The 144,179-nt window shown below is 41.9% G+C and overlaps 2 protein-coding genes across 2 annotated transcripts; one reads left to right on the forward strand and one right to left on the reverse strand.

The window, feature by feature from the left end:
- Positions 1–13,523: 13,523 nt before the first annotated feature.
- Positions 13,524–58,802, reverse strand: LOC134354628 (acyl-protein thioesterase 1-like). The gene is made up of 9 exons (XM_063063654.1): positions 58,590–58,802; positions 48,454–48,485; positions 46,893–46,958; positions 44,757–44,804; positions 39,338–39,408; positions 34,850–34,923; positions 33,050–33,151; positions 16,803–16,979; positions 13,524–15,499 (listed from the first exon to the last, which is right to left on the reverse strand). Exons 1-9 carry the CDS (start codon positions 58,650–58,652, stop codon positions 15,443–15,445), a joined length of 690 nt encoding a protein of 229 aa, XP_062919724.1. The 5' UTR covers positions 58,653–58,802; the 3' UTR covers positions 13,524–15,442.
- Positions 58,803–59,006: 204 nt separating this feature from the next.
- Positions 59,007–81,599, forward strand: mrpl15 (mitochondrial ribosomal protein L15). The gene is made up of 4 exons (XM_063052890.1): positions 59,007–59,366; positions 75,229–75,435; positions 78,012–78,135; positions 81,118–81,599. Exons 1-4 carry the CDS (start codon positions 59,100–59,102, stop codon positions 81,459–81,461), a joined length of 942 nt encoding a protein of 313 aa, XP_062908960.1. The 5' UTR covers positions 59,007–59,099; the 3' UTR covers positions 81,462–81,599.
- The last annotated feature ends 62,580 nt before the right edge of the window (positions 81,600–144,179 follow it).

Raw genomic sequence — 144,179 nt, forward strand, 5'->3', positions numbered from 1 at the left:
GATAACTTCACTCACCTCAACATACTCACTTTGAAGGACTCTACAGTTCTCAGTATTTTTTTATTTACACAATTTGTCTTGTTTTGCACATTAGTTGTTTGCCAGTCTTTATACTTCTTCATAGGTTCTTTTGTATTTCTTTATTTTCCTGTACATGCCTGTGTTAGATTAAATTTTGTAAAACATTGAATGAATGCCTGAACAGTTCAAAATGACAATTTAACTTTGTGAGCTTGCAGGGTGTAGAATGTCTGTACAAGTTAAACACTGTAGGTTTGTTAAAGTCTAATGTTTGTTGATGGCAGCTGGACTGTACGTGGGGTGATTGATAAGTTTGTGGCTTAAGGTAGAAGGAAATGAGTTATTCAAACTTTCTGCATTATCACTCGAAGAGTTGAACTGCACGTGCATGTAACGAGGGCGTCTTAGACCTCCAGGTGGTCCACAGCAGGGGTGATTGATAAGTTTGTGGCCTTAGGTAGCAGGAGATGAGTTATACAGCTCTTGTTACATGCAAGTGTAGTTCAACTCTTTGAGTGAAAATGCAGAAAGTTTGAAGTTAATAACTCATCTCCTTCTACTTTAGGGCTCTGAAAAGCGGTGCCAACCAGCTGGCAGCGGTGTTCAAAGACGTTTTCAATCTCTCTTTGCTGCAAAAGGGCAACAGTTATACTAGTACCCAAGAAGAGCATGGTGAGCTGCCTGAATGACTATCATCCAGTAGCACTCACATCTGTGGTGATAAAGTTCTGTGAGAGGTCGTTTGTGGCTAGAATTAACTCCTGTCTCAGCAAGGACTTGGACCTACTGAAATTTGCCTATCACCACAGTAAGTCTACGGTGGACACAATCTCATTGGCTCTCCATGCGGCCTTGGATCACCGGGACAATACAAATACCTATGTCAGGATGCTGTTTATTGACTATAGCTAAACATCTAACACCATTATTCCTACAGACTTGATTGAGAACTTCCAGAACCTGGACCTGTACTTCCCTCTGCAACTGGATCCTTGACTTCCTAACCAGTGTGGATCGCTGATGACCAATACTGGTGCACCTCAGGCATGTGTACTTAGCCCACTGCTCCACTCTCTTACACCCATGACTGTGTGGCTAGGCACAGCTCAAATATCACGTGTAAATTTGCTGATGATACAATCATTGTTGGCAGAATTTCAGATGGTGACGAGAGGGCATACAGGAGTAAGAAATATCAGCTGGTGTTGTAGCAAAAACCTTGCACTGAAGATCAGTAAGACCAAAGAACGGATTGTGGACTTCAGAAACAGTAAGAATAGGGAACACACACCAGTCCTCATAGAGGGATCAAAAGTGGAAAGAGTGAGAAATTTAAAATTTCCTGAGTTAACCTGAACTCAATATATTGAAGCAGCCACAAAGAAGGCACAATGACGGCTATATTTCATTAGGAGTTTGAGAAGATTTGATATGTCTCCAAAAACAGATGCACCATGGAGAGCATTCTAACTGGCTGCATCACCATCTGGTACGGGGCGGGGTTGCTACTACACAGGACTGAAGTAAGCTGCAGAGAACTATAAAGTTAGTGAGCTCCATCATGAGAACTAGCGGCCATAGTATCCAGGACATCTTCAAGGAGCGATGCCTCAAAAAGGCGGTGTCCATTATTAAGGACACCATCATCCAGGTCATCCTTTGTTCTCATTGCTACCAGCAGGAAGGAGGTACAGAAGTGTGAAAGCACACACTCAATGATTCAGGAACAGTGTTTTTCCTTCTGCCATCTGATTTCTGAATGGACTTTGATCCCATGAAGACTACCTCACTATTTTTTAATTTCTATTTTTGTACTACTTATTTAATTTAACTAATTTATATATATATTCTGCAATTTCCTCTATTATTATGTATTGCATTTTACTGCTGCCGCAAAGTCAACAAATTTCACAAAATACGCCGGTGATATTAAACCTGATTCTGGTTCTTTCTTCGTCTCAGACACCATTAACATGAGGCTGTCCATGAATGACTAAATGTCTGTTGGTCACTTTGAGAGTTAGGTTGATGGATTCAGTCTTAGTGTCTGTTAAATTGGCTTGATGGATTCATTTTTGGATTTGGGTTTATTACTTATATGTATTATTAATGTTCTTTTATAACTAATGGAATGTTAAGTTCAAAACATTGGTGGACTGATGGATGTGAACAACAAAATTTCGCTGAATACTGTATTAACGAACACGAGTTGCTTGAATGAAACAGACCAAGCTGAGTTAATGACATGAGAACAAAAGATGAAAAGTTTGTCTGTCTCTTTGTGTCTCTTGTGCAACTCATATTTATTGGGGTACCGTTCCCTGGGTTCTTTGGACTTTGTCTAGACTGGAAATTGTGATCGGTGTCCAGGATCCAGCAGTAGGTTCACAAGTGGGTTGGATTTGGAATTTCCCCAACACCAGCAGCAATCAAGTGGTGACTAAGAATTGTGAGCCCTGAAGTCTTTATGGAAATCTTTGTGACTTAGCATGTAGTATTTTATGTGGTTTATTTGTGCTTTCTATTTTTATGATAAATTAGCTTTGTTAGTTTGTTTTGCTTGTACACTAATTACTGTGCCTTCTGGACACTGGAATTGTTTGGGTCTGATCTGCCCATTGCAGTGCCTGCAACAAAATGAATCTCAAAGTAGTAAATGGTGACATATACAGACCGATAATAATTTTACTTTAACTTTGAACAGAATTATAGAGTTGCACAATAAAAATAGGCCTTTCAGCCCACTTTATCTATACTGACTGTTATGCCCATCTATAATAATCCCACTTGCTTGTACTATTTCCATATCCCTCTATGCACTGCTCATTTAAGTACATGTCCAGATGTCAAATGTTGTTACTGTTCTCACCACTAGCAGTTCACTTCAGAATCCAACTACCTTACGAAGAATTTACTCCCCATATCATGCTTAAAACTTCCTTCCTCTCACCCTAAACCTATATTAGTCACCCCTATCATGGGTAAGACTGGCTATCAATTCTACTTATGTCCCTCATAATTTAATTGTTAGGGAGTACTCTGAAGTTATTTAATTATAGCAGACATTAATTCAAGCAAGAACCAGTCTTCAGTTTTTATTGTAAATTACAAGCAGTAAACTGAAGTTAAAAGAACCACAGACTAATAGATATGGTTTTCAAAATGGTGACCAGGAGGTGTTTGCATATGCTGTGAGCCAAATTTTAAGACAATGGGGTTTTGTTAATTGCTCTGCATTAAGCCAGGGAACATGGGTAAGATTTTTGTACCATGGTGACTTGATTTTAAGCCAGCAGACCAGAATGATGTTGTCACTTAGCATATAAAATATGATTACAGGTATAAGCAATAGTTTTTTTCTGTACTCAGGATATACGTGTACTCAGAGACAGCCCTCACAATATTAATTTTGGGTGTCTGGCTCTCTGTCTTCAGAAGCTTTTAGACTATTTGTGTGAAAAGGTATCAATATACATATGCAATTCAAAGGAAGCATTGTAAGCTGGTGAAGAATCAGCATGTAGGAAATCTGGCTGAAAGTTGCCACAACAACTTCTCAATGTCAGCAAGACCAAGGAGCTGATTAGTGACATCAGGAGGAGGAAAACAAAGGTCCATGAGCCAGTCCTCATTGGGGGAATCAGAGGTGGAGAGAGTCAGCAATTTTAAGTTCCTCAGTGTTATCTTTTCAGAGGATCTTCCTGGGTCCAGCACGTAAAGTGCCATTTATAAGTTTCCCAAGATTCAACATGACATCTAAAACAATGACAAACATATATAGATGTGCAATGGAGAGTTTATTGACTAGCTGCATCTTGGCCTCGTATGGAAACACTAGTGCCCTTGAATAGAAAATCCTACAAAAAGTAGTGGATACGGCCCAGTCCATCACAGAAAAGTCTTCCCTGCCACTTAGCACATCTATACCTGTTTACAATACATTCTCTCTGTAAGGTCAAACAGTCTGGCAGATTTTCAACATACCAAACTAAAATTTAAAGAACATTCAAGACAAGTCAGGGAAATGATAACAGAGAAGCACATATCTGGGGAAGGGTACAAGACCAGCTCAAAGGCACTGAACATACCTTGGAACCCTGTGCAGTCCATTGTGAAAATGTGGAAAAATATGAAACCACAGCCACACTGCCTAGGTCAGGCAACCTCTCCAAAGTGAGTCACCGGAGAAGAAAAGAACTTGTAAGAGAAGGTTATTGTGATGCCAACAGTCACTCTGAGTGAGCTGCAGAAGTCAGTACAGCTACTGCAGATGAAGTTCATGGCTCCACAATCTCTGAGGCCTTGTACGAAAGAAGGATGAGTGGCAAGGAAGAAGCACTGGCTTAAAAATAAAATCATTTTCTTTCCTGTGAACTCTTCACAAAGTGTCACTTAGAAGATACTGTAAAACTGTGAAAGAAAGTCTTATGGTCACAAAGTAGAACTTTTTGGCCTCAAGGGACTAGGTGGTACATGTTGCGTAAATCTAATATTGCGTCTCAGCCAGGTGATACCATTGCTAGTGTATACTGGAGCTAATATCATGCTATGGAGATGCTTTTCAGTAGAAGACTGGGAAACCTGGTCAGGAGTAATGGGAAGAATCAGAATCAGGTTTATTATCACTGGCATGTGGCATGAAGTTTGTTAACTTAGCAACAGAATTTCAATGCAATACATAATCTAGCAGAGAAAAAAATAATAAATAAAATAAAAATAATAATAATAAATAAGCGAGTAAATCAATTGCATATATTGAATAGATTTTTTTAAAGTGCAAAAACAGAAATACTGTATATTAAATAAAAGTGAGGTAGTATTCAAAGGTTCAATGTCCATTTAGGAATTGGATGGCAGAGGGGAAGAAGCTGTTCCTGAATCACTGAGTGTGTGCCTTCAGGCTTCTGCATCTCTTACCTGATGGTAACAGTGAGAAAAGGGCATGCCCTGGGTGCTAGAGGTCCTTAATAATAGACGCTGCCTTCCTGAGACACTGCTCCCTGAAGACGTCCTGTAGGCTAGTGCCCAAGATGGATCTGACTAGATTTACAACCTTCTGCAGCTTCTTTTGGTCCTGTGCAGTAGCCCCTCCATACCAGGCAGTGATGCAGCCTGTCAGAATGCTCTCCACAGTCCAACTATAGAAGGTTTTGAGTGTATTTGTTGACATGCCAAATCTCTTCAAACTCCTAATGACGTATAGCTGCTGTCTTGCCTTCTTTATGACTACATCAATGTGTTGGGAGCAGGTTAGATCCTCAGAGAACTTGACACCCAGAAACTTGAAGCTGCTCACTCTCTCCACTTCTGATCCCCATATGAGGATTGGTATGTGCTCCTTCGTCTTACCCTTCCCGAAGTCCACAATCAGATCTTTCGTCTTACTGACGTTGAGTGCCAGGTTGTTGCTGCAGCACCACTCCACTAGTTGGCATATCTCACTCCTGTACACCCTCTTGTCACCACCTGAGATTCTACCAACAAAGGTTGTATTGTCGGTAAATTTATAGATGGTATTTGAGCTATGCCTAGTGTATATAGAGAGTAGGGCAGTGGGCTAAGCACACATCCCTGAGGTGTGCCAGTGTTGATCGTCAGCGAGGAGGATATGTTATCACCAATTCACACAGATTATGGTTTTCCGGTTAGGAAGTCAAGGATCCAATTGCAGAGGGAGGTACAGAGGCCCAGATTCTGCAATTTCTCAATCAGGATTGTGGGAATGATGGTATTAAGTGCTGAGCTATAGTCGATAAACAGCATCCTGACATAGGTGTTTGTGTTTTCTAGGTGGTCTAAAGCTGTGTGGAGAGCCATTGAGATTGTGTCTGCCATTGACCTATTGTCGTGATAGGCAAATAGCAATGGGTCCAGGTCATTGCTGAGGCAAGAATTCAGTCTAGTCATGACCAAACTCACAAAGCATTTCATCACTATCAATGTAAGTGCTACCGGGCGATAGTCATTAAGGCAACCCGCATTATTCTTCATAGGCACTGGTATAATTGTTGCCTTTTTGAAGCAAGTCGGAACTTCCACCCGTAGCAGTGAGAGGTTGAAAATGTCCTTGAGTACTCCCACTAGTTGGATGGCACAGGTTTTCAGAGCCTTACCAGGCATTCCATTGGGACCTTCTGCCTTGCAAAGGTTCACTCTCTTAAAAGACAGCCTAACATCGGCCTCTGAGATGGAGATCACAGGGTCATCAGGTGCAGCAAGGATCTTCACAGCTGTAGTTGTGTTCTCCCTTTCAAAGCGTGCATTAAAGGCATTGAGTTCATCTGGTAGTGAAGCATCGCTGTCATTCATGCTATTGGATTTTGCTTTGTAGGAAGTAATATCTTACAGACCCTGCCAGAGTTGCCGTGCATCCGATGTCGCCTCTAATCTCATTCTAAATTGTCTCCTCACCCTTGAAATAGCTCTCTGCAAATCATACCTGGTTTTTTGGTACAGGCCTGGATTGCTAGACTTGAATGCCACAGATCTAGCCTTCAGCAGACAACGTTCCTCCTGGTTCATCCACGGCTTTTGGTTTGGGAATGTACAGTAGGTCTTTGTAGGCACACACTCATCCACACAGGTTTTAATGAAGTCAAGTCAAGTAGCTTTTATTGTCATTTCAACCATAACTGCTGGTACAGTACACAGTAAAAACGAAACAACGATCCTCCAGGACCATTGTGCTACATGAAACAACACAAAACGACACTCGACTTCAGGCCTACACGGGACTACATAAAGTGCAGGACAGTGCAAGACAGTACAATACAGTAATTAACAAACAAGTCAACAGGCACAGTAAAGGACAAATTACAATGTAATAATAAATGATATAAATGTAAACAATGTTTTAGCAGGAATTGAGACAGAAATGAGCAAAAATTGCAAAGGGAGTGGAGTAGTATTCAGTTGAGTGTGTGTGTGTGTAGGTTGGTGAATTGAGGAGTCTAATGGTTTGGGAGAAGAAACTGTTGCACAGTCTGGTCGTGAGAGCCGGAATGCTTCGGTATCTTTTGCCAGACGGCAGGAGGGAAAAGAGTTTGTATGAGGGGTGTGTGGGGTCCTTCACAATGTTGTTAGCTTTGTGGATGCAGCATATGGTGTAAACATCTGTAATGGTGGGAAGAGAGACCCTGATGATCCCTTCAGCTGACCTCACTATCCGCTGCAGGGTCTTGCGATCCAAGATGGTGCAATTTCCGAACCAGGCAGTGATGTAGCTGCTCAGGATGCTCTCGATACATCCTCTGTAGAATATGGTGAGGATGGGGGGTGGGAGATGGACTTTTCTCAGCCTTTGCAGGAAGTAGAGATGCTGCTATGCTTTCTTTGCTATGGAGCTGGTGCTGAGGGACCAGGTGAGATTCTCCACCGGGTGAACACTAAGAAATTTGGTGCTCTTAGCGGTCTCTACAGAGGAGCCGTCGATGTTCAGCAGGGAGTGGTTGCTCCGTGTCCTCCTGAAGTTAATAACCGTCTCTTTTGTTTTGTTCACATTCAGATACAGGGTATTGGCTCTGCACCGGTCCGTTAGCCGCTGCACCTCCTCTCTGTATGCTGACTCATCGTTCTTGCTGATGAGACCCACCACGGTCGTGTCATCGGCAAACTTGATGATGTGGTTCGAGCTGTGTGTTGCTGCACAGTCGTGGGTCAGCAGAGTGAACAGCAGTGGACTGAGCACACAGCCCTGGGGGGCCCCCATGCTCAGTGTGATGGCGTTGGAGATGCTGCTCCCGATCCGGACTGACTGAGGTCTCCCAGTCAGGAAGTCTAGGATCCAGTTGCAGAGCGAGGTGTTCAGGCTCAGCAGGCTTAGCTTTCCAATCAAGTGCTGAGAAATGATTGTGTTGAATGCTGAAATGAAATCTATGAACAGCATTCGAACATACATGTCTTTTTTGTCCAGGTGGAGGGTAGTGGCAATGGGGTCGTCTGTTGAGCGGTTGAGACGATACTCTAACTGCAGGGGGTCCAGTGAGGGGGGCAGCAGGGTCTTGATGTGCCTCATGACGAGCCTCTCAAAACACTTCATGATGATGGATGTGAGTGCAACGGGACAATATTCATTGAGGCATGACACTGAAGACTTCTTCGGCACGGGGACGATGGTGGTGGCCTTGAAGTCAGTAACAACTGCAGCATACTCATCCAGGTTCAAAGATGAATCCCTGAATACAGTCCAGTCCACCAATTCAAAGCAGTTCTGTAGGTGTTCCTGTGCTTCCCTTGTCCATACCTTCTTGGTCCTCACTACTGGTACTGCAGTCTTCAGCCTTTGCCTGTACTCAGGGAGTAGAAGTACAGCCAGGTGATCAGAATTCCCGAAGTGAGAGCGTGGAATAGCATGGTAGGCATTCTTGATGGTGGTGTAGCAATGGTCCAGTATGTTGTTTCCTCTGGTATTGTAAGTGATCTGTTGATGGTAGTTGCTTAGTGATTTTTTTCAGACTGGCTTGGTTAAAATCTCCCAAAACGATGGTGAAGGCATTAGGGTGTGCCATTTCAGGCACGTTGATCCCATTGCTCAGATCATCTAAAGCTTGATTGACAATGGCCTGAGGTGCTACCAAAATGACCCCGGTGAACTCCCGTGGCAGGTAAAAAGGATGGCACTTTACTGCTAGATATTCCAGGTCTAGTGAGCAGAATTGGGACAGCACTGATATATTTGTACACCAAGAAGAGTTGATGATGAGGCATACTCCTCCACCTCTGCTTCTGAGATCTAGATCTATACTGACGGTGTACAGTAAACCTGTCAATCTGAATCGCTGCATCTGGTATGGAAGGGGTTAACGGAAGGGGATGGATGCTGCTAACTACAGAGAGATCCTGGATAATAACCTGCTAGCCTCTCCCAGAAAGTTTAAACTGGGGCGGAAGTTGTCTTTTAGCAGGATATCAACCCAGAGCACACTGCCAGAGCAACTATAGAGTGGCTTCAAGTGCAGAAAATTTATATTCTTGAGTGGTCCAGTCAGAGGCCTGACCCTAACCCAATCAAACATCTCTGGCAAGACCTCAAGAATTCTGTCCACCACTGCTGTCCAAATAACCTGGCAATTTGAGCAATTTTGCAAGGAGGAATGGGCAAATCTTGCTTCATCATGTTGTGCAAAGCTAATAGAGACTTGTCCAAAAAGACTACTGGCTGTAATAGCTACTAATGGTACAAGAGTATTGAGCAAAGGGTGGGGTGAGTTTGGGGGAAGTGGGGATGAATACTTTTGAACTGCTGACATTTCAGTTTTTGAATTTATAGTTTCTCATGCTTTAGAATTTTTTTTGGGCTCTGATATGGGGAGAAAAAATGAGCATGAGAGTCACAAATAAAAAATCTCAGTTAATTGATCAAAATCCCTGTTTACTGTGTTGGGGTTGACTACTTCTGCAGGGCACTGCATGTAAGGCTCTAATGGAATACATTTAGTGTAATATATATATATATATATATATATATGGCTTCCTTATGCAAAGAAGAAGTATTTGCCTAAACACACAAAATGCTGGTCAGGCAGCATCTATGAAAGGAAATGAACAGAAAATGTTTTGGGCCAAGACTGTAAAGAAAGGGGGCAGAAGCCAGAATAAAAGGGAGGGGGAAAGGGGAGGAGCACGAGCTGGCAGGTGATGGGTGATGGGGGGGGACTGAAAGGACGTGAGAAGCTGGGAGATGATAGGTGGAAGAGGCAATCTAATCTGATTGGAGAGGACAGGCAACCATAGAATAAAAGGAAGGAGGTGGGAGCCAGCATTTGGAAGGTATGGGTGATGGGCAGGTCCTGGTACTGGGAGAAAGGAAAGAGAATCATTAATTAGAATGATTTTAGTTCATTCATCACTGAGGTTCCAGGATGATGTGACCCCATCATCGGAATTTCAACACCTCTACATCTTTTTACTAGATACCAGTGCCATTAAGGACTGGAAGGAGCAATTTCTTCTTTCAAGATTTGTGAAGCTAAAGAATTTCCTATATTAAAGCACTATGGAAATGCAGTCCTTGAATAAGACTAATATTGAACACAAAATACTCTGCAGATGCTGGGGTCAAAGCAGCACGCACAAGACGCTGGAGGAACTCAGCAGGTCGGGCAGTATCCGTGGAAATGAACAGTCATTGTTTTGGGCTGAGACCCTTTGTCAGGACTGAAGAGGGAGGGGGCAGGGGCCCTATAAAGAAGGTGGGGGAGGGTGGGAAGGAGAAGGCTGGTAGGAGCCAAGTGAAAAACTAGTAAGGGGAAAGATCAACGGATGAGGGAGGGGATAGGCAGGAAAGGTGAAGAAAGAATAGGGGAAAGCATAATTGGTAGTAGAAGGAGGCGGAACCATGAGGGAGGTGATAGGCAGCTGGAGGAGGGGGCAGAGTGAAACTGGGTTGGGGGAAGGCAGGGGAGGGAATTACCGGAAGTTGGAGAATTTAATGTTCCTGCCAAGGGGCTGGAGACTACCCAGATGGTATATGAGGTGTTGCTCCTCCAACCTGAGTTTGGCCTCATCATGGCAGTAGAGGAGGCCATGTATGGACATATCCGAATGGGAATGTGAAGCAGAGTTGAAGTGGGTGGCAACTGGGAGATCCTGTCTGTTGTGGCAGACAGAGCGGAGGTGCTCGACGAAGCAGTCCCCCAATGTGCGTCGGGTCTCACTAATGTACAGAAGGCTGCACCGGGTGCAATAGATGACCCCAACAGACTCACAAGTGAAGTGTTGCCTCACCTGGAAGGACTGTTTGAGGCCCTGAATGGTGGTGAGAGAGGAGGTGTAGGGACAGGTGTAGCACTTACGCTTGCAGGGATAAGTGCCGGGTGGGAGATCAGTGGGGAGGGACGTGTGGACCAGGGAGTCGCGGAGGGAATGATCCCCGTGGAAAGAGGAGAGGGGTGGAGAGGGAAAGATGTGCTTAGTGGTGGGGTCCTGTTGAAGGTAGCAGAAGTTGCGAAGGATATTGTGCTGGATCAGGAGGCTGGTGAGGTGATAGGTGAGGACAAGGGAAACTCTGTCCCTGTGGTGGTGACGGGAGGATGGGTGAGGGCCGAAGTGCAGGAAATGGAGGAGATGCAGGTGAGGGCATCATTGATAATGGCAGAAGGGAAACCATGATCCTTGAAGAAAGAGGACATTTGAGTATTGATATGCTTTTAGGTGTAAAAAGAATCCAGGTAACATGGGTAGGGGGATATATCTGAGAAGGAGGGAGATAGAATGAAAGGAAACTTGTAGAGAGTATAAATGTCAGTATAGTGATCCTGTGCTGTGCACTCTATTCAACTTATAGCTTTAGTATATAAAGAAAACATGAACCTAGGACAGAATACTTCTTAAGAGTCAACATCAAATTATATCAATCATCAAACCATGGAATGCTGCCTAACCTGAGTGCTTCCATATTTTCTGTCTTTGTCATTTTCCACATGTCTGATTAATTACTCAGTTGTCAGTGAATTACAGTTCATATTAGGTGTTTAATTGCTTTATTTGAATATTTAAAGTAAAAAAAAGACTAAATATGTATAAACAGGAATAGACTGCAGCATATATTATCTTTGGTAATGTATATGATTGCAGTATGACTATTCAAGCTTATTGTATGCTGCATACTGCTGCATACCATTAAGCAATGGTTTGTATTATTTAAATTGATGATGCCCACATTAAGTAGCAAATCTGAGGTCATCAAATATTGGTGATCTGATCTGAGCCATCTGTCAATGAGATTTTAGCGCCAAAAATAACATGAAATTCAAAGAAAAGGCAAAGGTTATTAAGGAATACAAGCATAATTAGAATGATATTAGAGCTTCATTGCTAGGTTCCTAAGATGATGTGACCCCATCATCAAAAATTCAACACCTCTCGATTGCTGCAACTGTTTTTACCCTTTGAAGCCAGCTCAAATAAACTCATTTGAAAGGGTAAGACTTGTATTACATTAAACAATAGCATAAAATAAAAAAACACAGAATGCTAGAAGCACTCAGAGGCATCTGAAAAAAACAAAATTAACTTTTCAAATTGAAAACTATTTATCATTTCAGATTACCAACATCTGCATTTTTTTAGTAACCATGTCAAATATGTCTAGCCTGTTGAGTCTGATTTATTACCTTGTGAAATTATGGCTGAATTTCTGTTAACAGCACTACTTTCCCATCACAATCAGGATTGTTATTCACTGACATGATAATATCCATTGGCAGGTTTACTACCCTATCCATGTTACCTGGATTCTTTTTACACCTAAAAATCTATCAACATCAGTCTTAAATATATTCAAGGACTGAGTTTCCATGGTACTTTGATGGAGATAACTTGTAACTTCACAAATCTTGAGTGAAGAAATTTCTCCTTCCAGTCCTTAATGGCACCAGTAGCTAGTACCCTGTAAAAATGTTGCAGTCACCTAAAGGTGTTGAACTTTTGATGATGGAGTTCATCATCATGAACTAGAACCCAAGTAGTGATGCAGTAAAATCATTCTAATTATGCTTGTATTCCTTATTAACCTTTTTTTTGTTTGAATCTTATGATGTTAACTAACTTTTACCCTATGACTCTAATGTTTTTTTTTGTCCATCCATGGAAGACTTATTGGCCCATTTCAGAGGGTATTTAAGATTCAACTATTGATAGATATGGAGTAAATTATAGGCTAGACCAGGGGTTCCCAAGCATTTTTTTTATGCTGTGGACCCCTACCATTAATCAAAGGGGTCATTGGACCAGAGATTGGGAACCCCTAGAAAGTTGACAGGTTTCCTCTTTGAAGAACATGATGGATTTTTCAACATAATTCAGTAAATTATTTTGTGATTATCAGAACTAGGGAGCATTTTTCAAAATTAACTGATGTTAAATTCCACAGCTGTATGGTGATCCAGGTGTCTAGCTTGATAACTACAGTACCACCCATCATGTGTTTGTCCACCATTATGATGGTGTCGAGACTAGCGCGTGATCTGGATTTAAGTGAGGGAGAGTTGCGCGGTGTCAGCCTCACTCTCTCTTCCCAATTCCCATCTGGATCCAGTGGCCAGACAGAGTCGAGACAGCTGGAGATGGGACTAGGCTCAGTGGATGACCAGGACGTCTTCTGTGTCTTGTCCTGCTCTACACGTTCCATGACGCTTTCAGAGACCGCCTTCTTGACCGTTGGACCTTCCATTGGTCTTGTACGCTCAATCCGCCGGAGTCTGTCTTCACGTGCTGGGATAGACAACTCCCCATCTCACTGAGGGGTTGAGACCCATCGGCTACCCTCACCTGGTTTAGCCGGCTTGTTGAAGCCGTTGCCCGGGTTGTGGCTGCTGTCGCATGCAAACAGCTACAGGGAGCCACAGGTGAGAGCTGAGTGCCAGGTGGGGACCAAAGGTGGACTAACTGCCTTAAAAAGGACACGACATGTTCCCCCACCAGAGGTGCTACCCCTCCCTGACACCCCATATTACTTAATCCAAAACCTATATGGTGTTATGCAACTTTATTTTTAAATTCTTTACATTATATTGCAAACTTTCAATGCCATCTTCAATTTGTTAATTTGGTACTTTCTAACATGGCAAATTATTGATGCAAAGAAATGTTTCTTTTCTAATTTTGGTTTTATTCACCACTTCAGACAACAGCATTAAGGACAATCCTTTGTAGAGGTCCCAGCCCACAAAAGTTCAACAGAACAAACCAGCAAATCAGTACAAGTAGAACAGTTAGAAGTCTATTTGTCATAGGCTGGACATTTGAGACTTATGTATCTTATCCATATAAGATTTTGGTTTGAAAATATTTTAAACAATTTTAACAAGAAAACAATTACAATTAACTCAGAAGAGAATAATTAAAAATACATAGCCCAAGAGAGTCATAATGGTCCAGTATCAATTGGTGCATTTTAGTCATATTTTTAGTTCATTTTCTGAAATTACTTTATGCACTAAAATAGGGCATATTTATTTTAATCTTGGCAGGTATTTGTGAATCAGCTGTTAGCAGCATTTCTTCACATTTACATGTTGTACAGAAACTGCAGGTCTTTATTTCACAGCAGAGTACTCAATTAACAGAAATCTTCACACGTTTTACCCAATGAAGTTAGGTACATTTCTTGTGAATGTATTCCCAAAATGTTTCTATCTGCCACAAACTTTTTTTTGCTACTAGATCCAATTAAGCATTCCTTTAAATTTGCATGTTCATTCAATTGTAACCATTTATTTCTGAAAATATATTTTAAACTCTACGGTAAATTTGCACCTGGTTGAAGAGGAACTTCAACTTGTTTCTTTGGGAACTAACATTTTAAGAAAACAATTCCTGTACAAAAGCAAAAGATTTCAGAAATAAATTAAACATTGATAGTAAGATGCTTCTGTTAAATTCCACCATGCTACTCTGAGAATTATGAAGCATGCTTGTCACTGAAACCTGTTTGCATTTTAGAATTGTGTATTACACAACCCACATACAGTATTAGACCAAGATGTATCCATATTTTCATGTTTAAAAATGTAGGTAAATTCCACATTATACAAAAAGTAAAGTACACAAGCCAAATCCATCATTACAACTTTGCACAAATCTAACTGTAATATACAAATCATATAAAGATATCCCTGCACAGTTTAGAACTTGGAACTGTATATAGAATAAAACTACAATAGAACTAATAATTTCTCAATTTAGAATTGTTTTTTATATTGGTATAGCAGATTACATAATTAATATTGCCTAAACAAGCTGCATTTATTCAAATGAGCAAGTAACAATTGTTATGTTGCTCTTGGCTTCATGCAGTTTTGACTACACATTAACCTGGAAACAGTTGTTCCATTAGAACACTTCTTCCTCTTGTTTTTATACTGTGCTATGTGATGTCAAAATGTTTTTTTTAAAGAGAAGAAATGCACTTTAAAACTACTCAATAGTACACTTATATGAAACAAGAACCATTGGTTATCAAATATGGCCTTTATTTGATTTATGACAAGATTTACTGCATTAAAATGGCAAGTGTCTATTTTGGGAGATTATAGAAACTTCTATCTTGTAACTCTTCTCCCCCACCACCCCAATATGGTCATACACTCACCAATACCAGACTTAGTCAAGAGAGAACAAATCTCAGTCTGAACAAAGCAAAAGTAATGCTCACATTTTAGAGGAGCATCTGAGCGTGAGCATAGATGAACATCTGAAATGCTGTCTGCGACTACTGCAACGCTCATTATTTATAAACTAGTAGGCAGCACAGTCTCAAGTAATGCAAAGTTTCTTTGTGAAGATTACAGAATACAAATTCAGAAAAAATGCAAATGTTAAAATGATGGATGACTGGCATCTTATGGAGGCAAGTAAAAGAAAGGATTAGGGTCAATCAATCAGATGCTGGTGCAGCTTCTTAAAAAATGCTTCTGATCTCTTATTCGTTGATTGGAGGTAGCTGCTTTTCAATGAACTCTTTGATATCTAACATTTCCTAATTTTAAAAGAAAAAAAACTGTTAGAATTGTTTCAATGTAACAGCCAAAAACTGGCTCTAATATAATGTGACAATCAGAACATCGACACCTGTCCGCCACAGGATCATGAATAACACTAAATAGAATGCAGTTCAAGGGATTAAATCAAGTAGAGTCTAGCCCCTAGTACAAAAAAGTTACTTATTAACCATGAGGACCCCAACTCCAATTATAATCACCAAATGCTGAGCTCCAGTGTACCATTTTAAGCCCAAATATCTTTGTACTCCACTCTGAAACTAATCTCATGCCTGTGTTGGCTTCCTGACCTTTGTCATTTCTAACTCTAATCTAATTTAAAAAGTAGATTCCTCTCACACCTTCTAATCCCAAGTAATATATGATAAGAAACAAATGCTTGTATGCTTCATCACATGGCATATTTCACAGCTACAAAACGTAAATGCTTAACAAAAACTTAAGAGTTCTTTCTTGAAATCCCTATTGCCATGAAGATTGATCATGGAACTCTCCAACTACTTATTAATGGTATTTGAGTATCAAAAAATATATGCCACCTCTAAAAGAGATATTTTCATCTCCGATCTTTTCCTAAATCATTGCATTTACGAGTTTACTGCCTTACCTGGCAGTTAACCAACTTCTAGACTGCTAATATCCTTGAAGTTTTAGTAGCAGAGAACGAGTCAAACAGCTTGTGCACTGCATTTTGTAAACGATTAGGTTCTTATTTCACTAGAGTCCACTGTGGGAAGAATAGTTTGATAGGGTATATTGGTATAAGACAAAAGATAATCATGATCAAGGGATATTTGGAGGCATGTATTTTCTAATGCAGCCCACGAAATAAAGTGGGGTTTTGTTTTTTAAAATTCAGGCATGTAGGATTATCTGGTACTTCTTTCATCAGCCTGACTTAGAATAGATACCCAAATACAGATAAAAAAATCCAATAAAAATATTTTGGTCTATAAATCTGTATGATATAAAATAATCTATTTAATCACTGAGCCAATGGAGAAGGAACATTCAGGTGAAAATGGGGTCAAAAGGGGAAGGCAGAATAATCATAAATATCACAAAATTGTTAAAAGGTCTTTAGTTTCAAAGTAAAACTATTTTGAAAAGAACAATTCTGCTATTTTAAAAGGGTTATCAGGTAATATTTAATTTCTTTCAGTCTTACATTAAAACATCTAGATAAAGTGGCTATTATGTCATTCATTCAATACAACCATAATTTTTGACAATGTTTTTTGAATATATTCAACTTCAACTAAGATTTTTAAAATTGTTTACCTTGGAACAAGAACTATGCATCATGTCTGGGTAGGACTTGAAAATGACATTTTCTGGATTGATGATAGTTTTTAATTTACCAGCAGTAAGATCACCAAATGTTAGAGGCACAAGAGGGTCTGCTTCTCCATGACATTGAAGAATATGAATATCCTTGTTTGGACTATTAGCGGCTGCCTGTGGAACAAAACAACAATAATAACTAGAAGGACATAGAGACACACTGATTAATAAAAATAAACAGGAGTAAAAGTTGGGTGAAATTTTCAAAACACCTGATGACCCCAAGTTATATCATTGATGATACGTTCACAGCATCATGAGATGTATTCTTAAAAAAAAATACATAAATGAAAATCCTAGAAAATAAATATGCTACGATCATGTTTCCATTTAAATTTGTACATTCTTTGTCAAATAGTCAATTTTCAGCAGATATAGACTGAAATGATTAAGATTACTATTTAACCTTTCCATTACATATGGCAAACATAGCTCAAAAACACTTTTATATACAAAGTTTGCAAATGTACAATCAAAATAATCCATTAGTAACAGTATTTTTCTTCAAATGCATTACAAATTTTGTCATTGTGCAAATTATTTACGCCCACAATTTAACTGCATAAATCTTGCTATACGGCTGAGATAATCATGGCTAGATAAACCATGGCACAAGTTTAGTCAAATAACTGGGTTTGGGCAGAGAACTGCTGGCAATAAGCCTCATTTAATAAAAATTCTTTCCTAAGCTTTTGCCTATTAAGCAATATATTGTAAGACAGAAGATTGCATTATAACTGAAAACATAAATATATTGCAAGTTTGTAGTTGAAACAGAAAACGAACACTCTTCAACTTTAAACATATTCACAATATAATTAGGAATGGGCACTGAATTGATACTTGCAGGATCCATGTGTCTATTTTCTGTCCATTGGAACCATGTATATGGAAACAGAAAATCTACAGCACAATACAGGCCCTTCGGCCCACAAAGTTGTGCCGAACATGTCCCTACCTTAGAAATTACTAGGCTTACCCATAGCCCTTTATTTTTCTAAGCTCCATGTACCCATCCAAAAGTCCCTCTTAAAAGACCCTATCGTATCCGCCTCCGCCACCGTTGCCAGCAGCCTGTTCCACACAATTTTATTCTATTCTACTTTGTGGCATGTTTACTATGGTACTCTGTCACATGGGTTGGGGCGTGGTAGGAGCAAATGAGTATAGTTATGTATTTGTGTTTTGTGTTAGCTATTCATTAGCCAGAGAGAGTGAGCCACAGTCAATGATAGTTTTTTTGTTGATCGCTTAAATCTGCTTCGTAATTGGAATGCTAATTTAGTTTGACTGCTAATTGCGCTTAGTTTTGCCAAGTTATATTGCTTAGTTATGTTGATTTGTGTTTAGTAGAGACTTCCGGTAGAGCTCATGGAGTGAAGTCGTGTTCTTGACTCGCTCCATTACCTGAGTTTCTTTTCTTATGATCAGCTATATTTTAACTAACCATTAAGACATCGACTTTTACAATACTTTGAAACAAATTGGGCTCTTCGATAATCGGATGTTTTTAAGGTCTGCTATGTCTAAGAATGGAAAAAATGGGAAAGACGGCAAACCTCCGGTTAGACCGAAAGGTACCGATCTTCCTCCGACTGATCCACTGGTGACTTTGAAAGCTATATCAGGTCTAATTCAAAGGGAAATTTCAACCTCTATTACGGAACTGATTCGTTTGGAAATTTCAATTAATTTCCAGAAAATTGCCGATTCAATCGATAAAATACAATTATCTATTACAGAACATCAGTCAGCTATATCTAATCTTCAAAAATCCACGCAACAAAATGAACTCAAGATGGGGAAAATTGAAGAAACAATTACTATAATGAAGAAAAAGCTTGACTTTCTGACCTTTAAAAACTCTGACTTAGAATCCAGAATGCAACGGCAGAATCTTCGAATGATTGGTGTGCGTGAAGCTGTGGAATCTGACAACCCTGTGAAGTTTTTTTCTCAACTTTTAAAAGATGCATTTCCTACTGTATTTCCTGACCAACCACCGTTATTGGATGCAGTCGACGTTTCAGGCCGAGACCCTTCGTCAGGACTAACTGAAGGAAGAGTGAGTAAGGGATTTGAAAGTTGGAGGGGGAGGGGGAGATCCAAAATGATAGGAGAAGACAGGAGGGGGAGGGATGGAGTCAAGAGCTGGACAGGTGATAGGCAAAAGGGGATACGAGAGGATCATGGGACAGGAGGTCCGGGAAGATAGATGGGGGGGGGGGGACCCAGAGGATGGGCAAGAGGTATATTCAGAGGGACAGAGGGAGAAAAAGGAGAGTGAGAGAAAGAATGTGTGCATAAAAATAAGTAACAGATGGGGTACGAGGGGAAGGTGGGGCCAAGCGGAAGCTAGAGAAGTCGATGTTCATGCCATTAGGTTGGAGGCTACCCAGACGGAATATAAGGTGTTGTTCCTCCAACCTAAGTGTGGCTTCATCTTTACAGTAGAGGAGGCCGTGGATACACATGTCAGAATGGGAATGGGATGTGGAATTAAAATGTGTGGCCACTGGGAGATCCTGCTTTCTCTGGTGGACAGAGCGTAGATGTTCAGCAAAGCGGTCTCCCAGTCTGCGTCAGGTCTCGCCAATATATAAAAGGCCACATCGGGAGCACCGGATGCAGTATATCACCCCAGTCGACTCACAGGTGAAGTGTTGCCTCACCTGGAAGGACTGTTTGGGGCCCTGAATAGTGGTAAAGGAGGAAGTGTAGGGGCATGTGTAGCACTTGTTCCGCTTACATGGATAAGTGCCAGGAGGGAGATCAGTGGGGAGGGATGGGGGGGGATGAATGGACAAGGGAGTTGTGTAGGGAGCGATCCCTGCGGAATGCGGGGGGGGGAGGGAAAGATGTGCTTAGTGGTGGGATCCCGTTGGAGGTGGCGGAAGTTACGGAGAATAATATGTTGGACCCGGAGGCTGGTGGGGTGGTAGGTGAGGACCAGGGGAACCCTATTCCTAGTGGGGTGGCGGGAAGATGGAGTGAAAGCAGATGTACGTGAAATGGGGGAGATGCGTTTAAGAGCAGAGTTGATAGTGGAGGAAGGGAAGCCCCTTTCTTTAAAAAAGGAAGACATCTCCCTCGTCCTAGAATGAAAAGCCTCATCCTGAAAGCAGATGCGGCGGAGACGGAGGAATTGCGAGAAGGGGATGGCGTTTTTGCAAGAGACAGGGTGAGAAGAGGAATAGTCCAGATAACTGTGAGAGTCAGTAGGCTTATAGTAGACATCAGTGGATAAGCTGTCTCCAGAGACAGAGACAGAAAGATCTAGAAAGGGGAGGGAGGTGTCGAAAATGGACCAGGTAAACTTGAGGGCAGGGTGAAAGTTGGAGGCAAAGTTAATAAAGTCAACGAGTTCTGCATGCGTGCAGGAAGCAGCGCCAATGCAGCGAAGGAAAAGTGGGGGACAGATACCAGAATAGGCACGGAACATAGATTGTTCCACAAACCCAACAAAAAGGCAGGCATAGCTAGGACCCATACGGGTGCCCATAGCTACACCTTTAGTTTGGAGGAAGTGGGAGGTGCCAAAGGAGAAATTATTAAGAGTAAGGACTAATTCCGCTAGACGGAGCAGAGTGGTGGTAGAGGGGAACTGATTAGGTCTGGAATCCAAAAAGAAGCGTAGAGCTTTGAGACCTTCCTGATGGGGGATGGAAGTATATAAGGACTGGACATCCATGGTGAAAATAAAGCGGTGGGGGCCAGGGAACTTAAAATCATCGAAAAGTTTCAGAGCGTGAGAAGTGTCACGAACATAGGTCGGAAGGGATTGAAGAAGGGGTGATAAAACAGTGTCGAGGTATGCAGAAACGAGTTCGGTGGGGCAGGAGCAAGCTGAGACAATAGGTCGGCCAGGACAGGCAGGTTTGTGGATCTTGGGTAGGAGGTAGAAACGGGAAGTGCGGGGTGTGGGAACTATAAGGTTGGTAGCAGTGGATGGGAGATCCCCTCAAGTTTATCTGGTCCATTTCCGACACATCCCTCCCCTTTCTAGATCTTTCTGTCTCTGTCTCTGGAGACAGCTTATCCACTGATGTCTACTATAAGCCTACTGACTCTCACAGCTATCTGGACTATTCCTCTTCTCACCCTGTCTCTTGCAAAAACGCCATCCCCTTCTCGCAATTCCTCCGTCTCCACCGCATCTGCTCTCAGGATGAGGCTTTTCATTCTAGGACGAGGGAGATGTCTTCCTTTTTTAAAGAAAGGGGCTTCCCTTCCTCCACTATCAACTCTGCTCTTAAACGCATCTCCCCCATTTCACATACATCTGCTCTCACTCCATCCTCCCGCCACCCCACTAGGAATAGGGTTCCCCTGGTCCTCACCTACCACCCCACCAGCCTCCGGGTCCAACATATTATTCTCCGTAACTTCCGCCACCTCCAACGGGATCCCACCACTAAGCACATCTTTCCCTCCCCCCCCCCTGCATTCTGCAGGGATTGCTCCCTACGCAACTTCCTTGTCCATTCGTCCCCCCCCATCCCTCCCCACTGAGCTCCCTCCTGGCACTTATCCGTGTAAGCAGAACAAGTGCTACACATGCCCTTACACTTCCTCCCTTACCACCATTCAGGGCCCCAAACAGTCCTTCCAGGTGAGGCAACACTTAGCCTGTGAGTCGACTGGGGTGATATACTGCGTTCGGTGCTCCCGATGTGGCCTTTTATATATTGGCGAGACCTGACGCAGACTGGGAGACCGCTTTGCTGAACATCTACGCTCTGTCTGCCAGAGAAAGCAGGATCTCCCAGTGGCCACACATTTTAATTCCACATCCCATTCCCATTCTGACATGTCTATCCACGGCCTCCTCTACTGTAAAGATGAAGCCACACTCAGGTTGGAGGAACAACACCTTATATTCCGTCTGGGTAGCCTCCAACCTGATGGCATGAACATCGACTTCTCTAACTTCCGCTTGGCCCCACCTTCCCCTCGTACCCCATCTGTTACTTATTTTTAATGCACACATTCTTTCTCTCACTCTCCTTTTTCTCCCTCTGTCCCTCTGAATATACCTCTTGCCCATCCTCTGGGTCCCCCCCCCCCCGTCTATCTTCCCGGACCTCCTGTCCCATGATCCTCTCGTATCCCCTTTTGCCTATCACCTGTCCAGCTCTTGGCTCTATCCCTCCCCCTCCTGTCTTCTCCTATCATTTTGGATCTCCCCCTCCCCCTCCCCCTCCAACTTTCAAATCCCTTACTCACTCTTCCTTCAGTTAGTCCCGACGAAGGGTCTCGGCCTGAAACGTTGACTGCACCTCTTCCTACAGATGCTGCTTGGCCTGCTGCGTTCACCAGCAACTTTGATGTGTGTTGCTTGAATTTCCAGCATCCGCAGAATTCCTGTTGTCACCGTTATTGGATTGTGTTCACAGAGTTCCATCATACTCGTCTAAGTCAGATAAACCTCGACATGTCATCTTACGTTTTCATTACTTTCAAGACAAGGAGAAACGGTTTCGATTTGTTCGATCTAAAGGTTACATTGATTTTTCGGATCTTAATTTCCGATTCGTGGAAGATTTCAGTAAACCAATTCGGGATCAACGGGTTCGTTACAGATCTGTGATGTCGGAAATCTACAAGATGGATTTAAAACCAGCGCTGCTTTACCCAGCACGTCTAAGGATTCGTACGTTGGATGAAGCCCTCCGTTTTTTTTGAATCTCCATTGGATGCCCAGAGTTATCTGGATCAATTTTCACCTTCAACATCTTAATCATAATTTTTAACTATCTCCGTTTGATCGGAGGTTGTGAATCTGTTGGCCTTAATTTTTTTTTGCCTTATATGGGCAGAAAAGTTTATTTTTGATTAATTAATATGGTTGCTAAACTTTCTTTCTATCTGCGTCATTCCTTTCTTTTTCCCAGGGGATTTTGGGTGGTTATTTCCTCAGCGTCATTCTACGTATTTCCTTTGAGGCCTTAAATTTTGTAGTTTTGAAGTCTACTTTTTTTGTAGGTTTTTATAACTAGTTTATGTTAATAATTTCATTTCTCTTTTTTGTTTATTCATAGGGTCTGGGGTTTGTTGCGGTTTTTTTATATTTTCTGGCTTTCTCTCTGTTATATTAAGTGTTTGTTTTAATTGATTTACTTTTTTTATTCTTTTACTGTTTTATAATTTGCTGATCTTTTTTATATTTACACTTTTTTTTAGTGAGCGTCTATCGGAAGTCATGGGGGTAGTTTTAGTGCTTGCTTCTTTCCGGCTGGTCTGTTTTAGATTTAGCCTTGGGTTCATGGGGTGGGGGGGGGTGGTGGGAGGGGCTTCACGTTTTAGTTTTTTTCTTCTTGGGCTATTTACACTATTGAAGTATTGGTTGCGTTCTCCTTCCCGGTATCTCTTGCTTGTTCTGTTCCCTTTCCGGGTTCGTGGGTCGAGCCTATCGTCAATCCTCCTTTTTGCGGGTTGACTTTAGGGTTTATGGAGTCTATTATTAATTTTGTCTCCTGGAATACTAATGGTCTTAACCATCCTATTAAAAGGAAAAAAGTTTTTAAAGTGTTCCGGAGACTTAAAGCACAAATTCTATTTTTACAAGAGACCCATGTGCGGAGGGGGGACAGACTATGTTTTTTTAAATTCTGGAAGGAACAACAGTTTCATTCGAACTCTAACGCTAAGATTCGAGGCGTCTCTATTTTTATAGACTCCTCAGTTACTTTTATACAACATGATATTATCTCTGATCCGAATGGTAGATTTCTACTGGTTAGTGGTTTACTATTTAATAAAAAGGTAGTTTTGGTTAATGTTTATGCTCCCAATATGGACTGTCCGGAATTTTATAACTCATTATTCAATGAGTTCCCGAATTTGAATGAATTTTCATTGATCTGGGGCGGAGATCTTAATACCTGTTTATCTCCAGCTTTGGACCGTTCGGCTCCTTTACGGACCTTACCTAATAAATCTGCAACTTTGATTAATTCATTCCTCTCTGATTCTGGGTCAACAGACATTTGGCGTTTTTTGCATCCTCAGGAAAAAGATTTTTCTTTTTTTTCCCACATGTTCACCATTCTTATTCAAGAATTGATTATTTCTTTATTGACTCTCGTCTCATTTCTTCAGTGATTAAATGTGATTATGACTCTATAACCATTTCGGATCATGCTCCACTTAAGCTTTCTATTAAAGTTCAGACAACTAAAGACTAAACTAAAGACAATGGCATTTTAATTCGCTGTTGCTTCAGGACTCGGATTTTGTTAACTTTATGAATGAACAGATTGATTTTTTTTTAACAATCAACTATACAGAGGATATTTCTGTGAACATTCTTTGGGATACTTTTAACGCTTATATTCGTGGTCAGATTATCTCGTATTCTGCTGCTTTGAGGAAGAAGCTGAAGCAGGAGGAGTTGGCAATTGTGGACAAGATTAAGGAAATTGATAAGAAATATGTTATAGCTCCCTCTGAGGAGTTATATAAACAAAGAACTGAACTTCAAATGGAACACAGTTTATTACTTTCGTCCTCAATTGTAAACCAATTAAAGAAAACAAGAAGTGAATTTTATGTACACAGTGATAAAATTGGCAAACTGTTGGCTAACCAATTGAAATCTAATTATACTAAGTCTCAAATTAATCAGATTTATAATCAAAATGATCGACTGATACTTGATCATGCGGGGATTAATCAAACCTTTTTTGATTTTTATTCTTCCTTATAATAATGAGTCCTCTCGAGACTCTAAATATATGAATGATTTTTTAGATAACCTAGAATTCCCTGAGATTTCACGGGATATGTCTTCTATGCTAGATACTCCCATTACCACTGATGAGATTAAGAATGTTATTTCCTCTATGAACCTGGGGAAAGCTCCTGGCCCTGATGGGTTTACCGCAGAATTTTATAAATGTTTTGCATCTTCATTAATCCCATGGTTCTGTAGGGTTTTCGAGGCTTCATTAAAACTGGGTAAACTTCCCGAATCTTTCAATAGAGCGTCAATCTCTCTAATATTAAAGAAGGATAAAGATCCTGCTCAATGTGCATCTTATAGACCAATATCTTTATTAAATGTTGATTCTAAAATTTTTTCTAAACTATTAGCAAACAGATTAGAAAAAGTACTTCCTTTTATTATTTCGGAAGACCAAACGGGTTTTATTAAAGGTCGTTACTCTTTCTATAACATACGTACACTGTTAAATATTGTTTATACCCCCTCACAAAATGTTCCTGAGTGTGTTATCTCTTTAGATGCTGAGAAAGCTTTTGATAGAGTAGAATGGCCTTACTTATTTAAGGTGCTTGAAATATTTAATTTTAGCTCGAAATTTATATCCTGGATCAAACTGTTATATCATTCTCCTGTAGCCTCGGTCCATACTAACTCTTTAAGCTCACCTTTTTTTCCCTCTTTTTCGAGGTAGTCGACAAGGCTGTCCTCTTAGTCCTTTATTATTTGATATTGCATTAGAACCTCTTGCAATTGCCATTTGAGAATCTCCAAATATTACTGGGATAACTCGGGACTTAAAGTCCCATAAAATATCACTCTATGCTGATGACTTACTTTTATATATTTCTAATCCTCAAAAATCCATCTCTGCTGTTTTAGATTTATTAGCACAATTTAGTCTTTTTTCAGGTTATAAATTAAATCTTAGTAAGAGTGAACTTTTCCCGATTAATAAACAACTTCCCTTATATCACAACTTTCCATTTAAATTGATTAATAATTATTTTTCATATCTTGGGATTAAAATTACTTGTAAACACAAAGATTTATTTAAGATTAATTTTTTTTACCCTTAATTGACCATATTACTCAACTTTCATCTAAATGGTTTCCATTATATTTAACTTTGATTGGTCGTATTAATGCAGTTAAGATGTTTTTTATATATATTTCAGGCATTACCGATTTTAGTTCCAAAATCTTTTTTTGATAAAGTTGACTCAAAAATTTCTTCATTTATTTGGCAAAATAAAAACCCGAGACTGGGTAAAATACATTTACAGAAAGCTAAGAGAGATGGAGGTTTAGCATTACCTAACTTTAGATTCTATTATTGGGCAATTAATATTCGACATATGAAATTTTGGTTACTTGACCAGGATATACTATCCATTCCTAAATGGGTAGTATTGGAATTACAATCTGCTCAGGGCTATACACTTGGCTCTATTTTAGGTTCCTCTCTTCCTTTTGATTTGAAACGCCTCAAACAGGTCTCTAACCCGATAGTTAAATATACCTTACGTATTTGGTTTCAATTCAGAAAATTTTTTGATCTTAACCAATTTGGGCTAGCGATTCCTATTTTAGGTAACATATTTTTCTCTCCCTCTTTCACAGATCGTGCTTTTCAAATTTGGAAGACTAAGGGTATTTCACAGTTTTTGGATTTATTTTTTGATGGTTCCCTTATGTCTTTTGAACAATTATCTAATAAATATAATTTATCAAGAATACATTTTTTTAGATATCCACAAGTTAGAAATTTCCTAAGTACTATACTTTCTTCCTTTCCAATGCTTCCTCCTACATATATTTTAGATACTATAATTAACCTTAATCCATGTCAAAAAGGTGCATCGGCTATGATTTATAATATTATTATGAAACTTAGGAAAGCTCCATTTGATAAGATTAGGGTAGATTGGGAACAGGAATTGGGCTCTATCATTTCCGTGGAAGACTGGTGGCAGATTTTATAATTAGTCAATACTTCCTCTATCTGTGCTAAACATTCCCTAATTCAATTTAAAGTTGTTCATAGAGCACATATGTCCAAAGATAAATTAGCTCGTTTTTATTCTCATATTAATCCTTTTTGTGATAGATGTCCGGGGCAGATAGCCTCTTTAACTCATATGTTTTGGTCTTGTCCTACTCTGGAAACTTTTTGGAGAGACATTTTTAATATTATCTCAAAGGTATTGAATATAGATATCTCTCCTCACCCTATTACTGCTATCTTTGGATTACCTAAAATTTCCAGTAATCTTTCTCCTTCAGCCCGTAGAATGATTGCATTTCTTACTTTAATGGCGAAAAGATGTATCTTACAACATTGGAAAGAGCTTAATGCTCCATCTACCTTTTTTTGGTTTTCTCAGACGATATTATGCTTGAATTTGGAGAAAATTAGAAGCAATCTTTATGATTCCTCACTTAAATTTGAACAGACTTGGAGATCTTTTATTCAATATTTTCATTTAAAGTAATTTTTTTTCTTCCCCTTTTTGCTCCATATTTATATTCCCTTCTTGTTTTTTTCTACTGTTTTTAATGGAGGTCGGGTTTGAGGACGTGATTTTAAGTCTTTTAACTCTACTTGTTTCCAAGTTAGCCCATTGCTTTGCTTTGCTTTTAGTTTAGTTGCACAGTGGGTTTTTTTTCCCCTTTTTCTATTGATATATATATATAAAAATTAGTATACTATTATGTTACCTTATTATTTTATGTTTAAATTACATTGTTTGTATCATTTCTTTTCTGTTTTAATATCTCCTGTAATTTTATTATATTCTAACAGTGTATTAGTGCCTATATGGCTTACCTTTTGTATACTTATTCAATAAAAAGATTTAAAAAGAAAGAAAGAGTTTAGTTTTGTTAGTTTTCTAAAAACAAAATCGATACAAGATCGTTCGTCTTAGCTGGTTTCTTAATAAAGGATCAAATGTACCCTTTTCGATTTGGAAATTCATTATATGGAAGCATGTCATACAGTGTCAATTACCCTAGCTTCGTCTCTCAGCGGTTTTGGTTTGTCTTCCAATAACCGCTACAATACTTAATGAATCATGTAACAAACTAACCTTACGATAGCGTAATGAAATAGGAACAAAAGATTTTAAAACTTACACTTCATTGCAAAGGAATCAGGATCAGAATCAGGTTTAATATCACTGGCATATGTTGAGAAATTTGTTAACTTTGTAGCAGCAGTACAATGCAATACATAATAATAGAAAAAATGAATTAAAGTATTACGCCACTTGGAGTACTGTGCTCAGTTCTGGTCACTACTACTGTAAGGATGTGGAAACCATAGTAAGGATGTGGAAACCATAGCAAGGGTGCAGAGGAGATTTACAAGTATGTTGCCTGGATTGGGGAGCATGCCTTATGAGAATAGTTTGGGTGAACTCGGCCTTTTTTCCTTGGAGCAACGGAGGATAAGAGGTGACCTGATAGAGGTGTATAAGATGATGAGAGGCATTGATCGTGTGGATAGTCAGAGGCTTTTTCCCAGGGCTGAAATGGCTAGCACAAGAGGTCACAGTTTTAAGGTGCTTGGAAGTAGGTAGAGGAGATGTCAGGGGTAAGTTTTTTTTTGTACGTACAGAGTGGTCAGCGCGTGGAATGGAACACCGGTGACAGTGGTGGAGGTGGATATGGTAGGTTCTTTTAAGAGAATCCTGGACAGGTACATGGAGCTCAGAAAAATAGAGGGCTATGGGTAACCCTAGGTAATTTCTAATAAAATATAAAAGTTACATAACTTAGTAATGCAATAATAGAAATAGAGTTGAGGTAGTGTTCGTGGGTTCAATGTCTATTCAGAAATCGAATGGCAGACAGCAAGAAGTTGTTCCTGAATCATTGACTGTGTGTCTTCAGGTTTCCGGACCTCTTTTCTGCTGGTAGCAATTAGAACAAGGCATGATATGGGTGATGGGGGTCCTTAATGATGGAGAGGGAGGGGGATTTTTGATCAGAAATATAGGAACTGTAGTCAATAAGCAGCATCGTGACATAGGCTACTTGCATTGTCCCGACAATCCAAAGCCAAGTGAAGAGCCAATAAGATTGCGTCCACCATAGACCAATTGTGGCGATAGGCAAATTGCAGAGGGTCCAGGTACTAGACGGGACAGGAATTCATTCTAGCCATAATCAACCTCTCAAAGCACTTCATCACCATAGGTATGAGTACTACTGGATGATAGTCATTAAGGCAGCTCACTATGCTCTTCTTGGGCACAGGTATAATTGTTGCCCTTTAGAAGTAGGTGGAAACTTCCAGCTTCAGCAAAGAGACATTGAAAATGTCTTTGACCACCTCTGCCAGTTGGTTAGCTCAGGTTTTCAGAGCCCTATCAGGTACTCCATTGGGGCCGGTCACCTTGCGAAGGTTCACCCTCTTAAAAGACAGCCTGATGTCAGCCTCTGAGACAGAGATCACAGGGTCAGCAGGTGTTGCGGGGATTCACATAGCTGTGGTTCAGATGAATATAGAATATTATTCCATATTCTTCATTAAATTCAAAGTTTCATTATGATTAAACCCAGTGGTTTATCATAATACACTAGAGAAGGGGTTCCAAACCTTTTTATGCCATGGATCCCTACCATTAGCTGTGGGGTCAGTGAACTCCAGATTGAAAACCCCTGTACTAGAGTGAAATTGAAAGCCAAAATGACCAATAGCTGTGATTAAGTTGGTAGCATTCTCTTCTCTGGTAGTTAAGAGTTCAAATACTTCTTCAGAGACTCAAGTAAAAAGTTAACACTCCAATACAGCAATAAGAATGACTGCACTGTTCAATGTGTCATATTGTATACGGTACATTAAACTGAGACTTTATAGTAGTCATAGTCATACTTTATTGATCCCGGGGGAAATTGGTTTTCGTTACATTTGCACCATAAATAACTAAATAGTAATAAAACCATAAGTAATTAAATCATAATATGTCACTCTTCCTTCAGTTAGTCCTGATGAAGGGTCTCGGCCTGAAACGTCGACTGTACCTCTTCCTAGAGATGCTGCCTGGCCTGCTGCGTTCACCAGCAACTTTGATGTGTGTTGCTTGAATTTCCAGCATCTGCAGAATTCCTGTTGTATATGTAAATTATGCCAGGAAATAAATCCAGGACCAGCCTATTGGCTCAGGGTGTCTGACCCTCCAAGGGAGGAGTTGTAAAGTTTGATGGCCACAGGCAGGAATGACTTCCTATGACGCTCTGTGTTGCATCTCGGTGGAATGAGTCTCTGGCTGAATGTACTCCTGTGCCCAACCAGTACATTATGTAGTGGATGGGAGACATTGTCCAAGATGGCATGCAACTTGGACAGCATCCTCTTTTCAGACACCACTGTCAGAGAGTCCAGTTCCATCCCCACAACATCACTGGCCTTACGAATGAGTTTGTTGATTTTCTTGGTGTCTGCTACCCTCAGCCTGCTGCCCCAGCACACAACAGCAAACATGATCGCACTGGCCACCACAGACTCGTAGAACATCCTCAGCATCATCCGACAGATGTTAAAGGACCTCAGTCTCCTCAGGAAATAGAGACGGCTCTGACCCTTCTTGCAGACAGCCTCAGTGTTCTCTGACCAGTCCAGTCCAGTTATTAACTCTTGCATGATGATAAAAGATCAAATTCCACTCTATCAGGAGCAGTTATCCCTGATATCCAGGTCCAAATTAACACCATTTCTCTCTGCATTCAACATTATCATCTTCTCAAAACTAGTTAATAATCTCCAAGACCTAGGCCTCAATACTTGCTTGTGCAACTGGATCCTCGCTTTCTTCACAATCAGACCCCAGTCAGTTTGGATGGCAGCATCTCCTCCACAATCACTATCAGCAAAGGTACACCACAAGGCCGTATACTGAGTCCCCGCTATACTTGCTTTATACTTACGACTGTTGAGTGCAAGCACAGCTCCAATGCCATATTCAAGTTTTTGACAACACAACTGCTGTTGGCCAAATCAAAGGTGGAAACGAATCAGCGTAGAGGAGGGAGGTTAAAAATCTGGTTGAATGATATCACAACAACCTCACTCAATGTCAGCAAAACCAAACACCTGACTACTGACCACAGGAAGAGGAAAAAGGAGGTTCATGAGCCGGTTCTCATCAAGGTCAATATCTTTAAATTATTGGCTTCTTCATTTTTGAGAAACTGTCCCGGGCCCAGCATGCATGTACCCTCACAAAGGCGGCACAGCAGCAGCTCTACTTCCTTAGAAGTTTGCACAAATTCAGCATATCATCTAAAACTTTGACAAATTTCTATAGATGTGCAGTGAAGATTATCCTGCCTGGTTGTACGGAAACACCAATGCCCATGAATGGAAAAAACCTTTATGGACACAGCCCAGTCCAACACAAGAAAAGCACTCCCACCATTTTGCACATCTACAGGGGGCACTGGCACAAGAAAGCAGCATCCATTGTCAAGAACCCCCACCAGAATCAAGAACAATTATTAACCTTCAACCATCAGGATTTAGATCAAACATGGGTAACTTCACTCACCTCCACGATGAACTATTCCACAACCTATGGATACACTTTCAAGGACTCTAAAAGCCAATGTTCCCTATATTATATATATATTTTTGTAATTGCAGTTTGTCTTCTTATGCACATTAGATGTTTGTCCATCTTAGTGTGTAGTTTTTTAAAATTGATTTATTGATTCTATTGTTTCTTTGTAAATACTGTGATTGCCTGCAAGAAAATGAATCTCGGTATGTTGACATATACGTACTTTGATAATAAATTTACTTTGAAAGTAATTTCTCCAAGAAATATAAATATAAGTTAATTGGACATCACTAATTTTATTTGATCCCATAATTGTCAGAATGAAGTTCAGTGAAAAAGGATGCATGGATGATTGATAAGGGCATTTCCCACTTGGAATTAGAGTGAAAAATCAAGAAGTTGTTATTCCACTTAGACTGTCCTGCCACTTAAGTGTGTTAAATAATTTCAACTGATGCATTTTCAGAAAAAGACAGCTGCTGGGAATAGTGGATCACTGTTGCTGCAGAAAGCTGGGATATGAGTCTCTGAGGAAATGATGTCCTGTGTTTTTAAGTTAAATAGTCCTAACTGAGGGTGGTGCCAGTTTCCAGTGGCAAGCCTCTACAGGATAGATCCTGGTTTGTCTAATTTCTTTTAACTTTTGACAAAATAGATCTTATGAAGTCCAGATCCTGTTCCTTGTGCAGGATGCACACATAAGAATGAAAGTTGCATTTTAGAAAATGCTGAAAACACCCAGGTCATTTGAAGTTAATGATCTTCAACCTGAAAGTTTAATTCTCAAAGTTTCTCAGTAATTTGATGATCAAAGTACGTATATCGTATACAACCTTGAGGTTCATCTTCTTGCAGCAGCCACAAAACAAACTAACATTAGAATCCACAAAAAACGGCACACAGCCAAGACTGACAAACATCCAGTGTGTAAAAAATAAGAACAAGTCCTGTAAACAATTTTAACAAAGTAAACAAATACACTGCAATATAAACTGCAGTGGCTGAAAGTGAGTTCATAGCCACGGAGCCAGTTCAGGACTGAGGCAAGTGAAGCCAGTCTAGGAGCCTGACTGCTGCAGGCCACAGCTGCAGAGCCAGTTCAGCCTGAGCAGGGCGAACTTGGTCCAGGAACCAGATGGCTGCAGATCACAGCTCATCTTTCCATAGACGCTGTCTCACCCATTGAATGTTTCCAGCATTTACTAATATTATTTCAGATTTTCAGCATCTACAATTTTACAATTAGCATTTAAATATGCCTTGCATGCTGATCAACTTTGCAGATAAATGACGAATCTAAAAGTTTCTTAATGGACTTTAAAAATCCAAAGGATGTCTCAGATATTGAAGAAAAAGCCTTTTCTAATTGAAAATTGATAATCTAGCACACATAAACATGGGAACATGTACAGAACTTAAAGAATTTTAGGCCATTTTAAATGCATAAGAATTCAAAGGATAGGAATCTTCATCACAATAAATCTAGTTTAATAGTTGAAGTTAGTTGTTTACTATCTTTGAAACAGTCTTAAAATTGCTCTATTTTTTCCTTAAATAATAATGTGGTTGTTTGAAGTATGGATTTAAGTATTCCATGCCTGACTTCAATAATGGATCAGTAATATTACCATATTTGTGATGACACAAGATTTCCACATATCACCAGAAGCAGATATGGAAATTACAATTGCCAAACCAAAACAACCTTTTATATACAGTTCTAGTTCTTCAAAAAAAAGGTTTTTCTCTGCTTTCAGTGGAATCATCTTATCTTCAAATATACACTGTCACCCATGTTTAATCTTTAAAGTTTCTCTCCCTTATCTTGCAGAGTGGAGAGTGCCTCAGATCTTTAACAATGACTCAAAAGAAGATAATGGTTATTTAATTAATACCTCTGGAAAAGCATTCCGAAGTGGAAGCCAACAGCTAAGGGCAATCACACCTCCAAGCTTCTGATGTGTTGTCAACGCTGTGTATAATGACAGAGCACCTCCCTATAGAATAAATTAAATAATGTTTAATAATGATTAAATGCATTAAATAGACTTCTCATTGCTAATATTTTAATGCTGATGCTCTAACTGAAGCTTAATTATTTTATTAAAAAGAACTCTGGCTGATATTTGTTGATCCATCTGCTAGAAGTCGTCAAATAAGGATAAGAACAGAATACGCTGAAAACACTCAGCAAAGAATGGAAGCGTTGTCAATAGCTGAAGAATTTAAAAACAATTTCAGAAGGCTACAATTTGCCCAGATGGAAGATGAGGCATATTCCACGAACTGTCTTGGGCCTCATAATAGTTCAAGAGACCACATACAGAAAGCTTTTTTGATCTGTATCAAAACTGGCCATTCATAGTCATAGTGATAGTTTATTGATCCTGGGGAAAATTGGTTTTTGTTACAGTTGCACCATAAATAATAAATAGTAATAGAACCATAAATAGCTAAATACTAATACGTAAATTATGCCAGTAAATTATGAAATAAGTCCAGGACCAGCCTATCGGCTCAGGGTGTCTGACCCTCCAAGGGAGGAGTTGTAAAGTTTGATGGCCACAGGCAGGAATGACTTCCTATGACGCTCTGTGCTGCATCTTGGAGGAATGAGTCTCTGGCTGAATGTACTCCTGTGCCCACCCAGTACATTATGCAGTGGATGGGAGACATTGACCAAGATGGCATGCAACTAGACAGCATCCTCTTTTCAGACACCACCGTGAGAGAGTCCAGTTCCATCCCTACAACATCACTGGCCTTACGAATGAGTTTGTTGATTCTCTTGGTGTCTGCTACCCTCAGCCTGCTGCCCCAGCACACAACAGCAAACATGATAGCACTGGCCACCACAGACTCGTAGAACATCCTCAGCATCGTCCGGCAGATGTTAAAGGACCTCAGTCTCCTCAGGAACATTACTGTGGTTTAAATACAGTTCTTTACAGTGGTTCAGTTTTCATCTCCATTAGTATAGCCTAACCTATTGGGCTTGTCCCACGGCTCAGCTAATAACACGTAACACAAAGCATCATGCGTTTTAACTGCCACATTAGCCCATTTAGTCTATGGGGCTCTCACCAAACTTGTTCCTGAGAATTAACTCTTCCCTAGTTCTGAGAAAAGGTCTTGAACATGAAGTGTTAACTTTTACACTTTCCATAGATGCTGGTGACATGTTGTTCCCAGCATTTTCTGTTTTATTTCAGATTTTCAGAAATATTTAAAAAAAACATTTTCATTATTGTAAAATAGGAAATAATTCTAACTTTCATTGGAAATTTAATCCAGTAAAGAATTCTATAATGAATAACTCAATCATAATTAGAACATATATGCCCCATCTAAAATGCAAAGCAATCTAATGATGCTCCATCAGAAAATTCAGAAAAATCAGCTTAATTTGTTTTCTAATTCTACATTGTAGCTTTAAAAATATTTAATACGCTATTATTTCTAATACATATATTCAGAAAAATGGAAAAACTTCAAAAAATACACAAATTAAATAAATGTGTCAGCAACAGCCGGATACGAAGACAGACTTTTTTTTGTGTCACATCCCCCATGTTCTAAAAATTGACCAGAAGGGGACACTGATCAATGCATAGAGAAATTATCGAGGTTACTTTATTTGAAATTATGGGACTTCTTCTAAAAGACAGACACAATGCCCGATGAACATATTTTACCTGAGAAAATCCTCCCAAAATAATTCGATGAGATGGAATACCATTCTTAACTTCAAGATCTATCATTGCTTTAACTGCAAAAAAGGTGATAAAAATAAACAGATGTTACATAATTTCATGTAATGTAACAAAATATGGAATTTTCTTAGTTGCAGTTGCATTGGAACCAGAAAATGACTTCCAAAATTATATTGATAGGTTACCTAAAAGAAAACCCTTGACTTTCAATACCCATGTGAAATCTGCAGATTGTGTAAACATTCTTTTCTCCATCAATTCCAAAGTCCCACTCCACAATAAATACAAGGCCATCATTCCTACCACACCCCTTTCTGCATTTCCTACCAGTTTCTGATCCCAAAAATATAAAGGTTTCTTAAGTCACAAATTAAATTTCCATTATTCTGACCACATTGTTTTATCTCTTCTCAGTCTGCCTTTAACTACTGACGATGCCCATTGCTTCACTCCTGTGCCAATGCCATTTCCCTTCTGCCTGGTTCCTCTTTCAATTGATTTCATTCCTTGAAATTGTAAAGCAAAAAAAAAACATTATCTACCAAAAATCTGAAATTAAATTATCATACAAAAGCATTGACCAATTGTTTATACAGGAAGATCCAGGAATTTGCCTAACTTGCATAGTATTCCCAACTTTCTATTTTAACTTCATTCTTAACCTTCATGATCCTAGTGAGTTACCTCCACCTATGCATTTTCTTCCCATTACCCTGTAATGTCCTAAGGATCCAATCATGGCCACTACCCACATTCTTTCTTATGTCAACTTTGGCAGTCAAATATACTCGAAGCATAGTCAGTTCCACATTTCCATCACCTATCCAAATTCCTTCACCACCTCTTATCAGAGTGATCTTACTGCTGATTTTGAAAAGGCAAACTGTGGGAGGATGTGTTTCATGGTAAACTCTGTGATGCTCTGATGTGGTGGCTTTGTTGTACTTGTGTTTCCCCAACCTGGAACACCTAATGATCAAGTATCAACTATTCTATTTATCAGGAGAATTCTGCTCCGTGATCCTGACCGCAGTTTACATACCACTATCGGCTGACTGTAATCAGGCACTTGAGATACTGCATGCTGCTGTTATCAAGCAAGAAGCAGTCCACCCCAACGCATTTGAAATTATAGTCAGGGACTTCAATCAGGCTTGTTTTGAGAAATCTCTGCACACTATACCACTGTATACTATGATAAAGAATGCCTACCGTACCAAGCCCAAAAAAATGTGATCACTTGGCTGTCTTCTGCTACCTGCATACAGAAGTAGCAAGGGTCCAGAGATAAGGACAACAAAGAGGTGGTCTAGGAAGGTGGAGGAGAGGCTACAGAATTGCTTTGAATTGGTGGACTAGGGCGTGTTCAAGGACTCATCAATGGATCTGAATGAATACAACATGGTTCTAACAGACTTTACAAAAAACAAGTGTGTCCTCAGAAAATCATTCAGTCTTCCCCAACCAGAAGCCCTGGATTAATCATAAATCTGCAATCTGCTGAGGCCCAGCCTGCGACCATGCCAGTTGTCAAGAAAGCCGTCTCACGGGCGAAGTGGCCATTCTGGACTAAACTTGAATCAATGAAGGATGCTCGATAGTTTGAATGCTATTACCTCCTACAAAGTGAAATCAAGCGACATAGGTGGTAAAAGTGCTTTGCTCCCAGATGAGCTCAATGTATTCTATGCTCGCTTTGACTGTCAAAACTTACAGGAACCTTCATAAACTTCCACAGACCCCAATGACCCTGTAATTTCATTCTCTTGAGACTGACATGAGAGCATTCTGTTGGAGGGTGAACCCATGGAGAGCATCCAGCCCAGATGGGTTACCTGGCAGAGTACCAAAGACCTGGGCAACACACACCAAATGCTGGAGGAACTTAGCAGGCCGGGCAGCATTTATGGAAAAGAGCTCAAAACATTGATTGTTTACCCTTTTCCATAGATGCTGCATGGCCTGCTGTGTTCCTCTAGCATTTTGTGGAATTTGCTTTGCATTCCAGCATCTCTAGGTTTTCTTGTGTTTGTGATTCTACTAAAGTCCTGTGCTGATCAACTGGCTGGAGTATTCACCGATAGCTTTAACCTGTTGCTTTGGCAGTCTGAGGTATCCACCTGTTTTAATCAGGCTTCAATTACACCAGTGCCTAAAAAATACATGGTAACCTGCTTCAATGACCATCATCCATTAGCACTTACATCCACTGTGATGAAGTGCTTTGAGAAGCTGGTGATGAAATATATCAACTCCTGCCTAAGAAGTGACTTGGATCCGCTCCTGTTTGCCTACTGGCATAATAAGTCCAAAGTAGATGCCATTCATTGGCTCTTCACTCAACCCTGGAACATCCGGACAGCAAAGATGGCATGTATTGAGATATTCGTTATGCTCAGCATTCAATAATCAATAAGCTTTAAGATCAATACCCCTCAAAAATAATCAATAACCTTTAACACCTTGGCCTCAATACCTCCATGTGCAATTGCCACCTGCCCAGATTCATTCCGTAATAGGAGATCTCCCTAGTTGGGACCTCTATGGATTTAAGAAACTTTCCTGAACACATTTGACAAATTCTACCCCATTCAACCCTTTTACAGCAGCGGGAATTGAATCCAGGGCGCTATACTGTAAAGCAATGTGCTCATCACTATGCTATCGTGCCATTGTTTCTTGCAAAGGTCTGTGATCTCTCTACAAATTTGCTCCCTTAAATACCATGAACTGTTGGATGGTCTATAATATAATCCCATGAATGTGGTCACCCCTTTCTTATTCCTCAGCTCCACCCATATAACCTCAGTAGACAAGCTCTCCAGTCAGTTCTGTCTGAGCACATGTGATACTTTCCCTTACTAGTAATGCCACACCTCCCCCTTTAATCCCTCCCGTTCTATCATGTCTAAAACAATGGAACCCTGGAACACTGAGCTACCACTCCAGACCCTCCTGCAACAAATCTCACTAATGGCTACAATGTTGTAGTTCCACTTGCTGATCGATGCCCTAAGCTCACCTGCCTTTACTATAGTACTAGCATTGAAATATACGCAGCTCAGAACACTAGTTTCACCAAGCTCAAACTTTTGATTCCTGACTTTGCGTGTAGGCTGAACAATATCTTTCTCCACAACCATCCCACTATCTTTTCTGGCGCTTTGATTTCCATCCCCCTGTAACTCTAGTTTAAACCTCCTCTGTGCAGCACACCTTTCTGCTAAGTTACAAGTCCTCCTCCAGTTCAGGTGCAAACTATCCCTTCTGTAAGGGTCTCACTTTCCCTGGAATAGAGCCTATTATCCAAAAATCTGAAACGCTCCCTCCCACACCATCTCCTTAGTCACATGTTAAACTGTATGATCTTATTTTTGGCTTCATTAACACGTGGCATGGGTAGCAATCCCGAGATCACAACCCTGGAGGTCCTGTCCTTTAACTTAGCACCTCACTCCCGAAACTCACATTGTAGGACATGGTCCACGACCACTGGCTGTTCATCCTCCCAATTAAGAATGCTGTGAACGCGATTCTGAAATGTTCCTGACCCTGGCACCTCGGAGGCAACATACGATATGGGAATCTCGTTCTTGTTCACAGAACCTCCTGTCTGTTCCCAAACCAATAAATCCCCTATCACTCCAGGTCACCTATTCTCCATCATTCTCTGATGAGCCACAGAGCCAGACTCAGTCAGAGACATGACCACTGTGGCTTTCTTGTACTCAGTCATCCCCTCCTAATAGTATCCAAAGTAGTATACCTGTTGTTGAGGGAAATGGCCACAGAGGTAGTCTGCACTGGCTGTCTATCCCCTCTTCCCCTCCTGTGGTCACCCAGTTACCCAAGTCCTGTACCTTGGGTTTAACTATTTTCCTGCATGTCCTGTCGATCAATCTGTCAGCCTCTCGAATGATCTGGAGTTCATCAAGTTCTAGCTTCAATTCCTCAACACAGTCTGAAAGAAGCTGCAGCTGGATGCATGTGTGGTTGCCAGGGATAAAGGGAGCTCTGTCTTTCCACATCCCACAAGAGGAGCATTCTACTGTGTTATCCTACCTGGAACCTCACTACTCTAACTGTGCAACAAGAAAGAAAGAAAAACTGAATGAAAATATCTCTCTCTCTTCTCCTAAGCCTCTATGAGCCAAGGCCTGAACTCCACACTCTAACAATAGCCTGCTCCCCAAATGGCTGCTCTGCTTAAACCTTAACTTCTTTTTAATGGGCCTTGCCAACTACCTAATTATGCACTATCCTTGGGAACTGTGGCGCACAGAATGTCCCCAACTGCCCCTGCTGGCACCTTTTGAACTGTCTCTCCTGCTGCGCAATCCAATGTCTCCTTGGGAACTGCGGCACACAAAATAGGTGAAGCAAAAGTTTCAAAGCAGCACCATTCTGAACAAAAACTGCCTAATTAAGGCAAGAGTTATAGCCAAAGTTAAATAGGTTTTCTTATCTCACCACTTTCTGCGGCATTCTTGATGCCCCCCTCATCTTCAAGGGAATCCACAGTAAGTCCAAAGATATCAAACCTAAGGAAAAAAACATTTTTAAAGTAATTACATATACTTCTTGAGCTTTATTAAGTATTCAGTTTGGTTTAGACATGCTGCTCAGTTTTTAAAGGAATCACAAGAAAACATTTTGATTTGCTCCCTGGGAAGTTGTTGGAATTGATTGTTAGGAATGAAATTATGGAGTACCTGGAGGCACATGACACGATAGGCCAAAGCCACCGTAGCTTCCTTAAAGGAAAATCCTGCCTGACTAACCTACTGCAACTTTTTGAGGAAATTATAAGCAGGGTAGACAAAGGAGAAGCAGAAGATGTGGTGTACTTGGATTTTCAGAAGGCCTTCGACAAGGTACTGCACATGAGGCTGCTTAGCAAGGTAAGAGCCCATGGAATTACAGGGAAGTTACTAGCACGGGTGGAGTATTGGCTGATCGGCAGAAAACAGAGAGTGGGAATAAAGGGATTCTATTCTGGCTGATTGCTGGTTACCAGTGGAGTTCCACAGGGGTTGGTGTTGGGACTGCTGCTTTTTACGATATTATGTCAATGATTTGGACTATGGGATTAATAGATTTGTGGCTGAATTTGCTGATGATACAAAGATAGGTGGAATGGCAGGTAGTGTTGAGGAAACAGAGAGATTTAGATAGTTCAGGAGAATGGGCAAAGAAGTGGCAAATGAAATACAAAGTTGGAAAATGTATGGTCATGCACTTTGGTGGAAGAAATAAACAGGCAGACTAGTATTTAGGTGGGGAGAGAATTCAAAATGCAGAGATGCAAAGGGACTTGGGAGTCCTTGTGCATGATACCCTAAAGGTTAACCTCCAGGTTGAGTCAGTGGTGAAGAAGGCGTATGCAATGTTGGCATTCATTTCAAGAGGTACAGAATATAAGAACAGCGATGTGATGTTGAAGGTCTATAAGGCACTTGTGAGACCACACTTAAGAGTATTGTGTGCAGTTTTGGGCTCCTTATTTTAGAAAGGATATTCTGATATTGGAGAGGGTTCAGAGAAGATTCACTAGAATGATTCCAGGAATGAAAGGGTTACAGTATGAGGAACGTCTGGCAGCTCTTGGGCTGTATTCCCTGGAGTTCAGGAGAATGAGAGGTGATCTCATAGAAACATTCTGAATGTTAAAAGGCCTGAACAGATTAGATATGGCAAAGTTATTTCCCATGGTATTGGAGTCTAGGACAAGAGGGCACTACTTCAGGATTGATGGAAGTCCATTTAGAACAGAAATGCGGAGAAATTACTTTAGTCATAGGGTGGTAAATCTATGGAATGTGTTGCCACGAGCAGCTATGGAGGCTAAGTCATTGGGTGTATTTAAGGAGATAGATACGCCCTTGACTGGCCAGGGCAAAAAAGGGTATGGGGATAAGGCAGGGGAATGGGGGTGACTGGAAGAATTGGATCAGCCCATGATTGAATGGCGGAGCAGACCCAATGGGCCAAATGGCCTACTTCTCCTATATCTTATGGTCTTAATTCATGGTGTTCATAGCTTGCAGCCATTTGCTGCCTTTTTATGTCTCCTTTGAAGGCCTTATTACTGTTGTAATGCAGTTCCTTTATCACTTGTGTTTAGACTTTATCCTTGTGTACTTTTATTTTGATATTTATTTTTTAATGTTTCTATATCTCCACGTGGTATCTCCATGGATACTTTCTGCTCATAATGCTTGTGGGTTTTGCCTTTTCTTTAGATTTTGTTTGACTAACCTTATTCTTTAAAAAATTCATATTTAGTGGTACGTGGCATTGTATTAAACCATATTAATTAAAATTTACCTTATTATTTGATTCCTAATATTAATATTGATTTCTAAATCATATTGAATGTGCTATTCTAAAAAGACTTATACTACAAGATGAATATAATGATTAATGCACTTCTGTACCAAAGGTGTCAATGCCCTTTAGTTTCTAAGTGCCAACAAAAGTTAGGTGCTGGTGGCGTAATGGCATCAGTGTCAGACTTCGGGATGAAAGGTCCCGAGTTCGAATTCAGCTGGCTCCCCTGCCGGGTTACGAGCTGGTGATCTCTTTAGATACTCACCCGGCAGAAGACAATGGCAAACCACTGCTGTAACTTGCCTCATACATGGTTCCCTACTACGTCAGATAGGTGTGGAGGGAAATCGTCCGCTAACCGGAGAAACTCCGGATACGACGTACCTTTCCTTTCCTTGTTTATTAACTTAATTGCAAACAGGTGTTTAATGAATAGCTGCGTTATCTACATAAGCAAATTTTACTGTGGTAATTTTATGCTTAAACGATAAGTATTTCCAGAGTAACAACAAGGTGATGCATTTTGGAAAATCAAACCAACAAGAAAATCACCCGGAGCAGTTAAGTGCAATGCATAAAATACACTATAAATTACAACTCTTATTGGTCAAATCAGTCCATTGATGATGCTATATTACCTCTGCACTCCACTTCGTCCTGTCCCACCTGGAAAATGGTGCCTCATACGCCAGGGTGCTGTTTATTGACTTCAGCTCGACGTTTAATATGATCATCCCTTAGAAGCTGGTGGGATAAACTGTCCTCATTGTATCTCAACACCTCTCTCTGTAAGTGGATCTTGGACTTCTTGACAGAAGCACCACAGTCAGTTCGTGTTGACAGCAACGTCTCTAGCTCCATCACGCTGCTGATGCATGACTGTACTGCTAGATCCAGTTCAAACCAAATCATCAAGTTCCCTGATGACACAACAGTGGTTGGTCTCATAAACAACAGTGGCGAGACAGTGTACAGAGAGGAGGTAGAGTGGTTGGCAGAATGGTGCAGGTACAAGTACAACAACTTGTGTCTCAATGTGGAGAAGACTACAGAGATTATTGTGGACTTTAAGAAGGTGCTGACTGACCACGCATCACTGTTGTGTTTGCTTGCTAAGAGAGCGGGTGTTGAGGGACCAGGTGAGATTGTCCATTATGTGCACTCCCAGCAACTTGGTGCTCATACCTCTCTCCATGGAGCTGCCATTTATATGCAGCTTCCATTTCTTGGGGAGATTGATGTGAGTGAGGCTCACCCCACCCTAATTTTAACCATTTTTTACAGGAACACCATCAAGACCAGTTACATCACATCTGGTATAGGAATGCAAGGCATTTGACTGCAAGACCCAATAATGGATTATGAGGACGGCTGAGAGGATCATCAGGGTCTCTCTTCCACCTATCTGAGAAACCCCCTCTCACTGCTCACCCGCTGTGATCCCTGCTGCTCTCCAACTCTTTGACTATGTGTTTATCTAGACCCACTACTCTCTTTACTTCATCCTTTCCCATCCAGATTTCACCTGTCACCTTGTGTTTCTCTCTCCTCCCCCCACCTTTAAATCTATTCCTCAGCTTTTTTTTCTCCAGTTCTGCCGAAGGATTTTGGCCCAAAATGTTGACTGTACTCTTTTCCTAGATGCTGCCTGGCCTGCTGAGTTCCTCCAGCATTTTGTATGTGTTGCTCACATTTTCGGCACCTGCAGATTTTCTTTAGTTTGTTATCGGCTTTTTTAGTTGCTTTTTGTTGGTTTTTAAAAACTTTCCACTATTTTTATATGCCCGCTCCTTTCCTTTAATGCTATCTTTGACTTCCCTTGTCAGCCGTCCTCCCTTTGTAATGCGATGTACCTATACTGCGCCTTTCGAATTTTCTCCAAAAACTGCAAACATTGCTGTTCTGCCATCATCCCTGCTAGTGTTCCCTTCCAATCAACTTTAGCCAGCAGCTCTCTCATGCCTCTAAGTCCCATTATTCCATCATATCTGTATCTCCTCCCTCTCAAACTGCACAGTGAATTCTATCATATTATGATCACTGTCTCCCAAGGATTCCTTTACTTTAAGCTCCCTAATCAAATCCGTTACACAACATCCAATCAGGAATTATCTTCCCCCAAGTGAACTCAACCACAAGCTGCTCTAAAAAGCCATCTCAGAGGCATACTACAAACACCCTCTCTTGGTATCAGCAACAACCTGATTACCCAACCTACCTGCATACTGAAATCCCCCATAACATTGGACTTTATACATGCCTTTTCTATCTCCCATTGTAATTATTTTCCCACATTCTGGCTACTGTTCGAAGGTCTATATATAATTCCAATCAGGGTCTTTTTACCCTTGCAATTTCTTAACCCTACCCACAAGGATTCTACATCTTCCGATCCTATGTCACCTCTTTCTAAAGACTTGATTTCTTTTTTTTTCTTTAAAAAGAACAGAGCCACCCCACTCCCTATGCCTACCTGCTTGTTCTTTCAATAGAATGTGTAACCTTGGATGTTAAACTCCCAAGGTAGGATGTTTCAGCCACGACGCAGGGTTGTCCACAACATTGCCCTGCTAATCTCCAAGATATCTTCCTTACTCCATATATTGTGTGCATTTATTTATTGAGATAGGGCCAATTCCGAACTTCAAATCATGCTGCCCAGCAATCCCCCAATTTAATCCCAACCTAATCTCAGGATAATTTACAATGAACAATTAACCTATCAATTAACACACCTTTGGACTGTGGGAGAAAACAGGAGCACCTGGAGGAAACCCTCACAGTCATGGGGAGAACGTACAAACTCCTCACAGGCAGCAGTGGGAATTGAACCAAGGTCACTGGTACTGTAAAGATTTCTGCTAACCACTACGCTACTGTGCCGCCCTGTATAACACCTTCAGTCCTGTATTCATCACTCTTTTCGATTTTTCTCCCATGTTACACTGCAACCCATCCTACCCGACTGAAATTTTCCCTATCACCCGTTTGTCCTTCCTCAGTCTCACTACACACTGCATTTACTTATATTACCAACTCCCCCACCCTCAGCCTATCATTCCATTTCCCATCTTCCTGCCAAGTTAGTTCATACCCTCCCCAACAGCTCTAGTAAACTGTCCATGAGCATAGTGATCCCCCTTGGGTTCAGGTGTAACCCGTCCTACTTGTACAGGTCATACCTTCTTCAGAAGAGATCCCAATGATCCAGAAATCTGAAACCCTGCCCGCTGCACCAGTTCCTCAGCCACACATTCATCTGCCAAAGTAATCCTACTTTCATCCTCAGGCATATACCGTTACAATGTTTAAAAGATGTTTGGATAGGTAGTTAGATAGGAAATGAGTATGGGAATAGAGGCCTAAATGCAGGCAAGTGAAATTAGTATCATGGCAGCCATGGTCAAGATAGACTGTTGTAGGCCCAATTTTTGTTGGACATTTCTATAATTGTTTGTTTAACATCACTAATGCCAAAAATTTTGTTCATAATCTTCTATGCTTCCCGATGTTATGCAACACCACACTGGTTTGAATAATGTTCATTACAATCACTTACCAGGATGGCATATGCATATGGAAGTTCATTGTGACAGGAGCCTTTGGCCTACAAAAAAAATACACAAATCACATGTTAGTAAATACCAAAAATATTTAAATCATAGTTTCTCAATTAAAACAAAAGAGAAACGTTAAAACTTTTCTGCATCAATTTGTACTGTAAATGATAATACTAAAGTTCCATAGTACATTTGAAGCAGTTCAAAATGCTCAACAACTTCAAGTTTTCAACTGGCAAAGCAAATTCAAAATTATTACTTCTACTTTTATGAGAGGAATTGTCTCATTTGACTATATCCATGTATGGTTTGAATGGTAATTAAACTTAATTTGATTTGATTATGGTAGAAAAAAGGATGAATCCCAGAGAACTTAGAATGCAAATACAAGAATAAATATAACACCTGCAACAAGTTTGCTCAAAACCATAAATGCATGGTATAATGGTAAATTATAAAATTTAAGATGTGTGGATTTATTTGAATAGAACCTGAGATTTTAATGAAGAAAAACAAATTCCTGTTTAAGGAGATTTTCTGTTATAGAATGTGGACTGGCACATCAATAACTTATGGCCTATCAATAACTGCTCAGGAAAATAATGATGAGGGTCATTGTTAACTGCTATCTTCTGTCAATGCATTCCAACATTCAAAGCAAAGAGCCGAAGGATTTTGACACATGAATGATTATAATTTTCCCAGTCAGAATTGTGAGCAATGAGGGAAGTACGCTGATGCAAGTATTCCCATGCACTTGTTGATCTTAGTCCTTCACGACACTGAGGACTTGGATATCGAAGGAATGGTATGACAGGCTACTGAAATGCATGACAGCAGATGAGCAAGAGAAGATAACAGTCAACTACATTGGTACGCGATTGGAGTCACATACAGGCCAAGAACAGCATATTTCCTTCTCTTTGAATCAACTATTGTTTTTTTTTAAAACAGCAATAGAATAGATTCATAGATTAACCATTACTGTTAAGTACTATTTCAATTTCAGAACTTAATTAATCAACAAATTAAAATCACAGTAGTGGGGATTAAAAGTACAGTTCTAGATAATTAGTCCACTGTATGTACCTCAAGTATTAATACAGTAGTGAACTGCTAAGTACCCCAAGCCTAAATGACTTAAATCTACTTCTGACAGGTTTGGAAATGGAAGGCTAATAAACAGACTCTAGAACATGGGTTCCCAAGCTGAAAGTAAAAGCAGATGGTATTTGGTGTTGCTGATGAGCAAGTTAGTAAATTTGGCATTGGGATCAAGGTTTGAGTGATTGTTAATTACTATAAGGCAAACTTGGAGTAAACACAAAACAAATCAAGGATTATATTAAATCTACCAATCATGAAACCAAATCATAACGATGTTCCCACTTATATCACAAATGATTTTTAGTTTTTTGACCTGAAGGTCTCGCTTTTCAGCTTTCTACCCAGCTCCGTATTTTCTCTCTTCAAAACCTCCTCTGTTTTTTTAAGATCTATGTTGTCAGTTTCAATATGTATTTTTTAGAATACTGAGGCAACAGCAATAATTACCATGCCACTTACAATAAACAAACTACCAAAGGAAACAAAATATCATCCCATCTACTCCCAGAATCCCAAAGGAGTTTTCATTCCTAGTCACTTCCTCTTGGGAAAACCAAGGTGAAGATTGTTTGGCTCCAAAGTGGATTTCAATTAGCAGTGATAGATATTGATTTGACTGCACTGGATGACAATTCAATGGGTCTGAAACACTTGCAACTTTCCAGGAATTTATATTAACATTAAATTCCATCGTTGCAAATGATCCCTGCACATCTCATGCTCGTCTCTCTGATACCTTCATTAATAAACATATGTAAACATGCCTATCTGTATGTTGTCAGAATGCTTCCATCTTCTCTACATAAATAGTTGCAGTTTTTTTTCCGATTTGCTTTCAAAATTTAGTTAAACTGCATGTTTTTTCAGTTAGTAGGAAGCCAAATTAATTTGCTCAGAAAGCACATGCCATTGAAAACATATTTCATAATGTCATAGAATTATATAGAATAAAAGCTTTATTCTATTTTTCTGTCAATATTTAAATTAGTAAAGTTGGTCCATATTAAATTTTCCATTCAAGTACTTACGCATTTGGGCAAATGTACTTGATGTGTGGCATCTTAATGTTTGATAATCCTTCGGCCCAACCATATCTGTAAAATGCAAATATGTACCAGAAAATAGTGCACATAAAAAAGTCACATTAAACATGATCTTGACACATACAGCTGCCCCAGGAAGGTATATATGGACCAAGAAATTGGAGAAAATGTAATGCCTTCTAAATCTGAAGTTCCATGTATTCTCATTTGAAGTGGAAAATATAAAGACAACTCTCTCAATTCTAAACAGCAAGTATTTGAAGTATGCAAGTAGAGATTTGGAAGTTGGAGTAGAACAAAATGCATGGTAGACTGAATAATTAAACTGTGCCTAATTTCTCAAGGGCAACAATCACAGTACATAGTTTCACAACATGAGAAATGTATCATGGTGTATGGTTCACATGGTGGTCTGTCCATACCATACTCACCACATCCACAGTACCACTTTTGTCCCACGTGGATGCATACTATGCCAACTTCTTAGGCTGCAGGCTAGCAACAAAATCCTGAAGCCTACTGAGCATGGGAGCGGGAACCCAACTAAACTTGCAGAGGTTGTATAAACATTTTATTTTCTTCCCACTCATATTTGAAAGAGTTATGTCTCCAGGAAGAATGTGCAGCAAGTAACAGGATTATAATTTATTTTAAATGAGAACAGACCAATGCAGGAAATACTAAACAGATTAGAAACATGAAGGGAAACAATTATCATTTCAGACCGATGACCTTAATTAGAAAGAAGTTCCAAATATACTGCCTGACCTGCTGAGTACTCCTAACACTTTCAGCTTTGCTTTCGTATTTCTAACATTTCCATTTTAATAAGACATGTTTATACTATCTATTTATATACAGCATACAGCATCAGGCATATGAAAAAAGAATTCAAATGATATTTGGATTACAGCTGAGAATCCAGTAACACATGCAAACCAGTATCCCAAAAATATCAGTTCCAAGGGAACCAATATTCCTGGCTGGGAGATTTGCTAGTGCTACTCGGGAAGGTTTAAACTAGTTTGGCAGGGGATTGGAACAAGAGCACCAGGTCAGAAAGTGAAGGGATGGAGAGGATGGTAGATGTCAGGACCAATATAAATGGACAGGAGCAAGGTAATAGATACGATGGGATGGATGGTTTGAAATGGATAAGGGTGCTGAATTTAAAGCATGGATCAGTATATGTAACAATGATGTGGCCATTAGAGACTTGGTTTAGAAAGAGACAGGAATGGGTGCTTAATGTCCCAGGGTTTCGACGTTTTAGAAAAGATAGAAAGGGACGTAAAAAAGGTGGGGGAGTGGCACTACTAACTGGGGACAATATCACAACTGCACTCAGAAGGGACATAATGGCGAGCTCGTCCACTGAAAGTGTGGGCAATGAAAATTGTACAGGAATACTTATTTTTTAACTGAAGGAAACAAAGCAAACTAACTTAAACATTTGCCTGTTGCTCTGGCCAAATGAGAATCTTAACATGTCCACTAAAACATTGCAATATCCGACTAGTGTAGAACTTTTTTTGAAATCTCTTACCCATTGTCTCCTAATCCGTGCAGAAAGATAACCTGCAGATAAAAGAACACACTGTAAAAATTTTCTCTAAAGTGATCTTACCTAGTTAAACACACAATTTGTGACTCTACTGACATCCCAAATAAAAATTTGCTCAGATTCTTTTTGCATGAAAATTGATAGACCTTTTCCAAATATTGAAGAAAATTAGGACAGCATTTCTTTTTGTTACGTGGTAGCACAATTTCCAGTCAAATTTATTTACTGCCAAACCAAACTGTAACAAGATAAGGATTTGTACACAGACTAGCCCACTAGACTAAAACTAGCCTGAAATGGCTATTTTGTTCTAATAGAATATAGACCACTTCCATCTACAGGTGTCCCCCGCTTTTCGAATGTTCGCTTTAGGAAACCTCACTGTTACGAAAGACCTACGTTAGTTCCCTGTTTTCGCTAACAGAAGGTGTTTTCACTGTTAAGAAAAAAGGTAGCGTGCGGAAAAAGCAGCGCGTGCCCCGAGCAGCTGCTCTCCCCTGGATTCAGAACGGCATTCTAGCCGGCATTGCTCAAGCACGTGCCTGTGAGCAGCCGTTTGCAAGGTAAGTTCTAAGGTATCAGAAAAGCCTAAAAGAGCTCTTAAGGGTGTTACACTTAGCATAAAACTAGACATAATTAAGCATTTCGATCGTGGTGAACAAGTAAGGACGAAGTGAGTTTGCCTTGTGGAAGTTGACGAAGATGATGTTGAAGAGGTTTTGGCATCCCATGACCAAGAACTGATAGATGAAGAGCTGATGCAATTGGAAGGAAAGGATAACAATCGAAACTGAATGTAGTAGCGAACGGACCGAAAGTGAAGTTGTCCAGGAATTGAATGTGATGCAACTGCGTGAGATTTTCGCTACAATGATAAAGTACGACTTTAATTTTGAAAGGGTACATCGGTTTAGGGCATATTTGCAAGATGGTTTGAGTGCTTACAAAGAACTGTATGGTAGAAAAATGCACGAGGCTCACAGTCAAGCATACTGTCGTTTTTCAAGCTTTCCACATCAGCCACAGCAGACGACGGACCCCAACCTTCGACATCAAGGCAGGCAGACATCGAAGAAGATGACTTGCCTGCCCTGAACGACGATGAGATGACACCCCAGTGTCCCACCACCCCAACCCCTGGGCCGCGGACAGATACCGATTCATGAGAATGCAGCGGTAGCCGGGAGGCACCCAACACATCTTTAAGAAAAAAGCCAAAATAAACAAGCTAATTAATTAGGTGCTGCCCAGCATGTAAATGTCAGCCCAGATCAGAGCCGATTGCCGATTGCATTACCTCTGATCTGGGCCGACATTTACGTGCCGGGCGGCACCTAATTAATTAGTTTGTTTATTTCGGCTTTTTTCTTAAAGATGTGCTGGGTGTGTCCTGGCTACCGCTGCATTCTTCGCGGATTAGTATCGGTTGGCGGCCCGGAGGGTGGGGGCCACTGCACCACCCCAACCTCCAACGACTCAGCCTTACACACCATCATCAGTGTGCTCGATGTCTTCCTGATTCCCGTGATACTACATTGTACATGCATTTTTTCTACTTTATATAGGCTGTGTATTTTTAGGTGTTAATTGGTATGATTTGGGAGCTTCATAACTTAAAGGTTACTGGAGAGCACTTGCGCCGTGTTTTTGCCGAGAGCGCTTGTGTGAGATTTTCGCTATGGAGAACAGTGCAGGCAATGATTGTAGAGAAGTATTTCTACTTTATATAGGCTGTGTATTTATCATATCATTCCTGCTTCTACTCTATGCTACTGTTATTTTAGGTTTTATGTGTTATTTGGCATGATTTGTTAAGTTATTTTTGGGTCTGCGAACGCTCACAAATTTTTCCCATATAAATAAGTGGTATATGCTTCTTCACTTTACGATCTTCCAGCTTACGACCTTCGGATGGCGGTGGAAATCTGTATAGCACAAAAGAATCTCAAATATCTCATTAAAGTAATACTTTTGGACCTTGTACTGCCCATCAAATATTTACATAGGCAATTGCAATTTTGTATATTCAGATGAAAGCTTGATTAAAATTATGGTAGCGAAACTTTTGCCAGTAAGTTTTCATCATTCTAACATGAAAGCTGATCCTGAGCTGTGGTCACATTAGAAGTTTACCAACTGGGTGTAACTGGGTGCAAACAGTGAAGCAAACACAGAAAGAGGTAAATATGAAGTTCTGCGACAGAGGACAACAAGCACACTGAACATCGTTATCTTTGGGGCCCTTTCCAATGCCAGCACATCTTTTCTTACATAAGTGGCCCAAAATTGCTCACAGTACTCCAAGTGCAGTCTGACCAATGCCTTAGAAAGCCTCAACATTCGATCTTTGCTCTTATATTCTAGTCCTCCTGAAAAGAATGCTAATAATACATTTGCCTTCCTTACCACCAATGCAACCTGCAAGTTAACCTTTAGAGAATCCTGCATGAGGACACACTTTATACCCTGATTTGTGAACTTTCTCCCCATTTAGAAAACAGTCTGTGCCTTTACTCCTTCTACCAAAGGGCACGGCCATACGATTACCTACATTATGTTCCATCTGCCACTTCCTTGCCCATTCTTTCCGATCTATCTAAACCCTTCTCCAGACTCTGTTTCCACACTACCTGCCCCTCCACCTATCTTAGTATTGTCTGCAAACATGGCCATAGATCCATCAATCCTATCATCCAAGTCAATGACTTGTAACATGAAAAGAAGCAGTTCCAACCATTGCGGAGTACCACCAGTCACAGGCACCAACCAGAATAAGCCTCCTTTATTCCCACTCTTTGCCTCCTGCCAGTCAGCCAATCTTCTATACACACTAGTTTCTTTCCTGTAATACCATGGACTCTTATCTTATTGAGTAGCCTTGTGTTTGTACCCTGTCAAAGGCTTTCTGAAAATGCAAATAAACAACATACCCTTACTGTCTATCCTGTTTGTTATTTCCTCAAAGAATTCCAACCAATTTATCAATCAAGATTTCCCCTTAAGGAGACCACACTGACTTTAGCTTACTTTATCATGTGCCTCCAGGTACCATAAAACTTTATCCTTAATAATGGTGCCCAGAATCAATCCAACCACTGAAGTCAGGCTAATTGGCCCATAATTTCCTTTCTTCTTCCTCCCCCCCACCCGATCTTAAAGAATCCTTCTGTGCAATTTTCCAGTCCTTCTGAACCAATCTTTACTAATACAATCCTTTCAGCTACTTCTTTCAGAACAAGAGGCAGTTTGAAATGAATCGACTTTATTACTTACATCCTTCATATAGACGAGGAGTAAAAACCTTTACGTCACATCTCCCTCTAAATGTGCAATTTATTGTAATTATAATAAATAGTATGTACAACAGGACAGTGAATATAACATAGAAATACAGTTGTGTCAGCATGAATTAGGCAGTCTGATGGCCTGGTGGAAGAAGCTGTCTGGAGCCTGTTGGTCCTGGCTTTTATGCTGCGGTACTGTTTCCTGGATGGCAGCAGCTGGAACAGTTTGTGCTTGGGGCAACTTGGATTCCCAATGATCCTTTGGGCCCTTTTTAAACACCTGTCTTTGTAAATGTCCTAAATAGTGGGAAGTTCACATCTACAGATGTGCTGGGCTGTCTGCACCACTCTCTGCTGTGTTCTGCGATTGAGGGAAAACTGTTCCCATACCAGGCAGTGTTTCAGCCAGTCAGGATGCTCTCAATTGTGCCCCTATAGAAAGTTCTTAGGATTTGGGGGCCCATACCAAACTTCTTCAACCATCTGAGATGAAAGAGGCGCTACTGTGCCCTTCTCACCACACACAGTTAGTATATACAGACCACGCGAAATCCTCGGTGATGTTTATGCCGAGGAACTTAAAGCTGTTCACCCCCTCAAACCCAGATCCATTGATATCAATAGGACTAGCTTGTCTCCATTCCTCCTGTAGTCCACAACCAGCTCCTTTGGTTTTGCAACATTGAGGGAGAGATTGTTTTCTTGACACCACTGTGTCAGGGTGATGACTTCTTCTCTGTAGGCTGCCTCATTATGAGATTGGGCAACTCAGTGTAGTGTCATCAGCAAATTCAATTAGCAGATTGGAGCTGTGGATGGCAACATGGTAATGGGTATACAGAGAGTAAAGGAGGGAGCTTAGTACACAGCCCTGAGGTGTACCTGTATTGCGGGTCAGAGGAGCAGAGCTGAGGGAGCCCACTCTTACCACCTGCAAACAATCTGACAGGAAGTCCAGGATCCAGCTACACAAGGCTGAGGTCTCTAAGCTTCTTATCGAGCCTGGAGGGAATTATGGTGTTAAATGCTGAACTGTAGTCCAAGAACAGTATTCTCACATAAGCATTCCTCTTCTCCAGATGTGTAAGGATGGTGTGTACAGCTGTGGCTGTTGCATCATCTGTCGATCAGTTGTGTTGGTAGGCGAATTGTAGGGGGTCCAATGTGGGAGGTAGCTTGCTGCAGATGTAGTCCTTGCCCAGTCTCTCGAAGCATCTGCTTATTATTGAGGTGAATGCAACAGGACGCCAGTCGTTCTGACATGTTATCTTGGTCTTTGTGTGTAGAAATAGAGAGCACTATATGGATGAATGTCTGCAGTGAACAGTGAAGCACGGTAGAGGTTCCCTGCAGGCTACGACTTAATTCTGCAAATGGAGTTGCTGATCTGGTCAGGATTAATGAAATGCTCAATGCTGAGAAGTACAAGCAGATTCTCATCCATCATGCAATACTTTAGGGAGGTCTCTGATTGGTCCCAAGTTCACTCTGCAGCAGGACAATGACCCCAAACACATTGCCAAGGGCACTACCTTCTTTTCACTACCTTAAGTGAAAAGAAGAACAAGGGTTCTATAATAGATGGTATGGCCTCCACAGAGCCCTGATCTCAACATCACTGAGGCTGCCTGGGACTATCTGGAGAGACAGAAGCAAGAAAGATAGACAAAATCTGTTGAGAAAACTGTGATAAATTCTCCAAAATGCTCGGAACAACCTTACCAGCTGATTTTCTTATAAAACGGATGCAGTTTTAAAGGCAAAGGGTGGTCAGAACAAAAATTGACTTGATTTAGTTTTTTTTACTATTTACCGCTCTTTATAGCATTTTTTTTCATTTCATTATCTTTGAAAGCATTGTCACTTCACAGAATTTTTTTTATATATGCCCAAGACTTGCACAATACTGTACTTGTAGATGCAGTCAACAGTGAGACTATCAGGTGCCATAAACCCTACATTGAAGGGCAGAAGGCCTATTCCTTCCTCTATCTTAAAAAATAAATCCCACAGGAGGAGCATTCCACTGTCGTAACTATCATGCTGTCTGCACTTGTTATACCTCTAACTTTTGAAGCTGAAGTTCTAGCCTACACCCGTTGTGCCAAAGTCGGACCACTCTAATCCTGGCCCATGCCCCACAATGACCACACCGCTAACAGCTTGCTTCTTTTTATTTGCTCCTGTCATGTGCCTAAGAGATTGTTACGATTGCAGCCTGTCAAAAAGTTCCAAAAGGCCCCAACCTCTTTTCAAACATCGTACAGCCTCACCAACGAATGATCTCTCATGACGATTGCAGCCCATTCCAAAAAAAACAGCTCTTCTGTAATTACTGGATACTAGAAAGCATGGAGTTCTTTTTCACTGATAAGCAGTAACATTGTTTTACCTTATTAATTTACAATTTTAATTAAATACTTTTTGCACTCACTTTTTTACCATTTCCTCTTCCAAAAGGACCATGTTTGGTTGATGGCATCAAATTAACCCAGTGTCATCTTTTTAGATAATTTCTTTTAAAAAATTGGTACGTCAGACCTTTGACCCTTGGGATTAAAAAAGGTTACTCCAAAAGAGGCAAGTGGTTCTACATCCACCTCTGATCTCATTTGGCACCATGTTTCCAGGTCTTAAAACCTTACTATAGCCAGAGTGAAAAATCAATGTTTCCATCAAATGTTCAACAATAATATCTCTAGTCAATTGAGCAGTTTGCAATAGTGTCAATGAATGCAGAATTAATATGAGGCATGTAATCTATGGCAATATTTCATGCCAGTTAAAATAAAATAAATGAATTGAGTGAGGAAGTTGACATATCAGAAACAAAAAAAAAATTCAGCCGGCCAGGCACCATCTGTGAAAGAGACAGTCAATGTTTAAAGTTTGAAAACCTTTATCATTTCTGGCTTGGGAAATGTTCCTCTGGATTGGAAAATAGCAAATGTTATTTAAGAGACAGAAAATCTGTTGGAATAGTTAGCTACAGAGAAATTGCTGAAAGCTGTCATTAAGGCCAGAGTAAGTATAAGCTGATCAGAATCAGTGCTGAATTTTAATGGGTAGGTTATGCCTGACTAATCCTGCTAAATTAGGAATTGTAATAAAAATAGAAAATGCTTGAAATAAGCAGTTCAAGATTCTTCTATAACATTCTCTCTGAGGCCTAATTCTTTGAATTAGTATTTGGAACCATAAAATAAATTAATGGGAGACAGCTTATCCTTTAATACCTATATCCAACAAGTTGAAATGATTTGTTAGTGTTCAAAGCATCAAGTTCAAAGAATCTTAATTAAACCACATGAGTTTACACTCAAAGTAAACCATGAATAATTGTGGCCTTTGGTACAGGAAGGTGCCAGTGACCAAAACAACTAATGGTGATGTCCTGCAGGCAGTTTATGAAACTGCTTCTTCTTTTAAATATACTTCTATTACTAATATGTTTGCAATTGAAACACATAATTTACATTTTGATAATGTGTTTTTGGGCCAGCTGAGCGATCTGGTGCTTTTGCTGTCTCTGAGGGTGTTCGGCATGGTTGAGAACGGAATATGCGGCCTAATGGTGGCGCGGGAACCCATGATCAGCTCAACGAGGGCAAGAGCAGAAGGCAAGCAGGTGCTCTGCAGCAGTCTTCGGTTTGGGATAAGGTTTGATCGGCGCAGTTGGTGGATTGGACTTGTTTTTAGAGGACTCCGCACTTCCTGTTATATGTGTTTCTGGTTACACATTTCTTATTTGCTATTTTGCATAATTTTGATTGGGACTTCGATGTGGACTGGCTCTGCGCCCTGCAGTCAACAAATGACACAGAGCTAAATTGAACGGAACTACGCTGAAAATTCCTAGACTGTTTCAAGGACTCAAAAGGTTTGATGTTTAATATGGTGTGCGTTGTTTGCTCGTGTTTTGCTGTTTGAACGATTTGTTCTTTTTTGCGCATTGGATGTTTGATGTTTCTTTGTTTTGTGGCTGCCTGTGGGAAGTTGAATCTCAGGGTTGCACACTGTATACATACTTCAGTAATAAATGTACTTCGACTCAAAGTACATCAAACCTAAATACAAACACCCATTTTTCTTGGCTCCATCCCTCCCCCTCCTGTCCTCTCCTTTCATTTTGGATCTCCCCCTCCCCCTCCCACTTTCAAATCTCTTACTATCTTTTCTTTCAGTTAGTCCTGACGAAGGGTCTCGGCCTGATAAGTCAACTGTACCTCTTCCTAGAGATGCTGCCTGGCCTGCTGCGTTCACCAGCAACTTTTATGTGTGTTGCTACAAATACCTATGTCAGGATGCTGTTTATTGATTCAGCGTATAACACAATTATTTCTACAGTTCTGATTGAAAAGCTCCAAAACCTGGGCCTCTGTATCTCCCTCTGCAACTGGATCCTTGATTTCCTAACCAGAAGGCCACAATCTGTGTGGATTGGAAATAACATTTCTCTACACCCATGACTGTGCGGCAAAGTACAGTTCAAACGCCATCTATAAATTTGTTGATGATACACAACTACTGTTGGCAGATTTCAGATGGTGATGAGAGGGCGTACAGGAGTGAGATATATTAGCTAGCTGAGTGTGTCGCAGCAACAACCTTGTACTCAGCGTCAGTATGGTCAAAGAACTCATTGTGGACTTCAGAAAGGGCAAGACGATGGTACCCACCTCAGTCCGCAGAGGGATCAGAAGTGGAAGGAGTGAGCTAGTTCAAGTCCCTGGGTGTCAATACCTATGAGGACCTATCTGGGATCCAACATGTAGCTATAAAGAAGGCAACACAGTGGCTATATTTCATTAGGAGTTTGAGGAGATTTGGTTTGTCACTAAAAACACTGTAAAATTTTCATAGATGGAGGGCATTCTAACTGGCAGTATCATTGTCTGGTTTGGGGGTGGGAGCTACTACACAGGATTGTAATAAGCTGCAAAGAGTTGTAAACTTAGTCAGCTCCATAATGGGCACTAGCCTCTGAAGTATCTAGGACATTTTCAAGAAGTGATGCCTCAAAAAAGCCTCGTCCATCATTAAGATCATTAAGGACCCCCATCACTCAGGTCATGCCTTGTACTCATTCCTGCCATCAGGAAGGAGGTACAGGGGCCTGAAGGCACACGGCCAACAATTCAGGAACAGCTTATTCCCCTCTGCCATCTGATTTCTGAATGGACATTAAACCCATGAACTATTTTTCTGTTTCTATTTTTGTACTAATTTACTTTAGCTATTACACATACATACACACAAACACGGACTTACAGTAATTCACATATTCACATTTTTTTCTATTATGTATGGCATTGTACTGCTGTGCAAAGATAACAAATATCACTACATATATCCGTGATTTTGCCAGCTGGTGGCATAGTGGCATCAGCGCCGGACTTCGGAGCGAAGGCTCCTAAGTTCGAATCCAGCCGTCTCCCTTGCACGCATTCCATCCGTGCTGGGTTGAGCGTCGAGCTACCAACTCGGACTCGTAAAAATAAGAAAGCCTGCTAAAAAAAAATGCTGTCATGACAGCGTCCTGATGGCTCCACTCAGAGTGAAGGTCTTTCTTCTATACCAGTGATTCTAAGCTTTGAAAGTTCTATCAAACTGTCAGTTTCATCCACCAAATAATGAAGAGCAGAAATGGACATGGTATTCTCAAAAACCAAATACTGTGACGAATTTCATGCTACCTATTTAAGTGGATATACCATTGGAAGCAAGCAGTCAAGCAAACCTTTTATTCTGAGGTGTCACAACAGTACACATAAACCTTCATTGATTTATGAACTATCCTCCCTCCCCTAAACAAGATTTCAGTTCTAATCTTTATAAAGTATAAAGATATTTGTGGTGATCTTGCCTGTTACATTAATACAAATAATCAAAGTGAAATACGTTTTGTTAAAAATAGGCCAGCTCCAACCCTTCAATATTTGCACGGTGCCTTCCTTTAGTCTTTCATCAACCTAAATTCAGCACAAATCTATTTTTCTTCCTAATATGATAACATTAAACAAAATCTACACATGGCCCTATTGGTAACTCATTTTGCAGAAAATGAAGACATATCATTAAAAATATTATTATCAACAAGCTTGCAGACAGCTCTTTACATACTGTAGCAACTTCTCACCAATTCCATGAGTAACCTGAGAAACTCCTGCATTTGAAAAACCCAGTTAGACAGCTCTGATCTGAATAAATTAGACTGAGCACGACAGTTAATTTCAAACTGAAATATCAAGGTTTAGTACCAAGTATTTAAACTAAAGCATCAAGGCAAAATATTTGGAAATATGAAAACAAGAAAACCTGAAGTTCAGACTGAGGATGTGCAAAACATTAACCAGAATGTAAATAATCCTTTGAAGTGCATGTAAGGAATTACAAAGAAAATGTTAAAGAACTCCAAAACTTTACAAATCTATTCAGAAAACGTGCTGAGATGATTGTGGACTCTACAGCAGATAATGAATGAAAATAAAGTAAGCATTGACTTGCTACACGGAAATTGTGTATAATTTTCACGAGAGGACATTAATTATAAAGTTATGTGCACCTTGCTATCGTGTTTCCCCGATTCCAACATTAATGACACTTAAATTAACTGTCACGATGGGTCGCCTACAGGACGTTACAGAAATACAAGTTGTTTTCGTTAGATAGCAAATATCAGTAGCCTTCCTTTCTACTACCCTGCAATTTTATGCAAAACATTTCTCCACTACGGGAACTAACGGGACTCAGGGCAGCGTACAGTGAACCGGACAACATTAATCAATGAAACAGCGCCCGCCCTTTGTCCATCGCCGTCCAGGTGAGACTCACCGCAGCTGTTGCTTTCTTTACGGCGGGAACGATGATCGGCGATGACATATTGTTACCGCACATACACAACAAAAATAACAATCGTCCCGTTAACCACCAGGCCAATACCACAGTAGACTCGGCTCGTCGCCAATATCACCGCAAAGCCCTGCTCCTGGGCCGTTAAAGCGACAGTCCCACCCGCAGCACTGCCACCCTACAACTCCCGGCGGAAGCTTCCCTCCCTCTCTTGTCGATTTGATGTCTCGGCCAGCTGCCCCACGACCTTACACGCTGATTGGCTTACGACGATGTCAATCACAAAGAAAAAAAAATTCCTGGCTCACTGAGCAAGCGCACAACACCGACACCCACCCCGGGCCGGGACATGCGCAGTTCGTCTTTGTGTCCGCTCGTCTTTGCTGCAGTTCTCCTCCCCAATGTGTCGGGAATGGTTTTGAGTGGTTGTCTTTCCGAAATGGTTTCTAAGCAATGTATCTAACGATATAATTTAATTCAACTTCTGTGCGCATGTTAGGTAGGAAAGGCTTAGGGGATAAAAACAATAAAACTATTGTCTGTACATTAAAGGACAAATGGGTCAATCCGGGATCGCTCGCGCCTAGCCTTGCTCTTGCCGTAAAGTCGTGCGCGCGCGGTGTTTGCAGCAACGTAAAGTGTGTGGTTCTCCTACTGAGGATGTCGTGGAGTGGCGTCCGGACGGGCCTGGAGTTGGTGCGGCGGCTGCCCCGGGTTTCTCTTGCCAATCTCAGGCCCAACCCTGGAGCCAAGAAAAGGGTGAGATAGCGGTGCATTCAGGGCGGGTGACAAGAGACTGCGGGGGCATTACCTACTCCTCGGCGTCCTCTAACTGTCCTCAGGAAGGGATCACCGGAGCGTCCGCGCTGGAAGAGCCGGTCCCGTCACGGGCATGGTGCAACCGAGAAAATAGTCAGGCTACACCCACCCTACATTGATCCGAATCTACTGCTCTGTCCCACGGAACTTGTAGGATTCTGCTGAGTGGGAGATGAACTAAAATCCAGCCGGCCACAAGAGTTTGGTCCCTGTAGCAATGTTTCACTGTGAGGTCAGCCTGTAGTTTATAAACAAATCCCAGAGAGGAAACTCTTGAACCCTTTACTCCCGCCAGTGCAACAGTCTGTCTGTCTAGGTTTACTCCCTCAATCTTTCCTGAGAGTATGAGTTTTTCTAGTTCATTTTTCCGCATGATCTGTCCTAGGAATCTGAGTGGTCTTTCCCTTATTGTTGGTATGAGTGATCGAACTGCTTGGGCTCTTCTGAGAACTTCTTCATTTGATGTGTGTGTGTGGTCCATGATATTTTTAACATTCTCCTGAAGAACCATAATTCAGCTGCTTCTAGTCTCTTTTCCATTGCTGGAGAAATGGTCCAGCACTCACTTCCATAAGTCAGGATAGAATAAATGTAGCACTGCGGTATTCTATTTTTAGTGTACATGCTCATCTTTCTGTCTGTTAATATGGTCTTCATTTTTTGGAAAGCTTCTTTCGCCATTGCTATTCTGTATTTGATATCTGTGTTGCACCTGCCATCACTTGTTATTAGGCTGCCAAGATACCTGAGTTTCATGGACTATACAAAAGCTTTTGACACTGTCAGACACCAAGATCTTCTGGAAATGCTTCAAGATCTTGACATAGATGGGAAAGATATACGTTCTTAAGAAACTTATACTGGGACTAGACAGCATCAATCAGAATAGAAGGAGAAGTGAGTGAGTATGTGAATATCATGAGAGGAGTCAGGCAAGGTTGTGTCTTTTTGCCAGACTTTTTCAACCTGTATAGTGAAAATATCTTGAGAAGTAGCAAAGATTCACAATTGGAGGCCATAATATAAATGACATCAGATATGCTGTTGACATTGTACTAGTAGCTGATTCAGAAACAAAACTTCAAGAACTACTCACTATAGTGGCAGCAGAAAGTAATCGCAGAGGCCTCTCAACACCAAGAAGACAGAAAGCATGGTCATTTCCAGAAAGACAAACATCCCACAATGTGTGAACAAGTGCAACAGTAATTTAAATCTTTAGTGGGACAATGTTCCCCAAGGAACTTCACAGTAGTGTTACCAACTCGGTATTTAATTCCAAGCCACCTGACAAAATATCAGAGCAGATCATCAAAATACTGGCAAATGTAGCACGATTTAAGGTGCTTGTGAGCTTCTCACCAAATTAAAGCAAACACAGGGTCTTGTTATCAATGATGGAGATGCCAGGGTTAGAATTAGAGAAATGTAGGAATCTCAAAACAGGATGATCTCTGAGATGGAGATGTGCAAGAGCATGAATGGCATTAAAAACAATGTGAATTTAAAAATTTAGGTTTAGTTAATGAGAAGCTGGATTCAGCAGACAGCTTGGGAGTGAAGAGTGAACCTCATTGGTACCAAAGTTTTTCTATCAATGTCAACTATTCTACATTTTCCACACTATATTCCTTCAGGCACATTCTTTATATTTTCCTGAAACTTCTCTGCATCCTCTGAGCCCATACTGCTTGTTAACTTTGTATGATAACATGCTAGTGTATATTGTACATAATTGCCTCACCCAAATCACTGTTATAGAGGATGACATTTGGTTGCCCAGCACTATGGCATTCCACTTGTCACAGCCACCCCACCTGAAGTACCTGACCAATTTATGACCTTTATGAATTAAGTTATCATTGATTCAGTCACTGAAGTATATGAGGGAATGGGCTTTATACTTAAATACATAACGGAAGTCCTTTAACAAGGTGTTTCCAGGCAATAAAACTCCTTGATTTCATAGAAAATGTAAGCCACTTCTAGGAACTGCCTGTTAATGAAGACAGTGATAATGCCAACATAGTCGTTAATTACCCATGACAAAGATTTTTGAGGAGGAACTCAACCTGGCTGGTAATGTGGGCAGCAGTGACACCTGCTCTCCTGAGTTGTGGAATTCTATAGCGACTTTTGCAAAGTTCTGAGGAATATCACTGCCTCGCTTTCTCTAAAACCCTCCAAATCAAGAAGCAGAATAAGTAAACCAATATCAGCATCATTTTCCAGGTTCATATCTTAATGGTTGAAGCTTAAATAGTACTCTGTTACCTCTGATGGCACACCAAATTACTAACAAGCCTAACACCAAATTCCTGAAGGAGACACTTCTCATTAGACAGTTCAGATCTGGAGTATTTTTAACCCTGTGATACTGCCTTAAAATAGTAATGTTGTGCAGGTTTCAATTATAAGTCATCGCCTTTCAATCTATATGTTAATAATCTTTACTTAGATGTAGAGACTATCATCACTAAGTGTTATTGATACCGATGCTAGTTGTGTAACTGTAAGGAACGAAAGTAGAGATTGGCATGAAAGTGACAAACAGTTTAATCCAGCTAACACTGGATTGAAAGCAAGACAAAAGTTTGCACTGCACAGTATGGCACTTAGGAATGTTGAGGTAAAGTTCTTGAAGTGCATGTCTCAGATGCTTAAAGTTGTTGACCAAGAGAGTTAAGATATGTGGAACACTTGCCTTTTGTCAGTGAGATCATAAAATATAAAAGCAAGGAATTCAACCTGGAACAGTTAAGCCACAGAGTACAATGTATAGTTCCGCTCTCCATCTATGGGAAGAGTGCAAAACTATACCAGAGGAAGTGTAGGAAGTACAAAGAAGAATGTTGCCAGGAGGGAAATTTATCAAATGAGTAGGTTGGATTGTTTCCTTGGAAGAAAAGGAGATAGAAGAAAAACTAATTAAGGTATTAAAAATGAGTAACCTGGACAGTATATGGGAAGGGTGTAATTCCCTTGTCAAGTTCTTAACGAGAGGAATTTGTTTTTAAGTCAGAGGGTAGAAGGATTAGTGGAAAACAGGACGTTTTTCACAAGTAGAGTACATGGTACTTTCCCTGGTGGTCAGGGTGTGTTCCAGAATGAGCTTTAAAGGAATCAACAGTTAAAAGAGTCTTTCTAACATTATACATATGCAGTTGCATTGTTGACAGCAGTGCGCTAATACAAACCTCCGCTGCTTATTGCAGGAGTCAGGGAGGTGGGAAGAGATGTAAAGTCTTGCTTACCTTGCTGCTGTGCAGTGAGCCTGGCTATTAGGAACATAAAGGGAACCCATACAGTCGGTTAGTGCTCTTGCATGGTCCACAGTTTAGTGTGTTGGGGTGAATGACTGCTCAGCACTCAGACGGTCCACAGTTTAGTGTGTTGGGGTGAATGACTGCTCAGCACTCAGATGGTCCACAGTTTAATGTGTTGGGGTGAGTGACTGCTCAGCACTCAGATGGTCCACAGTTTAATGTGATGGGGTGAGTGACTGCTCTGCACTCAAATGGTCCACAGTTTAGTGTGTTGGGGTGAGTGACTGCTCTGCACTCAAATGGTCCACAGTTTAGTGTGATGGGGTGAGTGACTGCTCAGCACTCAGATGGTCCACAGTTTAATGTGATGGGGTGAGTGACTGCTCAGCACTCAGATGGTCCACAGTTTAGTGTGTTGGGGTGAGTGACTGCTCAGCACTCAAATGGTCCACAGTTTAGTGTGTTGGGGTGAGTGACTGCTCTGCACTCAAATGGTCCACAGTTTAGTGTGATGGGGTGAGTGACTGCTCAGCACTCAGATGGTCCACAGTTTAATGTGATGGGGTGAGTGACTGCTCAGCACTCAGATGGTCCACAGTTTAGTGTGTTGGGGTGAGTGACTGCTCAGCACTCAGATGGTCCACAGTTTAATGTGATGGGGTGAGTGACTGCTCTGCACTCAAATGGTCCACAGTTTAGTGTGTTGGGGTGAGTGACTGCTCAGCACTCAGATGGTCCACAGTTTAGTGTGTTGGGGTGAGTGACTGCTCTGCACTCAAATGGTCCACAGTTTAGTGTGTTGGGGTGAGTGACTGCTCAGCACTCAGATGGTCCACAGTTTAGTGTGTTGGGGTGAGTGACTGCTCAGCACTCAGATGGTCCACAGTTTAGTGTGTTGGGGTGAGTGACTGCTCAGCACTCAGATGGTCCACAGTTTAGTGTGTTGGGGTGAGTGACTGCTCAGCACTCAGATGGTCCACAGTTTAATGTGTTGGGGTGAGTGACTGCTCAGCACTCAGATGGTCCACAGTTTAGTGTGTTGGGGTGAGTGACTGCTCAGCACTCAGATGGTCCACAGTTTAGTGTGTTGGGGTGAATGACTGCTCAGCACTCAGATGGTCCACAGTTTAGTGTGATGGGGTGAGTGACTGCTCAGCACTCAGATGGTCCAAAGTTTAGTGTGTTGGGGTGAGTGACTGCTCAGCACTCAGATGGTCCACAGTTTAGTGTGTTGGGGTGAGTGACTGCTCAGCACTCAGATGGTCCACAGTTTAGTGTGTTGGGGTGAGTGACTGCTCTGCACTCAAATGGTCCACAGTTTAGTGTGTTGGGGTGAGTGACTGCTCAGCACTCAGATGGTCCACAGTTTAGTGTGTTGGGGTGAATGACTGCTCAGCACTCAGATGGTCCACAGTTTAGTGTGATGGGGTGAGTGACTGCTCAGCACTCAGATGGTCCAAAGTTTAGTGTGTTGGGGTGAGTGACTGCTCAGCACTCAGATGGTCCACAGTTTAGTGTGTTGGGGTGAGTGACTGCTCAGCACTCAGATGGTCCACAGTTTAGTGTGTTGGGGTGAGTGACTGCTCTGCACTCAAATGGTCCACAGTTTAGTGTGTTGGGGTGAGTGACTGCTCAGCACTCAGATGGTCCACAGTTTAGTGTGTTGGGGTGAGTGACTGCTCAGCACTCAGATGGTCCACAGTTTAGTGTGTTGGGGTGAGTGACTGCTCAGCACTCAGATGGTCCACAGTTTAGTGTGTTGGGGTGAGTGACTGCTCAGCACTCAGATGGTCCACAGTTTAGTGTGTTGGGGTGAGTGACTGCTCAGCACTCAGATGGTCCACAGTTTAGTGTGTTGGGGTGAGTGACTGCTCAGCACTCAGATGGTCCACAGTTTAATGTGTTGGGGTGAGTGACTGCTCAGCACTCAGATGGTCCACAGTTTAGTGTGTTGGGGTGAGTGACTGCTCAGCACTCAGATGGTCCACAGTTTAGTGTGTTGGGGTGAATGACTGCTCAGCACTCAGATGGTCCACAGTTTAGTGTGATGGGGTGAGTGACTGCTCAGCACTCAGATGGTCCAAAGTTTAGTGTGTTGGGGTGAGTGACTGCTCAGCACTCAGATAGTCCACAGTTTAATGTGATGGGGTGAGTGACTGCTCAGCACTCAGATGGTCCACAGTTTAGTGTGTTGGGGTGAGTGACTGCTCAGCACTCAGATGGTCCAGAGTTTAGTGTGTTGGGGTGAGTGACTGCTCAGCACTCAGATGGTCCACAGTTTAGTGTGATGGGGTGAGAGACTGCTCAGCACTCAGATGGTCCACAGTTTAGTGTGTTGGGGTGAGTGACTGCTCAGCACTCAGATGGTCCACAGTTTAGTGTGTTGGTGTGAATGACTGCTCAGCACTCAGATGGTCCACAGCTTAATGTGATGGGGTGAATGACTGCTCAGCACTCAGATGGTCCACAGTTTAATGTGATGGGGTGAGTGACTGCTCAGCACTCAGATGGTCCACAGTTTAGTGTGATGGGGTGAGTGACTGCTCAGCACTCAGATGGTCCACAGTTTAATGTGATGGGGTGAGTGACTGCTCAGCACTCAGATGGTCCACAGTTTAATGTGATAGGGTGAGTGACTGCTCAGCACTCAGATGGTCCACAGTTTAGTGTGTTGGGGTGAATGACTGCTCAGCACTCAGATGGTCCACAGTTTAGTGTGTTGGGGTGAGTGACTGCTCAGCACTCAGATGGTCCACAGTTTAGTGTGTTGGGGTGAGTGACTGCTCAGCACTCAGATGGTCCAAAGTTTAGTGTGTTGGGGTGAGTGACTGCTCAGCACTCAGATGGTCCACAGTTTAGTGTGTTGGGGTGAGTGACTGCTCAGCACTCAGATAGTCCACAGTTTAATGTGATGGGGTGAGTGACTGCTCAGCACTCAGATGGTCCACAGTTTAGTGTGATGGGGTGAGTGACTGCTCAGCACTCAGATGGTCCACAGTTTAGTGTGTTGGGGTGAGTGACTGCTCAGCACTCAGATGGTCCACAGTTTAGTGTGTTGGGGTGAGTGACTGCTCAGCACTCAGATGGTCCACAGTTTAGTGTGTTGGGGTGAGTGACTGCTCAGCACTCAGATGGTCCACAGTTTAGTGTGATGGTGTGAGTGACTGCTCAGCACTCAGATGGTCCACAGTTTAGTGTGTTGGGGTGAGTGACTGCTCAGCACTCAGATGGTCCACAGTTTAGTGTGTTGGGGTGAATGACTGCTCAGCACGCAGATGGTCCACAGTTTAGTGTGTTGGGGTGAGTGACTGCTCAGCACTCAGATGGTCCACAGTTTAATGTGTTGGGGTGAGTGACTGCTCAGCACTCAGATGGTCCACAGTTTAGTGTGTTGGTGTGAGCGACTGCTCAGCACTCAGATGGTCCACAGTTTAATGTGATGGGGTGAGTGACTGCTCAGCACTCAGATGGTCCACAGTTTAGTGTGATGGGGTGAGTGACTGCTCAGCACTCAGATGGTCCACAGTTTAGTGTGTTGGGGTGAGTGACTGCTCAGCACTCAGATGGTCCACAGTTTAGTGTGTTGGGGTGAGTGACTGCTCAGCACTCAGATGGTCCACAGTTTAGTGTGATGGGGTGAGTGACTGCTCAGCACTCAGATGGTCCACAGTTTAATGTGATGGGGTGAGTGACTGCTCAGCACTCAGATGGTCCACAGTTTAGTGTGTTGGGGTGAGTGACTGCTCAGCACTCAGATGGTCCACAGTTTAGTGTGATGGTGTGAGTGACTGCTCAGCACTCAGATGGTCCACAGTTTAATGTGATGGGGTGAGTGACTGCTCAGCACTCAGATGGTCCACAGTTTAGTGTGTTGGGGTGAATGACTGCTCAGCACGCAGATGGTCCACAGTTTAGTGTGTTGGGGTGAGTGACTGCTCAGCACTCAGATGGTCCACAGTTTAATGTGTTGGGGTGAGTGACTGCTCAGCACTCAGATGGTCCACAGTTTAGTGTGTTGGTGTGAGCGACTGCTCAGCACTCAGATGGTCCACAGTTTAGTGTGTTGGGGTGAATGACTGCTCAGCACTCAGATGGTCCACAGTTTAGTGTGATGGGGTGAGTGACTGCTCAGCACTCAGATGGTCCACAGTTTAGTGTGTTGGGGTGAATGACTGCTCAGCACTCAGATGGTCCACAGTTTAGTGTGTTGGGGTGAGTGACTGCTCAGCACTCAGATGGTCCACAGTTTAGTGTGATGTGGTGAGTGACTGCTCAGCACTCAGATGGTCCACAGTTTAGTGTGTTGGGGTGAATGACTGCTCAGCACTCAGATGGTCCACAGATTAGTGTGTTGGGGTGAGTGACTGCTCAGCACTCAGATGGTCCACAGTTTAATGTGATGGGGTGAGTGACTGCTTAGCACTCAGATGGTCCACAGTTTAGTGTGTTGGGGTGAATGACTGCTCAGCACTCAGATGGTCCACAGATTAGTGTGTTGGGGTGAGTGACTGCTCAGCACTCAGATGGTCCACAGTTTAATGTGATGGGGTGAGTGACTGCTTAGCACGCAGATGGTCCACAGTTTAGTGTGTTGGGGTAAGTGACTGCTCAGCACTCAGATGGTCCACAGTTTAGTGTGTTGGGGTGAGTGACTGCTCAGCACGCAGATGGTCCACAGTTTAGTGTTTTGGGGTGAGTGACTGCTCAGCACTCAGATGGTCCACAGTTTAGTGTGTTGGGGTGAGTGACTGCTCAGCACTCAGATGGTCCACAGTTTACTGTGTTGGGGTGAGTGACTGCTCAGCACTCAGATGGTCCACAGTTTAGTGTGTTGGGGTGAATGACTGCTCAGCACTCAGATGGTCCACAGTTTAGTGTGATGGGGTGAGTGACTGCTCAGCACTCAGATGGTCCACAGTTTAATGTGATGGGGTGAGTGACTGCTCAGCACTCAGATGGTCCACAGTTTAGTGTGTTGGGGTGAGTGACTGCTCAGCACTCAGATGGTCCACAGTTTAGTGTGTTGGGGTGAGTGACTGCTCAGCACTCAGATGGTCCACAGTTTAGTGTGTTGGGGTGAGTGACTGCTCAGCACTCAGATGGTCCACAGTTCAGTGTGATGGGGTGAGTGACTGCTCAGCACTCAGATGGTCCACAGTTTAGTGTGTTGGGGTGAGTGACTGCTCAGCACTCAGATGGTCCACAGTTTAGTGTGTTGGGGTGAGTGACTGCTCAGCACTCAGATGGTCCACAGTTTAGTGTGTTGGGGTGAATGACTGCTCAGCACTCAGATGGTCCACAGTTTAATGTGTTGGGGTGAGTGACTGCTCAGCACTCAGATGGTCCACAGTTTAGTGTGTTGGGGTGAGTGACTGCTCAGCACTCAGATGGTCCACAGTTTAGTGTGTTGGGGTGAGTGACTGCTCAGCACTCAGATGGTCCACAGTTTAGTGTGTTGGGGTGAGTGACTGCTCAGCACTCAGATGGTCCACAGTTTAATGTGTTGGGGTGAGTGACTGCTCAGCACTCAGATGGTCCACAGTTTAATGTGTTGGGGTGAGTGACTGCTCAGCACTCAGATGGTCCACAGTTTAGTGTGTTGGGGTGAATGACTGCTCAGCACTCAGATGGTCCACAGTTTAGTGTGATGGGGTGAGTGACTGCTCAGCACTCAGATGGTCCACAGTTTAATGTGATGGGGCAATGACTGCTCAGCACTCAGATGGTCCACAGTTTTATGTGATGGGGTGAGTGACTGCTCAGCACTCAGATGGTCCACAGTTTAGTATGATGGGGTGAGAGACTGCTCAGCACTCAGATGGTCCACAGTTTAGTGTGTTGGGGTGAGTGACTGCTCAGCACTCAGATGGTCCACAGTTTAGTGTGATGGGGTGAGTGACTGCTCAGCACTCAGATGGTCCACAGTTTAGTGTGTTGGGGTGAGTGAATGCTCAGCACTCAGATGGTCCACAGTTTAGTGTGATGGGGTGAGTGACTGCTCAGCACTCAGATGGTCCACAGTTTAATGTGATGGGGTGAGTGACTGCTCAGCACTCAGATGGTCCACAGTTTAATGTGATGGGGTGAGTGACTGCTCTGCACTCAGATGGTCCAGAGTTTAGTGTGTTGGGGTGAGTGACTGCTCAGCACTCAGATGGTCCACAGTTTAGTGTGTTGGTGTGAATGACTGCTCAGCACTCAGATGGTCCACAGCTTAATGTGATGGGGTGAATCACTGCTCAGCACTCAGATGGTCCACAGTTTAATGTGATGGGGTGAGTGACTGCTCAGCACTCAGATGGTCCACAGTTTAATGTGTTGGTGTGAGTGACTGCTCAGCACTCAGATGGTCCACAGTTTAATGTGATGGGGTGAGTGACTGCTCAGCACTCAGATGGTCCACAGTTTAGTGTGTTGGGGTGAGTGACTGCTCAGCACTCAGATGGTCCACAGTTTAGTGTGTTGGGGTGAGTGACTGCTCAGCACTCAGATGGTCCACAGTTTAGTGTGTTGGGGTGAGTGACTGCTCAGCACTCAGATAGTCCACAGTTTAGTGTGATGGGGTGAGTGACTGCTCAGCACTCAGATGGTCCAAAGTTTAGTGTGTTGGGGTGAGTGACTGCTCAGCACTCAGATGGTCCACAGTTTAGTGTGTTGGGGTGAGTGACTGCTCAGCACTCAGATAGTCCACAGTTTAATGTGATGGGGTGAGTGACTGCTCAGCACTCAGATGGTCCACAGTTTAATGTGATGGGGTGAGTGACTGCTCAGCACTCAGATGGTCCACAGTTTAGTGTGATGGGGTGAGTGACTGCTCAGCACTCAGATCGTCCACACTGCTCAGCACTCAGATGGTCCACAGTTTAGTGTGTGGGGTGAGTGACTGCTCAGCACTCAGATGGTCCACAGTTTAGTGTGTTGGGGTGAGTGACTGCTCAGCACTCAGATGGTCCACAGTTTAGTGTGATGGGGTGAGTGACTGCTCAGCACTCAGATGGTCCACAGTTTAATGTGATGGGGTGAGTGACTGCTCAGCACTCAGCAGTTTAGTGTGTTGGGGTGAGTGACTGCTCAGCACTCAGATGGTCCACAGTTTAATGTGATGGGGTGAGTGACTGCTCAGTGGGTATTGTTGGGGTGAGTGACTGCTCTGCACTCAGATGGTCCAGAGTTTAGTGTGTTGGGGTGAGTGACTGCTCAGCACTCAGATGGTCCACAGTTTAGTGTGTTGGTGTGAATGACTGCTCAGCACTCAGATGGTCCACAGTTTAGTGTGATGGGGTGAATCACTGCTCAGCACTCCGATGGTCCACAGCTTAATGTGATGGGGTGAATCACTGCTCAGCACTCAGATGGTCCACAGTTTAATGTGATGGGGTGAGTGACTGCTCAGCACTCAGATGGTCCACAGTTTAATGTGATGGGGTGAGTGACTGCTCAGCACTCAGATGGTCCACAGTTTAATGTGATGGGGTGAGTGACTGCTCAGCACTCAGATGGTCCACAGTTTAGTGTGTTGGGGTGAGTGACTGCTCAGCACTCAGATGGTCCACAGTTTAGTGTGTTGGGGTGAGTGACTGCTCAGCACTCAGATGGTCCACAGTTTAGTGTGTTGGGGTGAATGACTGCTCAGCACTCAGATGGTCCACAGTTTAGTGTGATGGGGTGAGTGACTGCTCAGCACTCAGATGGTCCACAGTTTAATGTGATGGGGTGAGTGACTGCTCAGCACTCAGATGGTCCACAGTTTAGTGTGTTGGGGTGAGTGACTGCTCAGCACTCAGATGGTCCACAGTTTAGTGTGATGGGGTGAGTGACTGCTCAGCACTCAGATGGTCCACAGTTTAGTGTGATGGGGTGAGTGACTGCTCAGCACTCAGATGGTCCACAGTTTAGTGTGTTGGGGTGAGTGACTGCTCAGCACTCAGATGGTCCACAGTTTAGTGTGTTGGGGTGAGTGACTGCTCAGCACTCAGATGGTCCACAGTTTAGTGTGTTGGGGTGAGTGACTGCTCAGCACTCAGATGGTCCACAGTTTAGTGTGTTGGGGTGAGTGACTGCTCAGCACTCAGATGGTCCACAGTTTAGTGTGTTGGGGTGAGTGTTGCACTCAGAGTCCACAGTTTAGTGTGAATGACTGCTCAGCACTCAGATGGTTCACAGTTTAGTGTGTTGGGGTGAGTGACTGCTCAGCACTCAGATGGTCCACAGTTTAGTGTGTTGGGGTGAGTGACTGCTCAGCACTCAGATGGTCCACAGTTTAGTGTGTTGGGGTGAGTGACTGCTCAGCACTCAGATGGTCCACAGTTTAGTGTGTTGGGGTGAGTGACTGCTCAGCACTCAGATGGTCCACAGTTTAATGTGATGGGGTGAGTGACTGCTCAGCACTCAGATGGTCCACAGTTTAGTGTGTTGGGGTGAGTGACTGCTCAGCACTCAGATGGTCCACAGTTTAGTGTGTTGAGATGAATGACTGCTCAGCACTCAGATGGTCCACAGTTTAATGTGATGGGGCAATGACTGCTCAGCACTCAGATGGTCCTCAGTTTTATGTGTTGGGGTGAGTGACTGCTCAGCACTCAGATGGTCCACAGTTTAGTGTGTTGGGGTGAGTGACTGCTCAGCACTCAGATGGTCCACAGTTTAGTGTGATGGGGTGAGTGACTGCTCAGCACTCAGATGGTCCACAGTTTAGTGTGATGGGGTGAGTGACTGCTCAGCACTCAGATGGTCCACAGTTTAGTGTGTTGGGGTGAGTGACTGCTCAGCACTCAGATGGTCCACAGTTTAGTGTGTTGGGGTGAGTGACTGCTCAGCACTCAGATGGTCCACAGTTTAGTGTGATGGGGTGAGTGACTGCTCAGCACTCAGATGGTCCACAGTTTATGGGGTGAGTGACTGCTCAGCACTCAGATGGTCCACAGTTTAGTGTGTTGGGGTGAATGACTGCTCAGCACTCAGATGGTCCACAGTTTAGTGTGTTGGGGTGAGTGACTGCTCAGCACTCAGATGGTCCACAGTTTAATGTGTTGGGGTGAGTGACTGCTCAGCACTCAGATGGTCCACAGTTTAGTGTGTTGGGGTGAGTGACTGCTCAGCACTCAGATGGTCCACAGTTTAGTGTGTTGGGGTGAGTGACTGCTCAGCACTCAGATGGTCCACAGTTTAGTGTGATGGGGTGAGTGACTGCTCAGCACTCAGATGGTCCACAGTTTAGTGTGTTGGGGTGAGTGACTGCTCAGCACTCTGATGGTCCACAGTTTAGTGTGTTGGGGTGAGTGACTGCTCAGCACTCAGATGGTCCACAGTTTAGTGTGTTGGGGTGAATGACTGCTCAGCACTCAGATGGTCCACAGTTTAATGTGTTGGGGTGAGTGACTGCTCAGCACTCAGATGGTCCACAGTTTAGTGTGTTGGGGTGAGTGACTGCTCAGCACTCAGATGGTCCACAGTTTAGTGTGTTGGGGTGAGTGACTGCTCAGCACTCAGATGGTCCACAGTTTAGTGTGTTGGGGTGAGTGACTGCTCAGCACTCAGATGGTCCACAGTTTAATGTGTTGGGGTGAGTGACTGCTCAGCACTCAGATGGTCCACAGTTTAGTGTGTTGAGGTGAATGACTGCTCAGCACTCAGATGGTCCACAGTTTAATGTGATGGGGCAATGAGTGCTCAGCACTCAGATGGTCCACAGTTTAATGTGTTGGGGTGAGTGACTGCTCAGCACTCAGATGGTCCACAGTTTAGTGTGTTGGGGTGAGTGACTGCTCAGCACTCAGATGGTCCACAGTGTAGTGTGTTGGGGTGAATGACTGCTCAGCACCCAGATGGTCCACAGTTTAGTGTGATGGGGTGAGTGACTGCTCAGCACTCAGATGGTCCACAGTTTAATGTGATGGGGTGAGTGACTGCTGAGCACTCAGATGGTCCACAGTTTAGTGTGTTGGTGTGAGTGACTGCTCAGCACTCAGATGGTCCACAGTTTAGTGTGATGGGGTGAGTGACTGCTCAGCACTCAGATGGTCCACAGTTTAATGTGATGGGGTGAGTGACTGCTCAGCACTCTGATGGTCCACAGTTTAGTATGTTGGGGTGAGTGACTGCTCAGCACTCAGATGGTCCACAGTTTAGTGTGTTGGGGTGAATGACTGCTCAGCACTCAGATGGTCCACAGTTTAGTGTGATGTGGTGAATGACTGCTCAGCACTCAGATGGTCCACAGTTTAATGTGATGGGGTGAGTGACTGCTCAGCACTCAGATGGTCCACAGTTTAATGTGTTGGGGTGAGTGACTGCTCAGCACTCAGATGGTCCACAGTTTAGTGTGTTGGGGTGAGTGACTGCTCAGCACTCAGATGGTCCACAGTTTAGTGTGTTGGGGTGAATGACTGCTCAGCACTCAGATGGTCCACAGTTTAGTGTGATGGGGTGAGTGACTGCTCAGCACTCAGATGGTCCACAGTGTAGTGTGTTGGGGTGAGTGACTGCTCAGCACTCAGATGTTCCACAGTTTAGTGTGATGGGGTGAGTGACTGCTCAGCACTCAGATGTGGGTGTCAGTGTTGCAGCCTGGCTGATGTGATGAGGGTTCACTGTTGTTGAGGACTAGTAGTGGTGGTTCTATACTGACAGATTGCCTGGATCGTTTGATCTCCCTCATTAACTCAGATGTGATGGATGTCGCAGTCTCCCTCGCTCCTTGTTTATCTGCACAGCTCTCCTCAGCCTAGTGATTTCTCTGTGGTATAAGTTCAACTGTAAATTACCCTTGAGGTGTTTCTGGGTTTGGAGTTGTTGTTGTTGTTCGTCCTTCGTAGTCGAAGGTGACCCTGGGTTCAAAGTCAAATGGGAAATTGGTGGCTGTGGGTCCGGAGGTGACTGATGAGGCCAATCCGGGCCCCGAAGCCTCGCCCACATGTGGGACACAAGTGGGTGGGTGCTGTCGTGGCAGTGGATGCTGCTCGGGCCTTGCACACAGCACGCTTTCGTTGCGCTTCGATGGTGCGCCTGACTTCAGCTGCACGGGCTCCTGTGGTGATCTTGTGGCGCCAAGCTGGACAGTCGAGGGCAAGCGTCTCCCATGTGTTGATGTCAACACCCAGGCCTTTGAGGGACGCTTTGAGGCAGTCTTTGAAACGTTTCTTCTGCCCCCTGACTGAGCGCTTGCCCTGACACAGTTCTCCGTACAGCAGCTGCTTAGGCAATCGGCTGTCTGGCATTCTGACCACATGTCCAGCCCACCTGGCTTGGGCTTTCAGCAGGAGGTTGTAGACGCTGCAGAGCTCAGCTCGTTCCAGGATTTCCTTGTCGGGGAGTTTGTCTTGCCACCTGATGTGGAGGAGTCTGTGGAGACAGCTCAGGTGAAAATGCTTGAGCTGTTTGGCGTGTCTGCTGTAGACAGTCCAGGTCTCGCTGGCGTAAAGGTCCTTACCACCCTCCTTTACGCCAGCGGGTTTGGAGTACTGTAATGCCCAAGACAGAAGGACGGCTGCTTCTATCTTCAGTAGGTGGTGATGGAGGGGGGGAGAGAGAACCATAGGACCTGGGCAGTATATCAGCATGGAGCAGGAGCTGCCAGTACCCAGCAATGGCCTGTTCTCTGGGGCAGCCCTGAGCTCTGTACCTCAGCACGAAGCTGCTGCTCCAATTGCATTTGCACCACCACCAGCTTTCACAGAGCTGTAGGTGGAAATTACCAAGAGTGGGGATTTTGCAGAAACTTGAAGGAGATCACTGTGCACCTTGTGCATGTTCAGATAGGAGGACTAAGAGCATTGTAACATCTCAGTACTGTGAAGCAAAATTGTGATTATCGGGTTAAACACTAGAGCTGTAACCTCAAAAACTGGTTAACCGCTTGTATGTGGCAGTAACCTAAATAGATGTATATTTGGCTGTCTAGAGCCGCGTGTGCTCCTGTGCTGTCAATTCTAACTCTGGGTTAAGTGTGACGCTGAAGGTGAAAACAGTTTAGATGTGTTTCCCACACTTAACATTGGGAAAGTTAGTGTTGTTGGCCTGGGAATTGTGCTTTTTTTCATGGAACTGAAGACAACAGTCTTGGTTTTGCTAATATTTCAACTTAGAAAATACCTGCTCATCCATTTGATGTGGAACAATTTAAAGACAATGGAGCTTCAAAGACAAATCAGTTGTATATGGACACATTCTTTGAGAATAATTGAACCTTTGAAGACATGGTGGCCAGGTAAAACTGGCTGCCATTAGTATGTATATAAAGGCTGACACCAGTATTCCCATAAAGTACTGCGAGACAATTTTACCTTGGTACAATCAAAATTTAAACTGAGTCCTACTCCAGTGATTCTGGAAATAGCACTAAAATGGTAGTCAAGATGTTTCTACAAGTTTCTAAGATGTTTCTTTGGCCAAATTAGGATTATCATAAGTATCATTTCATAAGCAAGAGCAAAGGAACTTACTGTGGTCATGAGAAAGCCTTTTTTTTTGCATTTACATGGAACAGAGGAGCATGCTCTGACACAAATAACTACTGATGAATGATGCTTATTTTCCAGGAAAAAAGACGTGGCAGGGGCATCCATGGAGGAAAAAAAAGTGGTCGAGGTCACAAAGGTCAGACACAGCGTGGAAACCGTCCACGATTAGGATTTGAAGGTGGTCAGACTCCATTTTATATTGTTATTCCAAAATATGGATACAATAAAGGGCACAGGTTGGTGAATAAATACCTCTATGTGTTAAGGTTGTTTTCTCCCAAATTTTAAATCTTCATCAGAATGCCCTATTATCTGAAAATACATATGTTTGCATGCACATGAACTAACATATTTATTATTATACATACATTTTACATAACTAAACAGGTTCAAATAGATGTGCTCTGATGTAGCACGTTTCATGATCTCTGGGCACCCCAGACTGTTTATAGCAAATAAACTAATTTTAATAGTAGATATTTGATTATTGGATGTTCTCTATCCGTATGGAAGAGTAGAATGGATCTTGTTAGACTAGATTTCTATTATGACATCGGTATTTGAACCTGGATCGTTCTGAATTAGAGGTGAGAGTGCTACTAATTCTGTTCTCAGCTAATATATGGAAGTCTGGATATATGTGCTTTCTGTGCAGGCATGTGTGTGGAGATGCACACATTTCCATACATATAAATGTTTTTTAAACATTTTTTACTCTCGCAAGACAATGTACATTAAAAACTGCAAGTACTGCAGGTCTTCCCCATCAGCAAGTTGCCTATTGGTGGAGGAGCTGGTCTTGGTGTGGGCTGTGTTACTGCCTGCTACAGGAGGAAGTCAGAGTCGGTGTGCAAAGGAGGTTTAACAGCGAGTGATTGCCTTAGGTGTTTCTCTTGCGATCACGTGACCCTGTTGGACATTGGTAATGTAAACTGTAGCAAGTCCACTTCCCTTGTTTATTGGCGAGGTAAGTGGCAGTGGAGCTGCATGCTCTCGGTTGCAGCGAGGACTAGGCCTCAAGCCATGGGCTTGAATGTTGCAACCGTTCAGGAGAGGAGGTGCCAGTTGCAGTGTAGTGCAGTGTCCATCCTGGGTTGGGGACTGGCCCCTTCTGTCGATGCTGCCCTCCATTGTTCAATCAGTAGAATGACAAGCTGGATGGTGTGCATGCGTGCGTACGTCTGTGTGCGGACTGCTGAGAACTGTTTGTTCTTGCCAATAACGCCCTTACACCATCAGTTTACAGGATGTATCACTCAGGATCTTTGGCTATATATATCTTTTTTGAGTGACTATCTTTACTTAAGTGTGCTGTAAGTCTCTTGTGCTGTGTAAGAGTGTTGAACTCTGTTTTTCACCTTGGCCCCAGAGGAATGCTGTTTCGTTTGGCTGTATTCATGGGTATTCGTATATGGTTGAACGATAATTAAACTTGAACTCAATTATGGATCGTATTCCCAGGTCCTTTTGTTCTACCAATCATCTCAGTAGTAGGAGAGAAATCTGCCACATTGAATCCTCAACTGCAGCAGTAGATTTAGTCCCCGAACTAAATTTCGTTAAGAGGTGTTTGGATTAGGAATTCTTAAAATCTTTTCTTTAATTGCTAATGACTGCAACTCAGTTGATGTATCTCATCGACAAGTTACTCATTAGCAGCAAGGCTTTCATCTGGAAGCAATACAACTGCTTAAAAACTGAGACATAAGCAGAAAAGAATGGATAGAGCTGCAGTTTTCCACTTAAGTCTGCCCCCACTTTTCCTTAGTTGTTTCTAAGCAATCTCCAGTCTACACGAGGAATTCTGCAGATGCTGGAAATTCAAGCAACACACATCAAAGTTGCTGGTGAACACAGCAGGCCAGGCAGCATCTCTAGGAAGAGGTACAGTCGACGTTTCAGGCCGACACCCTTCGTCAGGACAATCTAGCACTTTTATCCTATTTCTAAAGCCGCCTCTCCTTTCCATGCACCATTTTCCTCTCCATTCCTGGCTCTTTGATCTCCAGTACCCCTCTCCCATTACCCTTCTCCTTTCCCCTTTCAATTTTGTAGTAATTTTAACTGAATGTTAGATGAACTACTTAAACCATGAATGAAATAATATATATAAAAACCAACTTTAAAAATTAAAAGTCAAACAATTTTAAAATGTCTTTCTAGCTTCACAAATCCAAATATTCTCCTAGCTCTACAACTCCTGAAACCCCATTCATCTCACAGCCATCTAGAGTTAGGAAAACATTCGGATTTGTGAATCCAGAAAGGTTAAAATTATTTGACTTTTAACTTTTAAAATGTGCGCATGGCATTAATGAATTAAGTATTTGGGTTAGAAATGGAAAGCAGAACTTTTGATGAGCAGAAGTCTAATTTACAAGAAGAGCAGAGGCTGGTCAGGTGAACGCTAGAATAGTGTTTTTGAGGTGGCAAATCCTTAGCTGAGAAGATCAACGGTAGATTGAATGCAAAGCACTTGAGGCTGGCTAGATTCTGAAACTAAACTTTACAATTCAGCAGTAGGCCTTGCAGTACTTTTTTTCATGTCAGTGGCTTTATTTTTCTTTTGTCCTACTTAACCCTGGTACTTACTGTAATAAAGGAGAAAAGATAGCTGCAGTTTATTTGAATAGTTATTTTTCTGTCTGCCATTAGATGGAAGCAAAAGCATACAGTTTATGAGCTAGTAAAGCAAATCTTCCAGAAGAAAACAATGTAGGTATAGTCAAAGAAATCTTAGTTCATTCAGATGGGTGGTCTTTGTAACAACTGCTATAAAATAAAACCCAGATTCAATAATTCATTGCTTTTGTAAATGTTATTATGACTGGAGTAATCAGCTGTATTTTTTTAAATTCTAGGGTGCTGACAACTTTGCAGCAAAAGTAAACATTGAAGTCCAGTGGGCATCAGAACTTGCTATAGCTGCAGTTGAAAAGAATGGTGGAATTATAACCACTGGATTCTATGATCCACGAAGTTTAGGTAAGCGCTGTTTTAATAGATTATTAAAAATCAACCAGAGCCTCTTACATATCTTTAGACCTGTTTAAAATTAATTTCTCATTTTGCATTTTTTTATGTTGCTGGTGCTTTGACCCAGAAATCAGTATTGATACTGGTTTATTATTGCCACATGTACTGATATACAGTGGAAAGCTTGGCTTACATGCTGTTCATACAAATCAAATCATTGCACAGTGCATTCAAGTAGAACAAGATACAGAAAAAATAACAATGCGGAATAAACTAACAGCTACAGAGCAAGTGCAAAAGCATAATGAGGTAGCCTATGAGGTCAAGAGTCCATCTTATCATATTAGGAAACCATAAATCTTAAATTAGTGGGCTAGAAACTGTCCTTCAGCCTGGTTGTACATGTTTACAGGCTTTGGTAATTTCTGCCCAATGGAGGTGAGAGGGGTGGAGGGTTGGAATAGAGAATGTTCAAGGTGGAATGGGGGGCTCTTTGATTATGCTAACTGCTTTAATGAGGCAGTGAGAAGAACAGACAGAGTCCATAAAGGGTGGCTGTTTTTTTGTTATATGCTGAGCTGTCTCCACAGCTCTGCAGTTTTTTTTGCGACCATTTGCCATACCAAGCCATTATGCATCCAGATAAGCTGCTGATCAATTCTGGTGTTTTAATCCAAGGCTCTTCTCGAAGTCAGGAAAGAGTGCATGGTGGCTTCATGGTCATTTTTATTAAGAGTTGATAGAACAGAAGAAAGCTGAACAGACATTGACAGGGAAAACTAAGATTAAAGATGGCGCTGCTTTGTGTTTAGCTGTTTTATACTCAGGTAGAAGGAAAATATCTATTCTAATCTGTAGCTAAAAACTAACCAGTTAGAAAACTTATTCGAACTGTAGTACCAAGTTAACCAATGAGAAAACACTTGCTCATTTAATGCAGAACAAAGAAGCCTCCAAAGCTTTCCAGAATTATACTTTCTATAACCTCTAGAGGCATATTAAATTGTTATGTGCTTAATATAGCCACTAGGAATCATAGTAAGCCTTTACCTGTATACAGTAATTATGTAAAATACAAGTAGATAATTGTTAAACAGCAAAGAAAATAATAATCAGTCTAGTCTAAGAACAGAACAGTTGGATCCAGCAGTGCTTTCAGTTGTGCATCAATAATAATCGATAAGGGTTGATGGGATGTGCCAAATTTCTGTAGCCTTCTGAGGAAGTCGAGGCATAAGTGAGCTTTCTTGGCTGCGGTTTTTATGTGCTTAGTCCAGTACAGACTATTGGTGATGTTCAGTCCTTGGAACTTAAAGCTCTCAACCTCAGCACCGTTGATAAACACAACGGCATGTGCAGTGCCCTACTTCCTGAAGTCAATGACAAGCTCTTTTATTTTGATGGCATTAGGGGAAAGGTTGCTGTCATGACATCATGTCACTCAGCTCTATCTTCTTCCTGTACTTCGACTCATAGTTATTTGAGATAGGAGCCACCATAGTGGTGTCATCTGCAAACTTAGCTGGAGTTAGAGCAGAATCTGGCCATGTAGAGTATATAGGGAGAAGAGAATTGGGCCAAGGACACAACCTGTGGAGCACTGGTATCTAGATTTCACTGTACCTGATTTTAAGGTGTTAAACAAACCATTAAGTGTGAATTACTGTAGCTTAGAAGCGTCGATCTGTACTAATCATTCATTGATTCAATTTAAAATTGTACATCGTTACCATTTGATAAAGGAGAGATTGTCTAAAATATTCCCAAATGTTAATAGTTATTGTGATAGATGCAAAACTGAGACAGCTACACTGACACACATGTTTTGGTCTTGCTCTGTACTGGAACAGTTCTGGAAGTCAGTTTTCTCAACAATTTCTGAAGCACTTAAAATTAATTTACAACCTAACAAATTAACTGTGCTTTTTGGAATAATTCCTCAAAATATCCATGGTATCTCTGTGTCTGACCAACATGTTATTGCATTTGTTACATTGATAGCTAGGAGGGCCATTTTGTTGAAGTGGAAGGATACAACGGCTCCCACTTTGTCACAATAGTTTTCTCAAGTGATGCTATGTCTTAGTTCGGAGAAAATTAGAAGTTGAACTTTTGAACCCATGTTTGATTTTGAGAAAAGATGGAGTTTATTTGCTCGTTATTATCATTTGAGTTAATTGATGGATTCTCCATGATCTAATTGTAAATTTTTTGGTACTTTTTATTTGCTGGCAGTTTGATGTTTATCTTTAGAAGCTTTATGTATGATGCATGGCTCTGGGGTTGAACACCTAATGAGGTTTTTCTTTTTTCCCACTTTTCTTGCTTAGTAGGGGTTTTTTCTCATCACAAAATTTTTTCAATCTTTATATAATTTTTTTTTCTTGTGACATTGTAAGTGTTGTTTACTTCGATGTACTCGCGTTTATTTTGGATAAAAATAATAAAAAGATTTGAAAGGAAAGAAGCATGTACTCATTACAAGGTAAAAGTGTGCCACTGCTATAGGAGACACATGCCAAAGATACTGGGGTCGTTACATGTGTGATCAATGGTTGATTGTCTGTGCAAAATTAAGTTATTCAGATGGCAAAGTGCAGGTAAAGCAGAAGAAAAATAAGTTTTTCTATTGCCTAACCAACAGTCCTTAAAGGATGGCCTCCTGCCTGCCACCGTCCTCCTTGCGATTACCTTGCTAATCAATTTCCTCCCTAATCAATTTCTCTTCCATTTTAAGCACCAAATTCAACTTCCTTGAAGCCAATTTAGTAGAGTTAAATTTCAGCCTCATTAGCAGTAAACTGAATTAATCCTGTAAAATGGTATGTGGTGGTTAGGTCTAATATATAATGTGAAACCTCAGTTAAAATTTTCTGGTTATATTGGGCTTGAGTTACAATTTAAGTATTTTAACTGGTGTGCAGAAAACTACATTTTGAGTAAATCGAATTTCATAAATCAGCATTCATTATTTTTTCTGCATTCAAACAGATGTTTTATGCAAGCCGGTGCCTTTTTTTCTGAGAGGACAACCCATTCCAAAACGTATGCTTCCACCAGAGGCACTGGTTCCTTACTATTCAGATGCCCGAAATCGTGGTTATTTAGCAGATCCAGCAGAAGTTCAAAAGGAACGGATGGTACTTGCCAAGAAATATGGGTACATTTTACCAGATATAAGTAAAGATGTGATGTATAGCATGTTAACAATGCGCAAGGATCCCTTGCAAATTTTTTTTGGTCTTGCTCCTGGCTGGGTGGTTAACCTTCCTGATAAGAAAATCTTAAAACCAACTGATGAAGAGTTATGTCGTTACTATCGATCTGAACTGTGAGTAATGATGTCATTGTAACTAGAAATATCATTGCTGATGTCTCATCTGTGTAAACCAAATAATGTATTAAAAGAATTTGTTTTATATTTGGTCGCTTCATTTCTGATTGTGCACTTATTAAACAATTTATGCATATGGTCTACTGTGCTATTGTTCCTGGCGATAAATTAAAAAAACTAAATTGACTTTTGTGCTTGCCAATTACTCTCTCTCTTAGCTCATTCATTCTAATAGAACATAGAATAGTACAGCACAGTACAGTACAGGCCCTTCGGCCCACAATGTTATGCCGACCCTTAAACCCTGCCTCCCATATAACCCCCCCCCACCTTAAATTCCTCCATATACCTGCCTAGTAGTCTCTTAAATTTCACTGGTGTATCTGCCTCCACCACTGACTCAGGCAGTGCATTCCACGCAGTATTCTTTGTTGTAAATTTCCATATGGTTCGTCTTTAAATTCTTATTGACTGATTCTTTTTCTTCATAGTGGTGTCTAGTTCTCCCTCCAAAGATGGCACCAAAAAGTGGTGACTCTTTGCCAGCAGCTCCAAAGGGAAACATCAGATATTCCGGTTTAGGACTAATACAACTGAAATTCAGTCACAGCCATGGGTACCTCAGACGGCAACATTGTTTGAAGATGTTCAAGAAATTCTCAAAAGTAGATGGACCCCGGAGTGCACGCTCAGATTGTGAGTGTGGTTTCCCTTTAAGAAAAAGGAAACTCAGAAAGTGTGGCAGGCTGCAAGTCAGATTAAAATGCGTAGATCATAAGACATAGGAGCAGAATTAAGCCATTCAGCCCATCAAGACTGATCTGCCATTCCATCATGGCTGAGGCTGGATCCCACTCAACCCATATACCTGCCTTCTCGCCATATCCTTTGATGCCCTGACTGATCAGGAAACGATCAACTTCTGCCTTAAATATATCCAGATATGGCCTCCACTGCAGTCTGATGCAGAGCATTCCAATGATTTACTACTCTGGCAAAAAAAAATCCTCTTGCCTCTGTTATAAAGGGGCCCCCCTCAATTTTGAGGCTGTGCCCTCTAATTCTGGATACTCCAAAAGGAAACATCCTCTCCACATCCACCCTACATTCTTTCAACATTCAGTAGGTTTCGAAGAGATTCCTCCACATTCTTTTAAATTCCAGTGAGTACAGGCTCAAAGCTACCAAATGCTCCTCATCAATCGTGGAATTGAATTTAGGAGCCGAGAGGTAATGTTGCAGCTACATAGGACCCTGGTCAGACCCCTACTTGGAGTACTGTGCTCAGTTCTGGTCATCTCACTACAGGGAGGATGTGGAAATCATAGAAAGGATGCAGAGGAGATTTACAAGGATATTTCCTGGATTGGGGAGGTTGCCTTATGAGGATGGGTTGAGTGAACTCGGCCTTTTCTCCTTGGAGCGACGGAGGATAAGAGGTGACCTGATAGAGGTTTATAAGATGATGAGAGACATTGATCGTGTGGATAATCAGAGGCTTTTTCCCAGGGCTGAAATGGTTGCCAGAAGAGGACACAGGTTTAAGGTGCTGGGGAGCTGGTACAGAGAAGATGTCAGGGGTAAGTTTTTTACTCATAGAGTGGTGAGTGAGTGGAATGGGCTGCCGGCAACAGTGGTGGAGGTGGATACGATAGGGTCTTTTCATAGACTTTTGGATAGGTACTTGGAGCTTAGAAAAATAGGAAGGCTATAGGTAAGCCTACTAATTTCTAAGGTAGGGACATGTTCGGCACAACCTTTTGGGCCGAAGGGCCTGTATTGTGCTGTAGGTTTTCTATGTTTCTATATGTTGACCCCTTCATTTCAGACAACACATCCTTTCTGAGATATGGGACCCAAAACTGTTGACAATACTTTGTGCAGCCTGTCTAGTGTCTTAAAAAGGCTCAGCATTATCTCCTTGCTTTGATATTCTATTCCCCTTGAAATAAATGCCAACATTGCTTTTGTCTTCTTTACCCTTGACTCAACCTGTAAATTAACATTCTGGGAGTTGTGCACGAGGACTCTGCACCTCTGGTGTTTGAACCTTCACCCATTTAAATAATAGTCCACTATTGTTCCTTTTACCAAAATGCAGTATCATTTCCCAACACTGTATTCAATATGCCACCTTTTTGCCCATCTTTCAATTTATGAAAGTCCTGCTGCAATCACGTTGCTTCCGCAGCACTAGCTACCCCTCCACCTATCTTCATATCTTTGTATCATCAAATTTTGCCACATAGCTATTGATTGCATTATTTTAAGTCGTTGACAAACAATGAAAAGCAACAGTCCCAATACTGAACCCTGAAGAACACCACTAGTCTCTGGTGGCCAAATGGAAAAGGCCCCTTTTATTCCCACTTACTGCCTCCTGCCTGAGAGCCATTCTGCTATCCTTCCCCGTATCTTTTGTGTGATGTTGTAGGATTTTAGATCCTTAGAACCCTACTCCATACTATTCTACTGATGATTGTACAGTCTCTAGAAAATAAAGTTAAAGGTCTCAGCAAGATTGCAGTACCAGATGGATATTTGGGACTGCTATGTGCTTTGCTTTATGGAAACATGGTTCATTCCCACCATTTTGGACACATCTCATGGATAGGAGAGCAGAGTCTCTTAAGGTAGAGAAGGTGGAGTGTGCTTTATGATTAACTCATCATGATGCATAAACATGGTTCTGCCTTAGTCCTGTGCACCCAATTCAGAAAATCAAATTGCAAATGTCACTCCACTCTTTATGAAGGGAGGGAGGCAGAAGAAAGGAAAGGAAATTAGAGGCCAGTTGGTCTGACTTAAGTGGTTGAAAAGATGTTGGAGTCTGTCATTAGGATAAGGTTTTAGGGTACTTGGAGTCACATGACAAAATAGGCCAAAGTCAGCATGGTTTCTTAAGGGGAAATCTTGCTGGACAAATCTCTTGGAATTCTTTGAAGAAATAACAGGCATGATAAAGGAGAGTCAGTGGATGTTGTTAACTTGAATTTTCAGAAGGCCTTTGACAAAGTGCTGCAAATGAGGCTACTTAACAGGATAAGAGCTCATGGGATTACAGGTAAAATGCTAGCATGGATAGAAGAATGACTGACTGGCAAGAGCCAAAGAGTGCGACTAAAGTGGGCTTGTTCAGGTTGACTGATTGAGACTAGTGGTGTGCTGCAGGGGTTAGTTTTGACACCGCTTTTTTCATTTTATATGTCAATAATTTGGATGGTGGAGTTGATGGCTTTGTGGCGAAGTTTTATAGGAGGAGGGGCAAGTAGTGCTGAGGAAGCAGAGTGTCTGGAGAAGGACTTAGACTGGAACATGGGCAAAGAAGTGGCGGATGGAATATAGTGTAAGGACGTGTATGGCCTTACACTTTGGTAGAAGGAATAAAGGCATGGACTACTTTCTAAATGGGGAGAAAATTCAGAAGTGCAAAGGGCACCTAAAGGTTAACTTATAGGCTGTGTCAGTGGTAAGGAAGGTGTCACGTGACCGGCAACACTGAATATAGAAATGAGTCAGGTTTTATAAACAAATAAACATTTACTAAACTCCGCTCAAAATTAGTAAAAAGAAACAAACGAAAACCTTAACCGGAAGTAAACTGCTGTGCGGCCATTTAACAAACCGCCACTCAGTACTAGTTCTTAAGGCAGTAAATACGAAAACAGTCTTAAAGTAGTAAATTCAACCACAGTTCTTAGACTGGTAAATTTGAAAGTCCATTATACAGTCAATTCAGAGAGACTTTCCTGAAGTAAAGAATTCCTCAAAGACTCGACGTTACTGCCAATCTCAGCCGGAACCTGCCTTGTCCACAGGACTCACGACGACAGAAGTAAAACGGTTTAAAGGCACTGACCTTTTTCCTCCGTAGACTAGATACTGCACAACCTTTTCTGCAGCTTCTAGCAGAGGTTATCTCATGCAGATCAATCTTACTTGAACAAATTCAATAATGGTCGATTCTCTCCAAAACCGTTGAACGACTCCTTCAGGTTCCCGTCTTCTGTACCTTACAATAGAAAGTAAAACTCCGTTTTAAAACTATACTACGTCATGAGATTAATAAGCAGTGTAGCGGAGTATTTGACTGACGATCTAACTGAAAAGCTAACTGTGTCACCAGGGGTCTACACTTATGTACCTGGTGAGAACAGGTCATCACGTGACCTCACATTGGTGGGAAAATTACATCGTGACCTCTGCAAGACCATTACATCATCCTCATAAGACAATCACAAGATATCCATGAAGTATGTAACAAAGGCAATTGCAATATTAGCATTCATTTCAAGAGAACTACAATACAACAGCAAGGATGTAATGCTGAAGTGTTATAAGGCATAGGTCAGACCGCACGAAGTATTATAATCAGTTTTAACCCATTATCTCAGAAAAGATGCACTGGCATTGGAGACGGTCCAGAGGAGAATCACGAGAATGAAAGGGCTAACATGAGGAGCGTTTGACTCCTGTTTGACTATGCCTATAATCACTGGAGTTAAAGAAGAATGGTGGGGGGGGGGGTCGGTGGTGGAATCTCATTGATAATTATTGAACACTGAAAGCCCTAGATAGAGTGGGTGCAAAGAGGATGCTTCCTGCAGTGGGGGAGTCTAGGACCAGAAGGCGCAGCCTCAGAATAGAGGGACATCCATTTAGAACACAAATGAGAAACATGTCTTTAACCGGAGGGCAGCGAATTGACTGGCTGCATCATGGCCTGGTACGGAAGCACCAATACTTTGAACGGAAAATCCTACAAAAGGTAGTGAATTCAGCCCAGTACATCATAGGTAAAACTCTCCCAACCATTGAGCACATCTACATGAAACCATGTTGTAGCAAAGCAGCAACCATCAAATTTCCACCACCCAAGCCATGCTGTTTTCTTGCTGCTGCTATCAGGTAGAAGATACAAGAGCCACAGGACTTGTACCACCAGATTCAAGAACAGTTACTACCCCTCAACCATCAGGTTCTTGAACAATAGGGGATAACTACACTTATTTGCCCATCAATTGAGATGCTCCCAAAACCAATGATCTCACTTTAAGGACCCTTAATCTTGTTATTTCAAGCTCTGTTATTTATTGCTATTTATTTATATTTGCATTTGCACAGTTTGTTGTCTTCTGCACTCTGGTTAATCATTCATTGATCCAGTTACTATTCTATAAGTTTGCTGTATGCCCACAAGAAAATGAATCTTAGGGTTGTATAAGGTGACAAATATGTACTTTGAGAATAAAATTTACCTTGAACTTTGAACTTTGAATCTGTGAAATTCCTTGCCACAGACAGCTGTGCGGGCCAAGTCACTGTGTATATTTAAGGCAGAGATCGATAATTTCTTGATTAATCACACGATAATAAATCAGCTATGATGGAATGGGAGAGGAGACTCGATGGGCTGAATAGCCTAATCCTGCTCCAAAGTCTCATTGTCTTAACATTTAGCAGTCAAGTGTCATTCATTTCATCAGCTTGGCAACAGCGTACATTCCACCCCGGCCAACGTCAGGCAAGCACTGAAGGAGCTGAGCATCATGATCAGCAGACATGAAACAATGTAGCCTGATGCCTTCTCCATCATTGCAGGAGGGATTTCAACCAGGCCAGCTTGAAGAAGTGTCTGACCCATTACCACCAGCATATCACCTGTGGAACCAGAGGAGTCAACACACTTGACTCCTGTTACACCACCATCAAATACACTTACCATGTCATCCCACAGCTGCACTTTGGAAAGTCCAATTACCTGGGTGTACTCTTTCTTCCAGTGTACAAGCAGAGATTGAGGGTTCACAGCATCAGTGGTGAAGACCTGAGGGAATGGTCAAGGAAGGTGAAGGAGCACTTACAAGTCTGCTTTGAATCAGTGGACTGGATAATGTTCATTCACTTATCTTTGAATCTGAACGTACATGCCATAGTTGTTATTGACCTCATCAAGACCTGTGTGGATGATCGTATGCCTTCAAAAACATGCCAGTCATACCCAAACAAAAACCAGCAGATCTGCAGTCCGCTGAGGGTTAGCCTGTGCCATTCAAGACCAGTGATCCAGAACTATACAAAAGTCCAGGTAAAACTTATGGAAGGCTATTTTAAGGGTGAAAAAACAATTCTTGATGTTAGATACAAAATCAGATGCACGTCAGCTCTCGCAGGGTTTGCAGACCATTACGTCCTACAAAGTGAAACCTAACATCATGAATGACTCTGATGTTTCACTTCCAGGTGAGCTCAATGCCTTTTATGCACGCTATGAAAGGAAAATAAAACTACACCTGTGTGCCACTATAGCTTAGCAGTTAGCGTGACATTATTACAGCTCAGAGTGTTGGAGTTCAGAGTTCAACCCCGGAGTCCTCTGTAAGGAATCTCAGTATGTCCTCCTTGTAAAATGCTTGGGTCTTCGCTGGGTCCTCTGATTTCCTCCCACAGTCCAAAGATGTACAGGGTAGCTTAACTGGTCATGGTAAATTTTTCTGTGATTAGGTTAGGGTTAAATTTGGGTTGTTGGGGATTGCTGGGTGGTGTGGCTTGAAGGGCTGGAAGGACCTATTCCATGCTATATCTCTAATTAAATTAATAAATAGAATAAAATCCTTGCAGCATCTGGTGACACTGACTTCTGCCTGAGGCCGAAGTCAGAACATCTTCCAAGAGGGTAAACCCCTGTAAGGTGACAGACCCGAATGGTGTACCTGGTAGGTACACTGGTAGAATACCTGTGCCAACCCCTGGTGGGAGCGTTAAGGAAATCTTGAATCTCTCATTGCTGCAGTCAGAGGTTCCCACCTGCTTCAAAATAGATAGGTTCTTGATTAGTCAAGGGGTGAAGGGATATGGGGAAAAGGCAGAAGATTGGGTCTGAGGGAGAAAATGGATCAGCCATGATGAAATAGCACAGAGGACTCGATGATCCAAATTGCCTAATTCTGCTCCGATATCTCATGGTCTTATGGTCTTAAAAGGGCGACAATCATAACAGTCTCCAAGAAGAACAGGGTGAGCTGCGTCAACGATTATTGCCCATTTGAACTCACATCCACTGTGCTGAAGTGCTTTGAGAGATTGGTCTCAGCCAGAATCAACCCCTGCCTCAGCAAGGACCTGGACCAGCTGCAATTTGCATATTGGCGCAACAGGTCTACAGTGAATCTGACCTCCCTGGCTCTGCACTGGGCCTTGGACCATCTAGACAATACAATACCTACGTGAGGTTACAAACAAGAGAAAATCTGCAGATGCTGGAAATCTGAGCAACACACACAAAGTGCTGGAGGAACTCAGCAGGCCAGGCAGCATCTAAGAAAAGAGTACAGTTTTGGGCCGAAACCCTTCAGCAAGACTGGAGAAAAAAAGCTGAGGAGTAGATTTAAAGGGTGGAGGGAGGGGAGAGAGAAACACAAGGTGAGAGGTGAAACCTAAAAGGGGAGGAATGAAGTAAAGAGCGGGGAAGTAAATTACCTATGTCAGGTTGCTGTTTGTTGATTACAGCTCAGAATTCAACACCATCATACCCCCAGTACTAATCAACAAGCTCCAAAACCTGGGTCTCTGTACCTCTCTCTGAAACTGGATCCTTGCCTTCCTCTTCGGGAGACTAAAGTCAATGCGGATCAGAAATAACATTTCCTCCTCGCTAATAATCAACACCAACACACCTCAAGAATGAGTGCTTAGCCCGCTGCTCTACTCTACACCCACAACTGTGTGGCTAGGCACAACTCAAATGGCATCTATCAATTTGCCAATGACACAACTGTTGTTGGCAGAACTTCAGATGGTGATGAGGAGCCATATAGGTGTGAAATAGATAGGCTGGTTGAGTGGTGCTTCAACCACAACCCTGCACTCAATGTCAGTCAGATGAAGAAATTGATTGAGGACTTCAGGAAGGGGAAGCTGAGCGAACACACACCAATACTCATCAAGGAATCAGCAGTGGAAATGGTGAGCAGTTTCAAGTTCCTGGCTGTCAAATTTTCTCAACATGTATCCTGGACCAATATATTTATGCACTTATAAATAAGGCACGACGATGGCTAAATTTCATTAAGAGTCTGAGGAGATTTGGTATGTCACCTAGCAAAACCCTAGCAAATTTTTACAAATGTACTATGGAGAGCATTCTAACTGGCTGCATCATCATCTGGTATGAAGGAGGCAGTGCACAGGAGCAGAAAAAGCTGCAGAAAGTTGCAAACTCAGCCATTTCCATCATGGGCAATAGCCTCCCCATGATGATGAGGACATCATCAAACAGGTGACCTCCATCATTAAGAACTCCCATCACCAAGGACACGCCCTATTTTCATTTATGACCATCAAGGAGGTACAAGTGTCACAGAAAAGACACACTCCACTTTTTCAGAACAGCTTCTACCATTTCGCCATGAGACTTCTGAATGAACAACGAACCCATGTAAACTACCTCACTTTTTTAAAATTTTGCTTTCTTTTTGTACTACTTATTTAATTTAGTCTTTGAAATAGAGTGGATTCCAGTTAATTGGGCCATCAATTAATCGGATCAGCCACTTGTTACAAAACCTAATTGAGAAAATAGCCAAGATTCCCTTTGTTTATTTGAGCAACTGCGTCTCTTACTTGGGGCACGGCACTGATGCCAGTTTCTAACTTGCATCAGTTGCTGCACTTGTGTGACTGTTAGACTCTACAGCATTCTTCAAGTGAACTGTTTTTAAATAGCGTCAATTATGTGTGTTTGTGTTCAAAAGGTTTTGCTCACTGTTGTTTCAAGCATTCAGGTTTGGCGATGCCAGAAATGGTCGATAGTGGAAATGCAACTATTTCACTACTTCAGCGTGTCAGAAAGTACAGAGAATTTGAAGGCATTGACAAGCATCATGAATATTACAATGAAAATGAAGATTTGCACAATGCAATCATCGACAGCATTGCATGAAAGCTGTCCATTATCTGCATTAGGTTTCTGTGCTTATTTTGTTCATTAAAGCCATAGGACCATAAGATATAGGAGCAGAATTAGGTCATTTGGCTTATCGAGCATCAGAGCTATGGGTAACCCTAGTAATTTCCAAAATAAGTACATGTCCAGTAGTGCATCGTGTGCTGAAGGGCCTGTATTGTGCTGTAGTTTTTCTATGTATCTATGAGTCTGCTCGGCCATTTCATCATGGCTGATCCAATTTTCCTCTCAGCCGCAAACTTCTGCCTTCTCCCGATATCCCTTCATGCCCTGACCAATCAAGAACCTATCAATATCTGCCTTAAATGTATATAAAGTCTTGGCCTCCTCAGCTGTCTGTGGCAAAGAATTCCACAAATTCACCACTCTCTGGCTAAAGAAATTCCTCCTCACCTCCATTCTAAAAGGATATCTCTCTATTCTGAGGCTACGTTGTCTGGCCTTAGACTCTCCCATCATAGGAAACATACTCTCCGCATCCAAAACTGTCAAATGAACATTGTGGATGAATTGCTCTGCTGATACGCATTAGGAACTAACACAGATTTATAATACTGTATTATATAATTGTGATCATGTAGTAGTATTAATAGTGTTCTAATTTGTTCTAAAATTCATTTAAATAGGATTACCTTAGTGTAATTTACTGTTTTTGTTATGTATTGCACTGTACTGCTGCTGCAAAACAACATTCTATATGCCAGTGATATCAAATCTGATTCTGTTTCTAACAGATTTCAATATTTTTCCAACTATTTCTATTTTAAAAAAGCTTACTCCCTTCTCTCCTGAAGCAACTGGTACTGCTTTACTGGCCTCATCTCCTGTCCTTTTCCTCTGTCAGATCCTAGTTCTCTGTATAACTAACCAGACCCTTTATATGGTGCACTCATAAAGTCTATAGTTGCAGAGCACTCGTTCCCTTTAGCTCCTTAGATGGGTAGCTTCCAGGAGGAATGTTCATGGAGAGATGAAGTCATCAGAAGTCTTTTGAATGCAGTTCATTTCCATTTGTGACTAGTAAAAGCTGAACATCAGTTCAAGAAGATGTCTAGAAATTTAACGAATGGTTTCTTCCCTCCTGTTTAGCAGGACATTTGTAGTATTAGTCTAATCATTATTTTGAAGGTTTTCTGGGCTTCTGCTGCAATTATCGAATTATTGTTCAGCATCTACAAAGGGTGATTGGATTGGTCATCTGAATTGTGATCATGATTTGGGTGGCCACTCCATCATTGTTAAACTCCTTTCTCAAGAGAGCATCATGTACAAAAATATATGAGCAATGACGCTCAGAATGCAATGTTACTCACTTTGGAGATTCTAACAAAGTACTAAGGGAAAATTGACTCCTAATTGTATTTCAATTCAGGAAGGTTACATTACAGATATAGGTCCTCCAGCCCAACAGGTCCATGCCAACAATGGTCCAAATTTCCTGCGTTCAGCCCATAGTCCTCTAAGCCCTGCCCCTCCATGTACCTTTCTACAATTTTCCTAATTTAACCACACCTTCCCTATAACAGGGCAACTAAAACTGTACATACTGTAGTACTCCAGGGACAATAAACTTACTGATGCAGCTTTCTCTTTTATGACAATGGTAAATTAACTTGTGTTTGTCCGTCTAGGATAACCCAACCTTGAAGTGAATTGGAAGGACTACAAAATCTGCAGATGTTTGAAATCCAAGCAACATACACAAGTTACTGGAGGAGCTCAGCAGGCCATGCAACACCTATGGAAAAGAGTAAACTATCATTGTTTTCGGTTGGAAAGAAAGATGAGAAGTTAGAGCAAGAAGGTGGGGTGAGGCAAGGATGAAGTACACGATGGTAGGCAATAGGTGAAACCAGAAGAGGGGGACGGGTGAAGTAAAGAGCTGGGAAACTGTCAAGTGAAAGAGATAAAGGGCTGGAGAAAGGGAATCTGATAGGAGAGGGTAGAAGAAAGAGAAGGGGGAGGAGCACTAGAGGGAGGAGATGGGCAGGTAAGAAGATAAGGTGAGAAAGTGAAACGGGAATGGAAATGGTGAAGGAGGTAGGGGGCAATTACCAGAAGTTCGAGAAATCAATGTTCGTGCCATCAGGTTGGCAGCCTATATTTGTTATCTTAATTCATAATTCAAGTCAGAATTACTGATGCCAAGATTAAGGAAGGCATTTTGTTGGTCCACAAATCAAACAAATGATAGGCAATTCAAAGAACTCTTGGTGGGACTGGAGAAAACCACATGGAAGGCATCCAAGGATGTTGCTGAAATTTTTTTTGTCAACCACGGAGCACCAAATTATGTGCAGCAGGTTGACAACATGTTTCAAGTAAACAAAACCATGCAGTGCAACCTGTCACTAAAGATCCATTTTCTGCATTCCCATTTAGACTTCTTCCCTGCAAATCTTGGCGCTGTCAATGACAAGCATGGTGAAGGGTTTCACCAGGGCATTGTGGTCATGGAGAAACGGTATCAGGGCAACTGGAATCCGTCAGTGCTGGCAGGTGATTGTTAAGAAAGAAGCCTCAGGCACTGAGTACAAGTGAAAATTATCAACATCACATTTTTAACTTAGTTGAACAATTGCGAAGTGTCAGTACTTTTATGCAATTAAACGTATAATATTCAATAAAAGTTATATGATACGAGTAGTCTAAAATTATATTTGTGTTCAACTTCAAGTGGTCTATCATAAGCAAAAAAAATTCAATGAAAACAGCACTTTTGAAAAAATTAGCTATTAGGTTAAATCCTAACAAAATCTCCCAATATTGTTACCCTACTCGGGTGTGGTTTAGGAATACCATGTTAATTTAAGGACCCTCTTTTTGAGGCAAAAGTTCACATGCACCTTCTCCAATCTCATCTACTGTATATGGTTTCTCGTGTGATCAAGTGCCAACTAGGTGAGCAGTTTGCAGATATTTTCTTCCTCCCTCCTCCTCCCTCTCTCCCTCTCCTTCTCCCCCTCCCCTTCCTTTCCTCCTCCCTCTTCCCCTCTCTCCTTCTCACCTTCTCCTCCCTTTCTTCCTCCCTTTTTCTTCTGCTTCCCTGATCCACCTGTCCCCCTCCCCTACTTGTCTCAACTTGCCTGAAATCCTTCACCCCTCTTCAATCCAATGTCTTCAGACTCCTGTCTCACACTGTCCCGCTCCTAATCCTCCCTGTACTGACTATCTGCTCTCTCCACTCTCAGTCCTTATGAAGCGTTTCAGTATGAAACATAGACAAATCCTTTTTTCCACAGAGGCTGTGCACTCCACTGAGTTCTTCCTGGATATTATCCGTTGCTCCATTTTCCAGCATCTGCTGTCTCATGTCTACGCTCATACTCTCCTAGCTGACATGACCAATTTTGGGATTTTCTAAAACTCCGTCCCTATAACCATGAGGCAAAGACGAATGCTGGGCTGGGAATGTTGAATAATCATTCAATTTTCAATATCAAAATCAGAAACAGGTTTTATATCATCGGCAAATGTCATGAAATTTGTTAACTTAGCAACAGCAGTACAACGTAGTACTGAGAAAAGAAAAAGTAAATCAATTACAGTAAGTATATATATGTATATTGTTAAATTAACTATAGTGCAAAAACAGAAATAATAGAAGTGAGGTCGTGTTCAAGGGTTCAATGTCTATTTAGGAATCAGATGGCAGGGGGGAAGAGCATGTCCCTGAATCGCTGAGCATGTGTTTTCAGGCTTCTGTACCTCCATCCTGATGGTAGCAATGAGAAGAGGGTATGTCCTGGGTAACAGGGTTCCTTAATGATGGGTGCCACTTTTCTGAAGCATTGCTCTTTGAAGGTGTCTTGGAGACTATGGAAGAAAGTACCCAAGATGGTGGTGACTAATTTTAATACTTTCTGTAGCTTCTTTCAATCCTGTGCAGTAGCTGCCCCGCCCCCACCCCCATACCAGACAATGATGTAGCCTGTCAGAATGCTCTCCACAGTGCATGTGTAGAAGTGTTTGAGAGTCTTAGGTGACAAACCACATCTCCTAATGAAATACAGCCACTGTCTTGCCTTCTTTATAGCTGCATCGATATGTTGGGACCAGGTTAGATCCTCAGAGATATTGATACCCAGGAACTTGAAATTGCTCACTCTCTCCACTTCTGATCCCTCTATGAGGATTGGTTCATGTTCCCTTTTCCTATCCTCTCTGCAGTCCACAGTCAGCTATTTGGCCTTACTGACACTGAGTGCAATGTTGTTGCTGCGACATCACTCCAGTAGTTGGCATAATTCACTCCTACTCACCCTCTCGTCTCCATCTGAGATTCTGCCAGCAATGGTTGTATCATCAGCATATTTACAGATGCCTAGCCACACAGTCATGGGTGTAGAGAGAGTAGTGCAGTGGGTTAAACGCACATCCCTGAGGTGCACCAGTATTGATTGTTAGTGAGGAGGAGATTGGACAGGCTAGATGCAGGAAGATTGTTCCCGATGTTGGGAAAGTCCAGAACGAGGGGCCACAGTTTGAGGATAGAGAGGAAGCCTTTTAGGACCGAGATTAGGAAAAACTTCTTCACACAGAGAGTGGTGAATCTGTGGAATTCTCTGCCACGGGAAACTGTTGAGGCCAGTTCATTGGCTATATTTAAGAGGGAGTTAGATATGGCCCTTGTGGCTACGGGAGTCAGGGGGTATGGAGGGAAGGCTGGGGCGGGGTTCTGAGTTGGATGATCAGCCATGATCATAATAAATGGCGGTGCAGGCTCGAAGGGCCGAATGGCCTACTCCTGCACCTATTTTCTATGTTTCTATGTTTCTAATATGAATTTCAAGAAAGTAGGAGAGAGAAGTGTGAATCTAATTGTAAATCCAACCACTTGCTTATGGCCCAGCTGAATCCCATCATATACATCCAACAAAATGCTAAGAATGCAACACCACCAAGATCAGAGGCCTGATCTTGGAGGCCTGACCAGATGAGGTTGTTCCCTTGTGGACCTAAGTCATAACCATCGGAACTTTGGCTTTAATTATTCACAGCCTACTCTTAGTAACTATTCGAATCTCAAAGTGACTCTACCTAATCAATAGGTGTCAATAGGTACATTTAATGTCAGAGAAACGTATACAATATACATCCTGAAATTCTTTTTCTTCGCAAACATCCACGAAAACAGAGGAGTGCCCCAAAGAATGAACGACAATGAAAACGTTAGAACCACAAAGCCCCCCCCAACTAACTCCCCCTCCCACGCATAAGACGTTGATTAGATTGCACTTACAGTATTATGAGCAGTTTTGAGCCCCTTATCTAAGAAAAAATATGCTTTCACCGGAGAGAGTCCATAGGAGATTTACAAAAATGATACTAGAATGAAAGGGTTAAAGTGTGAGCAGTGTTTAATTGCTCTGGGCCTTTACTCAGTGGAGCTTAGAAGAATGAGGGGAATTTCATTGAAACCGATTGAAGATTGAAAGACTCAGATAGAATATTTGTGAAGTGGATGGTTCCTACAGTGGGGAAGTCTAGGAACAGAGGGTACAGCCTCAGAATAGATGCATGTCTATTTAGAACAGAGATGAAGAGGATTCTCTAAGCTCGGGGGTGGTGAATCTGTGGAATTCATTGCCACAGTTGGCTGTGGAGGCCAATTCATTGGTTACATTTAAAATGGAGACTGATAGGTTCTTGGTTAGTAAGAGTGGTCAATGGTTCTGGGAGAAGGCAGGAGAATAGGACTGAGAGGGATAATAAATTAGCTGTGATGGAATAGCAGAGTAGACTCAATGGGCTGAATGGCATGATTCCACCCTGGTGTCTTATTGTCATATGGTTTTATTATAATCTTTTGGAATAAAGGTACCTTTATTTTGTTTTAAAATTATTTTTCACCTTAAATCATATCATCGTAATTCCCAATACAATAAATGTGTGCAAATTTGTGTCTAAAACCTGGCATTGCGTTTAGAACCTAAACAGGGTGCAGAGGATATATATTAGAATTATTAGAATGCTAGCAGGGGATAAGAGGATTCAGTTAAGCAGAGAAGCTGTGATTGAAAGTGCAGTAAGCAGAAAATAACACGTGACTTGTGACGAGGGATGCATATCATCGCAGGCTTCAAATCCGAACGTAGTGGTGCCGCCAACATCGTGACCTCTCTCCCAGATGAATTCAATTGCTTTTACGCTCAGTTCAATGTCGCTAACTCTGAGCCTCCAAGGAAAGCCACCGCTACAACCTGCAACCTGGTCATCTCTGAGGCTGAGGTACGCAGATGTTTCCAATGAGTGGCCAGTCACAAGGCTGCAGGACAGGATGGCATCCCAGAGCGAGTACTCAGCTGTGTGCAGCACAACTGGCGGGTGTGTTTACAGACATTTTTAATCTCTCCATCTCCCAGTGTAGAGTGCCCCACTGTTTCAAGTTATCCACCATTGTTCCTGTACCAAAAAAGACCAGGGTAACATACCTGAACGACTGGCGTCCTGTCGCACTCACCTCAATAATAAGCAAATGCTTTGAGAGGCTGGTCAAGGATTACATCTGCAGCTTGCTACCACCCACACTGGACACCCTACTATTCGCCTACTGACACAACCGATCGACAGACGACGCAATAGCCACTGCTCTACATACTGACCTTACACATCTGGAGAAGAAGGATGCTTATGTGAGAATGCTGTTCTTGGACTACAGTTCAGCATTCAATACCATAGTTCCATCCAGGCTCGACAAGAAGCTCAGAGTCCTCCACCTTGACCCTGCCTTGTGCAGCTGGATTCTAGACTTCCTGACAGATCGCTGTCAGGTGATAAGGATGGGCTCCCTCACCTCCACCCCTCTGACTCTCAACACAGGAGCCCCTCAGGGCTGTGTACTAAGTCCCCTCTTTTACTCCCTGTATACTCATGACTGTGTCGCCACCCATAGCTCTAATCTGCTAATTAAATTTGCTGATGACACTACATTTATTGGCCTAATCTCAAACAATAATGAGGTGGCCTACAGGGAAGAAGTCATCTCTCTGACACAGTGGTGTCAAGAAAACAATCTCTCCCTTAATGTCTCAAAAACAAAGGAGCTGGTTGTGGATTACAGGAGGAATGGAGATGAGCTAACCCCTATTGACTCAATGGATCTGGGGTTGAGAGGGTAAACAGCTTTATGTTCCTCGGCATCCACATCACTAAGGACCTCAAGTGGTCTGTACCCTCCAGCTGTGTGGTGAAAAAGGCACAACAACGCCTCTTTCACCTCAGACGGTTGAGGAAGTTTGGTATGGGCCCCCAAATCCTAAGAGCTTTCTGTAGGGGCACAATTGAGAACATCCTGACTGGCTGCATCACTGCCTGGTATGGGAACTGTACCTCCCTTAATCGCAGGCCTCTGCAGAGAGTAGTGCGGGCAGCCCATCGCAGCTGTAGTTGTGAACTTTCCATGATTCAGGACGTTTACAAAGACAGGTGTGTAGAAAGGGCCCGTAGGATCACTGGGGACCCAAGTCATCCGACCTCAATCAATTCCAGCTGCTACCATCTGGGAAACGGTACTGCATCATAAAAGATAGGATCAACAGGCTCCAGGATAGCTTCTTCCATCAGGCCATCAGACTGATTAACTCACGCTGATTTGAGTGTATTTCTATATCACATTGACTTCTATTTATTATAAATTACTGTGATTGCACATTGCACATTTAGATGGAGACGTAACATAAAGAATTTTACTCCTCATGTATGTGAAGGATGCAAGAAATAAAGTCAATTAAATTCATATAGGAATGTCAGGCAGAGGTTTAATATATGTGAATGAAAAAAATTCTAGTAGCAAAAAACATGAAAGTTTTTTTGGTGGGATAATTGGCAATCAATCTAAGGTAATTGAAAAAGTAATAATGAAATGGGAGATTTTATATAGTAGATAGTTTATACTACCTATTAGTTTTGAAGTATAGATAGGCAAGAAATTCAACATTACAATGGTTCATAAATGGCAATTTGTATTTTGGTATACCGTTCTTTGGATGATGGTATGGAATTTTTTACCTTAACATTTTTCCAAAAAGAAAGACATTTCTTAAAATGAAGGCACCACTCGTTATAATACTCATGCATATGTCAAAGTTATAGGTTGAAGTGATAGAATTCATGATGTATACAATCTGACCTCTGGACCATATTGAGTCAAGGTATTGACCACTATTTATGCAGTGTTGGAAAGTGAAATGTTTAAGAGGAAAAGATAATGCTTTTGAGGTTGCTCATGTTAATGCACAGGCTGATTTTTTTCTGTATAATAAAAGGATGTACCATGGTGATTATATTTTGTGTAACATATACAATAAATAAATTTTCACTTTTCGTTGATTTTCAAATGCTACTGCAGGTGACATGGAAGTGAGGAGGAAAATTAGTTAATTGTGTAAATGAAAACAGGAAACAGATGCTTGCTTACAGGAGGTGATAGGACTGCACTCATTGAATGGACATGATGTTAGACAGGGAGCAGCTGCATCCTGGCTACAATGTTGTCTGCTTTTGCATTCTTACAAACTGCATCGGAATTAGACCAACCTGCTTATTTTTTTTGGTTAAATTTGAACATTAAATAGGCATGAAGTTGTAAATCAGCACAAGGTTTCAATTGCCAAAATAACTATATTTTTAAAAATGCAGTACAATGCCTAGTTCTTAGTAAATTCAAGGCCTATTGGAATGTGTTTCACAAATTCAAGATGAGATTATTCTTGCTGTGTTTTATTTATATTTGAAATGTACTAGATGTACAAAGTTCAAAGTTTAAAGTAAATTAATTATCATATACAATAATATTCACCATATACAACCCTGAGGTTCATTTTCTAGCGTGTATGCTCAATAAATCCACCATAGAATAATAGTCATAATAAAATCAGTGAAAGACCGCACCAACTGAGCCTTCAACCAATGAGCAAAAGACACAAACTGTGCAAACACAAAAAGAAAGAAATGGTAATCAATATATAAGCAATAAATATCATGAACATGAGGTGAAAATTCCTTGAACGTGAGTCCATAGTTTGTGCGCACATTTCAGAGATGAGGCAAGTGAAGCTGAGTGAAGTTCACGAACCTATTAGCTGAGGGGTATTAACTGTTGCTGAACCTGGTGCTGTGACCCCTGAGGCTCCTGTACCTTCTTTTTGATGGCAGCAGCAGAAGACAGCGTGACCTGGGTGGTGGGGTCCCTGATGATAGATGCTGCTTTCCTGCAACAATGCTCCGCGATGATGTGCTGAATCTTCGCAAGTTCTTAAGGAAGAAGAGGCACAGCCATGTTTTGAAATGTCAACACTGAAGAATTTAAAGCTGCTGACCCTCTCCACCTCTGATCTTCCAATGAGGACTGCCTCCTAGACTTCTGGTTTCCTCCTCTTGAAGTCAATGATCAGCTTGCTGACATTAAGTAAGAGTAAGAGGTTGCTGACACAAAGTTGGGTGGCAGTGTGAAATGTGAGGAGGATGTTATGAGAATGCAGGGTGACTTGGACAGGTTGGGTGAGTGGGCCGATGCATGGCAGATGCATTTTAATGTGGATAAATGTGAGATTATCCACTTTGGTAGCATGAACAGGAAGGCAGATTACTATTTGAATGGTGTCAAATTAGGAAATGGGGAAGTACAATGAGATCTAGGTGTCCTTGTTCATCAGTCACTGAAAGTAAGTATGCAGGTACAGCAGGCAGTGAAGAAAGCTAATGGCATGTTGGCCTTCATAACAAGGGGAGTTGAGTATAGGAGCAAAGAGGTCCTTCTGCAGTTGTATAGGGCCCTGGAGAGACCACATCTGGAGTATTGTGTACAGTTTTGGTCTCCAAATCTGAGGAAGGACATTCTAGCTCTGAGGGAGTGCAGCGTAGGTTCACAAGGTTAATTCCTGGGATGGCGGGTCTGTCATATGTTGAAAGATTGGAGCGACTGGGCTTGTATACACTGCAATTTAGAAGGATGAGAGGGGATCTGATTGAAACATATAAGATTATTAAGGGATTGGACATGCCAGAGGCAGGATACATGTTCCCAATGTTGGGGGAGTCCAAAACCAGAGGCCACAGTTTAAGAATAAGGGATATACAATTTAGAACGGAGTTGAGGACAAACTTCTTCATACAGAGGGTTGTGGTTCTGTGGAATGCTCTGTCTCAGAAGGCAGTGGAGGCCAATTCTCTGGATTCTTTCAAGAAAGGGTTAGATAGAGCTCTTAAAGATAGTGGAGTGAAGGGATATGGGGAGAAGGCAGGAACGGGGTACTGATTGTGGATGATCAGCCATGATCACAGTGAATGGTGGTGCTGGCTCGAAGGACTGAATGGCCTACTCCTGCACCTATTGTCTATTGTCTACTCAATCTCCCTCCTATAAGCTGATTCATTAGCACCTTTGATTTGGTCTACAACTGTGGTGTCATCAGTAAAATTGAACATGGCATTGGAGCTGTGCTTAACCTTCAGTCGTAAGTAGAGCAGGAGGCTAAGCACACAGCCCACGTGGTGCACCTGTGGTGCTGGAGATCATGGAGGAGATATTGCTACCAAGATGAACTGAATAGGGTCTGCAAATGAGGAAATTGTGGATCTAATTACACAGGGAGGTATTGAGGCCAAGGGCTTGAAGCTTATTAATTAGATCTGGGGGGATGATAGTAAGGAATACTCAGCTGTAGTTGATGAAGAGCAATCTGAGGTATACATCTTTGCTGTGCAGATGTTCCAGGGTTGAGCAAAGAGCCAATGAAGAGCCAATGGGCTTGTATACTCTGGAATTTAGAAGGCTGAGAGGGGATCTTATTGAAACATATAAGATTATTAAGGGATTGGACATGCTGCAGACAGGAAGCATGTTCCCGCTGATGGGTGAGTCCAGAACCAGAGGTCACAGTTTAAGAATTAGGGGTAGGCCATTTAGAACGGAGTTGAGGAAAAACTTTTTCACCCAGAGAGTGGTGGACATATGGAATACTCTGCCCCAGAAGGCTGTGGAGGCCAAGTCTCTGGATGCTTTCAAAAAAGAGATGGATAGAGCTCTTAAAGATAGCGGAATCAAAGGTTATGGAGGTAAGGCAGGAACTGGATACTGATAGTGGATGATCCGCCATGATCACAGTGAATGGCGGTGCTGGCTCGAAGGGCCGAATGGCCTACTCCCGCACCTATTGTCTATTGTCTATTGTCTATTGAAATGGCATCTACTGTGGAGCTTTTGTGCTGGTAGGCAAATTGGAACGGATCTAAGTAGCTTCTCAGCCAGGAGTTGATAAGTTTCATCACTAACCTCTCAAAACACTTTGTCACTGTGGATATAAGTGCTACTGGATGAAAGTCATTGAGGCAAGTTACCATATTCTTCTTTGGCACCAGTATAAGCGGAACATGCTTAAAGCAGATGGGTACATCAGACTTCCGAAATGAGAGGTTAAAGATCTCAGTGAATGCTCCAGTCAGTTATTCAGCACTTGGTCTTTAGTACTTGGCCAGGAACATATATTTTCTAACCCTAAACTGAACTATCTTTTATTAATGTAAAGTCATGAGTCTTAAGAATTTACAATGAAGTTTTTTTTAAAAAAGAGCGACATACATTAGTTACTTTATCTACTGTTTTGGCTTGTTGAGAAACTCTGATAAACACTACCATTGGCTTCATTTCTGTCGTTCAATCTCAGTTTAGGCAATATGAAATAATTTGAAACATGATTTACCTTATGTATAAACAATGATGCTTTATACTATCATTTGGATGGTATTTATTACTGATTCCAATTAAGCTTTTCAACATGAGAAGAATGGGTGTGTAAGGTGTTTAATTGAATGATTTGAATGAACGTTTGAACTTTTTTAGAGAAAAATCCTCTTTTCAAAATCTGTACCATGTAACTTTATCATGCGGTAGAATCCCATTGTATGAATATTGAAATTCAACATAAGTGCAATTCTATTACAGGCTGGTAGAATGGGAAATTAGAAGTCATTTTTCTGTATGTGGTGCAGAAACTTTTCTATTGAAATACCTTCCAAAGAAGTAATAGGTCAATTTCGATGTTCACCCAGTTATGTTTGCAGTGTTACTTGTGCAGAACATTCAGACATGGGCTGATCAGTTGCACAGATGTGTCAGACAATAGCCATTTCCTATGAAAGAGAGTTGAGCCATTTATTCTTGACATTGCCATTGCCAAGATCTTCCCTCCACACCCCTCCCCCTCAACCTGACGCCATCGATATTCTAACTCCCCAGAGCCTTTCCATTATCTACAAGGCACAAGTCAGGAGTATGATTTCATACTTATATACACTATAATAGAGGATGAAAATAGAGTGCGGTGGAGGAGAAATGTGTGGCTGAGGGACTGGAGCAAGAGGCAGGGATTCAGACTTCTGGATCATTGGGACCTCTTTTGGGGCAGGCGTGATCTGTACAAAAATAACAGGTAGCACTTGAATCTGAGAAGGGAGGCAAAAGAGGTGGGGGCATGGCACTGCTGATCAGAGATAGTGTCATGGCTGCAGAATAGGAAGAAGTCATGGAGAGATTGTCTACTGTGTCTCTGTGGGTGGAAGTTAGAAACAGGAAGGGGTCAATAACTCCAGTGGGTGTTTTTTATAGACCACCCAATAGTAAGAGGGACATCGAGGAGCAGACAGGGAGACAGATTCTGGAATGGTTCAGTAATAGCAGGGTTGTCGTGATGGGAGATTTTAATTTCCCAAATTTTGATTGGCATCTCCCTAGAGCAGGGGGTTTAGATGCAGTGGAGTTTGTTAGGTGTGTTCGGGAAGGTTTCCTGATGCAACATGTAGCTAAGCCTACAAGAGGAGAGGCTGTACTAGATCTGATATTGGGAAATGAACCTGGTCAGGTGTCAGATCTCTCAGTGGGAGAGCACTTTGGAGATAGTGATCATAGTTCTATTTCCTTCACCACAGCATTGGAGAGGGATAGGAACAGACAAGTTAGGAAAGCATTTAATTGGAGTAATGGGAAATATGAGGCTATCAGGCAGGAACTTGGAAGCATAAATTGGGAACAGATGTTCTCAGGGAAATGTAAAGCAGAAATATGGCAAATGTTCAGGGGATATTTGCGTGGCATTCTGCATAGGTACGTTCCAATGAGACAGGGAAAGGATGGTAGGGTACAGGAACCGTAGTGTACAAAGACTGTTGGAAATCTAGTCAAGAAGAAAAGAAAAGCTTGTGAAAGGTTCAAAAAACTAGGTAATAATAGATATCTAGAAAATTATAAGGCTAGCAGGAAGGAGCTTAAGAATGAAGTAACGGATCAGGCGAGGTAAGTTACTTGTTAGGAATAGGAAGTATGTCTGTGCGGCCAGTGTTCTGTACTTGGTGTTAGATGTGGGAAGTCTGGGAGACTCCCAGCCTCCCGGATGGCCACATCCGCACCAGGTGCGCGAGATGCAGCTCCTCAGGGACCGCGTTAGGGAACTGGAGATGCAGCTCGATGACCTTCGTCTGGTCAGGGAAAGTGGTAGAGAGGAGCTATGGGCAAGTAGCCACAAGAGACAGATAAGTGGGTAACAGTCAGAAGAGGGAACAGCAAGAGTCAGATACTGGAGAGTACCCCTGTGGTGTCCCCCTTAACAATAAGTACACCTGTTTGAGTACTGCTGGGAGGAATGACCTATCTGGGGGAAGCAACAGTGGCAATGCCTCTGGCACAGAGTCTGGCCCTGTGGCTCAGAAGGATAGGGAAAGGAAGTGCATGGCAGCAGTAATGGGGGATTCCATAGTTCGGGGGTCAGACAGGCGATTCTGTGGATGCAGGAAAGAAAAGTTTGCCTCCCAGATGCCAGGGTTTGGGATGTTTCTGATCACGTCCCCAATATCCTGAAGTGGGAAGGTGAACAACCAGAGGTCAAGGTACATATTAGTACCAACGACATAGGTAGGAAAAAGGAGGAGGTCCTGAAAACAGACTACAGGAGTTAGGAAGGAAGTTGAGAAGCAGGACCACAAAGGTAGTAATCTTGGGATTACTGCCTATGCCACGCGACAGTGAGTATAGGAATAGAGTGAGGTGGAGGATATATGCGTGTCTGAGGGATTGGAGCAGGGGACAGGGATTCAGATTTCTGGATCACTGGGACCTCTTTTGGGGCAGCCGTGACCTGTACAAAAATGCCAGGTTGCACTTGAATCCAAACGGGACCAATATCCTGGCGGGAAGGCTTGCTAAGGTTATTGGGGGAGTTTAAACTAGAATTGCTGGGGGGGTGGGAACCAAACTGAAGAGATAGAAGAAGGGGCAGTTGGCTCACAAATGGAGAAAGCTTGTAGACAGTGCGAGAGAGAGGATAGGCAAGTGATAGCAAAGGGATGCGCTCAGACCGATGGTTTGAGATGTGTCTATTTTAATGCAAGGAGTATCATGAACAAAGTGGATGAGCTTTGTTACGTACCCCGTAACTGGGTTGCCAAACCAGCAGAAATGGATCACTCAGTTGGAGTCTGGAGTACTAGAACTAAGAAAGTTTTATTAAAGAAATAAGCAACACAGTAATCGAAAGGATAATAAATGCAACAGTCCAGCGATGATAAACACACATGTGCACAGAATTAAGATAACAGCATCAATCAAGCTCTATCGTTGTCTAGGGGTAAATGACCAAATTTAAAAGTGACTCAAAGTTCAGTCCAGTTAGTAGTTCAGTTCGCAGTAATCGTTGCCCTGGCGATGGACAACGTGGGGGGAAGAGAGAGATAGAACAGGAACAACTGATCATTCAGACACGGCTTCACTCACAGACCGGCGAGATGGCTCACAAACAGCTTTTGGGCGGGTCCTTGGTGATGTCACCTGAGGTCACCGACTGTGACCCCTCCTCCAGATGCGGTCGATCCTCTGCAGTGAACCCGGCACCCAGGCAAGGGCGGACACACACCGGGTTCCCGCTGATCGTACCTTTCCACCCCGGGCGTTGTCTGGTACTTCTCATCGACTCGTGAGAGGCGTACCGCTTCCAGGGTCTCGTTACCTCGGGTGTCGTGTGTGTCCTGCCTTAGCGAACCGGTCCCTTTTTATCCCCCTGCTGGGGTATCGCCTGTCCATCACTTCAAACAGTTCAAGGTTCAAAGGGGGGAGCCGCTCCAGACAGCTCTCTCTCCCACGTCCCTTCATTACACATCTCCAGACGCTGCTCCATTGTTCCTTATCTCTCCTTCCCCTGAGGGCAGGTGGCAGACCACTTGCTGATGTCACTGATGCTAACCCAGGCCAGCAAACATCTTAATTTTATGTGTATTCTCGTCACAGCTTAGAGTGTGGATCAATACTTGGAGCTATGATGTTGTGGCCATTACAGAGACTTGGATGGTTCAGGGGCAGGAATGGTTACTTGGAGTGCCAGGCTTTAGATGTTTGAGAAAGGACAGGGAGGGAGGCAAAAGAGGTGGGGGCATGGCACTGCTGATCAGAGATAGTGTCATGGCTGCAGAAAAGGAGGAAGTCATGGAGGGATTGTCTACTGAGTCTCTGTGGGTGGAAGTTAGGAACAGGAAGGGGTCAATAACTCCACCGGGTGTTTTTCATAGACCACTTAATCGTAACAGGGACATTGAGGGGCAGATAGGGAAACAGATTCTGGAAAGGTATAACAATAACAGGGTTGTTGTGGTGGGAGATTTTAATTTCCCAAATATTGATTGGCATCTACCTAGAGCTAGGGGTTTAGATGTGTTGGAGTTTGTTAGGTGTGTTCAAGAAGGTTTCTTGACACAATATGTAGATAAGTTTACAAGACAAGAGGCTGTACTTGATCTGGTATTGGGAAATGAACCTGGTCAGGTGTCAGATCTCTCAGTGGGAGAGCGCTTTGGAGATAGTGATCACAATTCTATCTCCTTTACCATAGCATTGGAGAGGGATAGGAACGGACAAGTTAGGAAAGCGTTTAATTGGGGTAGGGGGAAATATGAAGCTATCAGGCAGGTACTTGGAAGCATAAACTGGGAACAGATGTTCTCTCATCAAGAAGAAAAGAAAAGCTTATGAAAGGTTCAAAACACTAGGTAATGATAATGATCTGGAAGATTATAAGGCTGGCAGGAAGGAGCTTAAGGACGAAATTAGGAGGGCCAGAGGAGGCCATGAGAAGTCCTTGGCAAGCAGGATTAAGGAAAACCCAAAGGTATTCTACAAGTATGTGCAGAGCAAGAGGATAAGATGTGAGTGAATAGGACCAATCAAGTGTGACAGTGGAAAAGTGTGTATGGAAATGAAAGAGATAGCGGATGTACTTAATGAATACTTTGCTTCAGTATTCACTACAGAAAAGGATCTTGGTGATTGTGGGGATGACTTACAGCGGACTGAAAAGGATGTGCTGGAGCTTTTGGAAAGCGTCAAATTGAATAAGTCACCGGGACTGGACGAGATGTACCGCAGGCTACTGTGGGAGGTAAGGGAGGAGATTAATGACCCTCTGGCAATAATCTTTGCATCATCAATGATGATGGGAGAGATTCCGGAGGATTGGAGGGTTGCAGATGTTGCTCCCTTATTCAAGAACGGGAGTAGAGATAGCCCAGGAAATTATAGACCAGTGAGTCTTACCTCAGTGGTTGGTAAGTTGAGAGAAAAGATCCTGAGAGGCAGGATTTATGAGCATTTGGAGAGGCATAATATGATTACGAAGAGTCAGCACAGCCTTGTCAAAGGCAGGTCGTGCCTTACGAGCCTGATTGAAATTTTTGAGGATGTGACTAAACACATTGATGAAAGTAGAGCAGTAGATGTAGTGTATATGAATTTCAGCAAGGCATTTGATAAGGTACCCCTTGCAAGTCTTATTGAGAAACTAAGGAGGCATGGGATCCAAGGGGACCTTGCCTTATGGATCCAGAATTGGCTTGCCCACAGAAGGCAAAGTGTGGTAGTAGATGGGTCATATTCTGCATTGAGGTTTGTGACCAGTGGTGTGCCTTAGGGATCTGTTCTGGGACTCCTTCTCTTCGTGATTTTTATAAATGACCTGGATGAGGAAGTGGTGGGATGGGTTAGTAAATTTGCTGATGACACAAAGGTTGGGGGTGTTGTGGATAGTGTGGAGGGTTGTCAGAGGTTACAGCAGGGACATTGATAGGATGGGCTGAGAAATGGTAGATGGTGTCCTACAAAGATAAGTGTGAGTTGGTTCATTTTGGTAGGTCAAATATGATGGCAGAATATTGTACTAATGATAAGACTCTTGGCAGTGTGGAGGATCAGAGTGATCTTGGGGTCCGAGTTCATAGGACACTCAAAGCTGCTGCGCAGGTTGACTGTGTGGTTAAGAAGGCATATGGTGCATTGGCCTTCATCAACTGTGGGATTGAGTTCAAGAACCAAGAGGTAACGCTAATGCTACGTAGGACCCCTCACTACAGGAAGGACGTGGAAACCATAGAAAGGGTGCAGAGAAGATTTACAAGAATGTTGTCTGGATTGGGGAGCACGCCTTATGAGAATAGGTTGAGTGAACTTGGCCTTTTCTCCTTGGAGCGACAGAGGATGAGAAGTGACCTGATAGAGGTGTATAAGATGATGAGAGGGATTGATCATGTGGATAGTCAGAGGATTTTTCCCAGGGCTGAAATGGCTAACACAACAGGGCACAGTTTCAAGGTGCTTGGAAGTAGGTACAGAGGATATGACAGGGTTAAGTTTTTTACATAGAGAGAGGTGAGTGAGTGGAATGGGTTGCTGGCAATGGTGGTGGAAGCGGATACAACAAGAGACTCCTGGAAAGGTACATGGAGCTTAGAAAAACAGAGGGCTATAGGTAACCCTAGGTAATTTTTAACGTAAGTACATATTTGGCACAGCATTGTTGGCCAAAGGGCCTGTATTGTGCTGTAAATTTTCTATGTTTCTACGTTTCTAATACTATATAATACTACAATATATATTAGAACACTATACTATACTATATAATATCATTATACTACAATATTCTAGAAAAGTTTCTGTCAGGTTTTAGAGTAAATCACAGTATAGAGAGAGCCCTTACTAAAATTGTCAGTGATTTCAGGCTAAGCACTGATGCCTTCAGTGTCTCAGCTCTAATTCTCCAAGATCTCAGGGTCCCCTTTGACACAATTGACTATGCAATATTCTCTTAGATTGCTTGGAGACCTAGTTTGGCCTCTCTGACACGGTCCTTAATTGGTTTCATACATATATCTTAGAGAGAAAATATTTTGGCTGTCTTGGAGATCATTTTTCTAAGGGATATGATGTACCTTTTGGTGTTGCTTAGGAAAGCTGTTTTGGTCCCCTACTCTTCTCCTTATAAATACCCCCCTTAGACAACATCATTAGATGGTATAAACTTGATTTCCACAATTATGCAGATGACACACTTTGGTGTCGAGTCTGCTGATGATAACACCCTATTTTCTCTAACTTCTGGTATGGCTGCAATAAACAAATGGATGAGAATAAGTTCCTAAAACTAAATTAAGATAAAACTGAAATACTTTTCTTTGGTCCCAAAGCCAAACTTCTTCATAAATTTGGGGACTTTGTTCCCCTTGTAAAATCAGAAGTAACGAACCTGGATTCAGATTTGAATTTTAAATTGCATATAAAGAAAGTAACCAGAGCAGCATTTGTACACTTATGAAATATTGTAAAGGTACATCCATTTCATCACATAATGGTGCTGAAAAACTAATTTATACCTTTATATCGAAAGGACTAGATTACTTCAATGCACTTTTTACTAGCCTTCCAAAGCCACACCTATTAACATACTTCACCTCATTCAGAACACCACTGCTAGACTTTTAACTAAAACTTGGACGAGAGAGCATATCACTCCTGTCCTAGCTACTCTGCGTTGGCTTCCTATATCTTTAGAAATGATTTTAAAGTTCTCTTACCTGTTTTTAAAGCCCAGGGGCCCAGAGTACATCACAGAGTCACTTTTGTTTTATAATCCTACTTGAACTCTCAGGTCTTCTTCAGCTGGTCTCTTAAATTTAAACCATCTCTCTCAAAAGATAATTGGCAGGAATTATGCTCCTAAACTGTGAAGTTCAGTACGTAAATCTATAAGGGATGCTGACTCTGTTGGCACTTTTAAACACCAACTTAAAACCTATTTATTTAACTCTGCTTCTAACCAATATTTTTTGTCTTTTATTTTCATGTTTGCTCTTTGCCCCATTGTAAAGCACTTTGAACTATATTGGCCGTATGAAAATAACCAATAAGTTATTACTATTATTATTATAATAAAAATAATTTTTTTCTCAGCTTGAGATGGTAAAACCTGAGATGCTGGCATAGCCAAGCACGCTCATTTCTCAATTGCTAGGAACTTTCAGACTATTCCAGTGGTATTAGAATTGTGGCTTTTTGAAGATTTACATAGATATTGCTGTGTAGCCCTAATTGTTTAATGCTATTGTATACTGCCTTCGGGATGACACCAATTGTAGATATTACTATCGCGATAATGTAGACCCTGTACATGTTCCAAAGTCTTTCAATTTCCTCTTTTAATTCAGTGTATTTCTGGTGTTTTTCACTTATTGATTTCTGTAAGTTATGTGTGTTTGGAATGGCTATATCTACTAAGAAAGTTATTCTTGCTTGTCTATCCTGTATTATATCTGGATGGTTATTCTGGGTTGTCCTATCTGTAATAACGGATCAGTCATAATATAATTAGTGATATTCTGACTCTAAAACTGAATCAGGCTTGTATTTATAGTAAGGTATGATTTCTTTTGTGAGCTTGTATTTTTAAGATTTTGGTGAATGATGTTTGCCACTTGATTGTGTCTGGTAAGTGATCAGATTGTATTAACCTGCTACAGAATCCTGTAACGTGTTGGATTGCTTCTGGTTTTTCTCAGCATTTTCTACATTTCTCATCTTGAATTTGTTGGTCTTTTATTGTGCATTTTTGATATTTTTTGTCTTAACCACCTGGTCCTGTAATGACACAAGGTACCCTTCTGTTTCTGGGAAGAGGTCTCCAACTCTGAGCCAGGCATTCGATGCTTCCTTGTCGACATCTAGTCTGCTCAGATCGAGGGGATGTCTTCCATGAAGGGTCATTCTCTTCCTTTGGTTAACTTTTTCTTCAATAGTGATAACGTCTTCATTTTTCTGGGTTGTCCTCTCATTTAAGTTTAGTGGTATATACTTCTTATCAGAATTGTATATGCTCGCATGGAATGCTGAATCTTGTTTTCATTGATGAAAGTATATCCTGAGAAATTTTATCTGAGCGTTGTGTAAATTTTTAATGTCTGTTATTCCCCTTCCCCTTTCTGTCCTCGTAAGTGTTAATCTAAGCGCATTTGAGTGTACATATGTTTACTGAAATTTGATATTTCAGTTCTTATTTTTCTCTGTAAATTTTCCTGAAGAGTTTTGGACCAATATATTATGCCAAAAGAATATGTTAGTATAAATATAGCATAAGTGTTTATTGCCTCTGTAATATTATTATTATTATTATTTCTTGCCTGGATGAGGGCAACTTTAATAATAATGGTCTAATACTTTAAAAAGCTCTCATTAACAATTATTAGGAGGAACTCAGCAAGTCGGGCAGCATCCGTGGAAACGATCAGTCAACATTTCGGGCCGGAACCCTGCGTCAGGGCTGAAGAGGGAAGGGGCAGAGGCCCTATAAAGAAGGTGGGGGGGGAGGGTGGGAAGGAGAAGGCTGGTAGGTTCCAGGTGAAAAACCAGTAAGGGGAAAGATAAAGAGGTGGGGGAAGGGGGGCAGGGAGGTGATAGGCGGGAAAGGTGAAGAAGGAATAGGGGAGAACACAATGGGTGGTAGAAGGAGGCGGAACCATGAAGGAGGTGATAGGCAGCTGGGGGAGGGGGCAGAGTGAAATAGGGATAGGGGAAGGGAGGGGGAGGGAATTACCAGAAGTTGGAGAATTCTATGTTCATACCAAGGGGCTGGAGACTACCTAGACGGTATATGAGGTCCCTACACCTCCCCTCATGCCTCCATTGAGGGCCCCAAACAGTCCTTCCAAGTGAGGCAACACTTCACTTGTGAGTCTGTTGGGGTCATCTATTGCATCCGGTGCTCCCGGTGTGGCCTCCTCCACATCGGTGAAGCCCGACGCAGATTGGGGGACCGCTTCGTTGAGCACCTCCGCTCCATCCGCCACAACAGACAGGATCTCCCGGTGGCCACCCACTTCAACCCTGCTTCCCACTCCCATTCAGATATGTCCATACAAGGCCTCCTCTACTGCCATGATGAGGCTAAACTCAGGTTGGAGGAGCAACACCTCATATACTGTCTAGGTGGTCTCCAGCCCCTTGGTATGAACATAGAATTCTCCAACTTCTGGTAATTCCCTCTCCCTCCCTTCCTCTATCCGTATGTCACTCTACCCCCTCCCCCAGCTGCCTATCACCTCCCTCATGGTTCTGCCTCCTTCTACTACCCATTGTGCTTTCCCCTATTCCTTCTTCACCTTTCCTGCCTATCACCTCCCTGCTTCCCCTCCCCCACCCCCTTATCTTTCCCCTTACTGGTTTTTCACCTGGAACCTACCAGCCTTCTCCTTCCCACCCTCCCCCCACCTTCTTTATAGGGCCTCTGCCCCTTCCCTCTTCAGTCCTGATGAAGGGTTCTGGCCCGAAACGTCGACTCATCGTTTCTATGGATGCTGCTCGACCTGCTGAGTTCCTCCAGCATGTTGTGAGTGTTGCTTTGACCCCAGCATCTGCAGATTATTTTGTGTTAACAATTATTAGGAACAATGGGAAGTGGTTTATAGGCTATAATTTCTCACACATCTCAGAAGTTCCTTCAGCATTATTTCCTTTTGTCATGCATCATCCAATTGCTTTTACCACGAGGACAATCTAGGCCTCTCTCACATCTTGCCAGTCCCTTTCACTTCATCACACCAAGCTCATTCCTCATTACTACCCTTATGATTTCTTTTAATAATAGGATTATGTAATACTTTCTTAATTTCTGTCTGATTTTCAAAATCTCAAATATAACATTTGGTTACAAACCTTGATCATATCTATCTGATGTTTATAAGATCATGCCCATCCTTTCATGATATTAAATTATTCATCTTGTCATGAATGTTGTTCGTGTATTCAGAGAAAAGCTATATTTCAACCATTTTCATCTAACTTGATCTCATTCGTGTTTTAAAATTTATTATTTTTTTTCTGGATCTGGACATTATTGTCTATTTTTAAGTGCCTTGAGCTGCTTTGCTTTCTAGGTCATTTTAGAGTTAATTTCATTGGTATTTTGTCTTCATGCGTAGGCCAGACTGGGTAAGGATGACAGATTTTCTTCCCCTACAGAACATTAGTAAATCAGTTCTTTTTTAACCATTATCTGGTGGTCTTGTAGCCATCATTACATTTATGTTTTTTAAAATCAGATTGTTAATTGAATTTTTAATTTCCAAACTGCCATGATGCAATTTGAATTCCACTCTTTGGATTTTTAATTAAGGATTTTGGATTACTGTACTAGTCATTTTATAGTCAATAACTAGTAGTTTAACCATTGTCTAATCACCATTGTTATAGTTTTGGCTTTAAACTAGTTCTTCTAATCACATTTTGTGTCTTTTATCCTTAACTTGTTATTTTAAAATCTGTAAGTCCTTACCTACTTGAACACTTTTCCTTCCTTTGTCAGTATAAAGGCATATTTGCTTCTCCAGTTGTTTTATTCTCAGGACAGCTATTCCAATCTGGTTTAAGTGGAGCTTGTCCCAGTAGAACAGCCCCCTCTTTTCCCTGCACTAGTGCTGTTGCTGTTAATCAAAAACTGTGTCCTCCATGCTGCTCTTTGAGTCCTACACTGTGATCCATGAACATGATCATTTTTGAATGTATTCCTCTCTCTACATATGTCCAGTAGTCAGTTCCATTCCATGCTTCTAATCCCTAATACCCCAAACTCCTGATAACACATCTTCCCTTCCTGCCTCCCACATTAAGGGTCTCTTTTCTGTCTCTTCACTTTCAGATCTGTTAATATTAACATTATATAACATTAATGACAGGAGGAGAAGATGGCGGCGCGACGCAGCGCGTGTGGCCTCTCCGGTGATGATAATCTGTTATCTGTCAAGTAGGGTGCCGTGCACAATTCTGATTTGATGGAGGCAGATGTGAGAGCACGGAAGAATATCTGGTGAAACTTCTGAAATGTCTGTTTCGCTGCCACTGCTACTGTGTGATCCGAAATCTCCGGAGGGGAAGGTCCCGAATCCTCGGTTTTGCCTGTTGCATGGTGGCCGGGGTCAAAGCGCTCGGCAGAGATGGTGCTCGGTGCTCGGTGTCAGAGGCTCGAAGTTTTCGGACGGACTCAGAGTTGGACTATGGTCGGGTGCTTCCAGGATGCTGCATTGGCAAGTTTGTGGCGCTGGAGGTTAGAAGCATAGAAACATAGAAAATAGGTACAGGAGTAGGCTTTTCGGCCCTTCGAGCCTGCACCGCTGTTCAGTATGATCATGGCTGATCATCCAACTCAGAACCCTGTACCTGCCTTCTCTCCATACCCCCGATCCCTTTAGCCACAAGGGCCATATCTAACTCCCTCTTAAATATAGCCAATGAACTGGCCTCAACTGTTTCCTGTGGCAGAGAATTCCACAGATTCACCACTCTCTGTGTGAAGAAGTTTTTCCTCATCTCGGTCCTAAAAGGCTTCCCCTTTATCCTTAACCTCTGACCCCTCGTTCTGGACTTCCCCATCATCGGGAACAATCTTCCTGCATCTAGCCTGTCCAATCCCTTTAGAATTTTATACGTTTCAAGAAGATCCCCCCTCAATCTTCTAAATTCCAGCGAGTATAAGCCTAGTCGATCCAGTCTTTATCATATGAAAGTCCTGCCATCCCAGGAATCAATCTGGTGAACCTTCTTTGTACTCCCTCTATTGCAAGAATGTATTTCCTCAGATTAGGGGACTAGAACTGCATACAATCCTCCAGGTGTGGTCTCACCAAGGCCTTGCACAACTGCAGTAGGACCTCCCTGCTCCTGTACTTGAATCCTCTTGCTATGAATGCCAGCATACCATTCGCCTTTTTCACCGCCTGCTGTACCTGCATGCCCACTTTCAATGACTGGTGTATAATGACACCCAGGTCTCATTGCACCTCCTCTTTTCCTAATTGGCCACCATTCAGATAATAATCTGTTTTCCTGTTTTTGCCTCCAAAGTGGATAACCTCACATTTATCCACATTAAATTTCATCTGCCATGAATTTGCCCACTCACCTAACCTATCCAAGTCGCCCTGCATCCTCCTCACAGCTAACACCGGCGCCCAGCTTCGTGTCATCCGCAAACTTGGAGATGCTGCATTTAATTCCCTCATCTAAGTCATTAATATATATATTGTCGACAACTGGGGTCCCAGCACTGAGCCTTGCGGTACCCCACTAGTCACTGCCTGCCATTCTGAAAAGGTCCTGTTTATTCCCACTCTTTGCTTCCTGCCTGACAACCAATTCTCTATCCACATCAATACCTTACCCCCAATACCGCGTGCTTTAAGTTTGCACACTAATCTCCTGTGTGGAACCTTGTCAAAAGCCTTTTGAAAATCCAAATATACCACATCTACTGGTTCTCCCCTATCCACTCTACTAGTTACATCCTCAAAAAATTCTATGAGATTCGTCAGATATGATTTTCCTTTCACAAATCCATGCTGACTTTGTCCGATGATTTCACTGCTTTCCAAACATGCTGTTATCACATCTTTGATAACTGACTCTAGCATTTTCCCCACCACCGATGTCAGGCTAACCGGTCTATAATTCCCCGGTTTCTCTCTCCCTCATTTTTTAAAAAGCGGGGTTACATTAGCCACCCTCCAATCCTCAGGAACTAATCCAGAATCTAAAGAGTTTTGAAAAATTATCACTAATGCATCCACTATTGGGCTGCTTCCTTAAGCACTCTGGGATGCAGACCATCTGGCCCTGGGAATTTATCTGCCTTTAATCCCTTCAATTTACCTAACACCACTTCCCTACTAACATGTATTTCCCTCAGTTCCTCCATCTCACTAGACCCTCGGTCCCCTACTATTTCCAGAAGATTATTTATGTCCTCCTTAGTGAAGACAGAACCAAAGTAGTTATTCAATTGGTCTGCCATGTCCTTGTTCCCCATGATCAATTCACCTGTTTCTGATTGTAAGGGACCTACATTTAAGTTCCTCGGCATAAACATCACTGAGGATCTCACATGGTCTGTACAGACCAGCTGCGTTGTGAAAAAAGCACAACAGCACCTCCTTCACCAGAAGCTTGGAATGGGGCCCCCAAATCCAAAGAACTTTCTACTGGCACACACATTCCAATAACTTTCCCACTACTGATGTCAGCCTCACCAACGTATTTGGGTGGAGAATTGGTTAGCAGACAGGAAGCAAAGAGTGGGAATAAACGGGACCTTTTCAGAATGGCAGGCGGTGACTAGTGGGGTACCGCAAGGCTCAGTGCTGGGACCCCAGTTGTTTACAATATATATTAATGACTTGGATGAGGGAATTAAATGCAGCATCTCCAAGTTTGCGGATGACACGAAGCTGGGTGGCAGTGTTAGCAGTGAGGAGGATGCTAAGAGGATGCAGGGTGACTTGGATAGGTTGGGTGAGTGGGCAAACTCATGGCAGATGCAATTTAATGTGGATAAATGTGAAGTTATCCACTTTGGTGGCAAAAATAGGAAAACAGATTATTATCTGAATGGTGGCCGATTAGGAAAAGGGGAGGTGCAACGAGACCTGGGTGTCATTATACACCAGTCATTGAAAGTGGGCATGCAGGTACAGCAGGCGGTGAAAAAGGCGAACGGTATGCTGGCATTTATAGCGAGAGGATTCGAGTACAGGAGCAGGGAGGTACTACTGCAGTTGTACAAGGCCTTGGTGAGACCACACCTGGAGTATTGTGTGCAGTTTTGGTCCCCTAATCTGAGGAAAGACATCTTTGCCATAGAGGGAGTACAAAGAAGGTTCACCAGATTGATTCCTGGGATGGCAGGTCTTTCATATGAAGAAAGACTGGATGAACTGGGCTTGTACTCGTTGGAATTTAGAAGATTGAGGGGGGATCTGATTGAAACGTATAAGATCCTAAAGGGATTGGACAGGCTAGATGCAGGAAGATTGTTCCCGATGTTGGGGAGGTCTAGAACGAGGGGTCACAGTTTGAGGATAGAGGGGAAGCCTTTTAGGACCGAGGTTAGGAAAAACTTCTTCACACAGAGAGTGGTGAATCTGTGGAATTCTCTGCCACAGCAAACTGTTGAGGCCAGTTCATTAGCTATGTTTAAAAGGAAGTTAGATATGGCCCTTGTGGCTACAGGGGTCAGGGGGTATGGAGGGAAGGCTGGGTTCTGAGTTGGATGATCAGCCATGATCATAATAAATGGCGGTGCAGGCTCGAAGGGCCGAATGGCCTACTCCTGCACCTATTTTCTATGTTTCTATGTTTCTACATTTGTCTTAACCAATCTTTTTCTTTTCACGTATCTATAAAAGCTTTTACAGTCAGTTTTTATGTTCCCTGCCAGCTTTCTCTCATAATCTTTTTTCCCTTTCCTAATTAAGCCCTTTGTCCTCCTCTGCTGGACTCTGAATTTCTTCCAGTTCTCAAGTGTGCTGCTTTTTCTGGCTAATTTGTATGTTTCTTCTTTGGAATTGATACTATCCCTAATTTCCCTCGTCAGCCACGGGTGCACTACCTTCCCTGGTTTATTCTTTTGCCAAACTGGGATGAACAATTGTTGTAGTTCATCCATGCAATCTTTAAATGCTTGCCATTGCATATCCACCGTCAACCCTTTAAGTGTCATTTGCCAGTCTATCTTAGCTAATTCACGTCTCATACCTTCAGAGTTACCCTTCTTTAAGTTCAGAACCTTTGTTTATGGCGGGGAGAGTTTTTCAAAGTTACCCTTTTTTAAGTTCAGAACCTTTGTTCATGGCAGGGAGAGTTTTTCTTCCTTCTACCATCTGCGTGAGATGTTGGGGCTATCAGGACTTTGAGACTTTTTTTTACCGTGCCCATGATCTGCTCTTATCAAATTACAGTATTGCTTTGCACTGTTGTAACTATATGTTATAATTATGTGGTTTTTGTCAGTTGTAGTCTTGGTTTGTCATGTGTTTCTGTGATATCATACTGGAAGAACATTGTATCATTTTTAAATGCATGCATTTCTAAATGACAATAAATGAGGACTGAGTGTCCTCATAATCTAATCTAATATAGAAAAATAATAATTATCAGGCATACCTGAGACTTTATTTATAACCTCTCTGCCGTTTCACTCATTTCAAGTCTCACTTTGTTCAGAGCAGCACATAGCCTTTTAAAAAAAATTCTCCCTTAGCTTTAATAATTTTATACGTTTATCTATTTATGTCAGCCCAGCAAGAATGTGCAAACTCTATGCAGACAACATTTGATGTCAGAATTGAACCATGTTTCTGACACTGTGTGGCAATGGATCTACAAGCTATACCACTGTGCCACACAGATCCCTTTAGCTTTCTAAATCTTTAAAAATCATATTTATTTCTGGCCATTTTTTCCCTTCTTAATCCAGTCTTTTGTTCTCTCCTTTTAGTTACATGATTGGACTTAGCAATTGTCTTCTTAATGCATACTGGCTGGTGTTGTGGCTGGTGTTGTGGCTGGCCCATAGCAAGATTCCACAAAAAGCAAAATACATAAATGACTAGTTAAGTTGCTTTGATGGTGTTGGCCAGAACACATTAGAATCTTATTTATTGAATGGCATAATGGAACCTTTAACATGGAAAGGGCATTCTGGCCTTCATCCAAAAGACAGTACCTCCAAAAATGCACCAAAATGCCAGATTAGATTATGATCCTGAATAAATACCGGCTCATAACTAACCCTACTGAAATAAGCTGATGTTAACCTTGCCATTGTCAAAACAAGTGATAACCAAGTATAGAAAGATATGGTTAAACATATAATTAGAAATATACACAAAAATGTGTAATAAATACTCAATGTATTATGAATGATTGCTATGTTCTAAGGCATGTTTTAGATTTTAGAAATTTTCAGCTGTACACACTTTGTGTGTTTCTCAATTTAGCAATTCTGCTTGCAATAGATTTTTTCCTTTTGGGATTTCAAGAGTCTATGCAATGTTTATACATTGGAAATTATCAGCTGCAACAGCTTCTATTTAATTTCCTATGTTTGTTGGGACATTTATATAAGCTTTTCGCTTGACTTTGCAGGACTGCCATAACAGGAAAGGCTGCTGCCAGGCTGCATAGTAGGAAGTCGTTACTGATGTGTGCCACATGATGTCATCTCTTAAAAATCATATTTGTATGCTGATTGACCTCCTTATTATTTGATCTGAAGTATTTGTTTTTCAATAGATCTCAGACAGAATAAAATTCAATCTAACAGCATTTCAAAGATGTAGCGATCATAATAAAAATAGTTGCACTTACTGTATTTTCCCAAAAGCAATGGTGTGGGGAGAGTTAGACTGACAATTACGGTGGTAGGCCATTGAAGCAAACATGGAAGTCCAGACTTTTGAGAGGTTTACACTGTTGTCCTTCTGACCATTGCTGGGCCCCAGAAGCAGAGGACTAATTTCCTGCATATTCTTTACAGTTTGCTGGATAATTTGGTCCTGATTGTGAAAAATAATGAAGTTTCAGGTAATTTAAAGCTTTTGATTTACTTGAGTTAATTTCAAAGTTGTTAGTTATTGATATATATCTAGATAAAGTATTTTATCATAACACTATTTTCTCTCTTTCTTACACACACACACTCACACACACACCATTCCAACATTGTCCTGCATCTAAATGCAACATAATGAAAATCTGACATAATGTTCTTTATCTCCTCCACTTTGACGAGCAGTGCCTGGTCCAGAGTGAGGAGACCATGAGTGAATGAGAGGGGGAAGGAAGATGATAATGATGATGAAGGTGATGAGCACAGTATATCGCCACACTCAACACTCCTCTAGCACCATGTAAAATACTGATATTGTAAAGGGAGAATTGTTTATGTTAGAGGGACCAATGTCTCTGGTCTGCAGTCCAGCATGCATCACAGGGAATTTGATGTGTATCTCATTGCAGAGTGGATCTGCACAACTCATTGCCCAAAGGACTGCATTAAGATGTATTCATGATGAAGCTAATGCAAATGTACTGGCAGATGGTTAGCAAGCTGTGAGGCCTGCCTCGTGAGCAGCATGCACTTCTACAGGGGTAGCAGAATGCTACAAATGAGCAGCAAGCTCTTCCCCATAGTGAAATGTTGCTTGTAACCAGATTGCTGTGCTGCACAAAGAGAGAGATTCCACCTCTAGCTCTCACGCACAAGAAGAGAAATGGCTTGCAAGAACTTACCTCTCTGCTTCAGGAGTAGAGGCATGTCCCACCTGTCTTTACCATGAATAAAGTCCTGCATGAACTGTGCTAAAACTGACTCTGACAAGAAGTCTGGAAATAACCCAAGTGCCATATGCCCAAGGAGATTGACTTTATCGATGGTTTACACAAGGAGAATAAATAAAAAGTGCTCAGGTTACTGTGATATGTGTTCTATTACATTATAAATGAGCTCTGATGATTTGAGGAACAAATTTAAACATTGACGGTTCTGCCAATTTAGGTTATCATTATTTCCCTTGACATGTAATGTATCCTCATTTGACATTTCCTTCATTAGTATGTCAGGAAAAGACTGTGACCAAATTGGAGGGACATTCAGAGAGTTTTAAATGGTTATTTATTTTACTCTATCGTAGTAATTATGCAGATCTATGACCTATGGTCTAAGAACCTGAGGCTGTCATTTATCTTTTATTTCATTTTGTCTCATCTGTTTCCCTCTATCAGTATTAAGTGTCACAGTAAGTTACTACGGGTGTTGGAAGCCTAGTAACATCTTTGTCAAGTGGATGTATTGATGCATGAGCCAGTTTTATATATTTAAGGGAAATATCATCATCAAGGACAAGTATATTATTATCAAAGGAACTTTTCACAGACTTTCCAAATGATCAGCATCTAAATCCCTGAATAATCTTACTTACTGAGCATTTTCTTTCTATTTTTGTATCTTCCACTTTCAGCAAGAATTATAATAATTGATGCATTTATTAAGAAAATTGGTTACTTTATTTTCATTCGAAAGATGTTTAATGAAAGAACTTACATTCACACTGAAGAGACCAAAATACAAGAAAATGTATCATCCAGTTCTTGCATAACGATATCTTGGAAAGGACAAAGTAGTGATCACAGACCAGCTCTGATGGTGATGGCTGAGAACATTGTTTTGAATGAAGTATAAGAAAACAGTTCTGCTCTTCCTCAGAAAAGAGCACAGGTTTTTTTTCTCTTCCTTTTCATTCCCTATTCTGGTCTCCCTCCTACCTCTGATGTATCTCCTCCTCCTCTTTCTCCCATGGCCCACTCTTCTCTCCGATCAGATTCCCTTATTTTAAGCTTTGAGGCATGACATTGGTACTCTGGCCAGATTCTGCATGTACATTCAGTGGCTACTTTATTAGGTACACCTTTACACTTGCTCAGTAATGCAAATATCTAATTAGCCAAGCACGTGGCAGTAACTCAATGCATAAAAGCATGCAGACAAGGTCAAGAAGTTCAGTTGTTGGTCAGACCAAACATCAGAATGGGGAAAAATGTGACCTACGTGACTTTGCAGAATAAAGAAGGGCCAAAAGGCCTGTTTCTGTGCTGTAGTTTTTCTATACTTTCTATAGGTCAGTGGGACTAGGCAGAAAATGGTTTGGCACAGCCAAGAAGGGCCGAAAGGCCTGTTTCTGTGCTGTAGTTTTTCTATGCTTTCTATAGGTCAGTGGGACTAGGCAGAAAATGGTTCGGCACAGCCAAGAAGGGCCAAAAGGCCTGTTTCTGTGCTATAGTTTTTCTATGCTTTCTATAGGTCAGTGGGACTAGGCAGAAAATGGTTCGGCACAGCCAAGAAGGGCCAAAAGGCCTGTTTCTGTGCTATAGTTTTTCTCTGGTTTCTATGGTTTCTAATTGTTGGTATTGATGGGGTGGTCTGAATACTTCAGAAACTGCTAATCTCTTGGAGTTTTCATGCACAACAGACTCCAATGTTTACAGAGAATGGTGTGAAAAACAAAAAAAAAGACGTTAAATACATGTCAGTTTTGCAGGTAAAAATGCCTTGTTAGTCAGAGAGGTCGGAGGATAATGGCCAGATTGGTTCAAACTGACAGGAAGGTGACAAATAACCACGCATTACAACAGTGGTGTGCAGAAGGGCGTCTCTGAACGTGCAAAACGTCGAATCTTGAGGTGGATAGGCTACAGCGACAGAAGACCGCGAACGTACAGAAATACACGCAGTGCCATCTTCATTAGGTATCTACTATGCATAATAAAGTGCCCACTGAGTGTATACGCTGTTGTGGAGAAGAGAATAATTTTGTGGATTTCAATTTTATTTGGTGATTGATACTTCTGCAATCCTAAACATTTGCAGATAATCAGTATTTGCTTTGGTAGCTCTATGTTTATGTCATTTTCAATATGAGCAGCACATGACAGTACACTGCTAAGATGGAGGAACTTGTCCACAGCCCATTCGCTGCAATAGTAGGCTAGATGACAATTGTAACCTAATACAAAAACAATAGATTTCTCCCCTAGGCAGGTGCTCATAATATAATGTATAGGAAATGAACTAAGAACTAATGAACTAGTTAATTAGCTCTCCATGAACTAAGCCTGAATGGTGTAATTGAGCAGCTCACCACGTGGATGGAAATGCATTGTCTCTGTTTTCGGGAAGGTCTGAACTGGTGCTAAAACCTCTGTGCTCAATGCTGGCTCAGCAATGAAGCAATGAGACGGAGGTCACTGTGCAAACTTTATATGCCTCCTGCACCAAATCAAATAAGCATGCTGAAGCAATTGAGCATTCATTGGGATCTCTGTATCTTCAAAATCAAAGTAAATTTATTATCGAAGTATGCTTATGTCACCATATACTACCTTGAGATTCAATTTCTTGCAGGCATTTACAGAAAAATAAAGCAATCAATAGAATTTATGAAAAACTGTCCATAAATAAAGACTAACAAACAAAAAAAAGTGTAAAAGAAGACAAATTATGAAAATAAAAAAATAAATAATATTTGTAGAATACTTGAAAGTGAGTCATCAGGCAGCACCACCATATAAAGGAGGGCAATAGGCTGTGATGGACTAAATTGTATTCACCATCTTTTGTAGACTTTTCCAATCCTATGCAGAGAGTATCCAGTTAGGATACTCTCCTCTGTGCATTTATAGAAGCTTGTCTAAGTTTTAGGTGACACATCAAAACTCTGCAACTTCTGATAAAGCAGAGGTGCTGTTGCGCCTTCTTGTGATGGCACTTACCTGCTGGTCCCAGGACTGATCCTCTGATATGTTAACATCAAGGAATTTAAGGTTACTGAACCCCTCCAGCTCTGATCTCCTAATGAGTATTGGCTCATGGACCTCCAACTTCTTCCTCCTATAGAAGATAACCAGCTCTTTGGTTTTGCTGGTTTTGTGAGGTTGTTGTTGTGACACCATTCAACCAGTTTTTCAATCACCGTCCTATGTACCAATTCATCACTACCTTTGATTTGGCCAACAATAGTGGTGTCATCAGCAAGCTTAAATAAGGCTTTGGAGTTGTACTTAGCCATATAATCATAGGTCTACAGCAAGTAAAACAGGTGGCTATGCACAGAGCCTTGTGGTGCACCTTTGCTGGTGGTGATTGGGAAGGAAATATTGTTGTCAATCTGTTCTAACTGTGGTCTGCAAGTGAGGTAACTGAGGATCCAGTTGCACAAGGAGGTATTGAGGCACAGGACTTGTAGCTCAGTGAGGAATTTTGATGGGATGCTAGTTTCAATGGTAGTCAATACCATCCTGATGTATGCACCTTCATTGTCCGGGTGTTCCAGTGGTGAGTGATGGGGCAATGAAGTGGCATCTGCTGTTGACCTGTTGTGACGGTTGGCAAATTGGAGCTGATCCAGGTCTCTCCTCAGGTAGGAACCTAATAACGAACCTCTCAAAGCATTTCATCACAGTGGATGCAGACTCGGTGACCACTATATTAGGTACATCTTTACACCTGCTCAGTAATGCAAGTATCTAATTAACCAGTCATACAGCAGCAGCTCAATGCATGAAAATAATCAGACATAGTCAAAAAAGTTCTGTAATTGTTTAGATCAAACATCAGAATGGGGAAAAATATGATCGAAGTGACTTTGGCCGTGACATTTTTGTTGGTGGCAGACTGGATGGTTTGAACATCTCAGAAACTGCTGAACTCCTGGGATTTTCATGTAGAACAGTCCCCAGAATTTACAGAAAATGGATGGCTATGGCAACAGAAGACCAGAAACATACAGTGATACTATTTATTTGGTATATTTATTATACCCATATATTTATTAGGTACTTCCTGTACCTAATAAATAGGCCACTGAATGTAAGTGCTACTGGACAATAGTCATTGATGCAGTTTGCCATGTTCTTCTTGAGCATCAGTATTTTTTAAGCACTCTTCAAATTACCCCGATGGTATTTGTTGAAGCAGATCTTAAGGTTTTCCATTGTTTACGATGATGTAACATGTTAGATTTCAGCAAAGAATTTTTCTTGGCTGAGGAGCTGACAACTTTGCCTCACTTTTTTTTTCTTATCTGTTTCTTATGGCTATCCCCTCAAGATAAAAGGAATTTCTAGCAAAATAAATATTTGTCATACTTATGCTCCTTGATATAACACAGAAAAATGAATGAAAAATCCAAAAATCCAAAAGCAAATTGGAAATCTGTTATGTTTTGTGACTCCAAAACTAATCATTAAGAAAAAACATGGGAGCCTGATAGAATGTGTTTGCTTTGTTCTTTGCTTTAATGTGGTGGCAACATATGACATGATGGTGTAATGGCATATGCTATTCGCATACTTTTACATATAACCTGGAACGAATGGAGTAAACAACAAAGAATGTTTAATCAAACAATATATTAGTTACAATATTGCTCAAATATCACTGAAATATTAAATACACAACACTCCTCCCTACTTAGCTCTAAATTCCAACTCAATATAAAATGCATCTCAACTTATATACACATACAATGCTATATAATACAACTACTACATAGACATCCATGGCAGAGTAAATTTTAAATTGTCCCATTCAGGCCTAAAGATTTAATCGCTGTGGAGGATTTCTTTCTCTTGTGCATAACTTCTTTGTTGACAAGTAGAGTCACTCTGCTAAGCAGGAGAGACATGTGGCTGTGAAATCTTCTCAGGTTCTGGGGCCTCATCCATGGTGGCTGTAGGAGTTGACTCTGGGACTTCAGGAAGTGTTTCTGCCAGCTTGAGACACCTTTCTTTTTTAACAATTGACTCTCCTCTCCTCAACTGATCAATGTGTCATCTGCAGATGATATCAGACGCAATCTGATAGGAGAGTGTAGGAGAGTGATCCATTCCTCTGCTTAATCTTTCCACGTATCCATACTTGATCAACTCCATAATCTCTCACCAGGTCTGCTTGTCCAGGAGTGAGACATCGAACCTTCATGTTTGACGCGTCCTCAATTTGCCTCAGCTGTTTGTCCTGTATGCTTCTTTAGAGATTCAGTTTGAGCAGATCCAAGTGTGAGCACAAGGAATGACCCAGCAACTTGCATAGGTGGTGAGTTGTTGGTTGTGGAGTGTGCTGCATAGCGATATGCAAGGAGGAAACCGATGAACTTCTGTTCAGCATTAGTGCAGTGTGCTGACATAGCTCACAGTGTGTTCTTTAGACTCTAGACAAGCCTTTCCCCCAAGCCACTTGCAGCTGAGTGGTACGGTGCAGGTGTAATTTGTTTTATTCCATTCATTTTCAGGAAAGACTTAAATAGTTCCACAACAAACATAGAATAATAGAAACATAGAAAATAGGTGCAGGAGTAGGCCATTCGGCCCTTGGAGCCTGCACCGCCATTTATTATGATCATGGCTGATCATCCAACTCAGAACCCCGCCCCAGCCTTCCCTCCATACCCCCTGACCCCTGTAGCCACAAGGGCCATATCTAACTCCCTCTTAAACATAGCCAATGAACTGGCCTCAACAGTTTGCTGTGGCAGAGAATTCCACAGATTCACCACTCTCTGTGTGAAGAAGTTTTTCCTAATCTCGGTCCTAAAAGGCTTCCCCTCTATCCTCAAACTGTGAGCCCTTGTTCTGGACTTCCCCAACATCGGGAACAATCTTCCTGCATCTAGCCTGTCCAATCCCTTTAGGATCTTATACGTTTCAATCAGATCCCCCCTCAATCTTCTAAATTCCAACGAGTACAAGCCCAGTTCATCCAGTCTTTCTTCATATGAAAGTCCTGCCATCCCAGGAATCAATCTGGTGAACCTTCTTTGTACTCCCTCTATGGCAATGATGTCTTTCCTCAGATTAGGGGACCAAAACTGCACACAATACTCCAGGTGTGGTCTCACCAAGGCCTTGTACAACTGCAGTAGTACCTCCCTGCTCCTGGACTCGAATCCTCTCGCTATAAATGCCAGCATACCATTCGCCTTTTTCACCGCCTGCTGTACCTGCATGCCCACTTTCAATGACTGGTGTATAATGACACCCAGGTCTCGTTGCACCTCCCCTTTTCCTAATCGGCCACCATTCAGATAATAATCTGTTTTCCTATTTTTGCCACCAAAGTGGATAACTTCACATTTATCCACATTAAATTGCATCTGCCATGAGTTTGCCCACTCACCCAACCTATCCAAGTCACCCTGCATCCTCTTAGCATCCTCCTCACTGCTAACACTGCCACCCAGCTTCGTGTCATCCGCAAACTTGGAGATGCTGTATTTAATTCCCTCATCCAAGTCATTAATATATATTGTAAACAACTGGGGTCCCAGCACTGAGCCTTGCGGTACCCCACTAGTCACCGCCTGCCATTCTGAAAAGGTCCCGTTTATTCCCACTCTTTGCTTCCTGTCTGCTAACCAATTCTCCACCCACACCAATACCTTACCCCCAATACCGTGTGCTTTAAGTTTGCACACTAATCTCCTATGTGGGACCTTGTCAAAAGCCTTTTGAAAATCCAAATATACCACATCCACTGGTTCTCCCCTATCCACTCTACTAGTTACATACTCAAAAAATTCTATGAGATTCGTCAGACATGATTTTCCTTTCACAAATCCGTGCTGACTTTGTCCGATCATTTCACCGCTTTCCAAATGTGCTGTTATCACATCCTTGATAACTGACTCCAGCAGTTTCCCCACCACCGACGTTAGGCTAACCGGTCTATAATTCCCGGTTTCTCTCTCCCTCCTTTTTTAAAAAGTGGGGTTACATTAGCCACCCTCCAATCCTCAGGAACTAGTCCAGAATCTAACGAGTTTTGAAAAATTAACACTAATGCATCCACTATTTCTTGGTCTACTTCCTTAAGCACTCTAGGATGCAGACCATCTGGCCCTGGGGATTTATCTGCCTTCAATCCCTTCAATTTACCTAACACCACTTCCCTACTAACATGTATTTCACTCAGTTCCTCCATCTCACTGGACCCTCTGTCCCTTACTATTTCTGGAAGATTATTTATGTCCTCCTTAGTGAAGACAGAACCAAAGTAATTATTCAATTGGTCTGCCATGTCCTTGCTCCCCATAATCAATTCACCTGTTTCTGTCTGCAGGGGACCTACATTTGTCTTTACCAGTCTTTTCCTTTTTACATATCTATAAAAGCTTTTACAGTCCGTTTTTATGTTCCCCGCCAGTTTTCTCTCATAATCTTTTTTCCCCTTCCTAATTAAGCCCTTTGTCCTCCTCTGCTGAACTCTGAATTTCTCCCAGTCCTCAGGTGAGCCACTTTCTCTGGCTAATTTGTATGCTACTTCTTTGGAATTGATACTATCCCTAATTTCTCTTGTCAGCACGGGTGCACTACCTTCCCTGGTTTATTCTTTTGCCAAACTGGGATGAACAATTGTTGTAGTTCATCCATGCAACCTTTAAATGCTTGCCATTGCATATCCACCGTCAATCCTTTAAGTGTCATTTGCCAGTCTATCTTAGCTAATTCACGTCTCATACCTTCAAAGTTACCCCTCTTTAAGTTCAAAACCTTTGTTTCTGAATTAACTATGTCACTCTCCATCTTAATGAAGAATTCCACCATATTATGGTCACTCTTACCCAAGGGGCCTCTCACGACAAGATCGCTAATTAACCCTTCCTCATTGCTCAAAACCCAATCCAGAATAGCCGGCTCTCTAGTTGGTTCCTCGACATGTTGGTTCAAAAAACCATCCCGCATACATTCCAAGAAATCCTCTTCCTCAGTACCTTTACCAATTTGGTTCACCCAGTCTACATGTAGATTGAAGTCACCCATTATAACTGCTGTTCCTTTATTGCACACATTTCTAATTTCCTGTTTAATACCATCTCCGACCTCACTACTACTGTTAGGTGGCCTATACACAACTCCCACCAGCGTCTTCTGCCCCTTAGTGTTACGCAGCTCTACCCATATCGATTCCACATCTTCCCGGCTTATGTCCTTCCTTTCTATTGCGTTAATCTCTTCTTTAACCAGCAACGCCACCCCACCTCCCCTTCCTTCATGTCTATCCCTCCTGAATATTGAATATCTCTGAACGTTGAGCTCCCATCCCTGGTCACCCTGGAGCCATGTCTCTGTGATCCCAACTATATCATAATCATTAATAACAATCTGCACTTTCAATTCATCCACCTTATTACGAATGCTCCTTGCATTGACACATAAAGCCTTCAGGCGCTCTTTTACAACTCTCTTAGCCCTTGTACAATTATGTTGAAAAGTGGCCCTTTTTAATGGTTGCCCTGGATTTGTCGGCCTGCCACTTTTACTTTTCTCCTTTGTACTTTTTGCTTCTACGCTCACTCTACACCCCTCTGTCTCTCTGCACTGGTTCCCATCCCTCTGTTGTGAACTAACCTCCTCACGCCTAGCCTCTTTAATTTGATTCCCACCCCCCAACCATTCTAGTTTAAAGTCACCTCAGTAGCCCCCGCTAATCTCCCTGCCAGGATATTGGTCCCCCTAGGATTCAAGTGTAACCCGTCCTTTTTATACAGGTCACGTCTGCGCCAAAAGAGGTCCCAATGATCCAAAAACTTGAATCCCTGCCCCCTGCTCCAATCCCTCAGCCACGCATTTATCCTCCACCTCATCGCATTCCTACTCTCACTGTCGCGTGGCCAACTGTGGTCCATTGTCACTGACTATGTGTTCTTGAACTCAATGCTTAAGAAGAGGCTTCGTAACACATCAACAGTATACAAAGCTGTAGTGGAGGCTATTAGAAACACTTCTGGCCACTTTGTAGCTGCATCCACTACTAACAAGAAATATATGCCCATGAGTGGTCCGGCAAAATCTACATGAATCCTCTGCAAGGCCAATGCAGGCCATTTCCTGGGAATGGAGAGGTGCTGCTCTTGGCATCTTCTGGACATGTTGGCATCCCGAACAGTACATGGCGAGCTGCTCGATCTGCTGATCTATCCCAGACCACCAGACAAAGCTTTGTGCCAATTCTTTCATCTTGACCATGTCTCGATGGATGGTATGTAACTCTTCCAACATTTAGCTCTGAGCTTGGATGGTACAATAACTCTCAATCCCCACATAAGGCAATCTCTTTCAAAGACAAGTTCATTCTGGTGCTAGAAAAAATAAGAGAACTAGAATTTCTGCTGCACATTCCAGCCATTTTGGCTGGCTATGTAGACCTGAGACAGTGTGGGGTATTTTCTAGATTCCCTTTGGATTATCTCTGCCTTAACGGGGAGACTTTTGATTTGCATTAGGGAGAAAATGTCAAAGGGAGTATCCTCTTTTGTAAATGTTTCAGGTATTTCCTTTTCCAAGGGTAAATGGGACAATCTATCAGCATTTACATGATTAGTTGTCCTCTTGACTTCACTTTTGTAAATGCATCCTCCAAGAAACAGAGCCCATCTCTGTATCCGTGGCTGTTAGTGGAACATCCTTCCGTGGGTTGCAAATGGACACTAGTGGTTGATGACCAGTAATGAGGTAAACTCTCTCCCATACAAGTACTGGCTGAAAAGTTTTACATACCAAACCAGACTCCAGACCTCTCTCTCAATCAGTGCATAATCTATCTCTGCAATGGTAGTAAGGGAACATAATTCAAAGGCCGTGGTGTGTTCATTTCTATCACTTATAACATGTGACATGACTGCACTTATACCAAAAGCAGAATGGATCATAATGTGTGAGTACCATATCTGATATCACCATATCCTTTGTCTTTGAGAAAGCCATTTCACACTGTTTTGTCCATTGCCATTTCTTCCCAATTTGTAGTAATGAGAACAAGGGGTGGAAAATAGTGGCCAGGTTAGGCAAGAACCTGGTTTAGTAATTGACAAATCCTAAATAGGACCTAACTGTTGCACATTCTGTGGCCTTGGGACATTCACCACTGCTTGAATTTTCTCGGCACACTTGTTAAAACTTGTGTGTCAATGGTGTAACCATAGTAAGTGATGCTTGGTTTAAAGAATTCACACTTGTTGCTTCATGCTCTGAGCCCATAATCTTCTGATCTTTTTACACCGTTTTGGTATTTTGGAGATGTTCCTTGTCATCCTCACTGGTAACAATGAAGTCATTCAGGTAACATTAAGTGCTTGAGCAGCTTTACAGTGCCTGGTCCATAGTTTTCTGCCAGAGTGCAGCTGCAGATGCTACTCTAAAATAAGCCTATTATAGTACTGAAGCCGTTTGTGAGTGTTCATGATGAGAAATACTTCAAAATCTTTTTCCATCTCCATGGTAGGTAGGTCTCAGCTAATTCTACTTTGCTAAAGTGTGTCCCTCAGAAAGGGTTGCAAGGATATCCTCTATTCTAGTCTGAGGTTACTTATCTGCTTTCAATACTGGATTGATGGTGACCTTAAGATCATCACAGAACTGAGAGACCCATTCTTCTTGGCTTCTGGGACCACTCCTATTGCCCACGGACTCCACTCAACCTTGGAAATAATTCCTTCAGCCCCATATAATCTAGCTCAATGGCTATTTTATCATGGATGGTATAAGGAGCTGGACACCTTTTGTAAAACTTGGGTGTGGTATTTTCATTTAACACTATTTTACCTTTAATGTGTTTGAGATTTCCAACACCATCCTTGAACACTGCTGTGGCGTCATCCAGTACCTTTCTTAACTCGCTTTCATTTGACTCTATTGCAGGGGATTTGACAAGCAAATGGTAGATGGATCTTCCATCAAGTTGCAGTTGTCTCTGCTGAACAATGCTGGCCTTCCTGTTTTTATCACATGCAAGCTCAATGTTGGTTGTTGATTGTTGTACTTTACTGTTAAGCATGTCGTTCCCACAGGACATATTTTCTCCAGTATAAATTCCTAGTTGAATAACTGCAGTCTTCAGTTCAGTATCTTTGAAATGCCATTTAAACTCATTTTGTGGAATGACAGAAGTAAACATCGAAACATAGAAACATAGAAAATAGGTGCAGGAGTAGGCCATTCGGCCCTTCGAGCCTGCACCGCCATTTATTATGATCATGGCTGATCATCAAACTCAGAACCCCGCCCCAGCCTTCCCTCCATACCCCCTGACCCCCGTAGCCACAAGGGCCATATCTAACTCCCTCTTAAATATAGCCAATGAACTGGCCTCAACTGTTCCCTGTGGCAGAGAATTCCACAGATTCACCACTCTCTGTGTGAAGAAGTTTTTCCTAATCTCGGTCCTAAAAGGCTTCCCCTCTATCCTCAAACTGTGGCCCCTCGTTCTGGACTTCCTCAACATCGGGAACAATCTTCCTGCATCTAGCCTGTCCAATCCCTTTAGGATCTTATACGTTTCAATCAGATCCCCCTTCAATCTTCTAAATTCCAACGAGTACAAGCCCAGTTCATCCAGTCTTTCTTCATATGAAAGTCCTGCCATCCCAGGAATCAATCTGGTGACCTTCTTTATACTCCCTCTATGGCAATGATGTCTTTCCTCAGATTAGGGGACCAAAACTGCACACAATACTCCAGGTGTGGTCTCACCAAGGCCTTGTACAACTGCAGTAGTACCTCCCTGCTCCTGTACTCGAATCCTCTCGCTATAAATGCCAGCATACCATTCGCCTTTTTCACCGCCTGCTGTACCTGCATGCCCACTTTCAATGACTGGTGTATAATGACACCCAGGTCTCGTTGCACCTCCCCTTTTCCTAATCGGCCACCATTCAGATAATAATCTGTTTTCCTATTTTTGCCACCAAAGTGGATAACTTCACATTTATCCACATTAAATTGCATCTACCATGAATTTGCCCACTCACCCAACCTATCCAAGTCACCCTGCATCCTCTTAGCATCCTCCTCACAGCTAACACTGCCACCCAGCTTCGTGTCATCCGCAAACTTGGAGATGCTGCATTTAATTCAGTCATCCAAGTCATTAATATATATTGTAAACAACTGGGGTCCCAGCACTGAGCCTTGCGGTACCCCACTAGTCACCGCCTGCCATTCTGAAAAGGTCCCGTTTATTCCCACTCTTTGCTTCCTGTCTGCTAACCAATTCTCCACCCACACCAATACCTTACCCCCAATACCGTGTGCTTTAAGTTTGCACACTAATCTCCTGTGTGGGACCTTGTCAAAAGCCTTTTGAAAATCCAAATATGCCACATCCACTGGTTCTCCCCTATCCACTCTACTAGTTACATACTCAAAAAATTCTATGAGATTCGTCAGACATGATTTTCCTTTCACAAATCCGTGCTGACTTTGTCCGATCATTTCACCGCTTTCCAAATGTGCTGTTATCACATCCTTGATAACTGACTCCAGCAGTTTCCCCACCACCGACGTTAGGCTAACCGGTCTATAATTCCCTGGTTTCTCTCTCCCTCCTTTTTTAAAAAGTGGAGTTACATTAGCCACCCTCCAATCCTCAGGAACTAGTCCAGAATCTAATGAGTTTTGAAAAATTATCACTAATGCATCCACTATTTCTTGGTCTACTTCCTTAAGCACTCTAGGATGCAGACCATCTGGCCCTGGGGATTTATCTGCCTTCAATCCCTTCAATTTACCTAACACCACTTCCCTACTAACATGTATTTTGCTCAGTTCCTCCATCTCACTGGACCCTCTGTCCCTTACTATTTCTGGAAGATTATTTATGTCCTCCTTAGTGAAGACAGAACGAAAGTAATTATTCAATTGGTCTGCCAGTAGCTGAGACAATGTCCAATTCCATTCTAATTAATTTGCTGTTCACTTCTGGCATAAGCCATATTGCTTGTCTATGCAAGTTCTCACATTGTAAATCTCAACACTACTCAGTCCTGAGTCACTCTCATCATTACCAGATTTTTCATCAGCAGCATGCATATTAGTGCTCCTTTTGAAACTGCTCCTTTTTATCATTTTCTCTTCCCTGTACAGTCCATTTATTTTTGTCTGCCCAATATGCTCTTTGAATGTGCCCTACTTTTTTGTACTTCCTGCAAGTTTTGCCTTTTAACTTGCATTGGTCTGATATATCTGAGCACCTGCCACAACAGTAACACAGTTTGTTTAGCCAGTCAGGTTTCTGTTTAGATATTGCAATTTTGTTCACACTCACTTTCATTCTTGAATACAATTCAATTCCATCTCTGCCTGCTGTTTCCATTGATACAGCGATTTCAACTGCTCTTTAAAATGTGAGTTTTGTTTCAAACAGGAGCTGTTCTTGAATGTTTTCTTGTAAGATGCCACACGCTAAGCAATCTCTCAGTGCATCATTAAGGCCATTGCTGAACTGACAATGGTTAACTTGTTTCTTCAATTCAGCCATGTATCAGAAATGAGCTCCCTTGCCTTTTGATTCAGCTTATTAAACCTAAAACATCCTACAATCAGCAAAGGTTTTAGTTCTAAAAAGTTCAAAGTTCGAAGTAAATTTATTATTGAAGTACATGTTAGGGCATATTCTGGAGTTATGGAAAATAGTAAATATTAGTTTCAACAGCAACTAGTCTTCAGATCCGAATGTGGATTGTAGGTTGAATTTAAAATGCAGCTCAGACAATGGTGTACTTGGAGCTGCATAATGGGACTGATTGCAAACCAGGAAGCACACCAGTATGTCTGCATATGCAAGAACGCAGCTCAGAGAGAGAGGTGATTAATATTCATTTTGGGTGTCTGGCTTGTTGGTGTGAAGATCTAAATGTTTGAAAATTTTATGGAATTTAAAGGAAGCGTTGTGGATACTTTGGACTATAGAATTGTCCGGCAGTTACCTTTGATCTTTTGCATATAAAAATGACATATAATATTGTATAAACCATATACAAACCTGAAATTCAATTTCTTGTGGGCATACTCAATAAATCTAATAACCATAATAGAATCAAGAAGGACCACACAACAGGGCAGATAACTAATGTGCAAAAGAAAACAAACTGTGTAAATGCAAAAAGAAAGAAAAAAGCAGTAATAATAATAATAATAAATAAGCACTAAATATCAAGACCATGAGTTGAAGATTCTGTGAAAGTGAATCCGTAGGTTGTGGAACATTTCAGGAATGGGCAAGTGAAGTTATGAACTTAACATTTCTGGATTAATAGCATGATGGTTGAGGGGTAATCACAGTACCTGACCCTGATGGTGTGAGCCTTGAGGATCCTGTACCCTTGTCCTGATGGCAGTAGTTAGAGGAGAGCATGACCTGGGTGGTGGAGGTCCCTGATAACAGACGCTGCTTTCCTGTGACAAAGCTTAGTGTAGATGTGCTCAATGGTGAGAAGAGCTTTACCCATGATGGACAAGGCTGTATCCACTATTTTTTGCAGGCTTTTTCATTCAGGGGCGTTTATGTTTCCATACCAGGCTGTGAGTCTCTACCACACATCTATAGATGTTTGTCAGAATTTTAGATGTCATGCCAAATCTTCCCATACTTAAAGAAGTAGAGGTGCAGAAGTGAGAAGAAGTAAATTGTTGCTTAGAAACAATTTTGCATTTATTATTAAATGTTGATATACCATTATACACTTATGCACAGTACATCTAATTCAGATCATACAATATCATATATTTTAAATTTTTTCCTACAAGTCAAAAGTAAATTGTTCATACAAATGTGTTGTGAAATGCCCAGACCAAGTTGGTTATACAATATCTGAAGCAGACTGTGCAGTACAATGGATAGAATGAAACCATCAAATACCCCATACAGCTACGATGCCAGTCATCATTTTTGAGAACATAATGTTTTGAGGACTTCATATGTTAACTAGCATAAAACAGTATTACTGGACTGGATAAACTGGACTGGTCAAAGAACACTGAGGCTGTCTACAAGAAGGGTCAGAGCCATCTCTATTTCCTGAGGACACTGAGGTCCTTTAACATCTGCCGGACGATGCTGAGGATGTTCTACGAGTCTGTGGTGGCCAGTGCTATCATGTTTGCTGTTGTGTGCTGGGGCAGCAGGCTGAGGGTAGCAGACACCAACAGAATCAACAAACTCATTCGTAAGGCCAGTGATGTTGTGGAGATGGAACTGGACTCTCTGACGGTGGCGTCTGAAAAGAGGATGCTGTCCAAGTTGCATGCCATCTTGGACAATGTCTCCCATTCACTACATAATGTACTGGTTGGGCACAGGAGTACATTCAGCCAGAGACTCATTCCACACAGATGCAGCACAGAGCATCATAGGAAGTCATTCCTGCCTGTGGCCATCAAACTTTACAACTCCTCCCTTGGAGGGTCAGACACCCTGAGCCAATAGGCTGGTCCTGGACTTATTTCCTGGCATAATTTACATACCATTATTTAATTATTTATGGTTTTATGTTGCTATATTTGTACTCTGTTCTTGGTTGGTGCAACTGTAACAACACCAAATTTCCCTCGGGATCAATAAAGTATGACTATGACAATGACTATTAGAATGGGTCATGAATCTTTTGTTTAATTCTACCTTGATTTAATATAAAGTAGAACAAATTATGTTGCATATCTCATATTTAATTTCAGACATAGTATTGGTTTACATTTTGTAATTCAATGGTGAAGCAATGTCCTTTGCAATTGAATTGCAAGAAAACATTCCACAGTGGTGTAGCTATTTTAGTAACAAGAACTTCCCTGTTCTGAGTCACAGAACACTACAGCACTGAAATAAGCTCTTTGGCCTATCTAATCCATACTGAACCATTAATCCCATCAATATGCACCCAGACCATAGCCATCCATGCCACTCCCATCCATGTACATAGAACATAAAACATAGAATAGTACAGCACAGTACAGGCCCTTCGGCCCACAATGTTATGCTGATCCATAAACCCTGCCTCCCACCTTAAATTCCTCCATATACCGTCTAGTCGTCTCAAATTTCACTAGTGTATCTGCCTCCACCACTGACTCAGGCAGTGCATTCCACGCACCAACCACTCTCTTTGCAAAAAACCTTCCTCTGATATCCCCCTTGAATTTCCCATCCCTTACCTTAAAGCCATGTCCTCTTGTACTGAGCAGTGGTGCCCTGGGGAAGAGGCACTGGCTGTCCACGCTATCTATTCCTCTTACCTATCCAAATTTCTCTTAAGTATTGAAATCAAACCCGCACGCACCACTTGCACTGGCCGCTTGTTCCGCACTCTCACCACCCTCTGAGCAAAGAAGTTCCCCCCGGTTCCCCTTAAACTTTTCACCTTGCACCCTTAACCCATGACTTCTAGTTGTAGTCCCATCCAACCACAAGTGGAAAAAACCTGCTTGCATTTAGCCTATCTATGCCCCTTGTAATTTTGTATAACTCTATGAAATCTCCCCTCAATCTTCTACAATCCAGGGCATAAAATCTTAACCTATTAACCTTTTCTTATAACTTAGGTCCTTGAGTCCCTGCAACATCCTGTAAATTTTCCCTGTGATCTTTCAACCTTGTTTACATCTTTCCTGTAGGTATGTGGCCAAAACTGCACACAATTATACAAATTAGTCCTCACCAAAATCTTGTACAACTTCAACATCACATCTCATCTCCTGTTCTCAGTACAGTACTTTGATTTATAAAGGTGAAAGTGCAAAAGCTTTATTTATGACCCTATCTACCTATGATGCCACTTTCAACAAATTATGGACCTCTATTCCCAGATCCTTTTGTTCTATCACATTACTCAGTGCCCTACCATTCACTGTGTCAGGCCTACCCTGGCTGATTCAACCAAAGTGCAACACCTCACACTTGTCTGTATGAAATTCAATCTGCTATTTTCTATAATTATTTATTATTATTGTTTCTTTTTTTCCTTTCTTACCTTTGCACAGTTTGTTGTCTTTTGCACATTGGTTGTTTACCCAACCTGTGGTGTGGTCTTTCATTGATTCTATTATGTTTTTCGATTTTCTGTGTATGCCCACAAGGAAACCAATCTTAGGGTTGTATGTGGTGACATATATGTACTTTGATAATAAATATACTTTGAACTTTAAATCGTTGAACCAACTAAATCACATCGAAGAATTCTCATGGATAGCAAGCAAGGAAGTAGAAGAATAACTTTGAACTGATATTTTGTTCGTCGTTCTTTGACTGCAAAGTAAAGGTTTAAATGAAGACATGAGGTTGAAATTTCAGACAGCCAAAAATCAAGTAAGAACAGAAAATTCTGGGAAAATTCAGTGGTCAGGTAGCATCTGTGGAACGTTCTGATAAAGGGAGTTTGACCAGAAATGTTGACTCTTCCCTTTCCACAGTTCCTACTTGACTTGCTGAGTTTTTCTAACATTTTCTGTTTTCATTTCAGATCTCCAGCATTTGCAATTATTTTGATTAACATCAGTTCAAAATAAAGGAATATAATTTTTAAATCAATAGTTTTTTACATTAATTTTCTGTGGACATTAAAATTCACGCATATTAATTTAGTTCTTTAGGATCATGAATTTTCATTTTCAGAAGGAATGCTTTGTAAAATAAAGTCCTTACTATACAGCAGAATTCAGATATTACACTGAGAGTTTCATTTTCCTGTAGAACAAGCTCTCATTCATAAAATTAAAGATTTCCCAGCATCTGAAACAAAAAAAACAGAAAAAGCTAGATACTGTTAGCATGTTGGTCAGTTTCTGTGGGATAAGAAACGGTGTTCATGTTTCAGAATTAACACCTATGTCACAGGAACTTCTGGAATTCCCTATTTAACTGTGTTTGTTGGAATTAACTCTAGGGTAGAATGACAGCAAACTCAGAATTTAATCAGTAAATACAAGCCAATATATTTTAGTGACTTTTAAGGTCATAGAATTGAATTGTTCAAGACCCAAAGACTTGTCAATCCACAGCTCCAACTATTTACTTAGTTCCACTTTCTAGTGATTGTACTTTTCCTGAGTTCCTCCCTTCCTTCCAATTTGCGATTTACAACTATTTATGGAATGTTACTTGTATTCTCTATGGTGAAGACTGATCCAAAATAATTAATTTGCCATCTCCTTGTTTGCCACGTTTTCCAGGCTCACTTTCAACAGGACCACAGTCATTTAGTTAACAACAAATTTCAGGATATATGTTAGTGATATTAAACCTGATTCTGACTCCTAGACTACCCTACCATAGGAAACCACATCCACTCTGTCTAGGCCTTTCAGTTTGACAGAGGCTTTGACACAGGCTTCCAATGACTAAAACAATCACCTACCTTCACCTTCTGCTCTATAATTAAAAAGCCAATTGTGTGTCCAATTTGCCATTTTGCCAACTTGCCCTAAATCCCATGGGCTCTAATCTTGTGGATTGGTCTCCCACAGAGGGTATTGATGTTGTCTTTCATCAGCCATAATGCCTTCTTCAGTATATTTAGTGGTATGCAAAATTGTTCCACAAATAAGATGCAACAGGTTTCAGGTTGTGAGACGTGGTTGTCAACATTGTTGTACAGACTGAGCACCCCTTAACCTAAATGCTTGGGGCCGGAAGTGTTTTGGATTTTAGATCTTTTCATTCTTTCTTTCATTGATTCTAGACACTGGATATTAGACAATAGAATACTACAGCACAGTACAGGCCCTTCGGCCCTCGATGGTGTGCCGAACCCTATACTCCTTTAAAAAAAAGTACTAAACCCACACTACCCCATAACCCTCTATTTTTCTTTCATCCCTGTGCCTGTCCAAGAGGCTCTTAAATACCCCTAATGTTTTAGCCTCCACCAATATCCCTGGCAAGTCATTCCAGGCACCCACAGTCCTCTGTGTAAAAAAAACTTACCCCTGATGTCTCCCCTAAACTCCCCTCCCTTAACTTTGTACATGTGCCCTCTGGAGTTTGCTATTCGCGCCCTGGGAAACAGATACTGGCTATCCACCCTATCTATGCCTCTCATAATCTTGTAGACCTCTATCAAGTCCCCTCTCATCCTTCTACGTACCAAAGAGAAAAGTCCCAGCTCTGCTAAACTTGCCTCATAAGACTTGTTTTCCAAACTAGGCAACATCCTGGTAAATCTCCTCTGCACCCTCTCCATAGCTTCCACATCCTTCCGATAATGAGGTGACCAGAACTGAACACAATACTCTAAGAGTGGCCTCACCAGAGATTTGTAGAGTTGCAACATGACCTCTCTACTCTTGAACTCAGTCCTCCTATTAATGAAGCCTAGCGTCCCATAGGCCTTCTTAACTATCCTATTAACCTGTGCAGCGACCTTAAGGGATGTATGAATTTGAACCCCAAGGTCCCTCTGTTCATCCACACTCTTAAGTAACCAACCATTAACCCACCCTTCTGGTTTGTCCTTCCAAAATGCATCACCTCACACTTATCCGGATTGAACACCATCTGCCACTTTTCTGCCCAACTCTGCATCCTGTCTATATCCTCTTGTAACCTTCAACAACCACAACTCCTCCAATCTTCGTGTTGTCCACAAACTTACTCACCCATCCTTCCGCCTCTTTATCTAGGTTATTTATAAAATTCACAAAGATCAGGGGTCCCAGGACAGATCCATGTGGCACTCCACTAGTCACCGACCTCCAGGCAGAATACTTTACTTCCACTACTACCCTCTGCTTTCTTGCTGTTGTAGCGTGGATGAAATCACTGGAGAGACGGAGTCACTGGTAGATACAAAGCAGCTTCTTTATTCCACACAAGAAGGTACAGCAGGCATCATACGGACGGAGACGTTTTCGGTAGAAAGGTCTGCTAGCCCAATGGGGGCTCAATATTTATATGCTAAAGACAAAAGCAATCGCTACTTAAAAAGTTATAGACAATGCATAGACAATGTTTATGATTATGATATAATTATGAGGACATGCAGTCTCCTTTTATTGTCATTTAGTAATGCATGCATTAAGAAATGATAAGAATGTTTTTCCAGAATGATATCACGAAAATACACGACAAACCGACTTAAAAACTAACAAAAACCACATAATTATAACATATAGTTACAACAATGCAAAGCAATAACGTAATTTGATAACAACAGACCATGGCACAGTAAAAATCTCAGAGTCTCTCGGAAGTCCCATCACCTCACGCAGACGGTAAGCCTCCAGCGCTGCCAACTTGCCGATGCAGCATCCTGGAAGCATAGGATCACAGTCCGACTCCGAGTCCATCCAAAAAACTCCGAGCCCCTGACCACCTATTTGACACCGAGCACCAAGCACCATCTCTGCTGAGCGTTTTGACCCCGGCCCCGGCAACAGGCGATACGCAAAGCTGAAGATTTGGGGCTTTTGTCTCCGGAGACTCTCGATCGCTCAGTAGCAGTGGCAGTGAAGCAGGCATTTCAGAAGTTATTCCAGATGTTCCTCTGTGCTTCTCACAGCTGTCCCCTCAAATCCGGCTTGTGCACGGCACCCCTAGTTTTCTATTGAAGCTACATACAAAATATCACACCATCATTTCCTTCCGACACCAACATGTCTGGGTTGGTATCCACAGCCTTTAGGAATCCGCAATACATTTATCTGGTATTTTACGTGCTAACATAGAAGACAATTAATATTTATAATGTATAGATAATACTGTCTCTGAAACTACAGCATCGGGTCAAACTACAGCGCCAGAAGCATCTGGTATTCACAACCTTTTAGGAAGCGCATTGTTGTGGACTCAATCCACAGTACTTTGTCAAATAGAAGTCTGGTGGCCAAAGTCATTTAAGTGTAAGCAAATCATCTACCCAAAAATACTCACTCTAACACTTCCTTTAAGCCAATTTTTTATCCAAACAGCCAAGGTTCCACTGATCCCATGCCTCATGACTTTCTGGATGAGTCTCTCCTGGGGGACCTTGTCAAATGCCTTGCTAAAATCCATGTAGACCACATCCACCACCCTACCCTCATCAATTTCTTTTGTTACCTCTTCAAAAAACTCAATTAGGCTCGTGAGGCACGACCTTCCCTTTACAGAGCCATGTTGACTATCCTTGAGTAGACTGTACAAGTGCTCATAGATCCTATTCTTAAGAATCCTTTCCAATAGTTTGCAGACCACCGACATAAGACTCACATTTCTATAGTTCCCAGGATTCACCCTATTACCTTTTTTTAAACAAGGGAACAACATTTGCCATTCTCCAGTCCTCCGGCACCACCCCTGCAGTCAAAGGGGATTCAAAGATCATAGATACTGCTCCAGCGATCTCTTCTCTCACTTCCCACTGCAACCTGGGGTATATCATGTCTGGCCCTAGGGATTTATCAATCTTGATGTTCTTTTTCCTTAATCTCCACATTGTCCAGCTCATAGGCCTGTTCTATTTCGACCTCACCCTGATCAAGATCCTTTTCACTTGTGAATACTGAAGCAAAATATTCACTTAGGACCTCCCCAAACTCCTCCGCCTCCAGGCACATGTTGCCTTCTTCATCCTTTAGCGGCCCCACCTTCATTCTTGTCATCCTTCTGTTCTTCGCATTGGGGTTCTCCTTAATCCTACGTGCCAAGGCCTTCTCATGCCCCCTTCGAGCTCTCCTAAGTCCTTTCTTAAGCTCCTTCCTGGTTACCCTACATTTCTCATGAGCCCCTCCTGCTTCCTGCTTCTTATATCTAACATATGCTTCCTTCTTCCTCTTGACAAGTTGCCTCAGATGTTTCGTCAGCCACGATTCCCTTTTCCTACCATTTTTCCTTGTCTCAGTGGGACAAACCTATCCTGAACCCAGCACAAGTGGTCCCTAAACTTCCTCCACATTACTTCTGTGCTTTCACCCTTGAACATCTGTTTCCAATTTACTCTCGCTAGTTTCTGCCTCATCCCTTCATAGTTAGCCCTTCCCCAGTTAAGCACTTTCCCATTTTGTCTGTTTTTATCCTTTTCCATAGCTATGCTGAAGCTAAGGGAGTTGTGGTCACTCTCACCAAAATGCTCCCCCACCAAGAGGTCTGCCACCTGACCAGGTTCATTACCCAGAACTAGATCCAGTATGGCCTCTCCTCTCGCCGGCTGGTCCACATACTGTGTCAGGAATCCTTCTTGAACACACCTGACAAATTCAGCCCCATCTATCCCCCTTGCAGTCAGGAGGTGCCAGTCAATATGAGGGAAGTTGAAATCACCCATAACTACAACCCTGTATTTCCTGCACCATTCTAAAATCTTCCTGCTTATCTGCTCCTCGGTGTATCCTGAAGGCTATTTGGGGGCCTATAGACTACTCCCAGCACAGTGATTGATCCCTTCCTGTTTCTGACTTCCACCCACACCGACTCAGTGGACACTCCCTCTGCAGCTTCCTCCCTTTCTATAGCTGTGATACTATCCCTGACCAGTAACGCTACTCCTCCCCCACCTTTTCTACCTCCCATCCTATTCCTTTTAAAACACCTAAACCCCGGTACCTGCATCAGCCAATCCTGCCCTTCCTCCAGCCAAGTTTCAGTAGTTCCACGTACTGATCTATGCTCTAAGTTCATCCCGTTTATTCCTAATACTCCTAGCGTTGAAATAGACACATTTCAACCCCTCTAACTGGCTACATTTATGTTTTGTCTGCTGCCTGTCCTTCCTCACCAACTCAGAACACATAGCATCATGCCCTTGTCCTTCTACCCTAATCTCTGCACTCACATTCTGATTCCCACCCCCCTGCCAAACTAGTTTAAACCCTCCCCAACAGCTCTAGCAAACCTGTCGCCAGGATATTGGTCCCTTTCCAGTTCAGGTGCAGCCCGTCCTTTTTGTACGGGTCAGACCTTCCCCAGTAGAGATCCCAATGATCCAGAAATCTAAACCCCTGCCTTCTGCACCAATTCTTCAGCCACGCATTCATCTGCCATAACCTCCTGTTCCTACCCTCTCTGTCTCATGGCACAGGCAGCAGTCCCAAGATTACCACCCTTGAGGTCCTGCTTTTTAACTGCTTTCCTGACTTTCATATTTTGGAATATATAATGAGATAGCTTGGGATTGGCATCATTTCTGGTTCAGATTTTATGTGCGACCAGTAAGTGTTTTTTATCTTATACTTGTTCATCACACATATGTACTTAACAGTAAAAGTTATTAGATACTGTACACAGCTTTGGCAGAATACCTGTATCAGTTGTCGAACAACATCAAACAATGTCATGCTTTCAGTCCCCTCCAAAGATGCTGTTTTGATTAAAAAGTTAAAGTACTTGTGTTTTAGGTTTTATGTAAGGTATAAAAACAATCAGCATTGTAAGCTTGTTCAGGTCTTAGATTCTCAGCAAACTTATCAATGCTTCATGATCAGCAGATGCTTTATCTTTAAAATGTTTTAAATCTCTAAAAATTTAATGCCGCACCTTTTCTTAAATTTCTGCAACCAGCCTGCTGAATACTTACAATTACCTTCAACTTTCAGTTTGCTGTGATAGATCTTTGCTTGTTTCATGATCGACATGCAGTTAACTCCGTGATGATGAATCCACTCTTTCAATACATACCAAGATCTTCATTTCTCGCTTCATTTTTCTAATTTTCTTTAACTTCTGTTCATTACATATTTATGTGAGGTCACTTCTCAGAACTGTCTGTGATGTGTGGAGAACTACGCATTGCCTGGGAACCTTCCCTGTGCTTTGCGGAATTTTCCATTTTGACATCATGTCACAATTTGAAAAGAAACAGGTTTCAGAAGTTTTTGCATTTTGGAATTTCAGATGAGGAGTGCTCAGCATGTGAGTGTGTCCTGAAGTATAAACGTTGACTGTACACTTTTCCACAGATGCTGCCTGGCCTGCCGAGTTCCTCCAGCATTTTGTGTGTGTTGCTGTGAATGTTTACTGTGCATTTTGATGATAGTGACAGCAATTGAGTGATTGGGAAAAGGAGAATTAAGCAGTACTGGAGGATAGTGGTATTGTTACCAAGATATATAAGCTATCTTGGGTATTTATATTTATTCTGTTTTCTTAAAGTATTGTGCTCTTTATCTTATTGCCTTTTTTGTGCTGCATTGGATCCCGAGAATCAGTTATTTTTTTCTCCTTTACACTTGTGTACTGGAATTGACATCAAATAATCTTGAATCTTGAATATTGAATCCTCAATCTTCAATCTTGAATGTGTCTAGGGAAAGAACAGTACAGTTCATTATCATTG

Source organism: Mobula hypostoma, chromosome 1 (genome assembly GCF_963921235.1).
Source record: "Mobula hypostoma chromosome 1, sMobHyp1.1, whole genome shotgun sequence".
Taxonomy (NCBI): Eukaryota; Metazoa; Chordata; class Chondrichthyes; order Myliobatiformes; family Myliobatidae; genus Mobula; species Mobula hypostoma.

Excerpts from the sequence above, each read along its gene's own strand:
- LOC134354628 (XM_063063654.1), bottom strand. The coding sequence starts at position 58,652 with ATGTGCGGTAACAATATGTCATCGCCGATCATCGTTCCCGCCGTAAAG. Across the intron at positions 48,486-58,589 it reads TAAAGAAAGCAACAGCTGCG|GTTATCTTTCTGCACGGATT; the intron begins GTGAGTCTCACC and ends TTTTATCTGCAG. Across the intron at positions 46,959-48,453 it reads CACGGATTAGGAGACAATGG|ATATGGTTGGGCCGAAGGAT; the intron begins GTAAGAGATTTC and ends TGCATTTTACAG.
- mrpl15 (XM_063052890.1), top strand. The coding sequence starts at position 59,100 with ATGTTAGGTAGGAAAGGCTTAGGGGATAAAAACAATAAAACTATTGTC. Across the intron at positions 59,367-75,228 it reads ACCCTGGAGCCAAGAAAAGG|GAAAAAAGACGTGGCAGGGG; the intron begins GTGAGATAGCGG and ends CTTATTTTCCAG. Across the intron at positions 75,436-78,011 it reads GGTTGTTTTCTCCCAAATTT|GGTGCTGACAACTTTGCAGC; the intron begins TAAATCTTCATC and ends TTTAAATTCTAG.